This window comes from Pan paniscus, chromosome 4, assembly GCF_029289425.2.
Source record: "Pan paniscus chromosome 4, NHGRI_mPanPan1-v2.0_pri, whole genome shotgun sequence".
In the NCBI taxonomy this organism is placed as follows: Eukaryota; Metazoa; Chordata; class Mammalia; order Primates; family Hominidae; genus Pan; species Pan paniscus.
Genome location: NC_073253.2, coordinates 76,253,119 through 76,375,014, shown reverse-complemented (window position 1 = coordinate 76,375,014; position 121,896 = coordinate 76,253,119). Strand labels below are relative to the sequence as shown.

The window sequence follows — 121,896 nt, the reverse complement described above, 5'->3', positions numbered from 1 at the left end:
CTATTATAACACATGGGCAGAAATGTTGTGGCTTAAAAGAAGGTACATTTATTCTCTCACAGTTCTGGAGATCAGAGGTTCAAAATCAGTTTCACTAGAGTAAAGCCAAGATGTCAGAAGAGCTGTTTCCTTCTTGAGGCTTTAGGAAAGAATCCATCTTTTTGCTTAGTTAAGCTTCTAGTGGCTGCAAAGTTCCTTTGGCTGTATAAAGTAACATCCAAGGGCTTGGGAAATGGGATGTGGACATATTTGTGTGTGTGGGGAGGCATTATTCAGCCTACCACCCACCCCTTTGTTGAAAAACAATATGGAAGACTTAGATCCAAACTGGGAAATGGAGCATAGATCAAGAGACATCACTTAAGAGTCAAGACCATGTTTTAGACCAGGTGTGGCTCCTTCCTAGTGGTGAGATTCTTGGTAAATACCTTCATTTCTTCAAGCCTCCTCTGCAAAATGCTGGACCAAAGCAGGTGATTTCTTCCCTTCTATGATCATGGGCTCCCAATGGTTACATGCTAGAGTATGATTTTATGCTGTCCTCATGGCTTCGCATGGCCCACGTGGCTTCAGGAACACAAAAGAAGCCCAGAAAAAGGTTTCAAGATCCCACACCCTGCCACTGTGAATGAGAGACAGTTTCTTGCTGCTGATTTTCCTCCAGGCCCCCATCACAGCCTGGTTTCAATTTTGGTAAGAAGAGGAACAGGAAAACAGACCACATATGTAACATAACAAGCTCTGCACCCTTCCTCCTTTATGGTTTCTTTAAATACCAACATAGAGTACCCCCTCCCAAAAAACCTAAAACTGGAATATCCCATCAAGGTATAACTATTTGTTACCTACCCACCCCTTAAAAAAAAGGGAAATAATAAAAGAGGTAAAATTATTGCCCACTTATCTGGCATGAATCATCACATTCTAGATAACTTAGTCATGCACAAAACTAAACAAAAAATATAGTTTTAGACACTAGTAGATTGCACACTCATCTAGATTAAGAATTCCAGAGAGGCTCAAAATAGAGGACTTATGTCTTTCAGCCTATCTCAGTGCCTGGCAAGAGTAAGTGGCCAATGAATGTGAGATGAATTGAATCAGGCCCCTATAATTTTTTCATAAAGTATGAATATGTACATGTGATTTGGAGCAGACCAAGTAGATATATTCCTGGGTGTGCCTAGAAGCACTGAGAAGCTGTGTATGTGTGGGATGGAGGTCATTGGTGTGAACATACCAAAAATTTAACAGCAGAGAGCTTTCAGGGTATGCCCCAGCTTTTCTTGTGTTTCAACAGTCCCTTGAAATATTAGAAAAGAGAAATAGAGACAGAGATGAAGAGAGAGAGAAAATTGATGGAGAAATAACCAGTTAAAAATAAAGTCAAAACTGAGTGTGAAAGTGAGGCTACTAAAACCAGGATAATAGTCATCCATAGAAATAACCTGTGCTTTGGGAGGAATCCTCAGGGCAGGGGTGATCTCCAGGTAAGAACTGATCAAAGGAGATGTTTGTGTTTGGCTAGGTTTTTACTAAAGCCCTTACTCCCTCTAGTGGGAAGACGGAGCTGTGCAGCATCCGTAGCAAGGTGTGTGCTCTTCAGGGCCAAAAGTCCTTTGGAATCAAGATTGTTTCTTGTTTCTTTTTTTTTCTTTTTTCCTTTTTCTCTTTCTTTTCTTTTCTTTCTTTCTTTCTTTCTTTTTGTTTTTCTCTTTCTTTCTTTTTCTGTTTCTTATCTCCTCAGCTTGAAGGTTGCATCCTCTTTATCTCCTTAAGTAAAGCTGGGAGTTCTGTAGTACTCCAGGAGTGAGGACAATTATGCTTAAGAAACTTTGGTTTCAGTTTAGTCCCAGACCAAGAGGAAAACATTTCAAAATTTTAAAGTAAATCCTAAAAGTGTAATTTACACCAGAGCGATTGACCTGGCATTTATGTAGACTGAAGCTTGAGAAGTAATTCAAGTGGTTTCCACTCATTCCCTTGGAAGAGTCCTTAGAATGTACTTCCATTGGTCTGAAAAACGCCTGAAAAAGAGTCCTGATGCTAACAGTAATGGAAATAGGAGGGCTGGTGGTTCACGATCAGCCCAGTGATATCCTCTGTTCTATTTGCATCTAGGTAAAGAGACTGTGGCCTGTATGTGATCAAACAATTTGTTGAAGCGCTTTGGGCTTAGGGCATTTAATTTCTGTGAAGTAGGACCATCAGTTATTTGCTCTGTTTTTGTGTCACCTCTCAGAATACATTAAAGTAGGGGCAACCCTTGAGCCCAGACTTCTGCCGTGTGAAGACCCTTTGAAAATCCTGACAAACACAGGTACTGCATAAGTGGTCAGCTAATTAAAGAGGGGAGGTGGAGCTGTCCTTTGTGTATCCAATAAGTACCCATTATCTCATTTGAGCATGAAAAGAGGCCGCTGTTATTACTTTCAAGAAGGAAAGTAAGCAGGATAGCTCATATTTTTAGAACCATTCCTCACCAAATGGAATAATTCCAGTGAAAAGTGGGAGTGAGGAAGAAAGAAAAAAAAACTTCTAATCATAATGTTTGGGAATAAGAAAGGAAGAGGAAACTCACGTCAAAGCCGACTTTCTCCTGCAGGTGTAAAATAAACTCTTAAGACCCTTCCTGCTGAAACTCTGGGGAGGAAAACGGGAGTGGCGGGTGGGCTTTGCCTGCAGCTCAACTCTCCCTCGCGGCGCGGGCGCGGCTGGGTTCAGCACCTCGGAAAGCGCCCCTCGCGGCGCCCCGGGATTACGCATGCTCCTTGGGGCCCGCCGCCTTGGCCGTGCAAGTGCCACCGTAACTGGTGAGAGCCGCTGGCAACCCACCCGGAGTTGACAACCGCGGAGAGACGCAGACACCCACTGACCTCCAGGAAGCTGAGCGTGGTGGATGGAACTCTACGATCTCTTTCTCTCCAAGGACGGAAACCTCATCCAAGCAGTCCCAGAGGAAACGGATAAAGGTATTTGAAAGGGAGCGAGCGGCCCCAAATCGCACAATTGAGCGGCTGGGGGAGTTACGCGCCAGTGCCCCAGTGACCGCGGGACACGGAGAGGGGAAGTCTGCGTTGTACATAAGGACCTAGGGACTCCGAGCTTGGCCTGAGAACCCTTGGACGCCGAGTGCTTGCCTTACGGGCTGCACTCCTCAACTCTGCTCCAAAGCAGCCGCTGAGCTCAACTCCTGCGTCCAGGGCGTTCGCTGCGCGCCAGGACGCGCTTAGTACCCAGTTCCTGGGCTCTCTCTTCAGTAGCTGCTTTGAAAGCTCCCACGCACGTCCCGCAGGCTAGCCTGGCAACAAAACTGGGGTAAACCGTGTTATCTTAGGTCTTGTCCCCCAGAACATGACCTAGAGGTACCTGCGCATGCAGATGGCCGATGCAGCCACGATAGCCACCATGAATAAGGCAGCAGGCGGGGACAAGCTAGCAGAACTCTTCAGTCTGGTCCCGGACCTTCTGGAGGCGGCCAACACGAGTGGTAACGCGTCGCTGCAGCTTCCGGACTTGTGGTGGGAGCTGGGGCTGGAGTTGCCGGACGGCGCGCCGCCAGGACATCCCCTGGGCAGCGGCGGGGCAGAGAGCGCGGACACAGAGGCCCGGGTGCGGATTCTCATCAGCGTGGTGTACTGGGTGGTGTGCGCCCTGGGGTTGGCGGGCAACCTGCTGGTTCTCTACCTGATGAAGAGCATGCAGGGCTGGCGCAAGTCCTCCATCAACCTCTTCGTCACCAACCTGGCGCTGACGGACTTTCAGTTTGTGCTCACCCTGCCCTTCTGGGCGGTGGAGAACGCTCTTGACTTCAAATGGCCCTTCGGCAAGGCCATGTGTAAGATCGTGTCCATGGTGACGTCCATGAACATGTACGCCAGCGTGTTCTTCCTCACTGCCATGAGTGTGACGCGCTACCATTCGGTGGCCTCGGCTCTGAAGAGCCACCGGACCCGAGGACACGGCCGGGGCGACTGCTGCGGCCGGAGCCTGGGGGACAGCTGCTGCTTCTCGGCCAAGGCGCTGTGTGTGTGGATCTGGGCTTTGGCCGCGCTGGCCTCGCTGCCCAGTGCCATTTTCTCCACCACGGTCAAGGTGATGGGCGAGGAGCTGTGCCTGGTGCGTTTCCCGGACAAGTTGCTGGGCCGCGACAGGCAGTTCTGGCTGGGCCTCTACCACTCGCAGAAGGTGCTGCTGGGCTTCGTGCTGCCGCTGGGCATCATTATCTTGTGCTACCTGCTGCTGGTGCGCTTCATCGCCGACCGCCGCGCGGCGGGGACCAAAGGAGGGGCCGCGGTAGCCGGAGGACGCCCGACCGGAGCCAGCGCCCGGAGACTGTCGAAGGTCACCAAATCAGTGACCATCGTTGTCCTGTCCTTCTTCCTGTGTTGGCTGCCCAACCAGGCGCTCACCACCTGGAGCATCCTCATCAAGTTCAACGCGGTGCCCTTCAGCCAGGAGTATTTCCTGTGCCAGGTATACGCGTTCCCTGTGAGCGTGTGCCTGGCGCACTCCAACAGCTGCCTCAACCCCGTCCTCTACTGCCTCGTGCGCCGCGAGTTCCGCAAGGCGCTCAAGAGCCTGCTGTGGCGCATCGCGTCTCCTTCGATCACCAGCATGCGCCCCTTCACCGCCACTACCAAGCCGGAGCACGAGGATCAGGGGCTGCAGGCCCTGGCGCCGCCCCACGCGGCCGCGGAGCCGGACCTGCTCTACTACCCACCTGGCGTCGTGGTCTACAGCGGGGGGCGCTACGACCTGCTGCCCAGCAGCTCTGCGTACTGACGCAGGCCTCAGGCCCCGGGCGCGCCGTCGGGGCAAGGTGGCCTTCCCCCGGCGATAAAGAGGTGAAAGGATGAAGGAGGGCTGGGGGGTGGGGGGCCCATTTAAGAAGTAGGTGGGAGGAGGATGGGCAGAGCATGGAGGAGGAGCCTGTGGATAGGCCGAGGACCTACTCTGGAGAGGAGATGCTTCGAAATCAGGTGGAGAGAGGAAATTGGCAAAGGGATAGAGACGAGCCCCACGGGCCAGACAGCCAACCTCCGCTCCGCACCCCACAGCCTCTCCTTACTCTTCCCACGCTGAGTAGTGTGGGGGCGCCCAGAAGCGAAGACAAGCAGCAAAAATGTAGAGAAATTGGCACGGGGAGCGGGGCTTAGCCAAATGATGCGCAGACAATTGTGCCCGTTTATTCCAGCGACTTTTGCGGAGAGGGCAGCCGTCGGCACAAACACTCCTTTGCGTCTTGGCAAACGAGACTGCAGCAGCGCCAAGGTCCTACTTGCTGCGGGGCTGCCCCAGGAATCTAGAGCTGGTAGGCAAGAAACGCTTTTGGAGTTAAGAAAAAGAACTGACCATCCTGGTCCGCCCGCAGGAGAAACGGCAAAGGAAAGCCACCTCCAATGGAGTCATTATGACAATTATCATTCCGGACTGGGGCAGCGGGAACACCCTGAGCCCGACCTAGCTGCACAGCCCCGGAGCTCAGACGTTAGCAGGGGGATAACACCTGTCACCAGCTTGGGAGAGCCATTCTCTGGGGAGTGTCGTCACTGCGGGAGGGAGGAGACACAGTGTGATTAGAAGGGCTGGACAGGGAAATTTCTTCAGGCTGCTGCCCCAAAAGGTGAAAGGGGGCTCATATGCTCACTTGGTAGCAGAGTTGGAAGTGGAGCGCTGGCGCGTTGCGCGCAGGAAGCTCGGGCGCTCCAGTTCCTTTGAGAGCAGTCTGCGTGCTGCCGGTGAGCTGGGCCCAGAGGCATCTTGAATAGCTCTACTGGGAGGAGTGGGGGCACTTCTTCAGTTCCTCCCTTCCCACGCTTTGGGAATCAAGCTGTTCCTTTGATTGAGGCCCTGGACCAGCGAGTAGAGGGATGGTTCAGTATTTATTTTATTTTATTTTTTTCTGGTAGGCTTAGATAGAAGAGGAAGAAATACCTCAGAAATGTGCAAGGGGAATTGGGGCGGGGGGCGGGGGGAAGTGGAATCTTGGAAACCAAATTCCTAGAAGCTGGGTCGGATCTCTCAAACAGAGGTGTGGGGTAGGAAAGAAAATAGAAGGTTCAGGTACCATGTTCTAAAGCGAGCAGAGTACTGGGGAAACTGTTCTGAGGGTATCATCAGAATTTCAGGTGTGGGCTTCTTTATTGCTTATATTATTGACAAGAGAAGGTAGGAAATAGGAATTCCCATTGGACATTACCATCACCAATTTCCATTTATTCTAAAGAGTGCTTTACATATTAAGCATGCATGACAAATTCTTTCCCAGCCTCCAGACAGTTTATGGAGCTGTCTCCGAAGATTGCCTCACATTTCTCATGTTGACTCTGTTTTGATCACAGGAGCTTAAGATGTTAAACCCTCACAAAGTCCTTTCTTGAGGCTCTTCTAAGAACTGGGATCAAACATCAGTCTACCTACCCCTCTGCTGGCTTTCATAGAGGTACTGCTACTCTCTTCGGCAACCTGGTTTGGGGCCAAAAAACTAATGATGCAGGCACCCACCGGGGTGGTTGGTTTAATATAAAAAATAGCCATTCGTAAAAACAGGTCTGTTTAAAGAGCCTCTTGAACAGTAGAATTGTTTAGTAATGTCGTTGAAAGTTTTCTGCAGTATCTGAGATTCAGGGCTCAAAATGTGAGATCTACAACTCCCACCTTCCCTGATCTGCTTTCTGTGATTGCAAAACACAGTGAAATGACTAAACACTCATGCCTTCCCACAAAGGCAGAAGCTGCCAGTCGCGATTCTGAGCAGTCTTGTGAAGTCAGCTCTTTTAGAAAACTGAATGGTGTGTTTGTTTTGAAGTAGTCCATTTTTTTCTTCACCCTTTGGGAAGAACAATTATTGATATAGATATTGAATAGCAATTAGGCTAACAAAGACTGAAATGTAAGCTCCACAAAGGTCCCCAAAATACAAAATACATGAAAAAGTAAACACAGGAAAAAACTAACATTTGCATGGTAGGAGATACATCTATAACACGGATAATAGACTCTTACTGAGAGATTCTTATCAAAGCAAATTTCCATTTCAATTTAACAATAAAATAATGTATGGGTAGCTCAGAATTTTTAGGAAAGGGTGTTGAAGTATGTGCATCTGCTACTATGGGCACTAGAAAAACAGCAAAGAAGGAGCTGGAGGAATGGGAAAAAAATAACCTCTATAAAAAGGGTCACTTTGTCCAAATCCCAAGCACAAGGCTTCTGAGAACGTGGCAGGAGGGATCAAAGATCATGACTTTGGTCTACCACAAAGACAAAGGGTCACCAAAGGAAATGGTCAGATCAATTGTAATCAACAATTACTTTTTGAGTGGCTGTTTTGTGCCATCCCCTGTACAGGGTGCTGAGGTGATGTACACGAATCAGACACATTTCTGACCTCCACATGTAAAAGGACAGACAGCGGTGAGCACAAGCAAGATAAGACAGGGAATGATGAGCTGAATGTCAAAGTAAGGCTGAAAGAAAGAAAGACAAAGGAAGGAAAAGTTGATCCTGCTGGGAGATCAGACTTTCTGGTCAAAATAATATTTGAGACAGGTCTAAATATATGGGCACAGTTTAGGCAGAATGGCAGGGGTTGGTTCGGAGGTAGAGAGGATATTCAACGCTAATAAAATGTGGTGACTAAAAGCTTTGGTGTTGGAATGTCAGATGCTTGGTTAGGGAAGCAGGAAACAAAGTAGTAGCGATTCTCTTTCTCTTCCTGGATTTCCCAGGATTTCTGTTGAGAGTATGCGTCCTTGTACTAGTTTTATTTGTCTGGGGAAAGGAAATTTCTTTTGCCAGAAAGAATATGTCATTGGTATACTGAGAACAAATACTTAGATTCCCAAATGTGGTTAAAGACTTTGAAAATTGGATTATATTTATTCATTCAAACCTCAAGGGAGTTGAGTTCAATGAGTATTTGCATATGTGTGTGTGTGTGTGTGTGTGTGTGTGTGTGCGCGCGTGCGCATAAGTGCCCTATGGTTGGTTAGGGATGACTACATTTGACTTCTTGGGGTTCAATAAGATGGCCCTCAGCTGTGGGTCACCTTTCCAGCTGGCCCATCTATTCATTTCCACATCTTCACACATCAGAACAGTTTTTGGAGAAACGGACAGGAAATAAACACTGAACCCTGGAGAGAATTCCATTTCTAAACCTTGCAGAGGCCAAGTACAGGTAAGAGAAATAAGAGAGGTGGCTTGTCGCTGTTTCTTTCCTAATGCCAAGAGTTATGTGCCATGAAGTCCTCTGAGCATTTACCCATCCTCATCCCACACAATGGGGTTGGGAGCAGGTGTTTTCCCTAGTGGCCTCTCTAAATGAGTCATTAACTTATTTCTCCAGGATGGATAATGGCAGGGGGATGGGAGGGTGGAGTAGAGAAGAAGGGGTAATTTTGTATATATTCTGTGAAAAGAAAGAGATTATTTCATTTGGGAGTGAATGTACTAATAGAATACAGGAGGACCTGATTGGGAAGCAGAAAATGAGAAGGGAGCAAGGCTTGTAGGGTGATAAGTAAAAGAGCATGCTCAAGCCAGAGAAGACAGCCTAGCTGGGTCTGGAAAGCACCAGTGATCTGGAGAGAATGGGACAGACACACTGCAGGAGCCTGGATAAGGAAGCTGCATGCCCTGCAGGTGACGAGGTTGAGCAGGGGGCAGGAAGAAGTGGCCACTTTAGCATAAACCCCTGCCCTCTATTGTTCCCCCCAACATATACACCAGAAGCGGCCAGACTCACAGGGGCATTTCAGACGCCTTGCTCCACACCCCAGCACTGCCTCAGTCACAGGTATAAGAACCAGGTAGCTGCAGAGAGTGGGTTCTTTAAACACAAAGGAAGTAATGGTAGAATTGAAGCAACAAAGTGGAAGCCCAAGCAGCAGCAGCAGGAGGAAAGCGCGTGTGAGATATCAGGAATGCCACTGCCTTATAAGACACTTGGGGAGGCTGGGAAGGAGAAGGAGGCTGCAGCACAGAATGACAACAAATGGCTCTTTGCTCCTAGGCTGACCAACTTCAGTAGATACAGTCCTTAGACCTGGGCAGCCAGGGCCCCTGGTCTGGGTGTCATCATTAGAGGAGACCCTGCTCTTCCCCTGCCCCTCCCCACATGGCAAGGATTGCACAGGACCTTCTGGAATCTGTGCCCCCCTAGTCCTCCCACCTCCTAGATTATGCTTGGGTACCTGAGACCTTGGAATCTCTTGTCCAAATGGCCCTGAGTCTATTTACAAGGAATCCATGGGTTCTTTCTTGAGTCTATCCTCCAGAGGGAATTCCATGCCACTGAGTCTGTCCACCCTTAAGTGGCTAAGGGTGGTCGTTTGCAGGAGCGGTAGAGGGTGGAGGCAGGTGGGAGGCTATGGATGTGCTGACGCCAGCATGCTCACAAGGACTCTACACTGCCTAGGTGGAGAGAGGAGTAGGGGAAGCAGTGAAGATGGATGGGCTGTGGATCACATGCCTCCATTCATGTGCCAGACACCAGGCTAAGTGCTGTCCCTACAGGAAGCAACGGAAACAAAGTGACTGGGTTCAAAGCCCAGCTCTGTCACTTAAGAATTGTGTGGTTTCAGATAAGTTATATCTTTCTGCCTCCATTTCTTTATCTAAAAAATGGAGAGTGGTAACAGCACCCACTCTCACAATTGCTGTGTTAACGTTAAAGCATTTAGAATAGTGGTAAAGACTCCATAAATGTCATGGTTTGTGTTTTGTGGTTTGTTCGTTTGTTTGTTTTGAGACCAGGACTCGCTTTGTCTCCCAGGGTGGAGTGCAGTGACAAAATCACAGCTCACTACAGCCTCGATCACCCAGGCTCAAGCAATTCTCCCACTTCATCTTCCCCAATAGTTGGGACTACAGGCATGCACCACTATGCCCAGCTAATTTTTAAAATTTTTTTTGTAGAGAGAGGGTCTCCCTATGTTTCCCAGGCTCGTCTCGAACTCCTGGCCTCAAGGGATCCCCCTGCCTCGGTCTCCTAAAGTGCTGGGATTACAGGTATGAGCCACCATGCCTGAACCAATGTTACATATTATTAATCATCACAACTCTCTGAGATAGCAATTCTTATCCCAAATGTATAGATGAGCAAGTGTGCCTTGGGGAGATTACATAGTTTACTGCTGAGTGGCAAAGCCAGGATTCAAAACCAGCTGATTCCAAAACATGATTTTTATTAAACCATGCTGTCTCTCAAGGCTGCTGAAAACCTCATCATGGGGCAGTTGAAGGGGTATGGTTAGAGAAAAACTGCTTAGCTTGGAGAAGAGAAGATCAGAGGAGAAACAGGGGGCTGTTTTTTTGAAAGACTTTCACATCAAATCCAGAGGACAAAACAAGGGTGCAGACTAGAGAGAAATATTTTTACTGTGTCAATGAAATGAACTATTTTAAAGTGGTGAATTCTCCAGCATGAGATGTTTGAGTAGACTTGTCAGGGGTATCATAAAGTAATAGGAATTAATTATGAGCAAATTATGAATAAATTAATATCAGAAAATAAATCATTAGCAATATTTTGAATACTTGTGAATTTGATGAAATATATGATTCCCCAATATATATGCACCCCTGGCTAAAAAAAAAAAAAATCAAATCACTTCACAGAACACATCCAAGCATTGTATATGGAATTAGTCTGCTTCTGAGGTCTCAGCAAGATTTGTAATGCCCTGTGAAAAGCAGCTCCTGCCTCTTCCACCCTTGCACCGAGATGCTGCCACCCACACTTACCCCTTGCCACCGATGCATGGAGGCATAGTTCAGGCAAACGTTGCCTGAAATATGGGGACTGTTGTGCAGAGGATTGGTTTAAAGTGAGAGGTGGGGCCGGGCGCGGTGACTTGCGCCTGTAATCCCATGACTTTGGGAGGCCAAGGGGGGCGGATCATGAGATCAGGAGATCGAGACCATCCTGGCTAACATGGCAAAACCCCGTCTCTACTAAAAATACAGAAAATTAGCCATGTATGATGGTGGGCGCCTGTAGTCCCAGCTACTCGAGAGGCTGAGGCAGGAGAATGGTGTGAACCCAGGAGGCGAAGCTTGCAGTGAGCCGGGATCGTGCCACTGCACTCCAGCCTGGGTGACAGAGCAAGACTCCATCTCAAAAAAAAAAAGAGAGAGAGAGAGAGGTGGGCAGATTCCACAGCTGAAATCACAAGAGTGGGCGTCCAATGGGCAGACCCTAAGATTCAGAGCTGCAGAAAATGTTAACTTCCTGCCATGTGCTTCACTGTGTCTGAGGTTAGGGTCATTGTCTCTTTATTGACCTAATCCACATATCTAACAAAGAGAGCGACAAAGCAACAGCCTATCAGTGCCACCGCAGACGCTGTGATCACCACGACGACAACGGTCCCGGCTGTGTTGACCAGAAAGCCCAGGCCACCTCCGACCAGGATCTGAGCCAGCTGCACCATGCATGTGAGGGTGGCGCAGTCCATGCCCTTCCCTCTCACGCTGTTGTCTGGGTCCCCTCCTGGGGCCTGCTGCCTCTGCAAAGGAAGCACAGAACCACCATTTGACCTACAAGGAACTGTCATTTAGGGCACAAGTCAGCAAAATTTTTCTGTGACCAGCCAGATAGTAAATACCTTTGGCTTCGTGGATTATACAGCCCTGGTCATAACTACTCAACTCTGCTGTTGTAATGCAAAAGCAGGGGCAATGTGGAGCTGAGTTGGCTTTCCAATATATATTGATGGACATTATTAGCATTTGATTTCATGTAATTTTCATGAATTGGTGATGTGGAACTGAACTGAATATTGATGGGTATTAGCATTTGATTTCATGTAATTTTCACCTGTCACAAGATATTAACCTTCTTTTGAACGTTTTTTTCAATCATTTAAACAATTAAAAGGAATTCTTAGCTCGCAGACTGTACAAAAACAAGTGGCGGGCCATAATCAATACAATGTAGTGGATACTTAATAAATATCCCATTCTTTTCCTTTCTTAGTGTTAAAAATTCAAAGATTTTAAGAAGGATGTTGAATTGCTGATGTCCTTAAGAGAAGCAACTTTAAAAAGCATTTCAATCTTTCAAAATATGGTTGCTACTTGATTAATATAATAATGTTTGGTTAATACTTGATATTTCTTCCGAACTGGCTGATAACTTTGTCATTTGTTGGGTATCGCTTATGTGCTGGGCCTGGGTTTTTTTTTACCTGTTACTGTATTTCAACCTCACCACCTCCCTGGATTCACATGTTATTATCATTACCCCCATGGTAATAATTATAATACTAGCTATCACATTTTGAGTCTTTGTCAGGTGCTAGGGGGCACTATGCTAAGCACATCCACTATCTTGTTTGCTTTTCTATAAGGTAAATAACATTCTTTCCATTTGCCTCATGAGGAAACTGAGGGCCTGCGAGCTTAAATGATGATTTCCTACACTATTAGGCAAAAAAAAAGCATTATGCTGAAAAACGCATATTATCCTTTGAATAAGAAAGGAAAATAAGAAAACAGATTTACATTTGCTTGGTTTTTATTTAAAAATGCCGGAAAGATTAACAAAAAACTAGTAAGAGTGGTAACACGTTGGGGCTGGAGGGAGATAGTAAATGGTAAAGGGAGCACACAGTGTGCACTTTTGTGTATCATTGTGAATATATTATCTCACCTAAAAATGAACTCATTCTAAGTGCTAACTAATAAACAAGTAAATAACATCCCCAGTGTAACACAGCTTCCAAATGAGAGAGGCAGGATTTGAATCCAGGTTTCTCTGAGCCTGAAGCATAGGTTTTCTTCCCCCAACACCATGTAACACTCTCCTTGTAGGGACAGTTTTTTATGATGACTCTCCCATTAGCAGCAACATCCCACCTTAGTGACAATGTTTGCCAGGGGATGAGGAAAGCCACACCTCTTTTTTGAAAGGTTTTTACTCCTGGTGCACCTCTGCCCTGCTGCCAGATCAAATGATGAAAAACATGGCCAGAATTATAGTCTGATGGTTATATGTTCAGTGTTTTTGCAGTTTCATGCTGAGCTGGATTAAACTTGGAGTTATCTCTGTAGCTTTTATATCATTGCTCCAGTTAAGGAACTGTAAGCCTGTTTTCATGGGAAGAAAGTTGCAAATTTTTATAAGAAGAGGTGGTAATTTTAGAGTGGAAACACCGACTCTGTTATAAGCACTGCATAGGTGCTTGTTCACTAGTTGCGTTCCAAGGTTTAAATGGCGCAGGTCCCGCTCAGGGCAGCAAAGGGGGGATTACCACCCATGATTCCAGCTTTCCTTCTCACACATGGGGTCTGACTTACTAAAATCTGGACTCCATTGCCTAGGACTTTCCTACCCTCAGCAAATAATGCCAAGAAATTCCACTATGTACCTCTGAAAGTTGGGGATAGGGAGACCCTTATTGTCGGTATCTAGAAATGCTGCAGGTGGCACCAGGGAGACCTATGAGGTGGTTATAGAAGACCTGGGTCCCCCTTTTTTTGTCTTTGTGTAATTGTGGGCTGGTTTCTCAGCCTCACCAAGCCTTTTTCTAATTAGAAAAATGGGAGTAACACTTCTTGCCCTACAGCTCCCTAAGTGAGCAGGAGTTGAGAATAAGGAGGACAGGACAGCTGGGCTGGGCTGGGCTGGTGAGCATGCCTGTACCAGATCATGGTTGCAGTTGGTTGGGCATTTGACTGTTGCTGTTTCAAGAACCCTTATTTTCCAGCTCTGCTCTACACATTGCTACCAAATCCTCCCCAGCCTTCAGATGAGTCTGGATGTTACCCAAGGCAGAGGTTCAATGACAGCACACCTCCTTTTCTTCCTCGCGGTGGTACTCAGTAATGAGGTTGAAGGGCACGGTGTACAGGGTGCTGGACATTACACCAAACAGGCTGCACAGGACCAGGGTGGAGTAGACATTCGGGAAGAGCCCAATAAATCCCGTCCCCAGGCCAAACAGCAAATATCCCGTGAAGTAAAGACCCTTTAATCCAATGTAGGATACCAAAACTTTCTGAAAGTCTGTGGGAAGAAGAGAGGGAGAAATTACAGCTGGCAGTGCCTCATAACATTTAATAATTTCAGACAATCCTTTCTTCTGAAGATTCACCTTTTTAGACATCCTTTGATACTGAGCCAGGAACAAAAGAATCCCCTTATCTGTGGGTTGAAAACAGCTGGCTTTTGGAACCATTTTAAAGACCTCTGCATAAAGGACAGCTTGAAATTGCCTTGGTAGGCTGATTTTTTTTCTACAAAGAAGAATCTGGCACTGTTTAGCAGACAGCTGGATAGCAAAAAGAAGCGAGAAAGGTGGTGGAAAATCTGACCTAACTATGGGAACCTGGGGCTTCAAGCAAAGTGTGGGTTATTCTGAATCAGATGGGCTGTGGCCCCATAGGACGAAAATAATAACACAGGCCTATCTTGGCCCTACAACCCAAAGTCAGGTTGGGGAAAATTGAAACAACCAAAATTTACAGAATGATCTAAGTCATTCATGATTTCTTAGCCCCCATCTGAATGGAGTCTGCACATCTGAGAAGGAGGTAAAAGATGTGCAATTATCTGAAGACACTTTCCGTGACTTGCCAATCCTTCCCAGACTGGTAAGGGGCTCCCACAGCACCCAGCATCTCCTCATCGCTGGCTCCCTAACTCTTGGTAAACAAGTTCCTTGACTTCTCAAAACCCCAGCTTCCTCATCTGAAAACTGGGAATAATAAAACCATCTTTTGGAATTGTTGCCAGGATCAAGTGAGATGAAGTGTCTGTGAAATCACCCAGCCTAGTGCCTAGCATGTAGAAAACATCCAATTAAGCAACAAGACAGGCTGAGCTGGAGACAGCTGACTCTTAACTGGGTTCCTCTTCTAGCAGGTCAACTTGGCTTGCTTATATCAGTATAGTGGCAGAGCTAATTTTTAAAAATGAAAAATTCTGCTTTAAAACATTTTACAAGGTTTTCCACAATGGCAAGGAAAATCCCTAAATTGTTTTTATCTTCTTTCTTAATCAGTTGTTTTTAATCCACACATTCCTCATCTCTTCCCTGCCCCATTCTCCTGGAACACAAGAATCAGGGGATAAATAACAGATACTTGAAATGTGACTATTAAGAATGACATTTTCCATATCTATTCATATAATTATTGGACTTACACCTTGTAGACAAGCAACCTTATCTGCAGTACATTTGAATCAATTATGAAACTAAACACTGTCTCACACTGATGGAAGACAAAGATCTGGAAATGACAAGTAGGCAACATTGCTTCCTCTATTAAACTTATACCATGACTGGAGGACTGTTGTTAAGGTTGAGAATACAAAAATGAGAATAAAGCTAGAACAGTTTCTGCTTGCTTAATAATTATACAGAAAATGTAATCTAAGGTGTCTCAATACCTAAAAGATACCATCAATACTCATTAGGGAAATGCTCTTATCCAAGTGTGTATGCCAGCAGAGGAGAAGGCAAAGTAGGACAAAGAGGTATTTGGAAACATAAGTAACTTCAGTACAGAGACTGAAAGTCTGGCAAAGAATATTTTATTCACAAAGATAATTCAGTGAACTTCAGGGCCAAGCTTGAATTGCCCTCTGATGGGTCTGATACCCAGTGGTAGTCATATCCTCACACAATGCCTCTCTTCAGGACTGAGGGGAAATTATAGATTTAAGCACCAGTTATGACTAGTAGTGTATGATATTATGGTATGAACAATAGGCCATATCTTAGTACTCAGTGTTGTTGTTCTAATTGGTATACCTGTACCTGCTGTATACAAAAGGAGCTTAGAAACAAGTCCCTATCAGCACTCTCCACCTCAGCAGCCAGATTGTCCTGCCAACCTCCATGTGGATAGAAACTCTGAATCTGCTCCTGATGTTATGTGATGAATCCAAAATAGAGGGTAATATAGTGAGCTCTGGAAGGAAAGGAAAGGATTGATTCTGCCCAGAGTGGGTTGAGGTGCAGGGGGAAGAAAACTTGAATGATTTCACTGAGGAAGTAATATTTAAGCTGGGTCTAGAAATATTATTAGAAGTTGTCCAGCTGGGGAAGTAGAAAGAGCAGTTCAGGCAGAAGAAACTAAAAGCAGTGGCAAATACCCAGAGATGAGAAAGTCTGCATAGTGGGTCATTGAGGGTGGTTAATTGATATGGGAGTGAAAAAGGGCAAAGTATGAACTAGGCCAAACTGTGAAAAGCTCAGGAATTTGACTTTATCCTATGGGCATGGGGAACCCCTAAAATCCTTGAGCAGAGCTGGCTGGTATTTTATAAATAAAATGTTGATTTGAATTTACAATGGTAGGGATCCCATAGATTTATACATTAATAAAACTTTGGAAAACTATTCAACTAATAATTTCTTTTGTAACTAGAAACGCTTTTAACTAGAAGGGACCTAAAAATAATATGCTTTAAAGTTTCAAATGCCATAAAATTTATGCAGACAAGACTAATGGAATGTTATCTAGTAGGAGTTCCCTGAGGAAAAATAAGTTTAGATTGACACTTTTTTTTCTGACAAAGATGAAGGTAGGGCTGGATGTAGTGCCTCATGCCTGTAATCCCAGCACTGTGGGAGGCTGAGACAGGAGGATCACTTGAGCCCAGGAGATCGAGACCAGCCTGGGCAATGTAGGGAGACCCCATCTCTACAAAAAAAAAATTTTTTTTAATTAATAGGCCAGGCACAGTGGCATGTGCTTGTGGTCCCGGGTACTCAGAGGGCTGGGACTTGCTTGAGCCCAGAAGGTTGAGGCTGCAGTGAGCCATGATCATGCCACTGCACTCCAGCTCAGGTGGCAGAGTGAGACTTTGTCTTAAAAAAAGAAGAAAAACAAAAAAAAAGAATGAGGGTAGTGGTAAATAGTCCCCTCAGCCCTTGAAATCATGAAGGACTTAAGCTGGATAATTTACTAGACCCTTTTAGTCTAACATTCTTTTATTCTATTTTAAGTGCTTGAAATCTTCCTCCTGGAATTTTTCTTAGTTTGCACACTCGAAGAGGAAGAAAAGAGTTTGCTAAATAAATGTAATCTTTAAGCACTACTCTTTGAGTATCATAAATTTTAAAATAATGAATGTTGTTGTTATGTGATTATTGGGCTCATCAACTTCTTGCATGTTTATATGAGGTCCCATTTTCCCAATTGGGCTAAATTTTTAAGAGGTCTTGAGGCAGGTTTCCTGCTGTGCTATGGCTAGGTAAAGGGAGGGGGAAGGGGCCCTCACATACATCCACGCTTTCCCTTCACAAGAAGCAGGCTGACAGTGACAGAGTGAGTCCTCCTGAGAATGGTAACAGGGATTCTCCCCATCTCTTCCCACTTCCTTCACCTGGGCCATATCCCTGCTGTCCCCTGGACCTGTCCAAAGCCCAGAGCCCTGAGTTGGGGGTCAGTTATTCTTACAATCTTGCAGAAGAAGAGCCCTTTATAGGAGCTCTTTATAATTAGGAGAACTGCATACATTTTTCAGGCCAGACGTTTCACTTAACTCAATGTATACAGAGCTTGGAGATATCCATACACAGTCGCAAGTACAATGCAGCCTGTGCAATGCCCTGGAGTTGTAGCACAGCCACCTGGACTTACATAAAGACAATAGCAGAAATCCCTTTGTTCAGTGTCTTCACAGCTGCAACTTAGGTAAGTGGAGGTTAAGAGGCTCAGAAAAGCTGGCACCTGGGAAGGAAAGCCAGCTGTCCCCAATCCTGGTGTGGTGCTCCTATAACCCACCCAGTTACACATCTGAGCTAAGGTCATTTTGCATGCTGACTTTGTCACCTGTCATATTAATATTGCTTCTCTTCTGTATCATCTACAAATCTGATAAGCCTATCTATGAAATGCTACCAATGATCTTGCTCCAGTAGAACACGAACCTGCTGGGACTCATCCATCCAACACTTCATCTTGTAAAGATTCCCTTTCATTTTCCAGAGAAACTTGATCAGGAACCCACTGATTCCAAGAGCAAAGTAATCAGTGAGGAAATGACACCTAGAATTCACGATGAAAAAAGGATGCTTTATATGGTTCTTTTTAAGGCAATAGTTTTTCCTGACGTCCATAGATTTATTAAGAATCTGGTATTTTAAACAGTAGGAAATACACATAGAAATATCAAATCCAAGTTGTGCTAGACCAGAAACTTTTAGAAGACATCCTTAGGAGAGAGAAAGACTTACAAGAATAAAGTGAGGAAAACACAGAGTTGATGCACAAGCCCCAACATCCAACCTCGACTCCTCTTTCGTAGATGAGAAACTCTGTGGAGTTGTGTGCACTATAGGGATCCCCGCGGTACACAATCTGAAAGAGAGATCGGAGGCTGTTGAGGTACAAATGCAATGTAGTAAGAACCCCTTCTCATGCATGCACTCTGCTTCCCCAGCCCTGGGGAGCAAATGTACTTTCTAAAGTACAGAGCTGATGCTGTCATGACCAAGTCGCCCCTTCCATCCTATCACATCTTCATTCAAGGACCTATCAGAAATCTAATGCTTGCTGCATCAGATCTCAACAACACTCTCTCGGATCCTTAACATTCCTCCTTCCATCTCACAGCTGGCCCCACCTGACTTAGGCAATCCTACCACTCATCTTCTGCTACAGCCAATCGGCTTCTGACTCATCTCCACATGGGCCATTCCTGTTCCTGCTTGGAATGTTTTCTCCCTCTCTAATATTCCTCTAACTCCTACTCACCCTTCAAGGCCCAGACCATACTGCACCTCCTTTTTTATGTGTATTTATTATCATATTTTATTTTTTAAGAGACAGGGTCTTGGTCTGTCACTCAGAATGGAGTACAGCGGCACAGTCATAGGTCACCGCATCCTTGAACCCCTGGCCTCAAATTATTGCTCCACCTTGGCCTCCGAAAGCACTGAGATTACAGGCATGATCCACCATGCCTGGCCTGAACCCCACCCCTCCTTTTTGAAGCCTGCCATGATTGCTACAGCTCACATCAATTGGCCCTATTTGTTGTATTTGATTAAATACTGGCAGGCTCCGTAGTGTCCTCTAGTTGTCCAGGGTATAGTAGCATTTTTCTACACCTGTCTGTAAGCCAGCTTCTTGATGGTACCCTTTCCTACATTCTTACTGTGCCAATCTTAGAGGATAGCCCAGAAGAACCTCAACAGGTGTTAATGGAGGAAATGATGTGTAACAGTGATTGTGTGCACAGACACGTTCATTACCTGGCCCATGAAATCTGTGAAGAACAGCATGTTGGACAGGAAGGCCGTCCATCCAATGAGGTGGCTGATGCAAAGGTAGCGGTAGTGAGGAGGCATGCTCACCAGTGCTCTCAGCAGTGACTTTAATGTCATTGCCCTGCGAGTCTGAAATAAAACATGAAACAGAGGTGTGATCTTCACTGCAGAAACTCAGCCAGCTAAGGGAGCCAGAGCACACAGACACGTTATGTATTTTTCAGTCAGCCATCACACAAAGTGTCACTTTTCCTGGACATGGAACTAGGTTTCCATGGAGTAGACTCACAGGAGGTATTCTGTTAAGCACGAGTGGCTGCTTGGCAGTTTCAGGCCCAGAATGAGGCTTTGGACACAAGGGCAAAGGGAATGAGAATGGTGCTAGCTTCAGGCCAAGGTGTAGGAGACATTGAGCATCCTATCTCTGAATGACAGAACTGTTGCACAAGGACAAAGGTCACAGACATAAGCCAGCTCTTAGATGATTATAATTCTTGGGTCTCTTAACTGTGAGAGCATAGTAGGCAAATCCAAGATGTCTGTCATGATCTTGGTCCCCTGATGTCATCCCTGTGATTATGTGCTGTTACATGGCAAAGGGATTTTGCAGATATATTAATAATTAAGGTTATTAATCGCTCACTTTGAGTTAATTGAAAGGGAGATTACCTGGGTGATCCTAACCAAATTCCATGAGCCCTTGAAAAGTACAGAATTTTCTCCAGCTGGTAGTAGAAGGGAAAGTCAGAGCAACTCAAAGCACAAGAAATGCCTGCTTTGAAGGTGGAGGAAGCCACTTGAAAAGGACCTGAGAGTGACATTTAGGGGCTGAGAGCAACTCCAGGCCAACAGTCCACAAGAAAGCAGGGACCTCAATCCTATAACCACATGGAACTGCATTCTGCCAACATCCTGAATGTGCTTTGAGGCGGGCTCTTCCCACTGAGCTTCCAGATGAGAATACAGCTCTGCTAACACTTTGACTTCAACCTTGTAAGACCCTGTGCAGAAAACCTAGTGCAGCTTACCCAGGCTTCTGATCTACAGAACTGTGAGATAATAAACTGATGTTGTTTTAAGCAGCTAAGTTTGTGAAAATTTTTTATTCATTAGAACATTAATACAGAGAGCCAGTCAGCTCCCTGTTCTTAGCCAGATGTCTCCTCCCAGGTTATATCTCTGAATCCTAATGATAGCAGAAACATGTTAATGAGCCTTACATTGAGTTAGAAGTAAGAACAATGTAGAACTCAAATATATATGTTTACACACACACACACACACACACACACACACACGGGGTCTTCAATATGTTAATGGAAAATGCATATTATGAAAAAATTATGCATGGATTCCAAAAATTTTTTGAAGCAATATAAACTCATACTAACTTGTTATAGCATGTCTGAAGAAGATTTAGTTTGAGGCACTAAGAAGGATAAGACATCAGTTTGAAGAGAGCCCCTAACAGAGCAACATGAATTCTACTAAAATTGAAGCTAGAATAAACATCAAATTTATGGTGAAGCTTCGGTAGAAGAATGGTGAAACACTGATTTTTTTTAAGTTTATGAAGACAACGTCCCAAAGAAATCAGCAGTTTACAAATGGATAACTCATTTTAGGAAGGAACCAGATGGTGTTAAGGATGAAGTCCTCAGGGGCAGACCATCTACATCAGTTTGCAAATAAAAAAGTTAATCTTGTTTATGCCCTAATTGAAGAGGACTGACAATTAATGGCAGAAACAACAGTCAACACCATAGACATCTCAGTTGGTTCAGTTAACACAATTCTGATGGAAGAGTTAAGGTTCAGCAAACCTTCCACTCAATGGGTACCAAAAGTATTTTGCCCAGATCAACTGCAGACAAGAGCAGAGCTTTCAATGAAAATTTTAAACATGCAGTATCAAGATCCTGAAACATTTCTTCAAAAAGGTGTAACAGGAGATGAAACATGGCTTTACCAGTATGATCCTGAAAACAAATCACAATCAAAGCAATGGCTACCGAGAGGTAGAATTGGTCCAGTCAAAGCAAAAGCAGACAGGTCAAGAGAAAAGACCATGACAACAGTTTTTTGGGGATGCTCAGGCATTTTGCTTGTTGACTTTCTGGAAGGCCAAAGATTGATAATATCTACTTACTATGAGAGTGTTTTGAGAAAGTTAGCCAAAGCTTTAGCAGAAAAACACACAAAAGCTTCACCAGGAAGTCTTTGTCCACCATAACAATGCTTCTGCTCATTCCTCTCATCAAACAAGGGCAATGTTGTGATAATTTTGATGGAATATCTTTAGGCATCAACCCCACAGTCCTGATTTAGCTCCTTCTGACTTCTGTTTCCTAATCTTAAAAAATCTATAAAGGGCACCCATGGTTTTTCAGTTAATATTGTAAAAAAGGCTGCATTGACATAGCTAAATCTCCAGGACCCCCAGTTCTTTAGGGATGGGCTAAATGGCTGGTATCATTGCTTATGAAAGTAAGCAATGAACTCAATGGAGCTTATATTAAGAAATAAAGTTTACTCTTTTTAATTTTTATCTTTTAATTCTATCTTTCCATTAACTTTAGGAAGGCCCATCCCACACACACATATATGTAAAAAACGAATATATAGGCCCCAATTCCTTAATTTAGATTTAAATTAGGTTAAAACTAGAAGCTATAGTTTTTCTGGTTTCAGAAACATTGAGAGAATGAGAAACTTTAAACTATTGATACAACTGTTTTGAAATACAAAAAATGATAATAGCTTTTAGCATCTTGTCATATAAGAGAAGAAAGAAACCTTGGGAATATTAATTGATTAGCTTCCCTGAAGACACTGAGACCATAAACATCAGACACAATTTGGTAATTGGTCTTTCTTGTCATATTTTTATTTATTCTGAATCATGACATTGAGTACTGGCTAGTTTATAAGACAGTCTACTGAGATTTTCTATTTTAACTGTAACAGCATATTTTTTATACTTCTTAACCTTATATAATCATGCTTTTTACTTCTTTGCTGTGGAAAATTATATTCACCCATTTTAATTTTGTTGTGTAAGTTGATTTTTTAAAATTCATCAGTCTTGCAGTATCTAGCCCACTGACCATAACTATACTCATTCTCTGATAATCAGTGTTAAACACTATAGACATCTCCCTGGATTGAAGGAAAATAACTGTTTTTCTGCAAGTTCAATATGGTACCTGTAAAAATAAATGATTATAACCAAAATGAAGTGCAGAATTACTACTTTTTCCTCAACCACAGAAAGAAGCAGCTAACAATAGCCCAAGAAACAACAGCCTGGTTTTCATGCCTCCAACTAAATGGTTTGTCATCACTTTCCTTCCTCTCCTTCCAAAAATGCAGAACTGAGAAAGTGAATCTGGTCAGCAAGTATTCAGCCTCATTCTAAATATTAATGTATGCTTCTGACTTATACATAATTTTCAGCCTGCTTTCATTGTTAGCCTAATTTCTCCTTTCTTCTAAAAATAAATATGAGCTTTCAAAATGTGCGTAGTATTTCTGTAAAAGCTGAGAGTGTAAATATTCAAAGCCCCTTTGTATATTTTAACTCAGAATAAAAACCCAGCTGGGATATTATTCCTGACTCATCAATTCCCTTGGTAAAATCCTTTCAATGATTCTGAAACCTTGGGAGTTGTTTTACTGCATTTATTTTGCACCACTGTCAGCTGGAGACTGGGTAGTGATGAATTTACAAGCGAAAAAGGTACAGAGTCGTCAGGGAGAAAGAAAACTTCACAAACATACCCTCAAAAGGAGACTATTTAAATGTTAAAGGGAGCAACTGATGACATGGAGGAATTGGAGATAGATTTTATGAGATCTGGTTTAAACTTCTGAAATAATTCAGCCCTCTTGCCATTAAAAAAGAAAAATTTGTTCTTAAATTACACAGCCACCCTTATTTTGGAAAGCAATGTCTTTGGCAAGCAATGACAGCCCTGAAGCCTTGGCCCTGACCCTGGGGAAGTGCAGACTTCCTTTGCTTAACTGGGGACCTCCCAGGGCACACATTTGGAAGAGAAGTGCAAATCCATGGCTTTGAGAGTAAGATGCATTACTCTGTGCTATATTCTTACTTTATCTTTTTGTCTTATTTTATTTGCTTATTTATTTATGTTTTTAGAGGTGGGGTCTCTCTCTGTTGCTCCGACAAGTGTGCAGCGGCATGATCACAACTCACTGCAGCATCAAACACTTGGGTTCAATGGATCCTCCCACCTTGGCCTCATGAGTTGCTGGGACTACAGGAATGAGCCACTGCACTGGTCTCAATTTGTTTTTTAAACCAAATAACAAGATCATTCAGAGACTACAAAATTTTTCATGTGGCCCCTACTAGAAAGTTCGTTTTATCTGTCGTATTTATTTTTGTACTCGTGTGGGAGTTCCATGCCTTTCAAAAGGCTTCCACTCAGTTGATTTCATTTGATCCTCACAGCAGCCTCTGAGTGGATGGGACGACCCCTGTCCTATGCGACTCTTGGAGGGGGAGTCCCAGTCTATCGAAGGGGACATCAAAGAGGTAGATAATCTATCAGGGTGTTATCTATTATCACGTATATACTTTTATTTAGTAAAACCGCACCTTGTTTTGTTCCCCAAACCACCACATTATTTTTTAATTTTCACTTTCACATTATTAGATTACTTTTCCCCTTATTTTTTATCTATTATAGAAATTTTGGATGTATTGCAGGATTTAAAAATAGAAAATTAAAGCTTTCTGTGAGCCTATCATCCAGACTTTTCATTTTTTGTATATTTCCTTTCCATTTTTTCCTCTATGTATGCAGCTTTGTTTTCTCCCAAAAAAAGATGGTTTTGTGCATGTAATGTATATTTTACCTGATATATTTTTAGTAAACCTTCGGAAACATACATTTTTAATGACTGCATGAATGTTATCATATAGATATTCCATGATTCTTTGGCTGTCCTGCATAAATGCACAAAGGGCTCCAGTCCAACTAGTAATCTTAGAGTTCTGGCTTCTTGGTGAAGGAGGGTCAAAGAGTACAAGTATTCTCCTCCAGGCAGCCTGGTATAGGGAAACGGGGTTGAGTCCAGGCATTAGGAGACCTAAAATCTCAAATTTTCTCTACTTGAGTGATCGAGATAAAATGAAGGCTTTATCCCAATGACCTCGTAGTTCCTCATTGCACTCTTACAGTTATGAAAAACAGTGCACTCATCCTAAAATAGGAGCTACTGTTGGAATCAGATGAATAGATTACTCTCTTCAACTGTATTCTCCTATCAAGTGGCATGGCGAGAGGCAGGTTGATGCGCTGTGGCAACTCAACTCGAAGGCAGTCATGTTTATAGAATGAGGCCTCGTTTCAGCAGATCATACTCAACCATTTTGCCAATTCAAACATGAGCAGTGTCGAAGTTTACTTTTGCATTTATTTTGGAAAAATGCTAAGCAAATGAACAGAGTAAACAATACTGGAGGAAGCACTTGATCTCAAGGGAAAACTACTTACCGACTTTTATAACTAACAGCTAAGATGTATTGCTTTTATTTATATACATAACTGTATACAAAAAAATGAGGTTTTCTGCTGACTATACATAGCAAAAAAAAATTCCTTAAAATACCATTAAAATAAAGTACCGTTTTTAAATTTTGTAAACCGCTTAGCTAAATGTAATGTGGTATCCTAGATTGGATCAGAAAAAGGATATTACCCAGGAATGGGATTGCTGGATCAAATGGTAGTTCTACTTTCAGTTCTTTCAGGAATCTCCACACTGTTTTCCATAGTGGTTGTACAAGTTTACATCAACACCAGCAGTGTAGAAGTGTCCCCTGTTCACTGCATCCACTTCAACATCTATTTTTTTTTATTATGGACATTCATCTGATATATATATATATATATATATCATAGTTTTTTTATTCACTTGTTGATTGATGGGCATTTAGGTTGGTTCCACGTTTTTGCAATTGCGAATTGTGCTGCTGTAAACATGTGTGTGCAAGTATCTTTTATATATATGATGGAATACTACTCAGCCATAAAAGGAATGAATTAATGGCATTTGCAGTGACCTAGATGAGATTGAAGAATGTTATTCTAAGTGAAGTAACTCAGGAATGGAAAACCAAACATTGTATGTTCTTATTCATAAGTGGGAGCTAGGCTATGAGGATGCAAAGGCATAAGAATGACACAACAGACGTTGGGGACTCAGGGGGTAAGTGTGGAAAGGGGATGAGGGGAAAAAGACTACAAATTGGGTGCAGTGTGTACTGCTCAGGTGATGGGTGCACCAAAGTCTCACAAATCACCACTAAAGAACTTACTCATGTAACCAAACACCACCTGTTCCCCAATAACCTATGGAAATACATTTTTTTTAAAAAAAGGGCATTAGTAGAAAAACTGGTGAAATTCAAATAAGTCTGCTGTTTACCTAACAGTATTGAAGCAGTGTTAATTTCTTAATTTTAACAAATGTACATGGTTCTCTATGATGTTAACATAAGAGAAAAGCTGGTAAAGCATACATAGGAACTCTCTCTACTATCTGCAACTTTTTTGTAAATCTAATTAAACTTTGATTAAGAAAGCAAAATAACACATAGGCACACTTTTCTAGGTGACAACTCCATGGGGTAGAACAAGGGCTGTGGTGTTCACTAGTATTCTGATGCTCAGCACTCGGTCTGGCAGGTGTAATTAATAGCTATTGAATGAATAAAAGAATGCACAAGTGAATGAACCAAGCACACAGTGCAACTCATTCCAAGAAATCTTATTATTCAACCAAATAAACCCTCCTGGGTACCTCTTTATTCCCTGTAGCCAGCAGCTGGATTAATATCAAAAACAAAAAACCAACCAAAAAAAGCTAACATCAAGGAGTCCTTCGCCCCACAGTTTTGATGGACCTCCATCATCCACCTAATAAAATTTTAGTTCCTATGCTGGCATTCGAAAGCTTCCAAAATATGTCTCCAATTTGCTTTCCTAACTTTATTTCTAAAGTTACAAACTCTGTGATCTATGGTACCACTTATACTTTCTACAAATATGCTTCATGCTTTAAAAAAAAATTTTTTTATGTCTGTGGCTTTGCTGATGCTCTTCTGTCAGAAGTATTTTTCCCCCAAAATCTCTATTCAAATCCTAACTATCATTCAAGGCACAACTCAGGGGAGATCTCTTCTGTAACGCTTTTCTCCATTTATTTAGGCACAATCCTTCCCTTTTAAAACTAAAAGCAATTGCTATTTTGCCATTTGTGGCCACCTTGGAAATGTGCCATTTGGGTCACCTACCGGAGAAAACACAGTTGATCGACAGCCCTGAATGCTGCCTCTCTGGATCCACTGTTCCTGTTCCTGCCAAGGAACTCTGTTCCTGTACCTGTTCCTGCCAAAGTTACCCCTTTCCTGACTGTTCCCAGATAGTCACTAACAAGACGGGGGGTATTAGTGTTAGCCTGTTCCTACAAGAGTTGGGACTCCTCTAAGGAGCATCTTTGGCTGGAGGACTCCCATTTGGCCTGAGTGAAGCTTTCTTGAAACTTCACTGCATCTGAGAGGCTTCCTACCCTATCCTCTTTCCTTTCCTTTCTCCTTTCACAGGTGTTTGACTTGCATCAAGATAAGAAGACTTTCCCTTCCTATTTCTGCTTTCTCCACTTTATCTTTCATGCTGTTTTCTCCAGTGAATCTCTTACATGTCAAATCCTATCTTGGTGCCTTTTTAAAAGATCTGAACTGATACATTGTTTTATAGCATTTACCATGTTCTATCATGGATTATGAGTCATGGTATAAATGGCATATGCCACGTGTTAGGCTGCAAATTCCTGGGCATAGAGACTGGACATTTGTCAGTTTTATGGTCCCCAAATATCTAGTACAGTGCTTTGCACATACTCAGTACCCCAAGCTGTTTGTTAAATGAATAATGATTATAATGTATTTATATATTTATGTGAAGTTTGAAAAAGTGTCTTTGTATGCTTTATCTTAGTTGAACATCCTAATAATCCTAGAAAATAGACTGGCCAAGCCAACAAAAGAAGTTGACCTCACAGGAAGGTGAGATTCACTGAGCTTGTCTGAAAGTTGTTGGAGTCCAGATTTGTGTTCCCTGTTTGTGCTTAAAGCACTCTAGCGTTCTGCCAGGGTCATAATAACAAGACCTAAACCCAACAGCTTATTATGTGGTAGCAAACACTCTAAGTAACTTTACCTGAATTAGCCCCTGCAACCTGCACAAAACCCTTGTAGGTAGATGGAATTATTTTATCATTTAACAGAAATGTAAATGCCCAAAGTCATGCAATCCAGAGGTGATATAGCCAGGATTTAAGCACTGTGCTCTTAATCTTTAGGTTACCCTATAGCAAGTAGCTATTTGTGATTCATTGAATGAATAACACAAGTCAGCAGCTAGAGGAACCAAGATTTGAACTTAAGTCTTCTACAACCTTTTGTCAATCAAGAAATCCTTTGTTCTATATCCCTGAGGTTTTGGCATTCAATTTTAGCTTGAAGGAAAATGCAATTATTTCATCAGTGTTGTCCAACAGAACGTTCTACAATGACGGGAATGTCTTACATCTGCACCGTCCTATATTTTAGCTACAAGCCCTATGGGGCCTTTGAGCATTTGAAATGTAGCTAATGCAACTGAAGAAATGAAGTTCTAATTTTATTTTTATTTTAATTTAAATAGTCCCACGAGATTATTAGCTACTATATTGCTCAGCTTAATTCTAGTCTCTTCTCTGATCATTTCATCTGAACATGGTCTCATTTCTCTGGCAGTTAGTTGAGTTTTATTTCAAATTTTAAGCTGATGAATTCACTGTGCAGTTCACTGAAAATGAACTAAAATATCCAATCAACTCATAACAGGCAAATTCGATATGCCCAACTCAGTCACCAACCCAAGGATGCTACCATTTGGAGGAAAAAATTTCTAATTTATGATCCTAATCTAAGAGGATATTTCTTCTGGCCTAAGGATGATTTTAGGCTTCTCTTGTTGCCTAACCTTTCTCAACTGGCTTCATCTTCCCTGGCTGGATGCTCTGAGAGGAGTAAGAGACAGGAGGACCAGAGGAAAATGCAGACATTTTTCTTTGAGATATAAAATTTTAATTCCAAGGGATGATAGCTACCGGGGATTTGGGAATTCGGTTAGACCCCATGAAACTCTTCTCGTCAAACAAACAGACAAAACAAAGAATTAAAAAACAACAACAACAACAAAGAGCAAGAATATTTTCCCTTGTAAAGAAAAAATGTTGCATCTTTACCTGTTCAGCATGATTTTTGTTTTTTGCTCCCTGCATTGCCAGCTCTGGATTTACGTAACCATTTTTAACTTTCTTGATAGAACCATACTCGTACATTCCATCTGATGACAATGGAGGGTCCTGAGGGGTTTGCTGTGGGGGAATGCCCTTTGCAACATCTGTAAGTGGGGCTTCAGAGATACTGCACAGATGAACAATAAAACACAAAGTGAGCACCAATGCAGAGAAGAAGAACATGACCTGGAATTCTGTACCCAACAGTCTTCCCAGTTCCAGATGGGCCCAGTCTATAGCACCCAAAAGGTAACCCAGGGCACCTCCAAAACCTGGAAAGCAAGAAAATCTATGTTAGCATATTTAGCAAATTATCATTCATTTTCCTCATGCATAGACACTCCCCTTCAGTGGGAAAACTCCCTGAAGACAGCAGAGGCAGCCTGGATATGATTGGAAAAGCAATACAGCAAGATGCTGAAAAACACACAGCCAGGCACTGTGGGTTCAAGTTTTGGCTCTAGCATTTACTTGCTGTGACCTTGGGCTTCCTCACCCAGAACACGGAGGTAATAGTAAAAGAGTAACCTACTAGTAGGGTCACGATTTGAAAATAGAAAGTGTTCAGGATGGGGCCAGACACATAGCAAGGGCTTACTAAGTACTGCTACCATCAGAGATACTGTGACGTTTCCAAAGTGCATTCTCTAGACTGCCTTTGAACTTAAATTTCTGACCAGAAAAAGCCCCAAAGAAAACCAATTTCTGGCAGCAATAAAATTAAATGACTTGTAGTTTCTCTATTATTAAGCTTCCTGGGATGACGTAAGCTTGCAAAGATGAAACACCCTCAAAAGCTGTCTTTCTTCCTCTATTAGAAGCTCAAGGTACTTGTTCCCAGTTGATAGCTGGGAACAGGAAATAATGAGAACAAAAGTTTAAACATGAATTTTTAAAAATCCTATTATCATTTCACAGGACTCCAACCTGAGGTCTTTTTGGTGCTTGTTTTATCTTCTCAGGCTTAAACACAGTGTCACTTGAGGGATACTGAGGAAAGGCTCCTCAAAATCTATTCAACCCTAATTATCCGATATTTAAAATCCCATTATTAGTTATTCCTTTTTTGAGTTTCTGTTTTAAAATACACGTGTTCCTGGTATGGGCAAGAAATTACTCAGCACCAAAGTAGTAACTGTTCCTCAGATGTTCCTTCTGGTGCAGACATCAGTCATTTCTGATAAAGGTGGGGAGATAGCATGGTTGGGGAGGGGGCGGTGGACATATTATAGGATGTTGAGGGAATTAAAGAGTTGAATGCTGGACACATCCACTACGTATGTCACAAACTTATGTAGGACTGATCCTCCTGTCAAAATTCTTTAAACGTCAAACTCTCATCACACCTACCAACCACAATTTATCTAGCTCAACAGATCAGCTTTCATTTTTGTTTTTGATTTTTTTTGTGTGTGTATGAGTGAAGTCTCTATTTTATTTCTCATATAAGGACAACATCTTCACAAGCTAGAGAATCAAGGAAGAAAATAGAACTAAAGGAGTTCCTCTCTAACCCTAAACATCTAAAGTTACATAAACTCTGACCTCAAGAACACAAACCTGAATGTCAAGTACCATGAATCCTAATTTATTCAAATTAGTGAGAGAGTAGACAATTTTGGTCACTTCATATTCTGGTTAGTTGCAATTTAACATAGAGCCTATTTAAGGAGGACCAGCAATCTAATCATTGGATTCCAAAAATAAAGCATCATTAGCATGTCCTGAATGCTGAAGTGTTTTAAGGCAGAATTACAAGAAACTGTGGCCAATGGGGCACAGTGAAGTAAGACATATAGTCTCTGGAAGCAAGAAATTTATGGTCTAGTTATATGTGATGAGCATATACATAAACAGATAAAGGACAGATGATGGTGAAGTGCCCAGGATTTGAGAGAAAGAGAAGGTCCTGAAACAGCCACACTCTATGACTGATTCAGAAGAATGTTCTGGGATTTGTAGTGCCTCTGATTATTATTAGACAATGACTATTCAATTGTAGAGATGCAGAAGGTATCAGAAGTCATGCATCAAGCCAAGCAATCAACCAATAAGAATGTATTAAGTCTGCTGCCCAACCCGTTACGACAACCAAAAATGTCTCTAGATATTGCCAAATATCTCTGAGGGAAGGAGGTTGAAAAGTGGCCCCTAGTTTAGAACCCCTGACCTAAGTCAACCCTATGACAGACACATTCCTTTTTCGAAACTATCATTTGTAAACAGATCAAGGGTTTTCACATTGCCATTCAATTTATCATCACTTATGCCTCTATCTTACAAATTTTTGTTCAACTGAGCATTACTGGTTGCCTCAGTTGGAAGAATATAGAGCAGAAGACCCTTGCTCATTTGAAAGAATTGATATGTGAAATAAATCCTCCACTGTGCAATGGAATGGTAGTTATATTTTATGGAAAAAAATATAAGGATATGCATATAATGATGGATTTGTATTAGAGATTAATTTGGAAAATGGAGTCCTACAATTGGGGAGTTTCCTGATGCAGTTGCATGTCTACTGGTTTACTTTAGTTCAATAAACATGTATTGAGCACTAAATATATGTAAATGACTCTACAAACTTCTGGGGATATAAACATAAAAAAGACAGTTTCCCATTTTTTTCCCCAGAAGGTGGTTTCAAGTGGGAGAAGCACATAATGGGAGAAGCTACTTTCAAAACAGTAATAAATGATAAGCTAGAACTCAGAGCTGGGTACTCAGAGTACAGAGGAGTTTCGAAGAGTCAATTATTGGTGCTAGTTAATGGTAACAAGGTGATGTCGATTATTAGTAAATCTGACAGGATTTCTCTTCATTAGCAATGAAAGTTATAAGAGTTCAATATATCAATGAATTAAAAAATTTTGGAGGTAAAAGGAGATTTGAAGAGTTAGATCAGAAAGCTATGAGCTTTAGTGACTCTGTGATGGAAGACCACACAGAGGGAAGAAGAGATTTGGAATCGTGCCTGATTTCCATTCCTATCTTTGTGCTTTCTAGTCACATGCTCTTGGGCACTTCTCTGAGAAACAAGGGTGGTGCTGCCTCCTCATCTGAATTTAGTGAGGATTAATGCAAATAATCCATGTCAAGCCCCAGCACATACCATAGCAGAACCAGACCCAAAACTGAGCTCCCTGCTGACTTCCTATAGTAACCCTAATTCCAAAGCCTCCCCTAGAAGCAGAGGATAGCTACTGCACTGAACTGGCTGAAGGCAGCCTGCCTGGAACTTGCTGAAAGGATTTAGTCATTTTAGGCCCAGTGATTAGAACTAATGGATTATTCTGAGGGCTGAGACCTGGGCTTATCCCTGACCCTATTGTGGCATGTAGCAAGTATCAAGAAAGTAAAATATATCTCAAACTTGGAAAGTGTAAAAATTACAACTGCTTGATTTTTAAAATATTCCTCTAGAGCAGCCTTCTTAAACTTTAATGTGCACGCAAATCATGTGGGCACCTTGTTAAAATGCAAGTTCTGATTCTGAAGGTCTAAGGTGGAGCCTGAGATTCTGCATTTCTTTCAAGCTCACCACTGACACCAATGCTGCTGGGCCAAGCATCACTCTTTGGAGTGGCCAGGTGACAGCAGTTTCCAACTAATTTCCTTTCTTGAGAAATGGTACTTTGTTGTCACAGGATATTTGACCCACAATTCATAACTGATAAAGCACAGTGATTTGCAGTCCCGTAAAATTAAGGTAGTTTGCAGATATGAATAGGGTTTTTATAGCCTGGTAGGGAAATTACTCCAAAAGTATTACAGAGGGGTTATACTTTTATTGTCTTGTAGAAGGTTAACCAGGTTCATATTTAGTCTAGCATTTTTTATTTTGCTAGACACACACACACACACACACACACACACATTTCCTTCAAGAACCTGGGGGAAACTCTTCTTATATCTTCCCCATTGTTTCCTTTATTAATGTGTTAATTTAAAACTTTGACATAATCTATAACTTAGAGAATTATTAGCACTCTTTTATCTTAGGGAAGGGGGTAAAAAAAAAAAAAGGAAGAACTGTCTTATTTGTCCCAAAGCTACTGTTTTGAAGTAGTTGTAGCTGCAAGTTACAATAGTACAACAGGACATGCCAGGAAAGCAAAGTGGGCCACTGGGGGAATTATCCTAACAGAATATTAAGACACTGGAAAAAAATATTTAAACTTTATCTATCTATTTGCTGCCTCAGATATGATGAGGGCCAGTAGAGGGCTGCAGGAATTCATTAAAGGCCTTTCTTTTGCTTCTTCTGCTTAAGCCAAGGGTTTTATCTTCAAAGACAATCTCCCCAACAAAACCTAATTGCGCTATGATAAAGGCTGATAGTTTTACCATTTTACCACCTCCCACACCTACATCCAGACTGTATTTACCTCTGCTGCCAAAATGAGCCTCTGTGAGGCCACTGGAATCAATCACCAGGCTATTGGGCAAGCCATAAGCCAGAGCATTCGGAGGACATCTGCTGCCACATTAGATAACAAGCTTTCACAAAGAAGGGCCAAAAGTGGTCCAGCTGGCCCCTTCCTCACCAAGCCAGGCTGTGTTGTCAAACTCAGCAGAATAAATGGCTTTAGAAGACAGATGTCATATTTCGTAACTAATGATGCAACTTGAACAGTGGCCCATACTGGAAGAAGTCCAAATATATAGAAATATGTAAAAAATTATCTTTAGTCCACAACTATGATAGGTAAAATGGGAAACTGGGAAACTGTCAGTACCAAGGAATCTAAAGGACGAAAGGAAACTCAAGAGAGTCCATCTAAATCAAACTCTGCACCTACCATCTGCCTGTAATTGCCTGCAGGCATCAGGTGTGTGGCTTAGCAAGCTCAGCACCAGGGCTGACACAGCTCAAGTCATGAGAGCTAGCTATGTGCTGTTTGCTACTTCACCTCTGAAGGAGGACAGACTAAAGAATTCCCGTCTTCCCATGGGGTTCATGAGGAAGTCATTCTGATTCTTTTCTACATGTTGAAAAAAATAGCAATGAAAGTGTCAGATTAGGTGCATGCTTCCTACCTATTCCCACCAGGTACATACTAAATCCTGGACAGTTAACATAAGTACCAGCTACTCTCTCTCTCTCTCTCTCTCAGTCTGTGTGTGTGTGTGTGTGTGTGTGTGTGTGTGTGTGTGTGTGGTGTCCTTGACCCATTTGTTTATCAATAGAAATTGTTAGAGCACCTATCTTCACCAGAACTATGCTAAACACTTGAGATACATCAATGAGCAAGACAGACACGACCTCTGCCCTCTTGGAGGCTGAGTACAGAAAAAGCAGTCAAAATGATACATGTGTTGTGTCCCCAATGAAAAGAAAAAAAAATTAAAATTAAAATTAAAAAAATGATACATATGCTCTGGTCAAAGACCAGCTTGACCAGACAAGCTGATCTGATATTTCTTTAGGTTTACAAAGCAACTTTTCTCTTCAAAGATGCTGAGATAATATGTTTAAAATATTGCTCACTGTTTCCATCCACCTACCTCTAATCCTGGCATCCCTTTCTCTCATTGGGCTCTTCTTTCACATTTAAGCTGGGCCAGGATGCCTCACTGCTTTGAGGACAGTATGTAACAGTACAGAGCAGAGAAATAAGAAAGGTTTGTCTTGCTTCAGAGTTCCAAAAGCCCTTAGGCTGCGAAGGCATCGAGAGTAGATTCATTAGAAAATGTGCTTTAAGAACCAGGCTTCCCAGGCTAGACAGAGCATTCATGATGGGTGCACACATATTGGTAAATCCCTTAGGCGGTGATGGTCTTGCTGCCTGCTTGATGGGCCTAGCTAGAGTTGGAGGGTGGGAAGAGAGGAGCAGAGCCTCCCCTGGAAGCCTTGAGGGATCCAAGAGCAAGAAGATAGGTGCCTCATTTCCTGGTCAGACCCCATGGAGGCAGTAAGAACCCCAGGAAGAAAAGGCTGTGCAGGAGGTCAGGCATTAATTGGCCTCGTTCTGGAGGCATTTATGGCTGTCTTGAGCTTTCTTAAAGTTTACAGAACTAATATTTCCAGTTCTAAGTTTTAATGGCTCAGCACACTGTGAAGTATTTTGCAAAATGCTTTAACTCCTCCTAGTGGTGACCAGGGAGCAAAGAGCACAAATGCTAGAATGAAAAAGCTGCAGACTAGAAGTCATCAGCTGAGTTAGACAGCCCCTGTGAGCCACTGCAAACCTTCTCGGTCCCCACCTGCCTCCCTTGCTCCAGCAGCTGCTGCAGTGACCAAATCTAAGCCAGCTCCGGCCAGCTTTGCACTGGACAGGTGCATCTGGATGGTGCCTAACCTGAGGGAAGACAGAAACAGCTGGGGTTCAGGGCTTACAAAACCCATGGTACCACCCTTAGTCAGTCAGTACAGACTGGATTAATCTTCCCTCATTCATCCCCTACATGGAGAGTTCTTTGGTTCCCTTCCTAAGCCTCCTCAGAGCCAGCTCTGTAATGCTTATTGTTTGGCCTGTTCCTATCCACCATTTCCTTACTCTTGCTCTCTAGAATCCCTTCCCAAATAAACTATCTGTATACAAACCTCTGGGGTTCAACTTTTAGAGGAATCCAGACTAACTCATGAACCACATCTTTGGTTAGCTGGTTGCTGGCTGGCTTGTTGGTTGGTTGGTTGGTGGGTTCGTTTTACCCCTAGTCTACCACTAACCAGCTGTGTGACCTTGGGTTAGCCACTTTACCTCTCAACAACACAACTTAATCATTAATAAAATTAGGATGTTAAAATTGAATATCCATCCCACGAATATTTTTTGAGCACCTTCCATATTCCAAGCACTATTCAAGATAGTGGTGGTCAATGAACAGGAAACACAATGTTGTACTTGAGGAGTTTATATGATGGTTAGAGAGACAGACAATAAACAATAAACAAATAGCACTTCTCATCATGGTGGACCCTAGAGATAAGATATTTCAGGACTACAGCAAGAAGCTGCCAGAGTGCATGGAGATGGGCGCCAACTTAAGGAGCTAAGGGAACAATTCAAAGAATTTACCAAGCCGTATGAAAAGTCTGAAAATGATCTGAAGGCCCTAAAAAGTGTTGGGCAGATTGTAAGTAACATGCTTAAACAATTAACTGAAGAAAAATTCATTGTTAAAGCTGCAGATGGACCAAGATATGTTGGGAGTTGTCGTCGACAGCTTCATAAAAGTAGCTGAAGCCAGGAACAAGAGTTGCTTTGGATAGGGCTACACTAACTATCATGAGATATTTACCAAGAGAGGTGGAGCCACTGATTTATAACATGTCTCATGAGGATCCTGGGATGTTTCTTATTCTGCGATTGGAGGGCTATCAGAATAGATGTGGGAATTGAGGGGTTACCACTTACAAACCCAGTTATTCCAACGTGTAGGAATAATACCTCCAAAAGGCTGTTTGTTATGTGGACCACCATAAACAGGAAAAACACTCTTGGCACACAAGCTATTGCTGGCCAGCTGGACTGCAACTTTTTTCCTTTTTTTTTTTTGTTTTTTGGAGACAGGGTCTCACTCTATTGTCCAGGCTGGAGTGCAGTACTGTGATCTTGGCTCACTGCAACCTCCATCTCCCAGGCTCAAGTGATCCTCCCACCTCAGCCTCTGGAGTGGCTCAGACCACAGGTGTGCACCACCATGCCCAACTAATTTTTAATTAGTTAATTAATTATTTTTTATTTTTTATTTTGAGACGGAGTCTCATCTGTTGCCCAGGATGGAGTGCAGTGGCGTGATCTTGGTTCACTGTAACCTCCATCTTCTGGGTTCAAGCGATTCTCCTGCCTCAGCCTTCTGAGTAGCTGGGATTACAGGCATGCACCCCCATGCCTGGCTAATTTTTGTGTTTTTAGTACAGATGGGATTTCACCACATTGGCCAGGCTGGTCTCGAACTCCTGACCTCAGGTAATCCACCCACCTTGGCCTCCCAAAGTACTGGGATTACAGGTGAGAGCTACCACACCCAGTTACCCAGCTAATTTTTGTATCTTCTGTAGAGATGGGGTTTCACCATGGTGCCCAGGTCCACCTGCCTTGGCCTCCCACAGTGTTGGGATTACAGGTGTGAGCCACCACACCTGGCCAGGACTGCAATTCTTAAAGGTTGTATCTAGTTCTATTGTAGACAAGCACATTGGTGAAAGGGCTCATTGGATCAGAGAAATGTTTAATTATGCCAGGGACCATCCACCATGCATCATTTTTATGGATGAATTAGATGCTATTGATGGTTGTTGGTTTTCCAAGGGTACTTCAGCTGACAGAGAGATTCAGAGAACCTTAATGGAGTTACTGAATCAAATGGATGGATTTGATACTCTGCACACAGTTAAAATACAACAGACCAAATACACGGGATCTTGCTTTGCTGCATCCAGGAAGATTAGATAGAAAAAAATATATATTGATTTGCCAAATGAACGAGCAAGATTAGACACGTTGAAAATCCATGCAAGTCCCCTTACAAAGTATGGTGAAATTAATTATGGAGTAATTGTGAAGTTTTCAGATGACTTTAATGGAGGAGACCTGAGAAATGCTTGTACTGAAGGAGGTATGTTTGCAATTCATGCTGATCATGGTTTTGCAAAGCAGGAAGGCATCATGAAAGGTTAGAAAGTGGCTGATTCTAAGACGCTAGAGCTTAAATTGAACTATAAACCTGTGTAATTTACTTTTTGATGGCTATATAAAAGACATTGGCTTAATGTGAAAGTGAAGTTAAAGAAAATACTATACGTATTGCCAATGATCTCATTAAAAGTGTATGAATAAAAATATGAGTAACATCATACAAATTAGTATAATAATTCAGTAATCCAACTTTTAGGACTGATATGGAAGTTTGTATATTTGCTAATATCGCATTTATTGCAGCAGAAGTTACAAGAGAAGAATGTGTTGAAGCTTTTCGTATTTGCTAGGTGAGCATTTTGTAAAACATTGAAAATGGTTTGAGGTAGTAGGATAAGAAAGCATTTTTGTGACTTATTTTATATCATTTGTTTCCCTCATTCTAAAAAGTTGAATAAAATCTGTTTGATTCAGACCTACAGAAATAAATAAATGAAAAAATAATACAGTGTCAAGTAATGATGGGTACCTCTGTGACGGGAGTCAGGGCTGGGGGTGTGTGTTTGCGATCAGAGTAACAAAGCAAGGAGGCCAAAAGCCAATCGCCAATTGGTACCTGGGAAAGCACTTTCGAGCAGAGGAAACAGGGAGGACAAAGTCCCCCAGATTCCCACTTCTCTAATCTGACTTGGAGATTCTTTGAGAGTTGTGTTGATCCCATTTGAATGGAAAAGAGATGGCAATTTGGAGACTTAATCACCCTAAATTGCATAAATCACCCTTTTTATCCACAAGCTGAAATCCCTGTATCCTTGGTTTCTGCCCTGGCCACATCCTTTCCAAGCTGCCTGAATGAGGAGATGTGAAAGTCTACCATGGGTGGAACTTCAAAGGTTTTGTTTGATGAAACAAAACCCCTCATCTAAAGATGAAAAAGAGAAAAGGTGAAAACAGTCTCAAACATGAAGTGACTCCTTTCCTCTGTGTAAAAGGTTTAGTCAAAGAGTCTCGTTTCAATTTCATTTTTAAGACTCTTTTCTTAGCCCTTAATTATTTGCTATTTAGAGCATTTGTTGCATGTTCGCATTTTTTGTGCATACTTTGAAGTATTAAAAAACAAAAGTTAAAAGAAGTTGATATCTGACAAGTTACCCATTCTTCTTCTAAGGATGTAATGGGGCAAGTTTCTCACTGAGTCATTACAAATAAAATGTTTGCAGGCATAGTGAGGATAGCGGAAATCAAGTAAATATAAACATTTGGCGTTTCATCTCTTTGGGTTAGATGAAATCCTTTAGATGGTTCATTGTGCTGTGCCTGTGACCCTTGCAAGGTGGTTATTAACTAACATGGTGCAGAGATTTGCAAGCCTGTGAAGGAACGAAAGCTCAGAAATGCTGAGGCTACTCTGCAGTGAATAGGAGGAACCAGGAGCTGAACAGGGCTGGCCTTTCCTGTCATGCCTGATCCCAGCCTCCCGCCAAGCAAGAAAGCCCACTGCTAAGAACAGCAAAGTCTTGGGTTCAAGTAGCAGAAATACGCTTGGTTAGACTCCCTGGGCACAAAAGGATTTCCAGTCTTCCCTGGTGAGTACCACTCTGTTAGCTCACTGGGTTCCACAGCCTCAGGTGCACCCAGGAGTGAAGGATCTGTGTGGTGAGAAGATGTGGGTGGACCCACCAAACCTACTGTGGCTACCACATATGCCAGGGATGGAGGAGGATAGAGTTGCCTTTAAATATGAAAGATAGAAGCTAGAGGAATTAAATGTCTCCCTAGGAGCCAGTACAGTCTTTTCTCTAGAAAATCCCAAAAAATGTCAGAAATATGCTGGGAAATATTTTGGTAATGAACCCTTGGATGCTTATTTATGAAGCATTTGGAAATGCTGGAACAGAACCACAGCAGTGAAACAAAAAAAAAGAATTTCAATTTACTGGGATGATTGGATTCCTTGGGTGAATAATATTTTGCTGTTGATGAAAAATCAAAATGGGCCCTGACACTGAACATGCCTTTGCCAGAAAATGTTTGCTTCAAGTGGAATGCTGTAGTTATCTCTTTGTCAAGGGCATGTAAATTCAAAAAGTTTGGCATGTATGCAAAGACAGGGCAGAGGGACAAGGCCCTGCTTGTTATTTTCACTCATCTTTTAATGCAGTTTTTCATTCAGAGTGAGGATACCACAGTGGGATCACATATCCCACATTTAACTCACCAGAATTCAACTATTCACACTTTGAACACAGGGAGAAAGAGAGAGATTGCAAGAAAGACAAGGGTAACATTTTAAATAGTATGGGTAATTCTATTAATTTCAGGAGTAAACATTAAAGGAGAGACAAATCTGCATATATATATATGTGCAGGTTTGTACACACAAAACAAAGCATATTGTATTTTATGAGTAATCTGAGAGATATTTACGAATAATGTCGATTGTCATTGTCACTGAGTTGGGGACTTTAGAATCTAAGCCTTAAACAAAGTGAGAGACTCCACTGCACTGTCCTAAAAGAGGAAGATGTTTTAAGTTGTTTTTCTAGTTGGGGAAAGAAATTGCTTTGAGCCATCCACACAACCTCTGCTGCTTCCATATGAGCAAAGACATGCACTGGAGACAGTCGGCTGAGGTTTGGGGTTCAGTGCTGGTCATGAGACAAAGTAATTAAATGAGCATATTTGTCTAATTGATGCAATTTGTCGTGTCATTTAAAACCATGAATTATAAACAGGGTTATGTAACCCTCGGGTCTCCTTTTACACAACTAACATGTTTAAGTGCCTGCTAACAGCAAGGCAATGAATTAGAAGCCATGGGGAATTTGCAGGTAAACCCTCATGGGAGAGTTTACGAATCTTGCAGGAGGGGTAGATAAATACCTTGTAAATTACAATACAGGGGAGAGAGTGAACAAATGTGCAGATCAGGTAAAATTGCGAGCAGGCATGTATATCACTCCAAAATATAATTATCCTTTAATTATTTACTCATATATGGGACTTCAAAAGCTCTAATTCATTTTCTTATAATAGTCTTGGTCTTTAATTATTCTTATTAAGCTAACATTCAACTGTGTTTGCATTTTATGTGATAGCTACCAGCTTTGACTATTCAATAGTAATTGCTCCTTTCGTTTTGCTAATAAAACCCCAATGTGGTTTAGGGAGATATATGACCAACTCCCAGCAAAACCCTCACTTTTCAACCTCCTTAGGCCACTGAATGCTCACATAACCCAATTCTGCCTAATGAGAAACAAGCAGAGCTCTGGGAGAGGGGAGGTTTCTAGGGAAGATTTGCTTTCTTCATTTAAAGAGTGAATGTAGGCTCTTTCCCCATTCCCCCTTCCTTCTCCCTGACCCTCCTCTCCCCTCCTCTTGTCTTGAAACAAACAAGAGCTATGGACCCGTAGCAATTGTCTTGTATCCAGGAGGCAAAACATCCATAAAGCTGCCAAGGAAACATTAAATTGTTGGCTCTGACATCTAGCAGCTGACTGAAAGCCAGCAGACACCTACTCCCAGACTTTTTGTTACATAAGAAAAATAAACATCTGCCTTTAAGCCACTGTTTTGTGGGCGTTAGTGACTTGCAAACAACCCCTTCCTAATCACTCTATTCCCTAAGCATATACCAAGTGCTGATAGGGAAGGGGCCGAGAACACGGGGAAGGGCTGAAGGAAATCAACCTGGATTTTTGGGTGGCAGTACCAGTCCCCAAAAAAGATCATTAAAGTGCATATAACATTGTCTCTCATTCACACATCCTTTATCCTCTCACTCATTCACACGTATGTTACCTCTGGACAGCCCCCTTCCCTCAAGAAGTTTATGGTGTAATGAGTATGATTAGAAATGTATTCAAATAACTAACATGGAAGGTGGAAAATGGCAAAGGCCAAGAAAGAGACATAAGAAAGTAGCCCTTTGGGGCTGGACTGTTTATCTAAGCTGGGAGGTGGTAAAATGTTTTCCTCAGGGTGTGAGCCAACTTTCCCTTTGCCACCAACTGCCCCTCCCTCCAAGGATGGGGTGGAGGTTGGAGGGGTGAGGGGGGTGGGGGAGATTTTTTTCCCCTCCCTGCAGGACAGGGGTGGAGGGATTTTAGAAGATCTTAAAGGGAGCATTCTGCATGAGAACCTGAGAACAGCTAGATTGGAACACAATACTCCAGTTCCATAACTGCTCTTATGAACACAAAAAGACCTTTTGTGTTTTTCTTGTTTATTTGAAAATTCTAGAATATCTTCATTATGCAAAGAAGGAAAAGAAAAGGGATTGGGGGGGAGGGAAGAGAGAGAAAAGCATGTGTGCTCCATCCACATCCCATCCAAGCTTCAGGAGCTGGACTCAGTGGCAACAAGGGTAAAAGTGAAAGGGCTCAATTATGGGCTCAATTGTGTCCCTGTACTCCCCAGATTCCTGTGTTGATACTCTAACCCTCAATGGGACTGTATTTGTAGACAAGGCCTTTAAAGAGGTAATTAAGGTTAAATGAGACTGTAAGGGTGGAGCCCTAATTCAAATCCAATAGGACTGGTGTTCATGTAAGAAAAGGAAGAGACAGTGAGGGTGCGGGTGCACAGAAGAAAGGCCACATGAGGACACAGCAAGAAGGCGGCTGTCTGCCAGCCAGGAAGAGAGGCCTCACCAGAAACCAACCCTGACAGCTTCTTGATCTTGGATTTCCATACTCCAGAACTGTGGGAAAATGAATTTCTGTTTACCTAGTCAGTGACATTCTGGCATGGCAGCCCAAACAGACCATAAAGGCTCCAGGAGGAGATGAAAATTCAGGATGTATGTGTGATCAACTGCAGCCTCAATGGTCTCTTCCTGATGGAGTTATCTACCTCACTGGCACCTTCATGTTCATCTACTCAATAAACTTTTGTACTTTGATTATTTTGTGGATCTAGTCCCCAACCAAGTTAGAAATTAAGTATACCTGCAGTTTCGAAGAGAATGATGGCCCTTGTTCCTAGAAAGTGAGTGAGCATTTCCAAGCAGCTTTGATCTCCACAGGCAGAAAAGGAGAAAGAAACTTTCGATGTGAGCAAAGACCCAGAACCCGAAGAAGGAAGGGCTGGCTCCTTCATTTGTCCCATTGGTATTTATTTTGAACACCTACAATATGCAAGGCAGTGGTAGAGGAGTGAGGGATGCAGGGAATAAAACAGACCTGCCCGCTGCTCCTGGAAACATGATGAAAAATTATTCAGAGCACAGAGAATGTGGAAGGAGTAATGGGAAGTAAAGCTTGGAGAGTAGGATGGGAACAGATTGTGGCAGCTTTGAACCTCTGTCTAGGAAAATATTATTTACCCATGAGGCACATAGGGAGCCACTGCAGCTCATCAAGCAGGAAAGTGTCCTGGTCACGGTTGGCTTTTAAAAATATGAATCTGGAAGCTATCAGTTGGCTCAATTGGAGTGGGAAGAAACTGGAGACTGGAGAACAGTTAAAGGATGAGTACTGCAAACCAATAATAAAATTCTAAGGCCTCCAACTGACTGAGTGGACACCCTTCTTGGCCAAGGGGATCCCAAAGAAACCTGAAAACCTAGTTCAGGCCATGATGAGAAGGGAGGTGTTGGACATACCCTGTTATAACCCTTCCCTTTGGAGTTTAGACAGAATTAACCAGCATTAACATTAAAATAGAGATCTTAAGACTGCCATACAAAACACTCTTCATAGCAATAGGATGCCAAATTCCAACCTGACTCTGGTATACCATCACATGACAGATAACAGACCCTGAAGAAAATTAATGCATTTTACCCAAAATATATTTCTTTGATATATCTTGGAATGGCCCTGCAAAGCCATCTTTTGTGGGGGATTTTTTTTTCCTGTAGAGAACCTCCTTCCCTTACCAGTTTTTTTTTAGAGAGCCTGACACCTTCTAAGACTCAAAAAGAGACATTTACCATCTATTCTCTCTGAAACTTGCTATCTGGAGGCCTCATCTACATAACAAGAACCTTGGCTTCCACAATCCTCCTTAACTCAAGCATTTCTTTCTGTTGACTTCAACTCTTTAGGCAAAGCTTAACTCTGAATCAACTGCCAATTGAAAAAGTTTTGACTCTACCTATAACCTGTGAGCCCCCCTCTTCAAGGTGCCCCAACTTTCTGGGCCGAACCAATGTATTCCTTACATTTATTGATTTATATCTTTGCCTGTAACTTCTAGCTCCCTAAAATATATAAAACCAAGCTATAACTCAACCAACTTGGGCAACTGTTCTGAGGACCTCTTGAGGTTGTGTTCCAAGCCATAGTCATTCATATTTGGCTCAGAATAAACTTCTTCAAATATTTTAATTTTTTTCCATCAACAGTACTAAAGCTCAGATGAGATGTACTAAGAGCCTGAATGAAGGTAATATTAAAATTATTGATGTTTGCTGGCACCATACCGTATACTAATATCAACAGAAAATCTCAAAAGGGATATATTGTCTGAAACTCATAAAAATACTGTCAATGAAAAGAGTCAAACTCTGTAAAATATTTGAAGAGATATATTCTGAGCCAAATATGAAGACCATGGCCTGTGACGCAGCTCTAGGAGATCCTGAAACATGTGCCCAAGGCAGTAGGGCTACAGCTTGGTTTTATACATTTTAGGGAGACATCAGACATCAATCAATACATGTAAGATGTACATTGGTTTGGTCCGGAAAGGCAGGACAAATCAAAGTGGGGCTCCCAGGTCATAGGAAGATTCAAAGATTTCCTGATTAGCAATTGGTTGAAAGAGTTTATCTATAGACTTGGAAGCAACAGAAGAGAGTGTCTGGGTTAAAATAAGGGGTTGTGGCAACCAAGGTTCTTATTATACAGATGAAGCCTCCATGTAGCAGGCTTCAGAGAGAATAGATTGTAAACGTTTCCTATCAGACTTAAAAAGGTGCCAGATACTTTAGTTAATTCTATCCTAAATCAGGAAAATAACTGGAAAGGGAAGAGTGAGGAGTACAGAAGGTAGATTTTCCCCATAAGAGACAGCTTTTCAGGGCCATTTCAAAATATATCAAATAAATGTATATTGGGGTGAAATACTTCTATTTCTTTCAGGGCCTGCTATGTTATCATGTTAATACCTAATTGCTACAAACAGTCTGTTTTGTCAGTTTTAAAGTCTCTGCTTTAATGTTAATGCTGATCAATTGTGCTTGAATTCCAAAGGGACAGAGGTATAATGAGGCATGTCCAACCACCCATTCCCATCATGGCCTAAACTAGTATTTCAGATTTGCTTTAGGATGACCTTGGCCGAGAGGAAGGGTCCTTCAGTTAGCTGGGGGTTAGAATTTTAATTCTGGTTTACAATACTATCATGTATTGGCCTTGGAAAAGTTTCCCTAACACAGAGTTTTGTCTTTTAATATCAAGGCAGCAAAGCATGGGTCTTTTAGCCACATCTAATACAATTGTAAGCTGGGAAGTGGTGGCCACATTGTCCAATGTCCTGTAGATCAATAAACTCTTAATATCGAGTTCAAAAGCCACAAAGTCTCCCATGACCTTGTAATTAATTTCAACAAATTATAATAAAACAGAAGGAATTGTCAGATTCAAGTTAGGAAAATGAAGTTGGAATCTATTCTGAGACTTTCCGGCTATGGACTATGGGCAAGTGACTTAATCACCGAACCCCCCTCCTACTCCAATCAGTGGACTTCAGGTAAATATTTAACAACTGGCTTTCCAAGAAAAAAAAAAAAACCATGATTTATAGCTTTGCCAATTTCTAGAGTTTTAATACTGCCATCATGGCCAGTTTCAAGCCAGCAATATGATGTCAACAAGCTCGCTGAATTCCTAAAATTTGACAATTGATTCTCAGGAAGCCAGCATGAGCCAGCTGTAAGCACACCACTGCTTTCAAGGCTCAGCTTCCACATCTGAAAAATGGGAATCACACCACTTCCACATGGCCATTGTCAGGATCGAGATAATGTAAGAGAAAATACCTAATACATGGTTATTATCATACATGGGGTATTTGAGAAATGTTTGTTCAGTATTTACTGAGCACCTACTATGTAGCAGACACTTCCAGGAACTGAAGATTCATCAGAGAACAAAACAACAGGTCTGCTCAGCTGGGATTGATGTTCTAAATGGGAGAGACAACCAGAAAGAAAAAAGAGAAGGAGAGAGAGAGACAGATGATAGATAAATAAATAGCCAGTCAGTTAGTCTGGTATTGATAAGCACTAGAAAGAAAAATCAAACCCAATAAGGATAAGGAGAAAGAGGAGTGGTCATACTATGCCAGGTACGGTAGCCAAGAAAGACGTCACTGATGAGAGATATCTGATGAGAAATCTGAGTGGAATAAAGGCATGACTATGGGATTATATGGGGAAGGGTGTCCCAGGCAGGGCAAGAGCTCATGCCAAACCCTGGGGCAGGTATGATGGGCTGGGCTGACCCCAGAGACAGAAGGAGGCCAGCGGGGTGGGAGCACCTGAGTGAGGAGACACACGTGGAAAGTGCAGTGGGAAGGGAAGCCAAGAGCAAAGGTGAGGCAGGGGAAGTCTCAAGCCCTGGCCATGTCTTAGGTGCCTTTAAACACCTGGAGACATAGTGGGCAGGGGCCAGTGACAGACGGGGCTGCACTCCTGCCCCTCTGCCTTCCTTACACAAAGGAGGATCTACCAACTGTGCTCCAACGGCCTCACTCCTTCATGTTTTCAACTATTCAAATGTTTGCTCAAATGACAAATATTGGCTCCAGTGGCCTCCATGGGCAGGCAGCAGTCTTAGCTCTAGAGACAGAAACTATGAGCAAAACTTGAAATCTTGCTTTTCATGGACCTACCTGGCCATGGAAGGAGAGAGAATACATCAAAACGTAAAAAAATGCATTGACTGGGCTACAAAGACAATCAAATAAGGTGGGCTGATAGAGTCCCCCTCTTAGATATAAAAATCCTCTTGGGCCAGGATCCTCCTGTCGCCTTATATTTCAATGCCTAGTTCTAGCATAGTCCTAACTGGTGCTCTGAGTAGCATTGCTCTAAACAATTGACCAACAGTAACCAAAGTAGGCTGGCAACAGTCCCAAGAGATCAAGAGAGCCCCCATTTTCCTCCTGGCATGAACTTTTTCAAACCACAAGGTTGAGGAAATGCCAACCTTTTACATAACTAAGAAATTTCTAAGACGTTGAGTTTTTTGTTTGCTTCGTTTGTTTTCTCTTTTTGTTTTTTAAACCTGCCACAAAATCATCTGGGGTCTTTATTAAATAAAATACAAATGTCTGGGCCCCGCCTTAGACTCACTGAATCAGAATAACTGGAGAAGGAGCCCAGGCAACTGTATTTTCAATGACCTTCTAAGGAATGTGGATGCTACATTGCTGATGCTTGAGATCCTCTGCTCTAATGCAAAAGTACAATCCACAAGGCTTCTTTTCATTTCAGTTGTAATTGTCTCCACAAAGCATTCTTAAGAAAGCTCTTCTGTAAACTTCCTTTGCAGAAACTGCAGCACTAGTCACAAGCTGACTGTTCAGAGAAATGCACGGGGAGACAGTGCCCGCATGATGGGAGCAGCCCATCAGCTGACCCGTTCATTCAAAAAACTCCACGTGTAGAGACACTGGATGGCTTTAGTGGAAGTGCCTCATTGTCTGGGGAGCTGAAGGAGAGACTTTCTGGAATATTCCCTACCTGTGAAGAGGGCATGGTAGTGGAGGCCCTTCTCCTTGTCCTGATGGGAGCAGACATCAAATAAGTAGGCTTTGATGGGCCCATCAATGAAGTCAGCAGCAAAATCAAAGAGAACGACACCTATCATGGTGACACTTATGGCCCAAACCAGCTTCCTCCTTGGGTTAGCAATCAAAGCTAAAAGAAAAATAAACATTGGTCTCCTAAATCCTGTTTTAGAATCATCCGCGTTTTGTAATTTCCACCTAAACTTCTTGCCATAAAATCATCTTCCTTGCTTTTATTTTGCTTTTTTCCGAATAAAAATAGCTTTACATTTTTTTTTCAGGTTTTAAAAATTATGCAAGCGAATGTCCAGAAAACACAAATCTATGGAGACAGAAAGTAAATTAGTGGTTGCTTAGGGCTGGTGCATAGGGGAAAAGTGGACATGACTGTTGATGGTAATGGGTTTCTTTTTGGGGTGATGAAAATGTTGTAGAATTAGAGAGTGGTAATGGTTGCACAACATACTAAAGGCACTGAATTGTACACTTTTAATTAGTGAAATTTCTGGTATGTAAAATATCTCTTTAAATAAAAAAGTATGCGTGCTTATCGCAAGCAATTCCAATTCTATTAAAAAAGCTGAGGGAGATGCTTCCAATCCCAGCCCCAGCAAAGGTCAGGCTTTAAGGCCTCCTTTTACGCACTTCTGCACATACAGACACACGTGTACAATGGTAGTCAAACGCAGTGCTTCTCAAAGTTTGGCATATTGAACTATCGTTTGTACGTCTTGTTAAAACACAGATTGCTGGCCCCATTTCCCAAGACTCTGATTCAATTGGTGGGCCTGAAGGGGGCCCGAGAAACTGCATCTCTAACGGCCGCTGCTGATGCTGAGGGGCAGGTCAGAGGCCACATCTTTGAACAGCACTGACGCAGTAACCAACTTTCTTCATATAATTTCAGCTCCTCACAATTTTTAACAGCTGGATTTTCATTCTATGGATACACTGTAATTCGTTTACCCAATCTCCTATAAAAGATACATTGTTGTTTCTCTTGTTTCCATTTGCTTTTTAAACTTAAGAATAGCATAGATTATATACACGTTTTAAAAATTGCAGTATAAAATTAAATGAACAATAAGTCTACCCGCCACTTCTCACCTCCTGTCCTTCAGTAACCCTCCTTAGAGTCAACAATGCTTATCAGCTTTTTGTTCATTCTCCTGGAAATATCCTACATTTGTACATTTACGCTTTCTTTCAAATATGTACAAATGATAATTGATTATCCTGCCTCATAATCACCTATTCTGCTAGCTTGAGAGTTAATGATCTACAAATGTGTGCTATTTTTAGCGATCCTTTTTGCAATGCAACTTTATTGTACTACCATCAATTACTGATTAACTGGTAGCTGATTAATGGCTAGAAAAAATGCCTACCCTCAGGTTTGCTTTTGTCCAGAATTTGCAATGCCAGAAAGGTCCTCTTGAGCTGATGGGCTTATGCCCTACGCCTATTAAAACGCTCTACATAAAACTATGAACAGAATTAACTTATTTGGATACACAGGCAACTTATTGTAAATATTTATGGAGCTATTTGGCAGCCAGTCAATTTGATAAGAGTATTAAATAGAGCATAATGGGCTCAAAAAGTAACTCAATTGATAAATATGTAAAAATATTCAATTCCATAAAATAGATACAAATTTAATAAAATAGATACAAATTTAATCCTATTTTTAAATCTTCACAACAATGAAACATATTTATTTTGATATTTCTAGAAGTAGAGGCTCCCCAACCACAGAATCTGGGCCAAATTTGTCAAAGGGGAAGTTCATTGTAACCTAGGAGAGATCAATTCTAACAAATTTCTAGGAAAGGTCAAACACATTAACACCCTCCTCCTGCAGAGGTACACACTAAGACACATATCCCTGCCTGCCCACCTTGTGCAGCCCACTTACCTGCTACAACAGTAGCCCCATTGAGGTACAGAGCCATGCCCACGAGCATCATGACTGCCAGGGTGAGGATGTAGGGTCTCCGGCGGCCCCACCTGGACCGGCAGTGGTCGCTGGCCGATCCGACCACGGGCTGCAGCAGGAATCCCAGGATGGGGCTGAGGAACCACACAATGCTGTACAGGCTGCTGGGCAGACCCACGCTGAGCAGGACTGGGGTCACATACGCTGCCTCCACCGCGTAGCAGAACTCTCTTCCGAACATGGCCATGCTGTGCATGATGAGTCTGCTGGTGGGTCTTTTAGGCGGCTCCACAGAGTCAAAGGGGCCATCATGAGCTAGGGATTTATAGATGTGGCGGCCAGCCTGCCCACTGTTGCCACCCATGGCCACTGAGAGAGGAACCTTCCTGCGAGCCCACCACCTCCTGCGTGGTCCTAGGGTCTGTGTTTCAAACTGGATTTGACGTGGAGCCTGGCCGAGCAACCAACAGAGATGGTCAGGCTGGGGGAGGGGCTCAAATTCTTTCCTGCCTCTAAGATCACAAGTTATGATGAGAGGGAGGGGGTGGTGCTGGAAAGCATGACAGAGATTAGCAGCTGTGAATGAGCCCTCTGGCTCCTTAAGACATTGGAATATTTTTCGAAAGGGATCCTCCTTTGTACTGTTCCCTCTCTCTTTCTCTCTCTCTCTCACACACACACAATTACACGTGATCACACACGGCTTCTCTCCCTCTCTCACACACACGTTATTACACGTGATCACACACATGGCCTCTCTCAGACAGTATTACACATGATCACACACACGGTTTCTCTCTCACACACATGCTATTACACATGATCACACACGTGGCTTCTCTCACACACACATTATTACACATGATCACACACGTCTTCTCTCTCACACACACGCTATTAAACGTGATCACACCTGGCTTCTCTCACACACACATGCTATTACACATGATCACACACGGCTTCTCACACACACATGCTATTACACATGATCACACACATGGCTTCTCTCACACACATTATTACACATGATCACACATGGTTTCTCTCACATACATGCTATTACACATGATCACACACGGCTTCTCTCTCATGCATGTTATTACACATGATCATACACATGGCTTCTCACACACATGCTATTACACATGATCACACATGGCTTCTCTCACACACATTACACATGGTCACACATGGCTTCTCTCACATGTGTTATTACACATGATCACACATGGCTTCTCTCTCACATGCTATTACACATGATCACACATGGCTTCTCATGCATTTTATTACACATGATCACACACGGCTTCTCTCACACACGTTATTACACATGGTCACACATGGCTTCTCTCACGTTATTACACATGATCATACACGGCTTCTCTCACACATTATTACACATGACACAGCTTCTCTCTCACACACACTATTACACATGATCATACACGGCTTCTCACACATTATTACACATGACACAGCTTCTCTCACACACTATTACACATGATCACACATGGCTTCTCTCACACACACATGCTATTGCACATGATCACACATGGCTTCCCTCTCACACACGTTATTACACAACGATCACACACGGCTTCTCTCTCACACACATTATTACACATGACCACACACATGGCTTTTCTCTCACACACACTATTACACATGATCACACATGGGGCTTTTCTCGTTATTACACATGATCGGACTCATGGCTTCTCTCACACACACATGCTATTACACGATTGCACACATAGCTTCTCTCTCACACACGTGTTATTACACATCACACACGGCTTCTCTCACATACACGTTATTTTACATGATCACACACATGGCTTCTCTCACACACGTTATTTTACATGATCACACACATGGCTTCTCTCTCACAGATGTTATTACACATAATTACACATGGCTTCTCTCTCATACACACATGCTATTACACATGATCACACACATGGCTGTGAGGTAATAAAGCCTTATTACATAGAGTTTGTCAAAATGTAAATAAATTGATATCTTTTCATAAACTTCTTTTTATAAATATAGACATTCTATTTTTTACTACAAGTTTTCCACACACACAGCTCAGGAGTGAAATAACTAGATTTAAAATGGTGGCAGGTCACACCCTTCTTCAAATCATTAGCTGTGTCAGATCGCCCTGATATTTCTCCTCGTGGTACTTAACACATTTTACAATGAGATAATTCTGGGTTTATTCCATATCCTGTGTTTGTCTTTGATTTCCTCAAGAGCAGAGAACAGGTCTGTTTTGTTCATTATGGTATCCCCAGCAAGTATCATGATACCTGGCACCTAGTAGATCCTCAATAAACATTTGCTAAAGGAATTACTGAGTGAATAAACCATACACACTGCATTTTGTGCTGCCTGTCTGCTCAGATCTATTTCCTTTGGTGCTCTTTATCTTATGGGGCTACATTTCCAGGGTTCCCTTGTTTTCTGGCTTCTAGGTAGATTTGGCTAATGGGAGACACTGGTAGGAAGACTAGGGGAGAGAGAGAAGGAAAGAAGCCAGGATATTTCCCTAGATTTCTTTCTTCTCCCTGAGGTATTACTGCCAGTGTCTATGTCTCCAAGGTGGGTGCAGCAACTTTGGCTTCTGGGTCCAAGTACATCAGCTTTCCCATCACCCCTGCAACCATAGGAGTGGTCTTGGCTTCCTAGTTATGCTCCTATCAGGGTTGCCTCACTATCTTCTGGGCTTCCCTGCTCTTTCGTCACCAGTGGAATTCTTTATATTAAATTTCCTCTGTTTTAAAGACTTCGAGTGGGTTATATTTTCCTTGCTGGACCCTGAGTTCAAATGAAAAGTCTGAGTTGTAGGGAAAACATCTTTTTTATTATTATTATTTTTATTTATTTATTTAGAGACAGGTTCTTGTTCTGTTGCCTGGGCTAGAGTGCAGTGGTGCAATCCTAATTCACTGTGGCCTCAAATTCCTGGGCTCAAGTGATCCTCCTGCCCCACCCTTGAGTAGGTAGGACTACAGGCACACACCACCATACCTGGATAATTTTTTTATTTTCATTTCGTAGAAACGGAGGTCCAGCCAAGTTCCCCAGGCTGGTCTCGAACTCTTGGCCTCAAGTGATCCTCCATGCCTGGGCTGGAAAACATAACCTTATGGGAAAGTTCCTAAAAATGGTTGAAGAACAAGACTGAAGGCTAGAATATGAAAGCTTAAATTCTGATTCTGCCCCTTCCTAGTTGCATATTCCTGAGCAAATAGTTTCAACTGGTATTTCTAAAACTGTGCCAAGGCACCCAGGGCATTAGAGTGACCTCACAAGAGTATCTCAGAATATTTAAAAATTTGAACACATAAACACAATGAAACTCAACATCTGTCAGACATCACATGAACTACTAGTGAGGTAGTTCATTCTTTCAACATAAGATTGCACTATAATCCTTCCGATAATTTCATATTTTTGTGAGACTGGGTTTTCCAGGCCATCTGATAAAAAATCAAGTACTATATGGACACCAACATGGAGCAGAAAATGAGGGCAGCAGTGTCCAATCTCATTCCAGGTGAGAAGTTGCACAGTGTCCAATAGGTGCATACATCTCCTTAGTAAGTGGTTGTGATTAACAATGAAATAGAAATGAAAAATATATTTTTTTATTTATGTGTATTATATTTTTCAAGCAGCTAATAAGTTGGTAGGACATAATATTTAATTTGTTGGGGACCTAATTATTTATAAATTGAATGGTTAGATATTTCTTTTGGCCTAAGCCACCATGAAAAAATCACTGAGGCGCTAAGGGAAACATGAACTAAGAAGCCCTTCTGAGTCTCTGTTTTCTCAACTGTAAGATGAAGAAACCTGCTCCACCTTCCTCTTGTGATTGTTGAACGGCAGTTGAGATACTGCGCAGAATGGACCTTATTGATGGCCTATCCAACATCCATTCTCTACTCCCTCTACTCTGATGGCACCCAGATTAGATTGTGGAATCTACCCCTTCCTCACATGCCTTTAGGAAGTTGAGTCCAGGGAAGCTCCAGGAGCAGGCTGGTTTTATGTAAAGACAATCCCGTCTTCTTTGTCAAAGACAGGTATAAGAAAGGCTTGTAACTTAACTCAGTCCAAGGAGACACAAAACGACTTGCTGGGGGGTCCTGAGATCTTTATTTCTGGATGTTGCTGTGTGTTGGGTATAAGATCCAGAACTTGCTACCAGCCTGAGGAGAAATCAAACACATGGAGAAAGGAAAGCTGACAGCCCAGAGACCCAAGGGGAAACAGGCCCCGAGTTACTGGATACAGGCAACCCTAAAACTGACTGTCCCTCTGGACTCTAGGTAGTGAGCCAACACATTTCCTCATTATTTTGGATATGTTTTTTTCAGTTGAAGGCACTCTGATTCAATACAGGTGAAACTTTTCTTTGCAAATTACAAAGTGTGATAACTGTTGCTAAAGTTTGGAATGTGCTTAGAGGGAGATCATGAACACCAAGACAAAAGGCCTGGATGCAACCAATCACTCTGTTTCACGTGACTTTTATCACCATACAATTTGTGGCATTTCATCATTTTCTACATCGTAGAATCAAGAGTGTAAATAAATGTATATCGATGTCTTCAAGAATATATCATTCCTCTTTCACTAGAACCCATTCAAAATATAAGTCAAGAATCTTAATATCAACAAATATATCAAGCAAACTGGAAGGCAGAATAACTACCATAATTTAGTATAAGTACCCAAAGTTTTATAAATCAAAAGCCCTAATGATAACCATTTTTAGAATTCAATCATCACTGTAGAATCAGAGTCTGTAATTCTTTTCTTGATTAGAGTGGTAGGACACTGTAATACTGTTCCTCCATGTTTCCATGCATACAATGTTATGTGTTACTCTACACTGTAAATGCAGTATTCAAATTCACTTGAGCTGTGGGCCTGGAAGTTAGAGACTAGCTTTTACCTTATTACTTTCAATGATTTTATCTGAGTTAAGCTGATAAATCTCTTCGCGGCTGAATCCAAATTCTTCAAGTATCTCCTCAGTGTGTTCTCCTACGAAAGGATCCCTTTTGAAAGAAGGGATGGCTGGGGTGTTTAACAGCAGAGGTGCAGGGCGGGGGCTCACGTCCTGCTCCTCATTGGTGATAAACGAGCCCCGTTCCTTGTTGTGATCATGATGAACAACCTCCTCAAAAGTCAGAACCGGAGTCACACAGGCATCTGTGCCGTCAAAGATTTGACACCACTCTGCCTTCGTCTTCTTTGCAAATACATCTGCAAACTTCTTCTTCATTTCTGGCCAATCATCCATGCTCATCTGATTGGGAAGTTCATCAGACTTTAGTCCAAGTCCTGAGGAAAAATACAATTTCCTAAATTATTATGCTTTGAACAGAGCAATTATAACCAATAAAAATGAATGCTGAGCCCACTGTACTATGCAAAATAAGATGTTCTATAAGGGCTTGTCAAATGAGTCAAGAGAAAAAAATGTAAAATCAGTTTAAGGTTAGAGCCAAAGGCTAGAGAGGGCAGAGGTAGTCAGACTTGTCACTACTGAGATTTTATTATTCATATTTCATCAAAAGTAGTCTGTTTTCAATGGTCTGGTTTCCAGAAATTGATTTCCTACCTCTGAGTAGATTTTGAAAAAAAATTTCCCCAGGGTGTTATTACCAGTCATACTGAGCTAAAATAACTCCCTATTTTCTATAATGTATTCAAACCTTATAAAAAAAATAAAATATAAACAATTTTACATTTGGCCATCTCAGTTTCCAAGGAAGAAGCCTGAAGACAAATTATTTAATTCAGGATTGCAATTTTTAAAATACATTCATTTATCTTTATTTTGTTAAAATAAAAGAGCTGGAATGGCCAGGAGTGATGGCACGAGTATAGTGCAAGCTACTCGGGAGGCTGAGGCTGGAGGATTGCTTGAGCCCAGGAGTTCAAGGCCCAGCCTGAGCAACACAGCAAGACCCCCATCATCCATCATCCATCCACCCATCCATCCATCCATACAAACATACATACATTTTTAAAATAAAAGAGCCCAAAAGGGCTTTGTACTAGGATGAAGGACTTGTAAGGTAACCAAAGACTCAAGCAAATTGTTCCTATAATAAACAAAACAGAAACTTATTAGCCAGCCAGTCAACAGTGGGGCATGCAGACTTTCCTCTCCGGCATGAAAGGGACTTGAAGGGCCCATCAAGACCACAGTGCAGAGGACATGACAGCAGCTACCTGGGGACTTAACAGGAAAGGTGGCCTCTCTAGCTCTTGACCCCATCTGCGCTTCCTTTACTGACTATGTGGTTCTACCCCTGCAGACATGCCCAAACTCCAGTTCTGATTAAATTATACCCAAAGAGCAGGGCTGCTTTACAACAGTTGGTGTAAATGTCCTTTTTCTTCGCCATATAAGCAGGCTTTTAAAAGTGCATGGCTAAGTGTCGAATGATAATGAAAGGCCCTTTCTTTATGCATCACACTGTGTGTAAGTTTAGCCAAGTTAATTGAATAATCCTCACTTATAGAATACCTTCCTTCTGTAGCATGTTGACAATCAAGGCTAATTGTAAATTGCTCTGAAGATGGTAAAGTCCCTATAGAGGTAAGAAGACATAAATACTGAAGCCTCTTCTTAAGGTTTTGAGGACTATGAGGAAATAAGAAGAACTAACACAGTTCCAGATTTTTGTAAACAGCCTCCTGTGGGATATATAAGTACATTTTCTTCTGTAACCACCAGTCCCATTCAAATACCAGGATGGATATGAGGCCATAGTTTCAGGTTATCACTATAATCTACAGGATGTCTTTCACTTGATGTTCTTTCTTGATTGCCCTGAACTCTGTGAGTGAAAGGCACATAAAATGAGCATTGAGCAAAAAGTAGTGATCTTCACATGCTTTTAAAACAGTTTCTTTTTATCAGAATGTGATCAGAATCATAACACTAAGTAAAGCTGGAGCCAATGTGTTCTCTCTTTAACTTTATAGCTGAGATTACACAGGTCATAGTTTGTATGCTAGAAAAATACTAGAAATCAAAAGTCCCCAGATCCTACCCTAACTCTAACACCCCAATTCTCCCATTGTCTACCATCCCTTCACAGCCCACAATCTCCCATCCTGCCCATGACCCTGACCAAGGCCACAGGATTAAACACCAGTGGTTTAAGGTGAGCTGTTTGCTGTGCTCCTGACACTCCAATATGGAACTTGGAATCCAGTCCCAAGTCTCAGAATCCATAATTGTATAAATACAGTTATAGATTGTGGCTAGCTGTTATGGTACAATCACTATGAAATTTCTGGCATTTTAAGTCAAACAGATTTTCAGGAACTAGCCTGGGGACTCAGACACCATTTAAAACTTGGGAAAGCATGTTTTGATTCCAAAAAATAACTACCATACACACACACACACACACACACACACACACACAGTTACACAAAATGCTTATTCTTTTAAGTACATGCCATAAACTTTACTGCTTTATAATATTAAGTATATAGTAAGCAGTCAAAATTCAAGTTGTAAGTATTCAATGATATATGTCCAGGATGGCAATTGTAAACATTATTTTATTATTATTATTATTATTATTATTATTATTATTATTATTATTTTTGAGACGGAGTCTCCCTCTGTCACCCAGGCTGGAGTGTGGTGGTGTGATCTCGGCTCACTCCAAGCTCTGCCTCCCAGGTTCATGCCATTCTTCCACCTCAGCCTCCCTATTTTTATTTATTTATTTACTTATTTATTTAAGACAGAGTCTCACACTATTGCCTGGGCTGGAGTGCAATGGCACGATCTCGGCTCACTGCAACCTCCACCTCCCAGGTTCAAGAGATTCTCCTGCCTCAGCCTCCCGAGTAGCTGGGATTACAGGTGCCTGCCACCATGCCCGGCAAATTTTTTGTATTTTTTAGTAGAGATGGGGTTTCACTATGTTGGCCGGGCTGGTCTCGAACTCCTGCCCTCGTGATCCACCCGCCTCGGCCTCCCAAAGTGCTGGGATTACAGGTGTGAGCCACCACACCCAGCCATAAAAATTATTTTTATAATACAAAATTGGAAAAAATGTAAATGAACTTGCATAGGGAATTGGTTATATAAATTTTAGTACAGGCAGATCAAAAATATGATATGGCTGCTATATCAAATGGGTGAGGGTGAAGATCTTTTGTACAGACATGAAAGAATGTCTTTGCTATACTGTTGTATAAAAAGCTATAAATTATAAATTTATATAATTATATCTATAAATTATAAATTGTAAAACAGAAAATAATTGCTGGGTGTAGTGGCTCACGCCTGTAATCCCAGCACTTTGGAAGGCTGAGGCAGGAGGATCACTTGAGCCCAGGAGTTCAAGACCAACCTGGGCAACTTAGTAAAGACCCTGTCTCTACAAAAAAATCAAAAAGTTAGCCAGGCCTGGTGGCACAGGCCTGTGGTCCCACCTACACGACAGGCTGAAGCAGGAGGATTGCTTAAGCCCAGGAGGTCAAGACTGCAGTAAGCCATGTTTGTGCCACTGCACTCAAGCCTAGGCAACAGTGTAAGACCTTGTCTCAAAAAAATAAAATAGAATAGAATAATTGTGCATTTGTATGTGTACAATAAAAATTCTTGAAGGCCACATCCCAAATTTTCCCTAACCGTAAGAACAAAGGAAAATTTTCCCTTCTTACTTTTTAAAATCTGTATTGCTTTTTTTTTCCTAGAAAACATATAATTTTAAATTGTTATTTCATTTTTGAAAATTGTGGTAAAATATACATAAAGTTTACCATTTCAGCCATTTTTTGGTGTACAGTACTAGGGCATTAAGTACACTCATACTGCTTTACATCTATCACCACCATCCATCTTTACCACACAACTCCTGAACTTTTTCAACTTTTCAAACAGAAACTCTGAACCTAGTAAACACTAACTCCCGCTCCTACCTCCCCACAGCCCCTGGCAACCACCATTCTACTTTCTGTCTCTATGAACTTGACCACTTTAGACATTTCATGTAGTAGAATCATACAGTATTAGCCCTTTGGTGACTGACTTATTTCACTCAGCATAATGTCTTCAAGATTCATCTCTGTTGTAACGTGTTGGAATTTTCTTGTTTTTTTCAGGCCGAATCACATTCCATTTTATGTCTGTACCACATTTTGTTCATCCATTCATCTGTTGATGGACACTTGAGTTGCTTCTACCTCTTGGCTATTGTGAATAATGTCACTATGAACACAGATATACAAATATATGTTTGAGTCACTGCCTCCAATTCTTTTGGTTATATACTTAGAAGTGGAATTGCTAGATCATACAATTCTATGTCTAATTTTCTGAGGAAATGCCACGCTGTTTTTGACAGTGGCTACACCACTTTACACTCTCGTTGGTAATACACAAGTGTTTCGTTTCCTTACACCCTTGCCAACACTTGTTATTTTGTATTTTTTAGAAATAATAGTTTGAAGGCCAGGAGTGGTGGCTCACTCCTCTAATCCCAGCACTATGGGAGGCTAAGTGGGGGCAGATCACTTGAGGTCAGGAGTTCGAGACCAGCCTGGTCAACATGGTGAAACTCCGTCTCTACTAAAAATACAAAAATTAGCCGGGCATGGTGGTGGGCACCTGTAATCCCAGCAACTCAGGAGGCTGAGGCAGGAGAATCACTTGAATCCAAGAGGCAGAGGTTACAGTGAGCCGAGATCATGCCACTGCACTCCAGCCTGGGTGACAGAGATCACCCAGCTTTTGAAAATTATCTACTGATAAAACAGCTTTTGAAAATTATCTATTGCTTACCTGATTGTACTATAAGAGACTTGCTATCTCAAAATGTCATAAAATTCTCAGTGTTTTCAGATTTTTTTTGTCCTAGAAAATAGCAGGGACGCAGTAGAGTATGCACCTTAAAAAGATTTTGCATACTTATGTTCAGAAACTGAAGATACAGATTAAAGTATGGTATCAAAGATCTAAAACACAAAGGGGAGTAAATTAGATATGTAATTAGTACTACCTCAAAAATTATTACTATTATTGTTGTTGTTTTGAGACAGAGTCTCGCTCTGTCACCCAGGCTGGAGGGCAGTGATGCGATCTCAGTGCACTGCCACCTCTGCCTCCCGGTTCAAGTGATTCTTGTGCCTCAGCCTCCCGAGCAGCTGGGATTACAGACACGCGCCACCATACCTGACTAATTTTTGTATCTTTAGTAGAGACGGGGTTTCACCATGTTGCCCAGGCTGGTCTTGAACTCTTGACCCCAAGTGATCCACCTGCCTTGGCCTCCCAAAGTGCTGGGATTACAGGCATAGCCATCGCACCTGGCCCTCAAAAAATTACTACAGATGTGGGGGTTTGTCCAGTAGGACTTGAGAGAGAAGAAATGTATATGTGATTAGTAAAAGTACTATTTTTGTAAATAAATATTATAAAAGAAAGAGAATGCTGAGGCATTTTGGCATGGACTAGGTAGATTAAGTGAAAGGTGGTTTAACATGCTATCTCCTATAGCACAAGTCATCTGTCAGCTAAGGATCCTAGGTAAACTATGAAGGGAGATGAGGGTTAAGGATATCATAAAAGGCTATGGATGCAAAAAGAGGGGGCTGTAAAAAAATCAGGGGAGTTACAAAGTTTAAACTCAGCAGAAGAATACCCAGGAGAAGGTGATCAGGAGTTAAGGGGTTGGAGCAATGACCCTGCTAGAAAAATGTTGTCTTGTTTCATTTTCAGTGTTTCCAGGAAGGCTCATTCATTGAGGTGAAGTGTGGATATGAAAAATGAGCACTCCACACATACAGCAGTGCTTCTTCATCCGAGGTTTGGCTTTCTGTGGTTTCAGTTACCCACAGTCAACCACGGTCTGAAAATACTGAATGAAAAATTCCAGAAATAAACAATTCATAAATTTAAATTGCATGTTGTTCTGAGTAGCATGATGCATGATGAAACCTCACATCATCCTGCTCCATCCTGCCTTGGACATGAACCATGTCCATCCCATCCACACTGTGGGGCTATCAGCCCATTAGTCACTTAGCAGCCAACTAGGTTGTCAGGTTGACTGCTGCAGTATTGCAGTGCTTGTGTTCAAGTAACCCTTATTTTACTTCCTAAGGGCCCCAAAGGTTGTAAGCAAAGGTGATGCTGGCAATGTGGATATGCCAAAGAGAAGCCTAACGTGCCTCCCTTAAGTGAAAAGGTGAAAGCTCTCAGCTTAAGGGAAGAATAAAACTCATAAGCCAAGGTTGCTAAAATCGACTGTTAAGAATGAATCTTATATTCATGAGATTGTGAAGAAGGGAAGAAGGAAAAAGAAATTCATGCTAGTTTTGCTGTCACAACTCAGACTGAAAAGTTACAGCCAGAGTGCATAAGTGCTTAATTAAGATGGAAAATGCATTAACTTTGTGGGTGGAAGACATAAACAGAAACATCTTCCAGTTGACAGCAATCAGGTTCAGTACTATCTGCAGTTTCAGGCGCCCACTGGGGGTCTTGCAATGCATCGCCCACAGATAAGAGAGGACTACTGTATATGTTTTAAAATAACAGGATACACCAAGGAAGGGAGTTAACTCCAGAGTGGCAGAATGACAGCCTTCAAAAACCGGCATTAAAGCAATGAGAACACTAACAACAACTGTCAGAATTAACTTTTTCATAATTCTGGAAATTAAAAGCTTGCAGCAAGCCAAGGAGCATTTATGCAAGAAAAACAGCTGAATCTCAGTAAGAGCAGTGAGCTTTGTGGTGTCAGAACTTGTGCTAATTTCAACCCTCTCCCTGTGGTAGCCTTGAAAAACAACTTCCTCTCAACTCTGGTCAGTTCTGAAAACCAGCAGGAGAATAGCCCCGAGAGGAGGAAAAGAAGTTTGGAGCTTCCCCCAAAACCCCATCCCCAGAGAACTGTCATTATTTAGCCTGTCTGGCAGCTCCCTGAAAGGCTCCATTCTCAGGGCTTGTCTTTCTGACTCAGAGCTCACTTTGCTCTAGCCCCTAAAATGTTGATTTAATAAAAAAAAAAAAAAAAGGCAATATTTTATCGCAGCTGTCTTAGGTGGTGTTATTTAATTGCAGCTCATAAGATGCTGACCAAAAAACTCAAAAGAATAAACTGGGGAATGGGATATCCATAGGGGGCTTTGAAAAGCTCCAACATATTCCTGAGAATTTTTTTGCAACTCCTGAGAAGGCCACGCACACGCACACATGCAGGGCAGTATGAATGCCTGGAAGAGATCTGTAAAGGCCCTCGTCTCTCACCTCTGGCTGACCTTGAGGCTCTTCACAAGCAAGAAGTTAAGGCATATGGTGCCTCAGAAAAAGATGGGAGATTTATTGGTTCAAGGCATTTAAGGGCCAGGCGCAGTGGCTCATGCCTGAAATCCCAGTACTTTGGGAAGCTGAGGCAGGAGGATAGCTTGAGGTCAGGAGTTCAAGATCAGCCTCAGCAAAATAGCAAGATTCTATTTCCACCAAAAATAAAAAATTAGCCAGTTGTGGTAGTGCGTGCCTGTAGTCCCAGCTACTTGGGAGACTGAAGCAGGAGAATCACTTGTACCCCAGAGTTCAAGGCTGTAGAGTTCAAGGCTATAGAGTTCAAGGCTATGATCACACCACTGCACTCCAGCCTTGGCAACAGAGTGAGACCCTGTCCCCTAGATTAAAACAAACAAGCAAACAAAAAAAAAAAGGCATTTAAGGACATTTCTGTCCAATCATTCGCTGAAACTAACTCAGCTGACTTTGGTGGCTGCACATGCCAAAGAATACAGATTTAATTTAAGAAAATCATTAAACAAACAGCAACAATAACAAGTCCAGGACTGAGGGATCCTGAGGAGTCCTGGGAGTTGTCACATTAAATTATTTAAAATGTCCAGTATTTTTTTTTTAATTTTACACGTTTATTTTCATTAAAACTTATTTAAGTCACTTTGGACCCAGCATGTCCTTAGGTTTTACCCATTCATCAAACTGCTCTGCTGTGAGAGAGCCAAGTTCAACGGCAGTTTCCTTTAAGGTTGATCCATTTTGGGGTGTTGTCTTAGCAATCTCTGCTGTTTTGTCATACCCTATATGAGGGTTGAGAGCTGTCACCAGCATTAGCGACTAATTCATTAGCTTCTTGATCCTTTCTTTATTGGTCCGGATTCCCACTATGTAGTTTTCTGTGAAGGAAACTGAAGCATCCCCCAGCAGCCTGAGTGTAACATAAATTTTTAATCATCATTGGCTTGAAAACATCCAACTCAAAATGGCCATTGCCCCCTCCAACGGTTACTGCCACACAAAACCCCATGACTTGGGCTGCAACGATGGCCATTGCTTCACACTGACGGGGGTTTGCCTTGCCTGGCACGATACTGCTTCCTGTTGTATTTTCAGCAAGATCAGTTCTCCCAGACCTGGCCAAGGACCAGAACTCAGAAAATGAATATCATTTGCTATCTTCATCAGACTGCAGGTGGCAGTGTTCACGGCTCCACAGAGCTCCACCAGAGCATCATGAGCAGCCAGAGCTTCCAATTTATTTGGAGCAGTGACAAAAGGCAAGCTTTTTAATTTCTGGACAGAGAGGTACCCTTTATGATCTAGATAAACCATTGTGTTCTTCTATAGTTTTTCCAACTATATTTGAATAGGTGAAGTTAATATGTTTAATCATAAAATGCTCTCAGATGCCTGCAAAAACAATTACTCCATCAGATGAGAACACATCAAAAATTTGGAAAATTTAAAAAAAGTCATTCCAGCTATATGCAAATAACTTTTAGTATATGCATCTGAAAAGCTACCAAACATAACAATGAAACTCTAAACTTGTAGTAGAAAGGTAAATGCACTGTGATCAGCTTTCACATCACTTCAGAGTATATTCTAAAACTTCTTAGATTCTACATTATTTATAGAGTGAACTCTAAATTCAAACATTTCTCAGGAACAAAACGACTCCCATCCAAATATTTAATTAGGGAAGAAGAGATCCCAAATTTTCTTGCTAATTTATGGCAACTTGCCAAGAAGGCAAGAATCTGCAAGACAGGTAATCTGCAAAGGCATAGTGATATAGTAACATATTCTAACAGAATCTCATTTGGCAAAATCTTTCCATGCTCTGGTGACTTCTGACATTGAAGTGCCATAAGGGACATCTACCAAGAAATAGGAGCTGGTAGAATATTGAATGGAAAGCAACCCATGTGAGATCATTTCTAGGGAAGAGTAAGATCTAGGCACACAGGGTCAAGATTATCCAACACAAGGAGTGAACTGTAATAAAAGCACCGAACATCCTACAAAAGGGATTATTATTTTTAAAACCCTCAGCTATTTTATAGACTAGTAAGACTGCTGGTCAATTTAAAAGCCATGGAAAATGCCCCACATTATACTGATGGCTATAATTAGGTTAATTAGAAAGTGGCTATATAATAAAAGACATCCTAGATGCCAAAAGTCTTTAAAATACAACCAAAGAACATCCACAGCAAAAGGGGAACTGGGGGAGACGCGTGAAGTTCACTTACCTTTGATCAGCAGCTCGTAGAACTGGGGTTCTATTGCTCCAACAGCCATGAATTCCCCATCTGCTGTCCTGTAAGTCATATAGAAAGGTGCTCCACCATCCAACATGTTCTGTCCTCGAGGTGCTTCCCACAGACTCGATTTCTGAGTTTTCCACAGAAAAGAACTTAAATATGCTGTTCCTTCCACCTTTGAGAAAACAGAATACAAGACAAATCCAGATAACTCAAGTGTCAAAGCATGAATAATTCCTCCTATTCAAGTTAAAAAAAATTTGCGTAAAAATTCTTATCTTAGAGTATACGAAGATTCTACCTAATTACACAACTTCTCTGGTATTTCCAGAAAGTGAGTTAGAGCAGTTTGTGTTAAAATAACAATTGGCTGCACTATTCAGTTCCAAAAATACTATAAGACTTAGAAGAAATGACCTTTGCTTTCCATTTCAAATAAGATTGGCAAAATGCTAGTGATTTAGCTAGGTGAGGGTACATGGAAGGTCACTATACTATTCTCTCTACTTTTTATAATGTTAAAAACTGCCAAGATAAAAAGTTAAAAATTAAAAGAGCTTTTAAAAATCCATCTTCTGATCTCCATACCTATAAACACACACAGATGTATAAACCATACCACATTTTAAAGGTAAATCACATAAGAGTAAAATTTGGCTTATTCTGGCTTGATTCCAATCCCAAGAAAACTGTATTTGAGTATTTAATGTATTTCATAATCACTAGAAAGTTATAAAATAAACTAACAATATGGATGGCAGGTATGTGCATTTTCTGAGTCCAGGCAAACCGGTTTGGGAATGCCACCTTCCCACTGAGTCCTAAAGTCATCTCATCAAGCCACCTTCCCACTGAGTCCTGAAGTAATTACACAATAAAGTACAATTATCACAAGGCTCAAACTCAAAGGCTGGAGGCACTGGACTATTTGAAGAAGATGATGTTCTGATCTTTATGCCTTTTATGAGCCTAATGTCTCCAGCACCCCAGGAGGAAGGCCCTCAAAGCATCCTTGTCTCAAAAGTTACCAATAGAGCAGGCCTCATTCCAACTGCTAGCAATTTCTCAGTTACTGACTGTGGAACAACCACAAAATGTATCTTTGGATATATCCAATTTTCCCTCTTAACTTGAAATTTCACACACATCTGAATTTATGGCTGTGACATTTATTGTCACCAAATAGCTGAGTTCATGCAAGTGGCCTATGGCAGTGCCTTTTTTTGAGGCTGGATTACAGAGATATTAGAGTTCCGCATTTATACACATACACACACACACATATATACACATATGCATGTATATGTGCACTATTTTAAATATATTTTATGTTTATGTTATTTAAGCACATATTTAAATGTATCCTATACCAAATTCTGACTCATCAGAGCCTCAACTCATTAACATTTGTTGCTAGACTTTAAAATAAAGCTTTTCCTTCCAATTTTGCATAAATCTTACCTTGTATTTGAAACACTATCAAGGAAAACTTTTGTTCTGCATGGTTCTCCTCTCCTCTTAATTTGTGCAGACTCATACAAAACCAACAAGTTAGCACCTTCAACAAGCAAGTGCCTGCTTTCCGCTCAAGCTTTGCTTCTCTCAGAGCCTAACGCCGAATCAATAGGGCGATAATAGATGAACTGGAAGCAAGCTTGTCATACAGTGCAAGAGAGAGTTTTAGCAGAGAGTTCTGAATACTGTTTATCTGGCTTTCATGTTCAGGCCAAAGAATGTGAGAAGTTTCTACACACTGTAGTGAGTCGACCTTGAAACAAAGTATTTTTGTTCTGCTTCATCATAAATGAAATGCAATCTGAAATTTTAAGCAAGTTTTTAAAAATATAGGGTCTTTTTTTTTGAAATGGAGTGTCACTCTGTTGCCCAGGTTGGAGTGCAGTGGCACAATCTCAGCTCACTGTAACCTCCACCTCCAAGGTTCAAGCGATTCTCCTGCCTCAGATTCCCGAGTAGCGGGATTACAGGTGCCTACCACACCCAGCTAATTTTTGTGTAAAAACTATGGATATTTTTAACTTATCTCCGTAACTCAGGATTTTCCCAACATCCAGCCAAAATGAAATACAGTAATAAACTGAATACTGAAAGCGATGAGACAATCACCCATAAACTCTAACTTCCAGTGTTTGTGTTTAGCAGAACAGCTTCGTTGGTCTGACAAAATAATATATAAATATTGAATATGTAAACATAAAATGTTTTATGCTAATAAAATACCCCTTTAATCTCTTTTATATGTTGAACGCCCTGATGAGACTGCTGAAAAATAGACGTGTTAACAGAGTTACAGATCCAGTTGGGTCCACTCAGGACAAAAACAAGCTCTGGTCTAATCCTTAGCATCAGAGGAGGTACAGGACAAGAAATACAGCAGGAACCCTCCTCGTCTCATCATAAGGCCTGGCAGTGGCTACCCTGGCACACGGCTTCTCTTGCCCCATCACTCATATACCATGCATGCGAGTGAAGAGCCCCCTGACACAGGGAAACTGCAGCCTCAATTTGCCACCAACCTTTGATACTGTTAAAAGAAAAACTTTAGACGAATTAATTTAAGAGTTTAACTGAGCAACGAATGACTCATGAATTGGGCAGTCTGTGGAACCAGACTAGGTTCAGAGTGACTAGTGTAGCCCTGGGGCCAAAGAGGACTTATGGACGGAAAATGATGTACAGAAAACAGAAGTGAGGTACAGAAACAGCCGGATTGGTTACAAGTGGACCTTTGCCTTGTTTGAACACGGTTTGAACAGCTGGCCGCCTGTGATTAGTTGAAGTACGGCTGCTGTGATTGGCTGAGACTTGCTGCTTGTTACAAAAGCAGGTTACAGTCTGTTTACACATCCAGTTAGGTCACAGCTCATTATGTAAGAGAAACCTTTAGGTGGAACTTAAAATACGTAAGGGGGCAGCTTTATGCTACAGTTAATTTAACAACGCTGTGCTCATCATGTGGGCTCAGATTGAGTGTAAATACAGCAAAACGCACTCCATATTCCAGAGTTATCTTAACTACAGTTTCCAAGGAAACAGCACTACAATAAGGCAGCCTCCAGCTCTTCACAGGCAGGCCCAGGTCTGGAATTCTGCTGCTAAACACTGTGAAAACTTTTGGCCCATTAGAAGGTATCTGCCTTCCCCTAATTGGCTTCTGCAATTGCCTGTGTCACAAGGGGTCCTAGTGATGAAGTAATGACTATGATTTACTGATTCTTTTAGCCTTGTGTAATTAGCAAACACTTACTAGCCCCTAATGGAAATATGAACCCAGAAGAAAGATTACAACATTTTCACATACCCTAAAACCTTACTATCTTCTTTATTTAATTTATTTATTTTGAAACACGGTCTCACTCTGTCACCCAGGCTGAAGTGTAGTAGTGTGGTCTCGGCTCACTGCAACCTCTGCCTCCTGGGTTCAAGCAATTCTCATGCCTCAGCCTCCCAGGTAGCTGGGACTACAGACGCGTACCACCAAGCCCAGCTACTTTTTTGTATTTTAGTAGAGATGGGGTTTCACCATGTTGGCCAGGCTGGTCTCGAACTCCTGACCTCAGGTGATCCACCCACCTCAGCCTCCCAAAGTGCTGGGATTACAGGCATGAGCCACCATGCCCAGCCAACCTTACTATCTTCTAATCATTATATAATTCTGATTAGCTACATTCTGCTGAAAGCAGCAATCACCTTTTATTTATATTTGATGATAATCAATTGCATCTCTTCAGTAAATTATTCAAATTATTACTAGAGAAGTATCTAGGCTCAAATTCTCCTTAACACTCCCAAGACTCCATGTTTGCTCTTAGTTCATTCCTTTTGGACCCCAGGGACCATGCTCTTGGGGCAGCAGGGGAAGTTGTTGAAAGCAGTGGCTTTAGGGTCCAACTGCCTGGGGCAGTGCTTCAGACCCTTTCCCGTCATCTGCTTTAGGGGAAGGCAGTTAACCTCTCCAAGCCTTCAAGTCTTCAATGCCAGTGATAGTAGCACGTCTCCCTCAGGGAATTGTGTGTATCACAGAAGCCCTGTGGAAGGTACCGGTCTTGAGTTTGGCGGGTACTGGTATAAATCTGGTGCTGCTATCTCATGCAGTGACTATGCCATGAGTACGCCAAGAGCTGGCCCACGAAAGATAAACCACACTCCCCTGCTGCTGGTACACACTTCAGAGAGGGCACACTGGAAAGTGTGAGATGTGCCCTGATGACAGTGTCCCACAGGCACACACTCAGTACAGGGCTGGGTCATGATTCACCATGAACAGGAGAAGGAAGCGCAGGCTGAAGCTTTGGAGATGAGGGGGTTTCTGGTAGAAAATGGATTTTGTGAAGATCAGCCAGGACCCAATCCAGTTGACACTCTCAGTCTCTAAACTCTTGAGGTATCCACCAACATTTGACCCTCTGACCACTCCTTTCTTTGGTTTCCATGACAACACTCCATTCTGCTTCTCTCCTTAGCTGTCCTCAGCCCTTGCTTCTCTTTTCTGCCCACGCATTCCTTAAATGCTGGTGTTCTATCCCCTTTCCTAGTGGATCACATAGTCGCATATGGCTCCCAAATAATTTCGAAATCTGTTTCCAGTCCCTAACCTCAAGTATCCCACCTGGATATCTGAAAGGCACTTTAAAACTGAAAAGACCAAAACTGAGTTCCTTTTCTTCTAGTAAAAATAACCACAATGACAAACTTTTACAGAGGGCCCACTGTACACCAGGCAGTGTTCCCACACTGAACAATGGATGAACTCATTGAATTCTCATAGCAACTAACAATGCTATGAGGTGGATGTCATTATTATCTCCATTTTACAAAGGAAACTACAGCACAGAGAGGTTAAGTAACTTGCCCAAGATCACAGAGCTAGTAAATGGCAGAGCTGGGACGGAGGTAGTCAGCTGCCACTCTATGCTCTGCCCACTGTGTTCAGCAGTCTTCCCTCAGGACACTAGCAGGTCATCTAAGCCAGAAACCTGGGAGCCAGCCTCAACTTCTCCCTCTTCGCTCCCTGTCAGTCCATTATCAATTCCCAGCAATTTTATACCTCAAATGTCCCTTCAATGCAAACCAACTCTACCATTAACTGCTTTAGTACTTGCCCTGATCTCTTCAGCAATAACCCAGTCATTGGTCTCTGTACCTCCAGTCTTGTCTCCTCAAATCCATTCTCCATCCCACCTCCAAATGTCTGTGAAAATGCAAACACGCAGTGGTGGTGCTGGAGTGGGCTCTCTTACCCACTAGCTGTGAGATCTTGAGCAAATGGCAATGCTTCCGTTCCCTCCTCTTTAAAACAACAAGGTATTCCAAATGCAGTTTTGAGAATAAGAAGAAATCACACAGAGAATGTGCTCAGCAGAACATGAGGCAAGCACTCAGTGGATGACAGTGAACAAACAGAAGTGTTATGATATCAGAGCATCCCCTATAAAACGCAGCAGGAAGGTTTGGACAGGGAGGTCCATTTGACCTTAGCATTCCTAAGAATTTTCTCTACCAGCTGAGGGAGACTTCTTGAACTTTTTTTGAATGACGACTGCTTGAAAATGATATACTAAGCACAAGAGATACTTGGGGAAAATTGTTGAAATATTTAGGTTGGCAAATATTTGGCAAAACCTGCAATTACTTTTGCACCAACCTAAAACAACGTAGGAATCACATGAGTCACAGAAAGTTCAGAGAACTGACTCCAAGGACAGATGATCAAAATATGACATTCTAACAGATATATAAAAGACATAAGTCTATTTTAAAAAGAAAAGGATATCCTTGGTAACCTGGCTTGAAACTTCAAATGTCATTTATCTCTTGTCTTCTTCTTCAAAAAAAGGATTTTAAGCAGCTATATCTTAAACTTAGGGACAAGTGGCAGGCATCTACCCCAATTAATACTTACCATATTTGCATCAATGACCTGACCCTTGCCAGTGCGTGTGCGGTCAAAAAGAGCCATTATAATGCCCAGTGCACACATAACGCCACCACCAGCAAAGTCAGCCAGGAGATTCAGCGGGGCATACGGATTCTCACCACTTCTGCCAATTTTTGAGAGAACACCTACATCATTAAAAACAAATTTAATGTCTCTTTTAAATTTAATCTCTTCTTAAAATAAATATGTGAGCATCTTAGAGGAATAATCAATCTCTCCAGTAGATAATCTAAGTGAAAGCTAGTATACATCACTTTTCCAAATCTGAGCTTAGTCAGTAAACTCATAAACAGGCTTTCCCTCAAGACAGGATCCTTGTTTTGTTGTTTTCCTCTCTAAAACCTATTCCAACCAACATTTTCAAATATTGCTAAGTTTTTACTCACTTACTTTTGGAAAAGAAAATGATTATTTATTTTGTGGTTTTAAAACAGTAAATGCACTTTCATTCTTAGCATAAAGAAATGTAAGAAAATACTTGCAGACAAGAAAAAAAAGGAATTTAATTTTTAAGTAGATGTGAAGAGCCAATTCTATACCCACTTCTTTCCTCAACTTTTAAATGTGTACTCACAGAAAATCTGAAATGTCCTATAGTCAACAACACATGGTTCTTAGAATTCTGGAATCAGGCCTATCTCACATGTTGTCACAGGCAAAAACTCTAATAAAGTGCTATTAGGACCTGAAAACCATGGGCTTTTTTTAGTGCTCATAGAAGTCTGAAACAATGACTCAGGCAATGATTCTCAATATGGTGGGTGGAGATTTCGGGGTCCGGAGGTTTCGGGGTCCGGGGGAGAAGTAGCTGTCAGAATCTAACTATGTCAACATTTTCAAACCACAGAGCAACCATCCGTAGTACCCAGTAAGCCTCTTAATTCCTAGCAGGGGTTTGTCTGAGAATTGACTCAACAAATGTAGTAAATAAATGATAGTAGTGGGCATGTATTATCCTTCCAACCTGTTAAGGGGTGGGGTGAGGGAAGGTTGAGAATGATTGTTTCAAGACTCAAACCGATCCATTTTAAACACGCATGCTCTCTTGATTGATTCTGATAAATGTTTAAATTTTCACCTTTACAAATTATTGTTAATCAACATACCTGTAGATCTTGATGGAATAAATTAAAAGTGTAGACTAAATTTTTTTTCAACATACCTGACAAAGCCAAATAGTTGATATCGTGGCCAGCTAACCAGGAGAAGCTTCCTGACTGGCCAAATCCACTCAGCCTGGCATAAATAAGCCTTGGATTTTCCCGCTGCAGAATCTCTGGGCCGAGCTGGAGTTTCTCCATGACACCTTAAGAGAAAAGTAACGATCTTCTTAAGAGAGTATGAATTGAGGATGGAGATAATCCCTTCTCTGAGACAAACATAAAATAGCACCATTGCAAGTAATATTAATAACATTTGCTGTAGGCTAATGGCATGTTTACAGCAGTTAAGGACTCAAAGAGTGAAGCCACCATTTCTGGAATGTGTGGCTTCTTCCCAGGATGTAATTTCTCCCAGTACATCTCTGTTTCCCTCTAGGTTTATCCAAGCCTATTTATTCAATCCCCAGAGCAGGGTCTCATCCCTTTAGTAAATCCCTTTTCTCTTTTTCTATACCGCATCAGTGTTTACCACATCCCACCTTAGCTGCACTTGCTTGTACATGCATACACTTATCTTCCCTATCAGCTCATGAGCTCCTCCTGCAGAATTTACACCTGATGTTTCCATAGGCGCTAAAGTGCCTAGCATCAGTACCTTCACGAAAAAGTTTAGCACCCATCTGTAGAAAGAGTGGTTAGTGACAATAGTACCTGAGAGTTTTTAAGCTATCAACAAGTATAGTATTTATAGCACAAACCCCAGGTAACCAGCACCTGAAATTTCCTGGGATTAAAAGTAATCAAAATTACATAATAAACTCACTATCTTTACCTTCCTAAGGCTAAATAAATCACAGAAAACCTCTAGTCATCTACCTAAACACCAGTCACAACTCCTCACCCGGAGGCTATATCCGTATTCCCAGCCGACCTTCCTCCTAATTACAAGACCTTGGACAAGCCTCCCTCATCTTAAATGGAGCATTCTTAAATTATTACATAATCTTAATTATTAAATCATTATTGTTACAAGCCTCAAATACAGCTGTGAGGGTTAAATGAGTTAACGAATTTAAATAAGCCGGCTGTGCCGTAGGCATTCATTCATTCACCATTTACCGATTTCCCACTATAGACCAGGCAATGCTTTGGATTTCTACTTGAACAAAGTTATTCTGGAGCTGTCTGAGAATCCACTGGAGTGATACCAGCCCCAAACGCCAGTTTTTAAAAGGCTGTCACGCCAGTGTCAAGGCAGTTGCAGCAGGTATGGAGAGAAATAGTCCGAGTGGGCTAAGGAGCAAAATGACTGTATTGATGATCATTGAAATTGGATGTGAAAGGAAGACTGGAGTCCATGATGAAGTACAAGTTTGAGATTCAGGCATTCACTGAAATAAATAATACAGAAGGTGGAGATGCTGTTTTAGAAGGAAGAAGGAAAGGCTCATTTTGGGATTTGTGGAAGCTGCCTGGCGGGCAGCCTTGACGGCGATGCCCAGGACCTGTGTATGCCAGCGTCTGCCGCTCTGAAAGGGGGAAGTCTACAAAAAGGTGAAAATGATGGGAATGGGTAACCGGGCTTCAGGGAGCAGATGCTGAGACTTAGAACGCCAGCATTTCAGGCAGGGAGGAGCGTTAGCCTGGGCCCGTGGATGGCTTGAGGGTACAGCACTCCAAAACGGTAGCCGAATGACCGCCTATATGCAGTTTTCCAGGAAGGGAATCCTATGGCTTTCATTAGATTCTCACAGGGTTCAAGACCCTCAATTAATTAAGAAAGGCAAATACGGAACGTTTCTTAGAAAAAAAAAGGAGGAATTTGGGAAGGAGTCAGAGAGGCAAAAGGAGAAACCGGGCAACAGCAGTACCTCAGAACCCAAGTTTTGGACAATCCAGTTTGGGATGAATGATCACTAACAATACCCTAGGAGGCAAAAATCTGGAAGGCTGGGGCCGACAAGGGTTCTTGCAGCAACAGGGCAAAGGTGTGGCGGGTGCAGCCTCGATCGAACGGCCAGGCCCCTCCCCTCCGCGGGAACTTCCCGAGAGCAGCCCGCGGGGCCCGGGCTCACCGCGGCGGAAGGGCTCCAGCAGCACATCCGACCGCTTGCACAGACGCCGCAGCACGGCGGCTCCCCGCGGCTGCTTCAGGTCCAGCACTAGCGAGCGCTTGCCCCGGCCCAAGCGGCTCACGTCGTAGCGGGAGCCGGGCCGGTCCACGCGTACCACCCGCGCCCCGAAGTCAGCCAGGACCATAGCACAGAACGGGCCCGGGGCCAGGCCGGACAGCTCCACGACCGAGATGCCCTGCAGTGCCATGGCGCTTCCCAGTGCCCCGCTGAAGGAAACTGAGCAGCCCTTAGCCCCAGCCCAGCAGCCTGCAAGAAGCCCTCCCAATCCCCGGCGCCACGCCCCCAGCCGCGGCGCCGCGCCCCAAAGGCACCACCCCCGTCCCTCTTTTGTGGGCCTGCGCAAGCCCGCGGAGTCTGCGCACTGGGCGCTTCCTCACCCCCCGGCCTCCCGGGACCGCCAGTGCCAAAGGCAGTAGGTTGCTTTCCTTTTTGTGCAACCTAAATTCCTGAGTCTTAAATTGCAGGGACCAACCTTTGGAGCTCCTGCCTGTTACCGTCCTCTCTGGACGCTTTTATTGTACCATGGCGATCCCCAGCCCAACTGTACCATTCGAGTCCCTACTCCTGCCTCGCTCTAGGGAAATAAAATAACGTAAACACGTAAGAACAATGCGAAAGCGTTTTCTTCCCTAGGCTGCAGATTGTCTTCTTCACCCTAGCTAGCTAGCTGGGAATTTAATCCAGAAACGGCTTGCAATACCTCCTAGATGCACTCGTTTTGAGTTACAAACTCCGCGGATTACATGTCTTTTTAAGAAAGTTTAGACTACACTAGGAAAATTATTTTAGTATCAGAAGAATATCAGGGGTGTAGTACTCATCAGAGCTAAATGAGAGCGCTTTAAAAATGTTAGTTTGTCTTCCGCCATTTCTACAGAAAGCTGCAATTTCAGGTTTTCAACCTAATAGGTGATATTTAAGAAAAAAAAAAGCAATCGCAAATAGCCCCACTGCTTTTACAAATCATTTTTTCTCTTCTAGGTATAGCCTGTCAGGTGGCCTAATGTAATTTTTGACATCTCTAGGAATTTTAATAGAACCAGAAATGGGTGCCAGAGATATGCCTGCACTAATCTTAAGTGGGGATTTATGTATTTCTCAAGCAAGTGATTAAAGCAAAACTAGGCACGATTGAAATCAAGATCTTTTAGGCAAGAAAGTCATGATGAGTTTTAGAATTATTTTAGGACTCTGTGGCTTTCTCTTCATAGAAATAGAAAAAAAAAAATTGTATAAAACCACAAAAGGTCCTGAATAGCCAAAGCAACACTGAACAAAAAGAACAAAGCAGGAAGCAACACACTACCAGAATTCAAATTATACTACCAAGGTGTAGTAACCAAAACAGCATTCTATTGGCATAAAATAGACACAAAGACCAATGGAACAGAATAAAGAACCCCTAAATAAATCCATATATTTACAGCCAGCTGATTATCGATAAAAACACCAAGAACATACATTAAGGACATTCTATTCAATAAGTAGTGCTGGAAAAACTGGAAATCCATGTGCAGAAGAATGAAACTAGACCCCTATCCCTCACCATACACAAAAATCAACTCAGAATGGATTAAAAAACTTAAGACATACAACCCAAAACTATAAAACTACTATAAGAAAACAGATAAAACACTTCAGGACATTGACCTAGGCACAGATTTTATGACTAAGACTTCAAAAGCATAGGCAACAAAAACAAAAAATAGGCAAATGGGACTATATTAAACAAAATCTTCTGCACAACAGAAGAAACAACAGAATAAAGAAACAACTTATTGAATAGAAGAAAATATTTTGCAAATTATTCATCCAACAAGTGACTAATATGCAGACTATACAAGAAACTCAAACAACTCAACAGCAAAAAATGAAATAATCTCATGAAAAAGTGGGCACAGGATCTGAACAGACATTTCTCAAAAGGCATACAAATGGCCAACAGGTATATGAAAAAATGCTCAACATCACTAATCATCAGGGAAATGCAAATCAAAACCACAATGAGATATCATCTTACTTCAGTTAGACTGGCTATTATCAAAAAGACAAAAAATAACAAATGCTGGCAAAGACGCAGAGAAGAGGAACTTATATATACTGTTGGTGGGAATGTAAATTAGTTTAGCCATTATGGAAAACAGTATGGAGGTTTGTGAGAAAACTAAAAATAGAACTTCTATATGATCCAGCAGTCCCACTACTGCATATATGTCCAAAAGTATCGGGGGAACCCGCCCCCAATATTTCAACATAGGTTCTTTCTATTTTCCCTAAGTGTCGGCCAGTCTGAGAAATAAAGGGAAAGAGTACAAAGAGAAGAATTTTACAGCTGGGCCACCAGGGGTGATATCACATATCGGTAGGTCCGTGATGCCCACCTGAGCCGCAAAACCAGCAAGTTTTTATTAAGGATTTCAAAAGGGGAGGAGGTTTAAGAACAGGGAGTAGGTCACAAAGATCACATGCTTCAAAGGGCAAACAAGAAGAACAAAGATCACATGCTTCTGAGGCCAATAAAGATCACAAGGCAAAGGGCAAAGCAAAGATCACAAGGCAAAAGGCAAAATCAAAAACTGATAAGGGTCTATGTTCAGCTGTGCACATATTGTCTTGATAAAAATCTTAAGAGAAATCAGTATGTCAAAGGAACACCTGTACCCACATGTTTATTGCAGCACTATTCACAATAGCCAAAATATGGAATCAACTTGAGTGTCCATTACTGGATGAATGGACAAAGAGAATGTGTACATATACACAATAAAATATTGTTTAGTCATAAAAAAAGGATGAAATCCTGTCATCTGCAGCAACATGGATGGAACTTGAGGTCATTATGTCAAGTGAAATAAACTAGACACAGAAAGAAAAGTATCACACGTTCTCACTCAGATGTGGGAGTTAAAAATTTAATCTCATAAAGAGTAGAATGATGGAGGGGCAGAGATGAAAAGAGATTGGATAATGGGTATGAACATGTAGGTAGATAGAAGGAATAAATAATAGCTAAATAATAGTATTTGATGGCACAGTTGGGTGACTATAGTTAACAACAGTATATGGTATATTTCAAAATAGTGGCCAGATGCAGTGGCTCACACCTGTGATCCCAGCATTTTGGGGGGTTGATGCAGCAGGATCACTTGAGGCCAGAAGTTCGAAACCAGCCTGGGCAACATAGTGAGACCCCATCTCTACAAAAAACTTGAAAAATTGGTGAAACCCCATCTTTACTGAAAATATGAAAATTAGCTGGGCATGGTGGTGCGTGTCTGTAATCCCAGCTACCAGGGAGGCTGAGACAGGAGGATCACTTGAACCAGGGAGGCGGAGGTTGCAGTGAGCTGAGATCATGCCACTGCACTCCAGCCTGGGCGACAGAGCAAGACTCTGTCTTGGAAAAAAAAAAATCTTGAAAAGTTATCTGGATGTCGTGTACACCTATAAACCTACTAACTCAGGAGGCTGAGGTCTGAGGATCACTTGGGCCCATGAGTTTGAGGCTTCAGTGAGCTATAATCACACCACTGCATTCCAGCTTGGGAGACAGAGTGAGATCCTATTCCAAAAAGAAAACAAAACAAAACAAAAAAACAAAAACAAACAAAAAGCTAGAAGAGAAGATTTGAAATGTTTCCAACACAAAACAATGATAAATGTTCTGGGTGATGAATATCCTAAAAACCCTGATTTGATCATTACACATTGTATGCATGTATCAAAATATCACATGTACTCCATAAATATGTACGAATATTATGTATTAATAATAAATCAATAAAAATTTATATGTTGAATCCCTAGCCGTCAATACCTCAGAATGTGACTGTATTTAGAGATAGAGCCAAAATGAAGTCATATGGGTGGGCCCTCATCCAATATGACTAATATTCAATCCTAATATCTGTAGAAGAGGAGATTAGGACCAAAAAAACACAGACCTAAGGGAACCATGTGAGGACACAGTGAGATCAAGTGAGGACACTTGCTGTCTTCAAGCCAAGGAGAGAGGCTTCAGAAGAAATCAAACCTGCCAACATCTTGATCTTTTATCCTCCAGAACTGTGATAAATTAAACTTCTATTGTTTAAGCCAACCAGTCTGTGGTATTTCATTGCGGCAGCCTTAGTAAACGAATACCCCCTCTGCCCCAAATTACAGATGAAGTCTCTAACGAGGTTCTCAGGTCACCTAATAGACTTCATTTTATATCTCAGAGAATTGCTTTAGCTATGGAACCATGCTTCTTAGATTCCGGGTTTATTTACCATAAATAATCCTTTGGCCAGGGATATCTTGTTAAGTGCATTCAGTCTTTCAATTCTCTTCCTCCTAGACAATATCATGCATCTATTTACACAAAATCCAGTTAATATGGAGATTCACTTGCCTTTTTCTTTCTCTTTCAGGGCATCCCTGTAGTAAGGGGGTAAATGCATCATAATGCAAGCTGCTTTTAAACTCCTTCCATAGCTAAAGTCTTCTTTAACTTTCACCTGTAGTGAGATTTCTTTGCCTCCCCCACCGCAGCATTCAAGAGGTAAACACAGCCAGGTGCGGTGGCTCATGCCTGTAATCCCAGCACTTTGGATGGCCGAGGTGGGTGGATCACTTACGGTCAGGAGTTTGAGACCAGTCTGGCCAACATGGTGAAACCCCATCTCTACCAAAAATACAAAAATTAGCTGGCCGTGGTGGCCCCCGTAATCTAATCCAGAGGCTGAGGCAGGAGAATTGCTTGAAACCAGGATGTGGAGGTTGCAGTGAGATGAGATCATGCCACTGCACTCCAGCCTGGGTGACAGAGTGAGACTCAGTTTAAAAAAAAAAAAAAAAGAGACAAACACTCCCATGACTTTGATGTATGTCCTACAGTCCATTATATCTATCTGCAGACATAGCTGTACTGCTTATATACTATGTTTTGTTTTGTCAAAATGTTATTTTGGTTTTTATTTGATAAAGTATATTATATTGCATTTATTTTTCTAAACTACCTTACCACTCAATTTTATGTTAACTGGCTTCCCATTTCTACTACTTCTTCTTAGATCCATCAGGATTCTTGGCATAAATACAAAAAAAAAGTTCACTGGAAGGATACCAAGTAGCTCATAGAATTGCTGGGAAAGCCAGAATTCAGGCAATTGGCAGGGCACAGAATAGTTTGAGCTGCTAGAGTCACATTCAAGGTTGCAGCATGAATGTCTGGTTAGGATGGAGAGTCTGCACAGAGACTCCACTCACCCCTGCCCTGCTGAACTCCTGCCAGCTGTGCAGGATTGGCACCAGCCTAAATCTGACCCAAATGGGCAGAGGGACTAACTTGAAGGGCTTCCCACTGACAATTAAGATGGAGCCCGTTAAACTAGAATAGTGACTGTGGTGGATTAAAACACATCAAATACTATGAACATTCATGAGTTCACAATAATGGTTTTTAAAGCCTTCATTGATCCCTGCTGGAGGTTGTTAGGGCACCAACTTTTTATTGTAAAAGTTGAATATTTATCTTGCCCTCCATATGAATGGTATTTCAGGATAACCAAATAGCTAATGAAAGAATATCTGTCTTTAAAACTTTCACTATTTGCAACCCCAAATGAAATAGCAGATTTCAGCTATAATCCTAAGTGGCTGCTGAAAACATTAGGCAAAAAGCTAAAGGGGGAAATGTCTTAGTCTCTTCAGCTGCTATAACAAATCACCATAGACTGGGTGACTTAAACAGACATTGATTTCTCACAGTTCTGGAGGCTGGAAAGTCCAAAATCGAGGTGCTGGCAGAGTCAGTTCTTGGTGAAGGCACTCTTTGTGGCTTCTCGTTATGTTCTCACAAGGTAGAGAGTGCGAGGGAGAGAAAGAGAGAGGCAAGCTCTCTCTCATGTCCCATGAAGACACTAATCCCATCATGAGGACCCCACCCTCCTGACCTAATCACATCCTGTATTAGTCCGTTCTCACACTGCTATGAAGAAATACCTGAGACTGGGTGATTTATAAAGGAAAGAGGTTTGACTCACAGTTCAGCATGGCTGGGGAGGCTTCAAGAAACTATCATGGCTCAAGGTGAAAGGGAATCAAGGCACTTTCTTCACAAGGCAGCAGGAAGGAGAAAAGCTAGCAGGGGATATGCCAGGTGCTTATAAAACCATCCGATCTTGTCAGAACTCTCTCACTATCATGAGAACAGCATGGGGAAAACTGCCCCTGTGATCCAGTTACTTCCCACTGGGTCCCTCCCACAAAACATGCAGATTATGGGAACTACGATTCAAGATGAGATTTTTTGGGTGGGGACACAGCCAAACCATATCACCTCCCAAAGGCTCCATCACCAAATACCATCACACTGGGGATTAGGGTTTCCATATGTGAATTTTGGGGAGATACAAACATTCAGTCCATAGCAGGGAACTTATAATGTATAAATCTGGCTTTGACATCCCGAATCCACTGATAACTGTAATATCAATATAATAGGGCACTATGTACCTCCCTGTATGATGCAATGGACAGAACCACCTATGAAGTTTTTCTGCAAAAATCTGAAGCCTAAATTTAATCAAGGCATCTTATTTATCTACTTATAGGAAATATAGAGGATATAGGATAAACCAAAGGATATAATTGGCAAAATCCACAATGTTAGAAAGTAAATGATAAATAAGCAAGAAATTATTGCCCATTTAAAAAGACTTAGATACATCAATCGAATGTAATATACAAATATTGTTTGAAATCCTGATTTAACCAAACATACAGTAGGAAGGTATTTGTAAGACAATTGGGATATTGTTAAACACTGACTGGATACTTGATAATATTAAGAATTTTTTTCCTTTTGAGATTATCATTTTTCTTTTTGTGGTTATCATCTTGTTTTTTTCTTTTTCTTTTTAAATAGAGCCAGTCTCAAATTCCTAGGCTCAAGCGATTCACCTGTCTTAGCCTCCCAAAGTGCTGGGATGACAGGCATGAGTCACCTCGCCCAGCCCATGTTTTCTTTTTATGGTTATATTTTTTTAAACTAATCTCTCTGAGATACATGCTGAAGTGTTATAGGCCTTGAAAGCTAATCAAGGAACTTATAATTTCTGACCAACTGGATTTAAGAATTGCTATGAATCTTTGGCCTTTGTCACTCTCATTCCCTTCTTTTTTGAATAGAAACTTTTACACCTGTTATATGTATTTTCCTGTCCTACTATTTTATTAGATTTGGGGGGCCAATAACTTTTCTTTTTGGTTTCACAGGTTAGCAGATCAAAAGTAACTGTACTCGAGGAGCTGGACTGAAGAATTACTTCCAAAAAGCCTCACCCATATCTGGACATGATGCAGAAGATGAAATTCTAGACTTTGAGATGATGCTATGATGATGATGTGAGACCTCTGAGGACCTTGCAAGAAAATGACTGTATTTTGCATGTGGGAATTATTTGAGTCATTAGGGGCTGGAGGGCAATCTAAGGTTAACTTTAAGATGGCCCAATTGATCCCCTCCTCCTGGAATTCATGGCCTTGTGAAACCCCCTCCCTTTGAGTTTGGGCTGGCCTGGTGACTTGCTTCCAACCAACAGAATACCACAAGGTGATGGGATGTCACTTCCATGATTAAGTTCTAAGCTGTTGTGGCTTTTATCTTGCTAGCAGACTTTCTGCATCATATTCTCAGTTTCCATGCTTTGATGAAGTTAGCAGTTCATTGGACAAGCCCATATCATAATGAGCTGAGGGTGGCTTCCAGACAACAGCTAGCAAAGAACTGAGGCCCTCAACCCAACACCCTCAACAAATGGAGTTTTGCCAGCAACATTAGGGAGCATGGAAGCAGAGCCTTCTCTAGTTGAGCTTTCAGATGAGCCAGCCCTCCTTGATGACGGTAGACCTGTGAGAGCTTCTGAAGCAAAGAATCTGCCTGAGCCATGCCTGGACTCTTGACCCACACAAACCATAAAACAATGAATGTGTGCTATTTTAAGCTGTTAGTTTGTGGTCGTTATGTATCACTAAATAATTAAAACATGCAGTAACTAATTTCTCTTTTAACAATTCTTTGAGGTACATGCTAGCAGACAACCCAATTTTACAAGTGAGGAAACTCAGGCACAGACATTGAGTAACTTGCCCAAAGTAACTCATTTATGCCAAGAGGGGAGAGACTTCTTTCTTAGTCCACAATATTGCTGTGACACTAAAGAGTCAAAATGAGTGACAGTGGGTGTGTTTTGTGGGGTTTCTGCAGGGGAAATAAGGGTAGAGAGTATTTTTAAGGCATTCTGCAAAGCATGGTGTTGCTATGTCCATTCCACTGGATTAACACTTACCATCCAAACAGGGGTTGTGCCTCCTTACCTTGCACTGTCCAATAAACATTTGGAGAAGAAATTGTGCGGGGGTGGTGGGGAGAGGGTGGGATGTATGTTCAGCATTAGCTAGCTGTGAAAGTTGCAGATACCAGGATGAAATCACTTTCATCAGACCCAGACAAAATAGAGCTGGTAAAGCCCGAAAAAGAGGATGCTCGTGCTTATATGTCTGAGATAAGAAAAACTGTTTCCAAGAACTTTCTAAAAACCCTTTGGTTTATGACTAGACATTCTCCAGAACTGCAATAATTCAGATATGATGTTCTCAAGAACACTTGCCCACTAACAGCGTCTCCATCCATAAACTGCTAACAACTCTGGCTTTCAACCTCTAGAACCAACGAACTCTGTTTCTAAGCAGCTTATGTAAACCTTTTTTGCTAACAAAAGTTCCCCTTCCCCTTGCCTCACCAAATGTACTCATGGTTTGCCATTCCATGCATTCAGATTATAATACTTATTTCTATTACCAAGTAAACCCAACATATTTAATTTTTTTCTAGTGTCTTTTTTTGTAAGGTTGACATAATCAATGCTTGTCTTTAAAAGAAAAAAAATGTGAGCACCTCAAAGCCTCCCATTTTCAGCAGATTGATTTTCCTAAAACTTAGCCCTGGTTACATCAAAATATTGATCACAATTTAACAGTGATTCTTTAGCTGCTAATTTAAGTGTAGGTCTCACCTTGGCATTGAAAGCCTATGGCATTCCTTCTGTCTCCCTTTCTAGCCGTACCTGCTTTAACGCTGTATCAGCAATTCATTCCAGGCTGACTGCACACTATGCTGTTGCATACAAACAGCTTGCAATTTCCCTGCCTCTTTTTTTTTCCAAACTATTTTTCATTGCATAGAACACTTTGTCTCCCATCCTCATGAATCACAATCCTACCTATCTGCAGCATTTCTAGCATTCTCAAATATTGCTAGTAGAAGTGCAGATTTCTTGGAGGACAATTTGACAATATTTATTGGCAATGTTGAACCTTACCTGAGCCCCGCGTTCTTGGAAAGGAACTTTAAAAATCCTCCTTCCCTTTTGTTCTGGGAAATGGCTTGCTGCAAAGAATCATGCTTTCTCTTATGACTTAAAACTTTCTTGTTTACATAGAACATGACCAGGCACAGACCCTCTAAATTCCCACTTTTTTTGTCTTATAAATAGCTGAAGTGTTTGTTGAACTGTTCAATCTGGGCAAAATGCAAACTAACTTGACTTGACCGAAGTTTAGTAAGGCTTTTCCCCTTTGCCCAGGTACCTAAACTTTGGCCCACTTTGGGCACTGGAACATGGAGCCATGTTAAAGTTAGAGGCCCCTCCTTCAGGGAACTGGCTGAACTCAGGAAAAAGTGTTCCCTAGTCAATGTCCCATCATACCTGTCACCCATCCCATCCCCTGTGCACCCAGTTCTTGTTTACTTCTCTCCATAAAAGAAAGCCTATTTGTGTTTGTCCTCTGAGCTACAGATCTCATAGATCTCAGAGCCTTTTCCCTATTGTCGTAGTCACCTTCCCCTTATGGCAATAATCCTTTTGAATAAAGTCCCTCCTTACATAAGTTTAAGCTATTTTTTTTTTAAATGTGACATTATTAACAGCTTTTAAAATGTCTAGGCTTTTTTACCAAATAATCTCACTTCTGGAAATTTAATCAAAGGAAATAATTATATGCACACATAGTTTATTTTTTTAAAAAGAGAATGCTCATGACATATTATTTGTAATAAAAAAAAATTTTCCAAAACAGGAAAGTTAAATAAATTATGCAGTCATTAAAATTATGTTTTCAAATTGTCCTTAGTAGCATTTGAGAGTGTTCTTAATATGTTTAGTCCAACCCATTAGAGCAAGACACAAAAATATATAAAAAGCTAATTTCAAATTATTTTATTACTATATTTAAAAATAAAAGCCATAAATACATGCAGGAAAAAATTGAAATAAACACTTTAAAATAGTAATATTATTTAATATTTGATGGGATGATTAATTTTATACTAAATATTTTGGGGAATTTAATAAATTTTCTATAGTGAGTTTTTTTAATAAAAATATATATATTTAAATATAACACTTCAAACATACCAAAGCAAGAAATTGTCTCTGGCCATCAAATATTATCTTTTCCACAAGCTTTTCTTATGCTCTCAGCTAGATACTGTTTCTCTCTCCTGTGAATTCCTAGCCCTTTGCCTTCTATGGCTGTAAAAACATTCTACTTTATGTTTTGTTATCCATGTACTTATTCCCTTTAGCCTATTGTCCTCTACTAGGTTGAAAAATTAGGGAAGGTAAGAATTGTACTTTAAATGCCATAGGAGTGCCTGGAATAGCACAGTATCTTGCATAAAGTAAATGTTTATGAATTCCAGCCACATCGTTTGGAGTTTTCATTTGCATATTCCATCCTCTGAATTATTTTTTTACATTTTAATTTTGACTTCAGCTTTTATTCATGATACAATCAATAAAATTCCTTCAATATAATCTCTTTGTTGTCCAAGGGTCAAATATAATGTTTTCTACACTGGAAAATTACCAAGGCTGATCATTATGTGAAACAGTTCTACACCGTATTACATCCCTGAAGCAAGCAGAAACTCAAGTGCTTCGTTTGCAGAGTTGTTTTAAGATTTAGAATTTGCGGCTGGGTGCGGTGGCTCACGCCTGTAATCCCAGCACTTTAGAAGACCGAGGCAGGCAGATCACCTGAGGTCAGGAGTTCCAGACCGGCCTGGTCAACATGGTGAAACCCCGTCTCTATTAGAAACATTAAAAATTAGCTGGTCCTGGTGGTGGGCGCCTGTAGTCCCAGCTACTCAGGAGGCTGAGGTAGGAGAGTCACTTGAACCCAGGAGGCGGAGGCTGCGGTGAGCTGAGATCATGCCACTGCACTCCAGCCTGGGCAGCAGCGTGAAACTGTCTCAAAAAAAAAAAGATTTAGAATTTGCAAGTTTGTTTATTAGATGGTACATGTAAATTTCCTATGACACCTACCTACTGTTTCCTTTTTAGCATCTCAGTTTTGGGACACTTGTGAAATTAGTCTTCCAAGTATATTTCTGGTCATGGGTAAATTGTGAAGGCATTGGAAATTATCTGCACCTTTTCCCATCTCTGTTGTGAAACAATTTCCCACATACCTGGGACTTGTTGCCTACAACCAAACCTTGTGTGTCACTAAGGTGAAAACTTAGAATTTAAGCATGAACATTACAAAGACTTAAGGTATGTGATAAAAAACCCCTTTCCTTACAGGTATTCAGATTTTATTTGTGAGCCCTCTAAACATCAATGTCTTAAAGGGTTGACATTATAACAATGGAATAACTGAAAAGCAAAGTTTCTGGAGTCATATGACCCTGCTGTGTGCCCAAGTCACCTATTCACATGGCTGTTCACATCATCTGCATGAAAATATTTTCACTTTCTGTTAACCATAGTGATTTACAATTCTATGACTATTAAAGTTTATTAAAAACAAGTTTAGAAAGTATCTTTAACAAAGGTGTGTTTATTTCCATATATTGCTCATTACATTTTTCTTGCCACAGTTTTATCTAAAGCCAGGTCAAAATTTTTCTCTAAGGTATTTATTAATAGTGTATGTTCTTCAGATATAAAATCCCTCTGGTCAACATGCAACATTTGAATATCTATTGGCACTGTACCTCTATGAGATATTTATGACATTTGTTAATAGTGAACCTCAACCTCCTGACCCCACATCCGAAGTTGGGGGTGATGTGGGGGAACATACACAAAATTACAACCACATTACTGGTCAAGCACTTTATAGCTAAAATCTATTGACTTTAAAATAGCATTGTATGTGAATTCAGAGTTTTAATGTATTTTGTGGATCAAAAGGAAAGGGTCAAAGGCTAAGCTGAACACGGAGGGCACTAAATTAGCTAATAAGGCAGCTAGTGCCCCTGTTCTTGCCCCAGCCCTGTCATATCACTACATCCGATTCTCTCAAATGTTATAAAGAATAATGAACTTAAAACTTCAGGGGTTCCTGAAAACTGGTATTAAATTAAAAGCAGAGCAGTCAAAATTCTTTGCAAATGACTTCTGTGATAGAAAAAAATATTTCCAACCTGCGTCAGAGGAGAATTATCTTTTAGGTGCCAAGGAAAGAGTGATAAAGATGCTGAGTATATTAGTCAAGGTCATCTGAGAAGACTATTTTGTGGTTGATTCTTCTGAGCCCCCGAATTGTCCAACATTATTGGTGTACCTGTAGCGTGAACAACATTGTAACCAATAATTTTTTGAATACAGCAATGTAAAACCCTCAAATTTAATGTTCCTCAGATCGTAACAAATCAGCTCAGCTACAAGTCTTCCCCAAAGTGGAGCTATTCTAGTCATATATTTACTTAGTTTCAAAGAGCAGGAATCCTGCAAAGGTGGAGAAGCGTTGGTGGTCCCCATGGAGAGCGCCATTGCCCATTCGCAGCCAAACCTCATCCCCTTTGGCTAGCTTCAGCACAGCATGATTGCTGGATGTATCTGATTTGCCCTTCATTTCATAGCTGGAAAGAAAAAGAGGAACAAACTACTTAGTCTTTGCCATGAACAACCAGCTCTTCACCAAAGTCTGTGCTCCCCTTCTCTCCTTCCCACAGGTATAATCCTGAGGCTAAGTTCTCTAAACAGCCTGTGAGCAGAAATGACCTATGTGCCACTTCTAAAGCTGGCTAGTAACACTCTCACAAAACCCCTCCCTGCTCCTTCTTATGACTGTCTGGAATGTTCATGACAATGACCAGAATGATCTTAGAAGCCATATGTTGAATACTGGGTTCTTGGAGACCATGTGGAAAAGAGCTCTCTCTCTTCTCTGCTCCAACCTGGAACAACCTTGGGCTGTTTGATGAGAAGGAAAGAAAGTTATATTATGTTTGAGCTATTCCACTGGGTTTTTGTTACAGTAATTTAGCTTCCCCTAACTAAGCTAGAATTTGGTACAAAAGGAGGCTGCTCCGCAACCCAAATAAAAATAGGCTTACACTGGCTCATGGTCAGGCAAGGAGCAATGGGGAAACAAATATCATGGTCTGGGAAAGCAGAAGATCCATGTTACGCTGTGCAAAAACATTTGGAAAACGTGATAACTTGGAAGACAGATCTAATGCCTGTAGGGTAAGAAAGGGAAGTGATTGGAAAAAGCCAAAGTACTCTTTGCTGCTTTTAGAAAGATGTTGCTACAAAAGATGAGTTAGGCAAAAACTGACTTGTTTGAAGAAAAGGAAGTAAATACTGTCTACGTGATTGGGGCCTAACAAGGTTAAAAAAGCCAGGTGTCTTTATATCTGGAAGAGCAGTGATAAAGTTGATGTTTTTTCCTTAAGACTACTCATTCAGCAGCCATAAAAAAGAATGAGTTCATGTCCTTTGCAGGGACATGCATGAAGCTGTAAGTCATCATTCTCAGCAAACTAACAAACACAAGAACAGAAAACCAAACACCGCATATTCTCACTCATAAGTGGGAGTTGAACAATGAGAACACATGGACACATGGAGGGGAACATCACACACCAGGACCTGTGGCAGGGTGAGGGGAAAGGGGAGGGAGAGCATTAGGACAAATAACTAACACATGCAGGGTCTGAAACCTAGATGATGAGTTGATAGGTGCAGCAAACCACCATGGCACATGTATACCTGTGTAACAAACCGGCACATTCTGCACATGTATCCTGGAACTTAAAGTAAAATCATAATAAAAAAAGACTACTCATTCAATCAAGTAGACACAGCTGTGGCACAATCTGATGGATTAAAAATATTGCCTTTCTGCCCAAATCGATTGCTTTAGAAGGCCTCAGGGTAACTCCATTAACTTGAGAGAAAGGCATGAAGACAAGGAATAGCAGGCTGAAAACTGTCAAGAAAAGTATATGGAGTGTGGTTTAGTAACACATGTAACTGACTTCACTTAATCTATTTAACAAATGAAGTAAAAGCCAGCTAAGTAAATAGAGTAAAATCGAGTAAAAAACAGAGTAAAAGCCTGCCAAGTAAGTTTCTGAGGAAATGGGTTTGCCAGAGACACAAAACCAGACTCCAGAGGCTTGGGCTGTTTGACTCAGCTTTCAAATTTGCACCAGCAGGAAGTGGGCTGTGAGAGAGCCTCGAGGAGGCCCTGCTCACCTTTCAGATGTGCCACAGAGAAAAGCAGATAAAGAAGACCCTCCTAGAGGACAGAACCAGGAGCCAAAGAGAAAAACAGCCAACAAACCAATCTGATAAAAAGGACTACTCATTGACTGACTCAGGGCTTTGAGCTGGATGCATTATTTGTGCTTCACAGGCTGTCTCCCATAGGGACAGAGAGATGGGGAGACATGTATTGTAAGTGTAGGAAGAAGAATTTAGCAGATATTTGGAAGCCAGAGGGCAGAGAAGGTTAGCTGTTCACCAGAATCCCCTTTCTTCTGTTCCATTGGCACTGCAATTCCATGTCACCCTTGCATTTGTTGGGTGGAAAACAATGTGACTAAGTTCTCTGAACAGAATTCCTGATCCATAAATATTTCCACAAGCTTGCAACAGCAAGCTTTTCTCCTTCTGACTCTGGCAATGACAATGACCAAAGAGAATTTCAAAGTCAGTTTTTTTGTTTGTTTGTTTGTTTTTTGTTTTGTTTTGTTTTTGAGATGGAGTCTCGCTCTGTCGCCCAGGCTGGAGTGCAGTGGCGCAATCTCAGCTTACTGCAAGTTCCGCCTCCCGGGTTCATGCCATTCTCCTGCCTCAGCCTCCCGAGTAGCTGGGACTACAGGCGCCTGCCACCATGCCCGGGTAATTTTTTGTATTTTTAGTAGAGACGGGGTTTCACCGTGTTAGCCAGGATGGTCTTGATCTCCTGACCTCGTGATCTGCCCACCTCGGCCTCCCAAAGTGCTGGGATTACAGGCGTGAGCCACCGCGCCTGGCTCAAAGTCAGTTTTATAGACAGCAGAGCTGCTTTCATCAGCCTGGCTTCCTCAAAAAACAGGAAGAATAAACCCACTCCCAACCTGCACCTCTCCTACAACCCCTCATTCTTTCTCAACCTGGAACTCTTGCCCTGGACTGGTGAAGAAAAATCAACTTCTAGCATGTTAGAGTAACTGGATCTCTTACTTGCAACAATTTCACCTACCCTAACTCATCTTCCTGTCTTTTGGCATTTCAAATACATCTTCCCACTCAGGTAAGGCTCCAGAAGTAAACACAGCAATTATCACACATCATCAAAAATAACAGGGAAATGATAACAGCCACAAAGTTTTTCATAGATAACTCATGGCCCTTTTAATTGTAAGAAAGGTGTCGGCTCTCTGCCTCTTTGCCACATTCCAAGCTAACATCAGAGGGCATGGGAGAATGGGAAAGCAGAAAAAGGGGCAGAGAGAGACGAGAAAAATAATGAGTTATAAAAATAATCCAAATGACTGGTTATTGGGAGTGCTGCTAGTAATTAATGCAAGGCCTCTTATCAACCTGCTGATGCTCAAGTTCATCAGATTTACTTTTTCCCAAACAATAATGATGATAATGTGGCCATACTGGTACATGAGGGCTCTTATTAAGGATAGGGGCCATGTCAGGCTCTATTGACTCCTATACGCTTCCCTGTCATTAGGCATTCCTTGAACAAACAATGGCAGCATGGATGAGACCCATGACAGAAAAGACCACCCACCTGTACATGCTGAAGACTGTGTTGCCATTGTGCATAAGGTACACATACACTTCCTCAACATCCTCATGCTTCATCATGCTGAAGGTGAAGAAATACACACCTGAAAAAAGCAGGTATATATCCATGTTGATATTAACATGTTATACATTGAGGACCTGGAGATACCTGGAGATTTGCCAAATGCCTTCACATGTCTTTTATTGATATTCTTTGTAGTATGGTGTCTCTCCTTGGCCTTAATTTGCAGGAATGTCCCTATATCTACTCCCCTTCCAAGTGCTTTCAATGTGTACACTGTGTATCCCGAATAAGACTTAAAAGTCTTTAAGGGAAGCAGCCTACCTCATTTTAGCTGTATCTCACTGCCTTGTGCCCTGACAAAGTGCTTAGGGCAAAGTAGGCGTTGTTCCTGGGCATAGGTTAGCGATCATCCTCATGTACCACAGAACTCGTGTTACCAAGGTGCAGAGATGTTTGTGGTTGAACAACGATGCTCCATGACTTAAGAAAATGAGCAACTATAACAATATAACAGATGATTAAACTCACCAAAGGGATTAGCCAAAGATGAGGAAATCCTGGAGCACAGAACAAATGTTTATGAGTTCTAAAGAAATGGTTCTGGTAATTTCTCATGCTATTCCTTGTATGTTGGTGAAATTATGTACAACAAACAGAAAGATCCAACTTAGACTCAGCAACAGGACCTTGTCACTAAAAGTCTGTATCCTCTTCATTTGAAAAAGACGAACATATATTTTAAAAGATTTGAGTTTTTTAATAAGAGCCTAGGGCTCCTAATTGAAAGCAATATAATATGACCTAATATACTCTAAATGCCAGCACACAAGATACTTTCACTGAATGATTAAGAAGAATCCAATAGCACACAGAAAAGACAAAAGGAAAATTTTTCAAACTCTAAATGATCTGGGATTTTGGTGTGCATTTTGGAAAGGTGAATGAACATAAGTCATCAAACTCTTACTGATTTCCATGTTACATTTTAAACTAATGGCCTTTCAAGACAATAACCCAGAAATAGCTTTAATAGAAGATAGTTCTATTTCTTTCTCAAAGGGCAATCAAGTAAGATGAAAGTTGTAAGGGTGCCATGTCAATTCACCTGATTCTAAGTCAAATTAAATGAAGAAGTATGATGATGCTTTGTCTAGTGCCAGGAATGCATATTCAATGTTCTGGGAACAAAGGAAATGGCCTAAAAGTTTATCATGCCTATTCATATGCCTAGAGATTGGCCCACAGAGGAAAAGTAAAGGCAGATAAAAATTAAAAGCCTCAAGGAAAATAGTTTATATGTGTTTAGTTTTTCACATTTTACAAAATTTCCTATTAGACACATACACACACATAATTTTCAATGCCTCAAGAAGATAAAGCTGAAATCAAAATGACAGGAAAATATACTAGTTTTTCTTACAAAATGATGACTACTATTAAAAATAGGTTGCAAAAACATGTTAGAAAGAGGAGACTAAAACACCAGATGGTGAATAAATGAAATGCCTGGAGTTGGAAATACCGAAGTGAGTATGTATTATACCACATGTGGCTTTCCTGCAAGGGAAGGTACTGAAACCAGAGGAGACACATTTGCACTACGGTTTGGAGGTCTTTGTGTTGCTGTAATTTCAAAAACCAGCCTTCTCTGTCTCTTCACTCCCAAAGTTGAAAAGGACAAAATGGTCTTTTTGCAATCTATTGCAAAAATGGAGACTGAAACAGAAAACTGTGAGAGTCAAATGACAGTTGGTATCACTAGAAGCTGAACGTCTGGCCCAAGAGAGCTCTAAAAAATTAAATCCTTACTTAGGCTTCAATTATAAAGCCATTTAATTCCATGGAAATGTGGACTAGGTATTTCTAGGCATTAATATAATCTGTGGCATAGATAGCATTTAACAGAATAGTTGTAAGAAAATTATGACATAAACCTTCAGAGCAGAAAATCACACAAGAACATTTAAAGATGATTTTCATGACATTAAAGTGTGATGAAAGATTGCTTCTATCATTTCATATCTCAGTTCATTTCTGACTTAAACTGAGTAGAAAAAATAAATCAAGGTGCACTTAAAAGCATTTGTGAAAATCTGACAGGGCCACTGCCTCCATCAGAAGTTTCTTCCTTTTAATTCTGGATACCATATAGAGAAATGAGTAGAATTGAAAAACAAAAACCAAATAAATATCCACGTTCTGCAACGCTAGGAGACTGGAAGAAAATCAATGAACTTCAAAAATACCTGTAAGTGCTGCCAAATGCCCCGAGGGTGGACAGAGTCATGTGGAGATAACACGAGGTTGGGCGAGGCTCTGAGGAGGCCAGGTGGCAGCAGGTGTCACACAGTGCCAGGAGAAATGCACTCCCTGATAGTGAGGGCCACGTGGAAGAGCAATGTTGAAAACAAGCCCCTGTAAACAGGGCTGAGCGGAAGCAAGGCTGTGTTTGGGGTGATGGTTGCTAGATACAGTGTAGGATGTGGAAAGAGGACCTGCAGTGGCCAATCTCAAAATCTGCCAGCAAAAAAAAAAAAAAAAAGAAAAGAAAAGAAAAGAAAGAAAGAAAAAGTCTCCTGAAGGCAAGGGAACCAGGAAGTATAAGGCTGGCTTCAGAAGCTTTCATGGACCCGGTGCAGTCTGGAGAGGTAGTGGAAGTGTGACCAAGAAAAACGCACATCAGGGCCATACTTAAAAGAATCCGTTAGTCCCCTGGCAGCAGGGGAGGGAGCCTTTGAGTTATCCAGTCTAGAAACTGCCCTGGTCCTTTCTTCACCAAGAAACTAGAGCATACGGCTGGTCTAGGAAAATTAAACTCATTCAACCCTCAGTTAATTTTTTAAAGTAGAAAAGAAAAGCAAAAATGACCCTAATGGATTAACAATACTCTCCAAGAAAAAATGTTGTCATGTAGTAGATGAAAAATGTAGCCATGAATTTATACTAATAAAGCAAATACCTCTATAAAAGAACATTATAGAACAAAAGGCGTGAACCCATGATAGAAATGGCCAGACAATAAATGGAATGAAAAGCTGAGGGCATCAGAAAAACCTGGTGAGATCTGAATGAAGTCCATAATTTAGTCATAGTATTGTACCTAGGTTCATTATTTATTTTTATAATTGCACTTTGGTTATTTAAAATGTTAATAGTAGTGGAAGATGGTTAAACAAAATATGAGAACTTTGTATAATATTTTCATAACTCTCCTATAAGTCTAAAATTAATTCAAAGTAAAAAGTTTGTAAAGTGGGATTTTCTATTTATCAACTATCCAGAAACTTGAAAGCACATTTTGTTGATAAGGCTATCAGGAAATAAGTGCTTTCATATCTTGACAATTTAAGTATATTGGTACAACCCTTACAGGGAGCAATTTGGCAAAATTGATAAAAATTATGGATATGTTTATACTGATAATATTCCTAAAACTTTAGCCTACAGATATACCTGTAAGTGATCAATTACAAAGTGGTATATTCTTGCTGGCATGGTGGCTTACACCTGTAATTCCAGCACTTTGGGAGGCTGAGGCAGGTGGATCACTTCAGGCCAGGAATTTCAGACCAGCCTGGCCAACAAGGTAAAGCCCGTCTCTACTAAAACTACAAAAATTAGCCAGATGTGGTGGCCTGGGTCTGCAGTCCCAGCTACTCAGGAGGCTGAGTGGGGAGGATCGCTTGAGCTTGGCAGGCAGAGGTGGCAGAAGTTGCAGTGGGCTGAGATGGTGCCACTGCACTCCAGGCTGGGCGATAGAGACCCTGTCTAGAAACAAACAAACAAACAAAATCCACCACCACCACCAAAAAAAAAAAAAAAAAAAGCAAACTGGAAACAACCCGAATGTCCAGCAATAAGGGAATTCATTAAATATACTTTGGTACATTCAGCTACAAGAAAGAAGATGAAGTAATGACGTGAAAAGATTTCTAAAATATATTGTTAGCTTTTTTTTTTTTTAAGCAAGACACAATCAGAATGTAGAGTGTCCTAGCTTTTATTTAGAAATATGAGAAGATATATTTGTATTCATTTGCATAAACAAGCTCTTTTTGTTTTTTTGAGACGGAGTCTCGCTCTGTCGCCCAGGCTGGAGTGCAGTCGCGCGATCTCCGCTCACTGCAAGCTCCGCCTCCCGGGTTCAAGCCATTCTCCTGCCTCAGCCTCCTGAGTAGCTGGGACTACAGGCGCCCACCACCACGCCCGGCTAATATTTTGTATTTTTAGTAAAGACGGGGTTTCACCATGTTAGCCAGGATAGTCTCTATCTACTGACCTCGTGATCCGCCTGCTTCGGCCTTCCAGAGTGCTGGGATTACAGGCATGAGCCACCGCGCCGGGCCTTAACTTTTTAAATAAGTAAATGTATTACCTGTTCAATTTCTTTTAATTAAAAAAATAGGATCAGGCACTCCTTGAGGTGGTGGCAGGGGGAGGAAACAGTTATGACACATTTAAACTGAGAATTATGTTTTAAGGACTTTTAAAGTCAGAGGTAAGTATGTCCTCTTAAGAATTATTTAGCTCAGTCTAAATCAGAGTTAATAATATTAATGACTATGGCCATATTTTAAAAACTATTTTTGTCTTTTCAGATTCTAATTCGTTTACTTTGAAATCCAACAGAAATCTAAATGAGCTGTTTGGTTTAACCTGAATAAGAAAAAAATAACTACCTTAATGTCATTATTTCCTACTCCCTTCCTCCTCCTTTCTCTCCCTCCCTTTCTCCATCCCTCCCTCTCTTCTTTCCTTCCTTCCTTAATTGTCTTTATTATTACATTGATTAACTCAATCTTCATCCTTTGTTTCCATCTCACCTGATACTGGGGCCCCAAATCTACCAGTCATGACATCAAAGAAGTTTCCAATGTTGGTCTCAACACTGCTGAAGATAATCCCACTGTTCTGATTGCTGAAGTGGGTTGCCAGAGAAGCCATGAATGCAATCTAAGGAAAGAATTATTGGTCAATAAATAGGCAATTTATCTTAAAGAAGTCAAGAAGTTTTTATGCAGATTAGTTTGTTAAACATTATACATAACAGCAAGATTGGGAATAAACATCAATCTATGGAGAGAGAAACAAATAAATTATGGTAATTCCAACATTTGAATGCTATGCAGCCATTAGATTGACAATGTCTATCAACAGTTCTGAACATATATTTCAAAGATTATTTGTCTTTCAAATGATTTTTGAAATACTAAAATTCTGTTATCAAATAATACCAGAAAATTTTATATGAAATTTTCCACTTATAGCCGAGAAATGCACATTAGCAAATTCAAGGACCTGAGAAACCCTATAGCCAAACATTTTAATTTTGGTAACCCTGCATTATTTTTTCCCGAAAAGATACCTATTAATTTCTTTTTTTTTTTTCTTTATAGAGACGAGGTCTCACTATGTTGCCTAGGCTGGTCTCAAACTCCTAGGCTCAAGAGATCCACCTTCCTCGGCCTCCCAAAGTGCTGGGATTATAGGCGTGAGCCATGGTGCCCAGCCTATTAATTTCTAATGAAATTAATTCTTTGAATACACTTTGAGAATTCTTGATGCTGATCTAAATGTGCATCTGTATAAAAGGAGAAAATATCTTCAATACACTGTTTACCCAAAAAGTAGACAACACAAGATCATTATTATCTGATACCAGCCTTTATTAACTGTGTCTGTGTGGATGGAGTTATTGTGTGGGCAATTCAGAAAAATATCTGCAAGAATATTCTTGAAATTATTAATAGCAGGTCTTTCTTGGTAGAAGTTTCGTGGGAAAGTTTTCCTTTCTTCATTGCACTTATAGTTTTCAAGTTAGCATGTATTAATTTTATATTCAGAAAAAAGATACTAATTTTAAAGCTATAGGATTGTATTTATTTATATGAACAGACATTTAGGATAGATTGTCATTCATGAAATAAAGTAATAATAAGTATATCTGTTCCCATCATATTTAAAAGTAACATGTATATAAGTATGCATAAATCTGAAAAGTTACATAACTGTATGTTAACAGTAATCATCTCTTGGCATGTTTTATTATTTTTGGCCCAGAACTTTTCTAATTTTTTTTTAACAGTGAAAAGATATTACGTGAATAACCTTGAAAAGGTAAAAAGGAGTGTTTGCAGTTATCTAAAATATAGAAAAATGGTTTACTAAAATTAGCAATCTTTTTGAATATTAGAACAGCAAAAATTTCTCAGCATGATTTTGGATGAAAAAATGTCATCTTGGAACTGTAAAGTTTAGAGATGGGAGAATCCGAGAAGTCATTTAATGGTCAACACCCATTTCTGGGAATGGTTACAAATACTTTATGTGTAATCTTTTAAGCAACTTTGAAAGCCTCTGCTTAATCAGTAAAAGATCAGCAAAGAGAATTAACTTGAGAAACCTGCTCACGGTGGCAACCAAGAGGCTCTATGAGTTTGGGAATAAGGCTGTCTATTTGGGTCCAAAGATATGAGATTAAGGTCCACCTCTCTTAATTCTGTCACTTGGCAATTGAGTAATTAGTAATTGGGCCTCAAATTTCTATATCCCCTAAGTGGAGAATGGGGTAGTACTCTTCCTCCTCTTGCCACCACTACTACTATTGTTACCACCTCTATACTACTAATATCCAAAGACAGGGTTGAAGTTCAAAATACAAAATGTTAACAATAATTTTAAAAGCCTTGAGACAATTCCGCCTGTCAAGAAAACTTTTGTCACTATTCACAATAGCAAAGACATGGAATCAATCTAAATTCCCATTGATGATAGACTGGATAAAGAAAATGTGCTACATATACACCATGGAATACTGTGCAGCCATAAAAAAGAATGAGATCATGTCCCTTGCAGGAACATGGATGGAACGGGAGGCCATTATCCTTAGCAAACTAATGCAGGAACAGAAAACCAAACACCGCATGTTCTCATGTATATGTGGGAGCTAAATGATAAGAACACATGGACATATAGAGGGGAACAACACACACTGGGGCCTATGGGAGGGTGGAAGGTGGGAGGAGGGAGAGAATCAGGAAAAATAACCAATGGGTACTAGGCTTAATATCTGGTGATAAAATAATCTGTACAACAAATCCCCACGACACAAGTTTAACTATGTAAAAAACCTGCACATGTACCCCTGAACTTATAATAAAGGTTAAAAAAAAGAAAAGAAAAGAAAAGCTTTTGCTTAAAACCACCATTGAAGAATGAGCTGTGAAAGTCAAAGTTAATCCTTCGTCCAAATGAGTCATTGAAACTGAGTGTAAGTTAGATTAATAAATTCTTTAATTTGCTGGGACCTTCAAAGAATGTGAAGTTCCCTCCTTCACAATCTGTGTAAGACCCAAATGTTTGTATTGTGATTTTAGGGTAAAATAGCTGATGGGACAAATTTAATAATTGCCCAGAATGTTCTCTATCAAACTGGCTACTCTAGGGCCCCTTCTCCGTGGTTTACCATTCATAGGTTATGGGTTAGAGTGTCTAGCTTTGAGATGTTTATCTTCTGTCTTATTAAATACCTTAACCTGGCTGAGTGGCATCTCTAGCCTTTTTGTTTGTAAATTTATACTGGCACATGGATCCCAGGTTGCTGAAATTATTAAACAGCATTTGGCTAGGCACAGTGGCTCACACCTGTAATCCCAGCACTTTGAGAGGCCGAGGCAGGCCGATCACTGGAGGCCAGGAGTTTGAGATCAGCCTGGCCAACATAGAGAAATGCCGTCTCTACTAAAAATACAAAAAAATTAGCCGGGCATGGTGTCACGCACCTGTAATCCCAGCTACTCCAGAGGCTGAGGCAAGAGAATCGCTTGAACCTTGGTGGAGGCTGCAGTGAGCCAAGATCACACCACTGCACTCCAGCCTGTGCACACACACACAAAACAAAACAAAACGGCTTTCATTTAAAAGTTGCAAAACCCACAAATGAGAGTAACACACTAACTATTCAAGCTATTTTAAACTTGAAAAACCAAGGCCCAGAAAAATGATGCAACTTATACAGGGTCAAACCACCACCGTACACGCACAAATGAAAGACAGTTTCCCCCTAATTGATCTTTCAGGCAAGAATCGCTTTATAGTCTAGTTCTTCAAAAATCTCTCATGTTGCAGTACTTTATCTCAGTTACTTTATTTTTATCCACAAGTTACTTTTTTTGGGAAGACACTAGTCAGAAAGAAACTTAATTTTTAAAAAATGCTAGTTTTCAATGCTGATAGAAGTCCCCCAGAGGGGATCCATTTCAAAATATTAGCCCTCCTCCACCTTCCAGAAATAACCCAAAGTTAGTAATTTTTCTTGTGACCTAACCTCACATTTACAAGTTTAAGATCTTGTTGGCAATAAGAACTTTAATGATCATTTAAAAGAGAGAGAAAGAATAGGTAAATGGGTACTTGAGCCTGGAAAAAAATGTACAGTTTTAACCTCATAAATTGATTTTTTAAACTTTATGCTGAAATGAATGTAATCTGGTCTGGAACACTGACTGGATGGCTCAAAACTGAAATTCTCCATTGATAAAGAAGATTCTGACAAGAAAAGCTCAAGTAAAAATTATACCACAAGGTCAAGTGTGGTGGCTCAAGCCTGTAATCCCAGCACTTTTTTGGGAGGCCGAGGCAGGCAGATCACTTCAGGCCAGGAATTTGAGACCAGCCTGGCCACCATGGCAAAAACCCGTCTGTATTAGAAATATAAAAATTAGCCAGGTGTGGTGATGCATGCCTGTAATTCCAGCTATAGGGAGGCTGAGGCAGGAGAATTGCTCAAACCCACGAGGAAGAGGTTGCAGTGAGCCAAGATCGTGCCACTATACTCCAGCCTGGACAACAGAGCAAGACTCTGTTTCAAAAAATAAACAAAAATTATACCACAAAATCTGAGTTGAGAGAAAACAATATATATCAATATTTATGTATGGATTAGTATATGTAAATATAATAATGTTAATAAATACAATATTATAACTAGACATTTCATCATTCCATTTATGTATTTAAATGTTTATACATTCATGTTGGCCCAAACCCTTATTACATCTTATTACATTCTTAAAACATCTTATTTGGGAAAATAGGAGATAAGTTTATATTTAGGGTTGCCTTGGATTTGGTTCTATGAGGGACTTAGATTTCACCCTTCATAAATGTCTCTCCTCCCTAAGAATAATATCTAAGTCCTCCTTTTGGACAGTATGGGCCTTATGCAAACATCCTGTGATGTAGATGAACAAACTGAGACTCAGATTTACTCAGGATTGGGGAAGACTTGAGGAAGCGCTCGAACATCCTGATTCCTGGCCCCTTGTGGTCAGGCAGGTTGGAAAGCCACCAGGAGATGTACCGAGGATGGTTTACCTGAAGTTCTGGTGGAATCCCCGGGTAGCCCTTCTCTCCTTTGGGGCCATGCTGCCCCCGCTCCCCTCGAGGCCCCAGGTCACCTTTGTCGCCCTTCTCACCTTTGGCTCCTTCATGACCAGTGGCTCCATTGTTGCCATTGTTTCCATGGTTTCCTTAAACAACCAGACATCATCACATGAGAAAACCCAGTCACTCATACTTACCATCCATTTCTAGACATACTATCCAAACTCAATTATGAAAGGGGACCATTCAAAACAATCCCAAATATAACCAAGGGGTATCATCATCTAAATAGGGCAATAGGCTCTGAAAGAAGCCTTAGATACCCTAAAGCTCCAAAGCCTGTTTATCCTTTGAAGCGAGGCTTGGAGGAAAAATTGTGTACAAATCTGATTATCACATTATCATTTAAAATAGCAAAGATTGGAAACCACCTATATAATCACCAATACTAGGAGGGCATGACATATTCTAGAAACTATGTTATATAGTCATAAAAAAGAAGGCTGAAGAAAAACATTTAATGATATAGTGATATTCATGATATTTTTAGATTTTAAAGTTATAAGTGGCCAGGTACAGTGGCTCACAACTGTAATCTCAACACTTTGCGAAGCCACGGTGGGAGGATCACTTGAGCCCTAGAGTTTGAGACAAGCTTGAGCAATATGGCGAGATCCCATCTTTACAAAAATAGAAATTAAAAAATTAGCCAGGAGTGGTGGTGCACACCTGTAGTCCCAGCTATTTGGGAGACTGAGGCAGGATGACCTCTTGAGCCTAAGAGACCAAGGCTACAGGGAGCCTGGATCATGCCACTTCACTCCAGCCTGGACAAAAGAGCCAGACTTTGTTTCAGGCAAAAGAAAGTTATGAGTAAATAGAAATAACATGATACTATCTTTGTTTGGAAAAATATGTATTTATGTATTATATCCATAGGGAAAAAAAGACAAGAATAAGTTACAGAAAAATATTTACAGAGGTTCTTTTCTAAATGTGGAACATGAGTAATTTTCATGTCATTCTGTATATTTTTCTGTCTCTTTGAAGTTTTCTACAAAAAACACATCACTTTTATAACTGGGGAAAAGGTAAACTCATTCATTAAACAAATTACAGCAATGATTTTGAAAGCAAGAGTTGGAAAACAATTTTAACTTTTCCCTTTGCCACCAAGAGACAATTTCTACACCTCTTCTTTATTTTTAATATTTGCTAAATTTCAGGCTTTTTGCTGTTCATTTTGCATGCTACCCTTGGTTGGTTATCATACCAGGCTTACAACCCTACCAAATAGATGAACTTTGACTGTGTTTACAAATTAATGTGTTCAGTGACAAAGCCATTTCCTGGTTAGAAAACATTTAACCAAGGCCAATCTTTTGTGTAACCTCAGAAGAGTTAAGACCTGAGAAGATTTTACAAGGGTCGAAGTAGGCCCTACCCCTACATCATTGCTCCTGCTGGCTGCTGTCCTTGATGGCCAATGACATAGATTCCAAGCCAGTAAGTGTAGTTTAAAGTTTAACATAAGATTTTCTTGCTGTAAATTTGGTTTTGTGCAGGAAGCTACTCAAAAGTAGAAAAAAAATTGAACCACATTTGATAAATATTAACATCAATGAGAGTAAGTCACAGAAGAGCCAGTGGACTTTGGCCAGACCCTGAGATGAGGCCCTACCCTAGGGATTAACCTGAGGATGAAGACAATGAAACGCAAGATAGGCTTGGGAGCCCCATATTGAGGAGACCTGGGCTACCCTTTCCTGGACTGACCCAGGGTACCAGCAGGCCCGCGGCACTCTCCTATGCCTGGTGGCATCGGCACAGTACAGGTGACTGAACTGCTGGTCTAGTGGGGTCTCATGTAGCTCCAGAGCATTCCCCATATCACTACATGGTACTGGAGCCTAAAAATGTTTCCATGAGGCCAAGAGTGGCATGAGAGTCAACTGAGAGACGGCTGAACATGGAGAGATCCTGAGACTGGAGGAAGAAGCACTTAGCTGGACCTAGAGTCACACAGAAGGATGCACAGCTCAGTGACTGGCATTGAGATGGCTGTAGCCCAGAGCAGTAAGCTTTTGGCTCTACTCTGCCCTTCATAAAGCACGCTGTGGCAGATATACTGGAACGAAGACTATGACCTGGTCGTTTCGGACTCAATGCTGTTGAGGAGCCTCCTAGTCTATGAACCTGGTATTCCAGGGTGCCAAGAGTCTAGCGGATCCTTTGGATCACACAGAAGTGATCCCAAATTATTAAGGTTTGCCCTTTGCTCCTACTTCAGCTCAGGCTGCAATTAGATTGACAGTATGTCTTGCTCATCCTTACCTGGAATGCCAGGAGGGCCCGGTGGCCCAGGGGGGCCTTGGTAGCCTCGAAAGCTGTAGTCTCCATGACAACACTTACTGCAGTCTGGGGGTAGTCCTCCGGTTTGTGGAGACTAAAAAGACAGAAAGAGAAGCTTCAGAAAAAAAGGTACTTGTGAGCAATTAGGATTTTTAAATTTCCACTGGCCTTGGCCCTTAGGTAAACTTAATTCCAATCGAATCACAGCAAGATCACAAAAGATGGGATGGGGTGGAGATATCAATGGCAAAGGGTCAGGGAGTAGCTAAGGTCAGTTGATGATCAAAGGAAAAGGCAACAAGAAAGTCAATAGAGGAAGATGCTCTTTGAAAAGCGTGTGGGTGGGGGTGGGAAGTTGGGTCCTGTTTCTGGAAAGTGCCTTCCTGCTGCTACTGTAACAGCAAAGGAAGAAACTCCTTCAGAAGTGGACTTGGAAGCCTTTTCTCTTTTCCAACTGCCATAGCCCCAGATGTAGCTAAATTGAGTAGATGGTCCTCAAATTACAAGAATTATCCACTTTAAGCACTGTTTTTAAATGCTTACTATATCCATGATACTGAGTTAAGAGCTAGATTAAGATCTCTTAGAAATTCTGAATAGTAACACTAGTTTTTCAAACAGCCATAGCACACTTAAACTGTCTTAGAAAACAAAGGAAATAAAGTATTTTTTAGTCCAATACATTTATTTACTTATTTAACTGACAACTAGAAATTATATATATATTTATCACGTATAACATGTTGTTATAAAATAAGTACACAGTGCAAAATACTAAATTGAGCTAATTAACATATGCGTTGTCTCATATACTGTTTTTGTAGAGAGAGCACTTAAAATCTACTCTTAACAATTTTCAAGAATATAATACATTGCTATTAACTATAAGTCCAATACATTTTTATTAATTATCTACATCTTGAAACAACTTTAACTTTATAAGTAAATCAACTATTTAACATGATTTCTATTTCACACATTCTACTTTAAAATGTGAAATGATTGGGCCGAGCATGGTGGCTGACGCCTGTAATCCCAGCACTTTTGGAGGCCGAGGCAGGTGGATCACCTGAGGTCAGGAGTTGGAGACCAGCCTGGCCAGCATGGTGAAATCCCATCTCTACTGAAAATACAAAAATTAGCCAGGCATGCTGGTGCATGCCTGTAATCCCAGCTACTTGGGAGGCTGAGGCAGGAGAATCACTTGAACCCAGGAGGTGGAGGTTGCAGTGAGCTGAGATAGCACCATTGTACTCCAGCCTGGGCGACCAGAGCAAGACACAGTCTCAAAAAAAAAAAATTGTGAAATGATTATCTCACTGTTTGAACCAATATTTAATAAGCACTTAATGGGTACTAAACATGCTCAAGTATGACACTGAGTGAAATGCTTATTTATACAAAGATAAATTTCTAAAATATATGTTTACCGTCAAAGAGCTAAAGACCTAGTGGAAGTTGATTGACAGAAGAGTTAAAGTTGCTTATGAAATTTGAACTCCCATCTAAACTGGCAACTTGACTTTTAATTATGTCATACAAAATACTTGTGGAAATGTTCCTAGACATCAATTATAATTCAACGGTCTTTTGAAAACAGCATGTTGTTGCTAAGAGATTCATGAAAAAAATGAAGCAAAGGAGAGAAAAAGGAGGCCAGGGAAGAAGAGAAAGAAAAAGGAGACACAGAGAGAGGAAAAAAGAATTTAAAATTCAAGTTGTATTTGTCACTAAAAATTTAAGCAGAGAACTGGATCAAAACTTCACACAGTTAAACATTTAGACCTTACTATCTTTTCTTTAATAAAAAATGGGCTTGAATTTTGTTCTCACTCTCTCACTGCTTTGTCCTAAAATTTTCCACCAAGCTATTCAGGGAAAACACTGAACAGTATCTGCAGCACAAGCATTCTCCTGCAACCTCTCAGAACCCAAGTCTTGCCTGATCAGGAGCTATAACTTAGAGCTAACTCCTAGTCTTGTCTTCAGTCTACCAGGCTCAAACCTGGACAAGAACTAGAGTCTATGAAAACCTTCTGTCAAATTGGTAGGGGAAGAAAAGTCAACTAAAGCCATTGGTTTGAGATGAGGGATTTCATCTCAGGGATTTTATCTGAGGGATTTCAGGACACTTGGAAAGTCAAAGACACCACGGCACACCCCACCTTCTAATCCAAAACTGTAATCTGAGAAGGAAGGATTCCATATTTCCTGTTATGGTTTTGCCAATGTGAAATTCAGCCTTTTAAACCTCAGAAAATCCAGGGCTCTGCCAATGATGAATTTTAAGGATGGAGAAGGGAGGGGAAGGAGGGAAAATCCTCAAGTGGAACCATCGATGTAGGAATGGAATGGAAATACTGAGATGCTTAGGAATGTTGAAACACCCACTGGACTGAAACCAGAATTTCCATCATGGTGCTGCGTGACCTTAGAGAAGTCGCTGTTCTCCAGACATCTTTTTTTGTTTGTTTTGTTTTTGGCTATTAAATCAGAGGATTGGATGAGGTGGTGTTGGTGCACAGAAAATGACTCTTCAAAATACCTGCTTCAGCGTGTTGAGTGCTTTGGAAATGGAAGGCTTCAGAAATAAGCCACAAAGATAAGGTGAGCACAGGGAGGATGGAAGGCTCTGCAGAGCAGGACAAAAGCTTGCTTGATCTTGATTTTCAGTATGAATGCAGATCATGAGAGAGGGGCCTCATGATCCTTCTGAACTTAGGTGTTTTAAGAAAGACGTATTGGAAGAGCTATCACAGGGAAAACTGGCTTGTGGCAAATCTCTTATTAAAAAAAGAGAGAGAAGCCTCAGATCCAAGGTCTCTCTCTGACCTTTCCCTGCCTCCCAGTCTCTCTGATCTTCTTTCCAGAAGTGCCGGGAGGGACTCTGTCTGGAATTTCTTTATTTGACTAAGAAAGCGTCTTTCCAAAAGAAATGCAATTGTCTTAAGACCCCCTCCTTAGGAATCTCATCAAATAACCAGGAAAGATCAACCACTGGAGAAGTGAAGAGACTGGGAGTCATCACAAGGCTCAGACAGGCTTTTTTTTCTATTTCCTGAGGGCAGCTAGGAGCCATAATCTGGGAAGCTTTAAGACAACCTCTGTTCACAGTAAATTTCTCTCCCTTCCCTTCTTGACACTGTTACAGTAGGTAGCTACTCAGACATGAGCAGGGTAGGGGAGGGCTCCACCTGACCAGGAATATCAGATGATCATCAGGTGATGATCAAGTGGCTTTTAACTGTTTCTCTAAAATAATAATTGGTTGCAGCCAGTGCCGGGTAAAGGCAGTCTTCCTAAAGAGAGCAAAAACCTGAAACTGGTTATCGGCAGCTTCCCAATAAGATCTCAGGAGTTGGGCAAGTGGGCTCAAGCATGTGCATTAAGAGGCAAAATGGCAGAGTTTAATTGGCAAATGACCTCCTAGGAGCATTTGGCTGGTAAGGGAAGAATACCTCAAGTGAGCATGGTTACAACTCCAGTAAACATACTATGCATGCTCACCTCCCAAGTAAGTGCTGGCAGGCCACTACACATGTGGACAACCCACCCCAAGGGAAGAATCAAGGGAGAAGTAACGCAAGACCCCAGAAGTATGCCAACGTAAAAAAACCCCAAGTCAAAAGGTCAAACCGTGCACTTGTCTTTCAAGTTGCCCATTTAGCCCTTTCCAAGTATACCTGCCTTCCTTTTGTTCCTGTTCTAAAACTTTTTAATAAACTTTCATTCCTGCTCTAAAACTTGCGTTGGTCTCTCCTTCCGCCTTATGACCCTCAATGGAATTGAGGAGCCAAGAATTGAGGTTGTTGCAGACCCGTGTGGATTCACTTTTGGTAACAGCACCTCCCCCAGGGCTCAGAGGAACTTTGTAATTTACTTCTACATTCCCCAACTCCCTGCTACCCTACGTGGAAGGGTGTGTAAGCATGCATACCACATTGGGCTACTGGGAAATCATCCCCATGCGGTATGTGTGTTTCTCCTATTGATCTGCCTTTGGACAGTTAATTTTCAGAGAATCTTCAGAGGATGAAACAAGAGAAGATTTCCCACTTTTTCCCTACAATCGTCTTGCATTTTTTTCCAGCTCTACAATGCAAAGATACTAAAGTATTTTCCAAAGCCTCAAATAATAATTTAGAAACATTTTGTTTTTAAAGTCTAGTATCTAGGCACAAGAATTCAGCTCCAGGAGATGAAGTTGCTCAATGCTAGAGCCAACTAGTATTGGAAGTGCAAGACCAAGCTACTTGAGGGCACTTTGAGGGCACAGAGCTGCCACCAGAACAGTGAGAGACTTCTGGTTGCTACTAGTCGAGCACCTCGTGAGAACCCTTCAGCAGCATTGCATTACACGTTCCTTCCTCTGGCCTTGTCTTTCAAAGTTCAGTTGAATGGAGCAATGCTTTTGCATTGTTGAATCTTTTGCTGGAACTCTTAGAACAAGTTGGAAGGGATGTGTTAATTCAGAAGTTTTCTCCTAGGTAAGGGAAAATTACATGTAGGTAGTTGCTATTTATGATCTCCTTGTTTATCATCCCCTTTCCCAAAAGCAGGACAAATTTGTATGCAAAAGGCAGGTAAATTTGCAGCATGCGAGAAAGAGTTTGTCTCTAAGAAATGCTCCATCAATTTTGCAGATGGAGGCCTAGGGGTAGTGATGCAGAACTGAGCTCTACTACTAGTAAGTGACTTCTAGGAAGGAGAGTCATAGCTCCTTTTTTTAAACCTCCTGCCCCAAGAAAAGGGAAAAGAAAGAAGAGGAAGGGAAGTGGGAGGAGGGAGAAATGGGTATCCGGGAGAAGGAGGGGAGATTGACAAAGGTGAATGAAAAAGAGGCTACAGAGAAGAAAATACCAGGAAAAAAGAGCCCAGGTCTGCCCACCCCAGATCTCTGGCCATTGTACTCCACCATGAACCCACAGCTGGAGCATCTTTCCAGACCATATATCTGATTACCTCACTGTCCTGCTATGAACAAACAAAACCTAGCTAGCAAAGCAAAATCTAAGCTCCTAAACCAGCTAGCAGAATCCTTCTTGGCACTAAAATCATGTAATGTCCCATCGTCCCCCCAACCCCCACCCCTGCATCCCCAACCCAGGAGCTTCAGCCACAGCCAACTCCTCACAGGCTTTCCAGTTTCTGTTGCAGCACTTTTTTTTTAAAATTTGCTGTGGATAGTCATTCTTTTAATCCCATCTTTTAAGATCCAGCTCAAAAACTATCAGTACTTTGACACTTTTGCCCAATTGCCTTTCATGTACTGACTTTATTTAACACATGGCATTTAATTAAACTTAATTTAATTAACAAAAATTTATCTCTACTACAGCCCTTCAGGATGGTTTGGACATGGGAGCTCAGGCATATTTATCTTTATATATCCCTGGCCCCCCTTTTAAAGTTTGGTACAAAGTAGAAGCACAAGAAATACACGGGAACTGAATGAATAAGAGGAAAATTGAATTATGATCAAAGAAAAGGGACAGGGAAAGTAGGGAAAGAAGGAAGAACATAGCACAATCCTAAATTCAAACTGTGGTTTCCATAGCCGTTGGTAGAGGAGTTGTACTGAAAACTTCCAGAATGTCAGTAACTCTAAATATCCTCAATATCTCCTATTGGTGGTTTGTTTGAAAATACTTCAGGAACCTAGAAGGTAGAGTGAAGGAGAAATGTGATTTGAATTTCAGTGGCCTGCTGGGTGTTGGTTGTCAGGACATAATGACCAAAGACAACCTTTAACTTCCTTCTGCTTCCTCTGGGGGAATCACACTGTCATGGCCAGGAAAGATACCATCTGTTGGCCAAGAAAGATACCATGTGTGAAATGGAAAGTCCAGATCAAGTCTTGGACACAAGTGAAAATATCTTCACCACAAAACAAAAACAAACAAAAACCCACACACAAATTAGTGTTAATCATTACCCTTTAGCCAAAAGATTATCAGATGAATAGACAATCTCTAAAAGTGGTTTTCAAAAGATAGGATCATATTTAGAGATTATCATTTCTCCCGTGGCTCCTTAAAGAAGCAATTTTCTCTGGATGCATCCCCCACAGAATGGTTTGGGCAACTGCCTTGTGTGGTCAAGTTAGAAGTTCTGGGTTAGTTTCAAATCTGCAATTGATTCTGTGTGTGATCTTGGTCTGACCATATAACCAAACAACCAACCCAAACTTCTGAATCCATGGTAGGAAGGATTTAGATTTCAATTACATGAAATTCTTCAGGTCCTATTTAATGCATTAAAGTAATCAAATCTTGTAGTAAAAACCTGTATGTTCAAATATCATATAACTCAAAGTAACTCTTCTTGCCCCCTCTAACAGTTTTCAGCATACTAGATGTCTAGAGGGTAATTCAAAATATGTCTCTTCCTGTACTTAATATTTTAAATTACATTGAATTTCACCAATTTGCAATTCACTATACTGAAATCTTAACTCACTCTCATACTACCAAGAGTTAAAGATATTTCCTTAGAGCTGAATTTATAACCTGAGAAATAGATCAAGTCCTCTGTGATTATCAGGCATCAAATCATGCTATAAGGTATGCATTTCAAACAGTTTATTTTTTATTTAACTCTTTAATTCTTTTTAAAACAGGCTGAACAGAGAGGCTTAACAATCTAGAATGCTATAAATCAAATAAACAAGACTGCCATGAAATGTCACAGTATACTCACAAATCAAAGTAAAAAAACTTTGATTGCTTTTGACAAACTCAAAGGGCAGCTTCTCCCTGCCGGAAGGGATGAAGAAAGCCCAATTCTCTTAAGAACAACAAATGATTGTCTACAGTGACCGATCTGTCTGCATGGGTCAGCACTCCTTTCCGGACCAACAGAGCAAGAAGGAAATCAAGTCCCAGCATAGCAGGAAGCTGGCTGGCCAGGTTCCCCTTTCTGATGGGGAGATGCTACGGCCACTATCCCATCACATCATTGCTGCCTCTGCTGATTTTCTAACAGAGACCGACAGTCTCTCTTGTACCCAAGAGCAATCCAGAAAGAGATTCACAAGCAGCTTAGCGAACTTCTCAAAAGCATTCATTGATTCTAAGAATCTGAGCCAAAAAAAGAACAAGAACAACAACAACAACAACAACAACAACAACAACACTCATTAAGCTTTCACAAAAATCCTTAGAAGAGAATTCTGAGTACCTGGCCCCAGAATGTGGCGATCTGGGCTAGGTCATCTACCTCGGGGTGCGGTAGCTCATCTGGTCTCAGGGATTTTAGGTCTGTAGAAGTGTTATTATCCACAGTCCCAGTTTTAGGATGGCTCCGCTCTCTCACTTTCTCCCTCCTGGAGCCGCTACGGCCAGTCTGCTGGTGGCTTTGCACTATTCTTGCCACCACTTTATTAGTTCTTCCGCTCACCTCCATGTATTCATCTTGACACAGGCAAAAAGGGAGGAAAAACAAAGCCAGCAGTTGCCAATAGACGAGCTGCCTCCAAAGCATGATTCTCAACAGAGCCTCAGAGTCTCCCTGAGAAGACAGCAGAGCTCCAGGAGCGTGGTCTCCTCGGGCAGATGCCAGGACTGGAGCTGAGAGCTGCAGCGGCGGAGTGGTTTTATACTTTGGTGTGTAATAAATAAGGCTGTAGGCATGCCAGAGTGACAGCAGCCCTCCTCCCCAGGCAGAACAGCCCCCATTCATCATTTTCCCACACCACAAGCAAGAACGATTTGTGTGCACAGTTCCCAGTTGGCGAAATTCATAAATGTCACACCTTGGCACGTTTCTGTTGAAGTGTGAAGAAAACATACACAACCAGCTGGGAACAGAGAGCATGTGTCCAGCAGTTTGCTTTTGTGATTAGACATGGAAAGGCTGTGTATTTGCAGTCTAAAAAGCCTTTTGGAAAAATCTACCCTTGCGCTTGCCAGGAAATTCAGGCTTAACTGCATCAGTTTTGTCTGAAATAGCAGTGGGAACCCATTCAGGGCTTTCACGACAGCTCTTGGTTTCTAGCTGTACTGTTAGTATTTCCCCACTTTGGCCCACTTAAGGTAACTCATTTCCCCTTCCGGATACCAGTGGCAGAAGGCAGTTGGTTGCCTACAAAACACTGAGCAGGATTCAGGTGCAGTGTCTCTGGGTTTAGCAAAGGTATTTCGCCATCCTCAGCTTTACTTCTTTTCCCCATGACTTCCCAAAAGCCAAAATTAAATCAAAGTTAACCAAGTCACTTATTGTCAGATGAAGATACAACACCCTGCTTTGTGTTAAGAGAAGGCTGTCTCTGGCTCCTCTTTCTTTTGACATATTCTTGATTAAAATAGAAACGGGGCCGGGCACAGTGGCTCATGCCTATAATCCCAGCACCTTGAGAGCCCAAGACAGGTAGATCCCTTGAGCCCAGAAATTCGAGGCCAGCCTGGGCAACTTAGTGAGACCCTGTCTCTACTTAAAAAATAAATAAATAACAAAACTGAAGAAGTGGAAAGCACCAAACACGTTATTTCAAACACAGCGTATCCAGATTAAGAGGATTCTCATGTCTTTGCTTTAGTTGCTATACTTTTATTAATTCAGCCAAAAAGAAAATGGACATTCCTAATTGCTTCAGGATAATAAATTAAGAGAATTTAAACAGTTTTGTCATCAAAAATTGCTTCTATTTACATACGATTTTATTTATATTACTCATTCACTCGCTTAAGAAAATGTTACTGGCCTTCTCTCATGAAAACTGGAGAGACCCAGGACCGTAAATAGCATGGGTGGCAAGCGTTTGATGAGAAGGGGGCGAGGAGGCACTGTGGGAAACTGAGGCTTGGAGAAGCTCAGCCTGCTGATGAAGAGTCAGAGCAGCTGGGGAAAGGGGAGAGGAGAGAGAGCTGTTGACAGCTGCCCCCATTGCTCAGCCAAGGGCCTGAGAACCAAGAGCCATCTCTGGAAGTGGCCAGAACTGTCAAAAGCTAGCCTGGCCCCTCCTGCAGCTACCAGAACAGCCGCTTCCAGAGTCCACACTTATACATGGAAAGGGTTTGGTGCTGGGGACGGAGGGAGAGAGTTACTCTGTGAACTAAAAGCTCTCCAGGCCACAGTTCAGAGGCCTTGGGAGTCATGTTCAGTCCAAGCAGTCAGTTCCCACCTAGTAGGGCATAAAAATTCAGCCATCTCCGTGCTACAAGTCTACCCTTGAGCATCTAAACCTTCCTCACTGGAGGATTCCTTGAGTTCTGTCATGTCCACCATTAAAAGGTAGATGTCCCTGGGAAGGGAAGTGTGTCAAACTGTTATTCTTAGTAACTGAGGATTTTCTTCCCAGACCTGGAGCTGGAGCTGGGGAAAGGATGGCGCCTGTGTTTGGAGGGTGAGCAAGTGGATGGGCTTTTGCTGTGGGAAGGAAAGCCCAGAGCAGTGTCTCACTGGGGGTGTTCCCTCCTCAGGGAGGCCCAGAGAAAATGTCACAGGGAGACCACAAAGCAAGCAGTGGCTCTGAAATCTAGGTCACCCAATTCACAGGTTTTCCAAGAGCTGTCTCTGGCTCTCACCATCATGCATCCCCCACGAAGTGGGCCATCTTGCTAAATAACTATAAATCAGCCTCTGACTTTCTACCGCATTGAGACTTTCCATTCGTGTTTTCAATCCTGTCATCTATTCTAGTGGTTCTCAACCCTGGCTGCATATTAAACCAAGGAGCTTCTAAAAATATTAATGCCTGGACTCTATCCCAGACCAATTGAGTCAGAATCTGTATTGGGGCCTGGGCAGTTTTTAAAAGCTTCCCTCAGATGATTCTAAGGTGCATCCAGGGTTAGGAATCACTGATCCAGCCTCTCATTGACTCAAAAGGAATAAATAATAATATCCGTAATTTGTTAAGCACTTACCATGTGCTAGCCAAGTACTACTTTGCTTTATCTCACTGACTTCTGTTGGCAAACCTATGATCCCATCTTATAGATGAGGTGATAGAAGCTTGCAGAGGTAAAGTGACTTGTCTTATGTTATGCAGCTGGAAAGAACTGAACTCCATCTGTCTTTCCAGAGTGAGTTCTCCTGCCTTGCTATAGAGAAATATCTACAGAGAAGGATTCTGCAAAGAAGGATCTCTCCTTCTCTCTGCCATTGGCCCATTATTGATCTCTCCCAAGAAATCAATAATGGGTCAATGGCAGAGAGAAGGAGGTCAGTCTGAGAGCTGCCAGGGAGCCTGCCTTCAAGAATTGGGGTCAGAAAGTATTATGGGTTGGATTATGTACCCCCAAAAGAAATTTAAGTCCTAATCCCTAGTACCTGCAAGTATGACCTATTTAAAAATAGGGATTGTTAAAGTAAATGAAAATAGACACCAGGCCTGAAGAATCCCTTAGCAGACAAAGCCAATTAGGTTTCATAAGTGGCCTTAACCTTGCTTGGTTTGCAAACATAGGCAAAACTTAACTTCAGCAACTTTTTGTAAATGCCTATATTAAAGAAAAACGCAATGTAAGTTAAATGACTCAGAAGCTTTCCAATGGGAGAGACCAAATAAGGCAATTGTACAACTGTAACCAATCAACTATTTTATTTGCTTTATATCTGTGTTTGTCCTGTAAAAGCCTCCCCACCCCTTGTGTTCCCTTGGTAGAGCTCCTGAACCTCTTCTGGTTTAGACTCATGCCTGAGTCATGAATTGCTGTTTGCTCAAACTCTTTAAAACTGTATTGTGCCTCAGTTTACTTTTGAATAGGTCTTTAAAGGTGATCAACTTAAGATGAGGTCATTAGGGTGGGCCCTGACCCAAAATGACTGTGTCTTTATAAAAAGGGAGAACTTAGACACAGAGGCAGACATGCACACAGGAGAACACTATGTGAAAATGAAAGCAGGGATGAGGGTAATGCATTTACAAGCCAAGGAATACCAAAGATTGCCAGCAGACCACCAGAAGGTAGGTGAGAGGCATGGAACAGATCATTCTCTCACAACCCTTAGGAGGAACCAACCCTACTAACACCTTGATCTCAGACGTTGAGACTCCAAAACTGTGACACAATAAATTTCCCTGTTTAAGTCATCTCATTTGTGGCATTTTGCTATGTCAGTCTTAGCAAACAAATAGGGAGAACATGTATGAAAACTTTTTAAAACAACAAAAAAAACACTCCAGACCCAGTAGAGGTCTGGAGTCTATACATGTACTATCTTGTACACGCAGAGATGACAGTCTGAAAAGATTTAGTAAATTACTTAAGTTCATGGGCAGTAAGTAGAAAACTGGGCCAGAGAGAAGAGTCCCTCATCTTTCAATATAGGTATCTTTTACTTCCCTCCAGTAATTTCTCATTAAATGCATTTTAAACATTGGTTTATTATTAAATCTTACTTGGTTAGCATTTCATATATGCTCCAGAATGTTCCTTATGTCTAGTTTTCAAAGATGTGAATAACAATTGGGCATAATTTTTTACCTATGGGTTGAATATTAAAAACATCTAGAATCTGCCCCAGGCAACCTCCCTGGAGGTGATGAAGTCCCAGTTCTGCACAGTTGTCTCTGGCTGTGAAAGTTCACAAAAGACACCTGAGGACATCAGGCTCCTGGATACACTGGGACTGTCACTGCATCCTGCCTGCCTTGGCCCCAAGGGCCCAGTTAGGATGTTGGCATGGCCACTAATGTGAGCAGCAGAGGTGCAGATGCATATGAATATACATGTAAAAGCCAGATCTGTGACTCAGCTTTGCAAGGCAGAGGGAAATATTTGTTTAGCTTTACAAAGGAGGCCGTTATAAGATGTGTAGGTACTCCGTGGCCTCCCCCATGGTGCTTCACTGTGGCCTAAGCCAAAAGGAGATCAGTTATGGTCTGGCCAAGGGACAGTCAAGAACTGTGTTGGACTGAACGTGTCTTTGTATCAGTGCCAACTTAAAGAGCAGCTAAAGGAGGCAACTGTTTGCATGATTTTCGAGAGCAGTGGAAATGTGACCCACCTCTCTCTTGCCTCTTCCCAGTGAAAAATACTCCCCGTACTAAGCACAGTGAATTCTGAGATTCTAAAATCAAGGCTTAGTCTCTTTGATTTAAACCAATTATAGATTTATCAATATACAAATAAAATTAATATACACCTTGAGATGAGGTAGTTTAGCTGTATTGGTTGTTTATGACTTCATGTTAAGGGCTTTTTCAGATGCTCTACAGAGAAATTCCAGTTGAAGAAGAAGTTTTGAAAAGAATCAGAGTGTGTTCAGAAAGGGGACATTGCCTATAGACATTAGATATTGCCATTTGAAGAAAAATGGGTTCACCTTGCCACCAGTACAGGGCAAAATGAGGAACAAAGGAATAAGAGAGGAAGTTGGTCAGCTGGTCAGGATGTTACAATTTTGGTGGAATTACATGTTTAGGGTCATTATTCAAGTGCAGGAAACTCACTGCCAGTGTCCCAGGAATGGATCTGTCTCCATCACAAGAATAAGGCTTTCAGAGACTCATGTACAAAAACTATCATCTTAATGTATTCATTTATAATGAAAAATATAACTCTCAAACTGGCTATATGTATTATAGATGTTTGCTGAAAAACAAATTCTCTTGGTAGACAAATCTATTTGAGAAGCCAAATACTAATCAGAGATGTGTGTGTTAAGCATGGTAGTGTGTGTGTGTGTGTGTGCATGAGAGAGAGAGAGAGAGAGAACTTGTTGGATAATGTTAACAGCTGGTGTCATTGAGCATTTGTGTCCATCAGGCTCCAAACAGAGAAACAGAAACCACACTAGATATTTTAACACAGAGAATTTACTATAAGAAATTACACAACACAGGGAAGTAACCATCTTGTAAGGTTGAGGGAACCAAGGGGAGAGGCTGGTGTCATCTGAATTTAGAAGCTGGAAGAAGGGACCCTGCAGGTTTCTGTGTAGGGGGCACTGCCCAACTAAAACTGATGCCTTTGCCAGGGTACAATGAGAAGAATTCTGGGAATATAGAAAGAAGTTGACCTGGAACCAACTATAGCTACCAGGGTTAAGGGCCTTTGCTCAGATGACACAAAAACAGCAAGCCAAAAAAAAAAAAAAAAAAAGAGCAAGTGTCTTCTACAGCCATCCAGGACCCTCTTCTGTCACCCCCTATGGGTTGACAAAGGAGAAAAGTTATTTGCAGAATCTGAGTTCCAACATCCCAGGGCAGAGTTTTGAAGGGTGAGCTGGAGCGGAGAGACAACAACATAAAACCTGATGCACCAGTCTCTAGGAATGCTCCTGCCACAAGGAACAGACATTCAAGCTCCTGGGGCAGAGCTTGAAACACATCACCCAGGTTGGTCTGTCTGAATTCTCCTTTTGTAAATTTTATTCAGATCACTTCCATCTTTCCTAATCGTTTCTTTCTTCAGACAGAGGACAATATAATTCCTTATATAAAAGCTTTCTTTTTTCTCCTAGTGTTTGCATCCAGTATACCTGGATTGGATTTAGGGTATTCACAGACAATCTTTTGAGTCTTTCTCACTAAGATGACCTGCTAACTGTGTATTGGACACTGGTGGCTGTAGCTGGTTCCAGGTCAGCTTCTTTCTATATTCCCAGAATTAGCCTCATTGTACCCTGGCAAAGGTATCAGTTTTAGTTGGGCAGTTCCCCCTCCTCAGAAGCCTGAGTCTCAGCCCTGTAGGGTCCCTTCTTCCAGCTTCTAAATCCAGATAACACCAACCTCTTCCCTTGGTTCCCCTAGCCTTAGGACACAGTGACCTTCCCCAGGGCTAGCCTGCTCAGCCCTATTTTGCTCTTTCAGAAGCCAAGGTTGTCTTCTGTAGATGGAAGTCAAACAAGCTTGATCCAGATCATGAAGAAGCCTGAAGCAGAGGCAGCTCTGACCCTCCGGAACCCAGTTTCCCAAAGGGACCTTGCTATACTGGCCTCCTAGTCATTTGACAAGGCAAATTGCATTTACACAATGAAGGCAAGACAAGGGTTTTCTTGAAGATCTTGCTTAGCTACAGCAGGATCTTGAAAGATCCAAGTAAATTCCTCAAAATGGGAGACTGATTTTCAGGAATTGCCTAATGTGACTGTGAGAGCTGGCAAGTCTGAAACTCACAGGGCAGGCCAGTAGGCTGGAAATTCCAAGAGTCGATATTGCAGTCTTGAGTTCAAAGGCAGTCTGGAGGCAGAATTGTTTCCTCTTCAGGGTCCCTCAGTCTGTTTTCTTAAGGCCTTCAGCTGATTGGATGAAGCCTGTCTACATTATGGCAGGTAATATAATTCATTCAAAGTCTACTGATTTAAATATTAATCACATCTAAAGGAATACATTTACAGCAACATCTAGACTGGTGTTAGACCAAACAACAGGGAACCACAAGATAGCCAAGTTGACACAAAAAATTCACACTGTAAAAAGTAAATAAACATCTCAGGAGAGTTGAGAACATTTGATAATCATGAAGAATAATCCAGTGATTCTTGAGACAATGGAAGATAACTTTCTCATTCTGAAATATTCCAGAGAAGATAGTATAAGTCTTTTTGAATGAAGCTGCAGAGATCACCTCATTGTCCACATCCCCAGTTCCTCCAAGCTCAGCCTTCTTTAGGGTTCCATAGACCCCTCCACCCCAGTTAGCCAGTTACTTCCATTGCTCCTCAATCCTTCTCATGTGCGCCTCTCTCCTAGTCATTGTCTCCTTGCCTTAAAAGTCCTCCTATTTTACTCTCTCTTCATGAAGTTTACTAGGCTTATTCAGATAATACCACAAAGTGTTCTCTTGCTGTTATGGTACATGTCCAAGCTACTCAGCGCTTGGCATCACCACTATAGCAGACACTGTTTGTTGTTATTTTCTTTTTTCTTTTTGTGGAGGCCAAAGCAACTCCATTTTGAATGCTAATCTTCCATGTTGACTTCTGATTAACACCTGTCCTGGGAAGGCCTCTAAAATTTCCAGTATATTTATTGTTCCTTAGGTAAGAGCACATACTTACTGTAAATCCTGCCCTTCGGTTAAAACAACCTTGATGTTATCATACCTCACTTGTCCTACACATCCCATCTGAATCACATATACCCCTTCCCTATGACATATAAGTTCTGGCTTTGGGGAGTAATGGCACAGGGATCCATCATCTCCTCTCACCACCACTTGAGACGCAGACATGGCTTCTCTTCCTAAGTTCCTATTAAATGTTTCTTTCAGAGAAACTGCATATGTCAGCTTCTGTCTTCGACCTCTCAGCTTCCTTGGACTTTGGGGGTAGGTTTGCATAGACCTACCCAGCATGGAACACCTTGTAACAGAGTCTTGATTTTGTTCTTCTGTCTTTCAGATAAAGTGAGTTCTAGTCACAGGAAATAAAATATGACTAGATTCATCTTTTGGCCAGGGATTATTTTAGGCATGGACTTGACATTATATGATAAAGAAGAGAATCTGCTGGGGAATTTTGGGAAGGACTCCTTACTCCTGAAAAGGGACATACAGAAAGGAAATGTACTTCTTCTCTCTCTTCTTCCACTGAATATAGTCATGTTTACATACAAAATGGGACACTACAGCAAACCCTAGGATAGCAGAGCAGAAAGATGGAAATAACCTGGTCCTAGATGGCATTTGTGAGCCACCAAATTACCTAATTGCCCAGTCTTCAAACCATTCAACTGTTTTCTACGTGAAATAATAAATTTTCTATTGTTTACACCTTTGAGGTGGTTCAACATTGTCTTTATTGTGTTATTACTTAATACTCTACATATCTGTCTTATTTTTTCAACTAGATTAAACATCCTTGAGGGAAATAACAATACCAAGATTATCTTTGTATACAGCCTGTTCTGCAACTCATACATAGTAAATACTCCATAAATGCCTGTCCTTGGTAGAATAAGTAAACGGAAAATATAAACCAAATTAATGGATTAAGTATGTGCTGTACTGGTTAGTTAAACACTGCCTGAGCTCAAATAAGGCAATTGTAAGGGAGCTGAAGGATTTAGAGAGCTGGAAATCCTCTATTTATTTGGTTGTCCCAAGATACTTCCTGAGAAGGCAGGGTACTTCCTCTACATGTCCGGTCCTTCTTCTGGGAGGCCTTTCCTGATTTCTCACAACAGAAACAATGCCACGTCCTAGACATTTTTCCAGTTAAATTGGGGCCAGCTGACTGGGTTCTGGCCAATGGGTGTGGGTGAGGCAAGCTATTCCTCAGCTTAGCCTTTGAAAACATTCAGTGAGATCATCCTACTCTTCCTCTCCTCCTTCACTTACTTTGGTGGCCATGTGTTCCACGTAGTGGAGCTATGATGGCAGAGTCTCTGTCAGCCTGGGTCCTTGAGTGACTGGGTGGAGGAGAACTCTCTGTTGACCTTTATAAAACATGTACTCATGGTGGCAGGCGCCTGTAATCCCAGCTACTCGGGAGTCTGAGGCAGGAGAGTTGCTCGAACCCTGGAGGTGAATGTTGCAGTGAGCCAAGTTCGCGCCACAGCATTCCAGCCTGTGTGACAGAGCAAGACTGCGTCTCAAAAAAAAAATGTACTCCAAGTTATTAATAAACTTTATTGTGTTAAGCCACTGTGCTTTCAGAATTAATTTATTACTACAGATAGTCTATGGACTGTCCCACTCGATAGACATCCTTAACTAGATATGTTCTTTCCCCTGTGATCTCAGAGCACTAAAATGTCATCTTTGCAGTACTTTTCAAATTAAAATTTATATTTATCTATTGTATTCATTAATGCTGTTCTCTTCTCACTAGACCATCTATACCATAATGAGATCTTTATTTTCTTACTACTGTACTTTTAATGCCTAACATAGTGCCAGCCATATGACAGATGGCAATAAATATCTGCTAATGAATGGACAGATAGATGGATGAATAGATGGATGCATATTGACTTTAGCTGCAGACCCACCTGAGTTTGAGTTCCATCTCCTTGACTTTCTAGCTGTTACTTTGTCTTTTCTAAGTCTCAGTTTCCTCATTAGTAAGATGAGGCTCATGATATCTATCTTACATGGTTGTTGTGAAGATTAAAAGAGACATTGCTGCAGCAAAACACTTTCTTCCTAGCACAGTGCCTGGCACCCACTCACTGTCAAATGTTGGCTATTATTACAGCTCAGGGATTGGAGAAAGGGGCAGAGTTAAAGAAAATTACTAGACAGAAAACATCAAGTCTGCATAAATTGTTTTGTATTTCCTGCTCGTGATTAAGCAATTAAAATAGGATTTGAGTCATTAAACCTATTAAGAGGTTACAGATCACTAAAAACAATTTCTTTTTTTAATAATTGGCTGGGACAAATTATGCCTCCATTGAATTGAGCTCCAGATACTACAGGGTGTTGGTGTTAAGTTTGGGAGGCTTCTGCAATTTTGAAGATATTTTCTTAGTTTCTTCGATTTTTCCAAAGGTGAATTCGAAAAAATAAGGCCAGATTTCTATATAGAAACAGAGATAAACATCTTAAAGGAATAAAGCTGTATAAATTTATGAATAATCCTTATAAAACCTTGAGTGTGCCTTGAAAATTAATCACTGGATTCAGCAAATAATGGAGCTGCTCTGTCTTGCCTGCTTTCATGGTTTGCCACAGGCTGTTCCAGGACTCTGAAACTATTAAGGAGCAAAATGTTTCCACATGAGTAATGCTGATTTCAGACACTCCACCCAAACCACAAAGGGAGCAGATCTGGGGTTGGCATCCCAAATACATTTCTTTATTCTGAGCCTTAAACTAGGCAGTAAAGAAAAAGCATTCTTGGATTCTAAACCAGGAGTCCACCGAACCGTGTCCCATTGGTTCCTGTCTGCTGGTGTGACATGGGGCTCTCATCTTTCAGAGCCATTTGCCTGTCTGTCTGCATGCCTTCCTACAAATCCAGTCAAATGCTCATGCTCCATAACTGCATCCTTGGATGGCCCCATTTAAGACAGACTTTGGCACATAATCATCCAGTTTTTATGCACCTAACCGGCATGTGTATCTCTGGAAAGGACACCTGTGTGATGAGCAATAACAGTACAACAGGATTTTAAGAAAAGCAGAGCCAGCTGCAGCCCATTTAACCCATTTCCCCACCCTATTATATTTGACCGAATAATAGCCCAGAAAATAGAAGTAACATGCCCAAGGCAGTGCAGCTAATTAGTGGCAGCTCCAGAACCAAAGCATAAGTCTGCTGACTCTTAGTCCAGTGATCTTCATGCTTCATTATGGGTGACATATTGTGTATCTAGTACAATGAGATGTTGCTCTTCAGTAATTATGTACTGAAAAGAGATGAATTAAGTTTTTGCTGGCTAGATTATCCCTCTGGTTTCTAAGCTAAACTCAAATGCCACTACTCCTATTAAGACTTCCCTGATGAGGCAGAGTGACAAGCAGAGAAACAGGCCGAGTACGGAAAGACCTGGCGTTGGGTCTCAGCTGTTATAATTAGCGGTGTGACCTTGAGCCTTTTGCTTCTGCACACTGCCCAGAAGCATGGCTTTCAGAGTCCCCCAGAACCAGGCCCCCAGATGGGGAGTTCAATAGGATTAAAGAGAGTTGAGCTGTTTTCATCTCTTCTTCCTTGTTTGCTCCTATCCTCTGGGAAAATGGATCTTAGCCCACTGAAAAAGAGCAGACCTCTTGTATTAATCCTCCACACTGGGAAACTTTAGCTGGAAAAGGAGGGCATCTAGGAGAGGCGTGAAAGATGAGATAAACACAGTTCTGTATCTCAGTTCCCAGAGATTCAGATGCTCTATCCAGGGGCCAGTAGACTTTTCTGTAAAGGGCTGTGTAATAAATATTTTAGGCTCTATGGACCATAGAATCTTTGTCTCATCTACTCAGGTCTGCCACTGTAGCTTGCAAACTGCCATGAACAGTTCAGAAATGAATGAGCAGGGCTGTGTTCCAACAAAACTTTATTTATAAAAACAAATGGCAGCCCACAGGCCATAATTTGCAGACCACTGGTCTATTCTAAGCCTGATCACTCCAGGATCTTCTTGACTGAATTATGAAAGAGATTGTAGGGGAAGTCACTGTGTTCCATAACTCAAGAAAAACTATCAGCACATGGAAAAATAGAATTTTTAAAAGGGCAATAAGTGGTGATTCTAAACCAACTGTAGGAATCTGTATTTTTTTTACCTTCCTATCTGTCTCCTTTTTGGTTTTGTCTGTATCTTCTATATCTGTCCATATTTTTTATCATCTCCTCTATCTCCCCCTTTTCTCCCTCCTTTTCCTTTTTGATTATCATCATCACTACTCTCTGCCATATGTAGACCAAAAAGCATGTATATCAATTAAGGATTTGAATGTCAGCAATAGAAATCATCACATGTTGTCTTAGGCAGAAAAGTTTTGCATCAAAAAGTTACAAGGTGCTCACAGAATTGACTGGCAGCTAAAGGACCAGGCTTCGAAAAATGCAGGCAAAACTGTATAGATGGTTCCACACAGGAAACTAATCAATTTATTTTTCAGCAGGAACAGTTTGGCTGTAATGTCACTGTTGGTAGAGTCAGACCTTACATCCTCCTGGACACCTGTAAACCACCATAACTAATTCTTAACTGACCATTTGTTCTTTGTCATTTATTCCAAATTCCTGGGTAGGAGTTATCCAATTATCTGATTGGCTAATTCTAAACTATATGCCCATGCCATAGCTACCACATGGTAGAAAGAAGGGGAAAACTCCAAACTTAAGTACTACACTGGACAGCAGGACATTGAATCCCACTACTGTCACACAAAAGGAGGGATTCTCACCGTATGAAAGGTATATAGATACTGCACAACAAACACAATGACAACAGCCAATCAGCACAGATGAGGCATTCAAAGCCAAAGTTGACCTCTGTGTGAAACATCCAATTAACATCTGAGGACTGACATACAAGGGGTTGATTCTAAATTGACCACAGTATTATTACAGTGTTCTGCCTATCGGTTCAGGCATGGGAGGGAGATATAAATTGTCAACCTAATCAAATTTACATTCCCTGGCTGTAGAAGGATTTTCAATTCATAACAGGAAGTTTAAGGCTACAGATTAATCACTGACATGGATTTATACCCTGATAGGTGCTGGGTGACCCACATCTGTTTTCTAAGTCCATGGGGAATTTAATAATAAATCAAAACTCCAGGGGCAGACTCAACGTCCTGGCAGTTATGCCCATGAAAATCTAATATTTTCCAATATGCAGTGGGAAATCTGCATACATCTGTCTTCAGCTCTGAAACACACAGCAGCTGGGGACAGCTGCTCAGCCTCGGGGAAATACGGTCAATTGTCCTGTGACACTCACCCCGTCAAAATCTGGACCCTCTCTTTAGATGGCTGCAGTTCCTGGTATCAACCTACTTTAAGATGCATCACCTACCCTAGTCATTGTCACTGGAATTTCAGAAACCTCCCTTCTCCAATTTAGAAATGGCATCCATCAGTTTTATCCTGAAATGCATGATTCTACACTTGCTCCAGAAAAATCTCATTACTTTCACAGAAAAGGTCCTCTGCTTTGATTGAAAATTATGCAAGGTTTTGATGAGTTCCAAGTCATTATTTTATGGTTTCACGATAGAAAACATATCAGGGAAGGGAAAAAAGGGGGAGTGAGGGAACAGAGTCAATGTGTGCAATCCTGGATGTTCATCATGGTACAGCACTTTTGTCTTTTCTCTTACTCATGCTTGTGCATATTTTAGTTCACCTTTTATTTTTGACATCATTTTGTCTCTAAGAATCATACTTATTAACTTTTACCATGACATATATATGTATATGTATATGTGTGTGTGTGTATATATATATATATACAGAGAGAGAGAGAGAGAGAGAGAGAGAGAGAGAGAGAGAGAGGGTGTCAGCCTGTTCCCTAGGCTGGAACGCAGTGGTATAATCACGGTTCCCTGCAGCCTTGACCTCCCGGGCTCAAGTGATCCTCCGACCTCAGCTTCCCGAGCAGCTGAGACTACAGGCATGTGCTACCATGCCTGGCTAATTTTTTCTTTTGGTAAAGATGAAGTCTCACTATGTTGCCCAGGCTAGTCTCAAACTCCTGGGCTCAAGTGATCTTCCCACCTGGGCCTCCCAAAGTGCTGGGATTATAGGTGTGAGTCTCGCACCCGGCCATGACTTTTACATTCTAATGAACCAGTCCAGGTAGTTGAGACATTTTCATGAATTGGAAATACAGTGCAGACAGGAAAAATAACAAGAAAAAACCCGCAATTTTAACAAGCACAAATAGTAACCTACTAATGCCATCAGCAGAACCACATCCTTACTGGAATGTGAGCAGAGGTCACCTGACCAATGCAAACTTTGGGTTCCCTTTAAAAGTAGAACACTTATTAATAATGTTCAGGAATCTGTGAGATAATAGTTCATCTTTCATTTCAAAAATTTCCAACTGTACATCC

The 121,896-nt window shown here is 41.4% G+C and overlaps 4 protein-coding genes and 1 pseudogene across 9 annotated transcripts; 2 read left to right on the top strand and 3 right to left on the bottom strand.

Annotated features, from left to right (window-relative positions):
• The first annotated feature begins 1,338 nt into the window (after positions 1 to 1,338).
• On the top strand, positions 1,339 to 7,902 carry RXFP3 (relaxin family peptide receptor 3). Its single transcript, XM_003818503.4, has one exon. It carries the CDS (start codon positions 3,376 to 3,378, stop codon positions 4,783 to 4,785), a length of 1,410 nt encoding a protein of 469 aa, XP_003818551.1. The 5' UTR covers positions 1,339 to 3,375; the 3' UTR covers positions 4,786 to 7,902.
• SLC45A2 (solute carrier family 45 member 2) lies at positions 6,199 to 53,093 on the bottom strand. The gene is made up of 9 exons (XM_003818499.6): positions 52,894 to 53,093; positions 51,915 to 52,044; positions 48,858 to 49,329; positions 46,893 to 47,069; positions 28,557 to 28,882; positions 19,221 to 19,364; positions 18,201 to 18,324; positions 13,806 to 14,017; positions 6,199 to 11,516 (listed from the first exon to the last, which is right to left on the bottom strand). The coding sequence occupies exons 3-9, from the start codon at positions 49,240 to 49,242 to the stop codon at positions 11,292 to 11,294; spliced, it is 1,593 nt and encodes a 530-aa protein (XP_003818547.2). The 5' UTR covers positions 49,243 to 49,329; positions 51,915 to 52,044; positions 52,894 to 53,093; the 3' UTR covers positions 6,199 to 11,291.
• LOC103786099 (26S proteasome regulatory subunit 10B-like) lies at positions 35,521 to 37,291 on the top strand (annotated as a pseudogene).
• AMACR (alpha-methylacyl-CoA racemase) lies at positions 53,030 to 74,212 on the bottom strand. Of its 2 annotated transcripts, XM_003818500.5 has the most exons (6): positions 72,605 to 74,212; positions 70,589 to 70,732; positions 69,391 to 69,551; positions 63,459 to 63,645; positions 53,851 to 54,242; positions 53,030 to 53,101 (listed from the first exon to the last, which is right to left on the bottom strand). In XM_003818500.5, the coding sequence occupies exons 1-6, from the start codon at positions 72,849 to 72,851 to the stop codon at positions 53,048 to 53,050; spliced, it is 1,185 nt and encodes a 394-aa protein (XP_003818548.1). In that variant the 5' UTR covers positions 72,852 to 74,212; the 3' UTR covers positions 53,030 to 53,047. The 2 variants fall into 2 exon arrangements, with proteins under 2 accessions (XP_003818548.1, XP_008970084.1); XM_008971836.4 differs by lacking the exons at positions 53,030 to 53,101; positions 69,391 to 69,551 and having other exon boundaries at positions 53,407 to 54,242; positions 72,605 to 74,211.
• An 8,699-nt stretch (positions 74,213 to 82,911) lies between these two features.
• Positions 82,912 to 108,208, bottom strand: C1QTNF3 (C1q and TNF related 3). Of its 5 annotated transcripts, none has more exons than XM_008971837.4 (7): positions 107,675 to 108,208; positions 100,478 to 100,589; positions 98,135 to 98,289; positions 93,583 to 93,712; positions 88,739 to 88,838; positions 85,425 to 85,580; positions 82,912 to 85,282 (listed from the first exon to the last, which is right to left on the bottom strand). In XM_008971837.4, the coding sequence occupies exons 1-7, from the start codon at positions 108,176 to 108,178 to the stop codon at positions 85,228 to 85,230; spliced, it is 1,212 nt and encodes a 403-aa protein (XP_008970085.2). In that variant the 5' UTR covers positions 108,179 to 108,208; the 3' UTR covers positions 82,912 to 85,227. The 5 variants fall into 5 exon arrangements, with proteins under 5 accessions (XP_008970085.2, XP_034816098.3, XP_063460591.1 ...); XM_034960207.3 differs by having other exon boundaries at positions 107,894 to 108,162; XM_063604521.1 differs by having other exon boundaries at positions 82,912 to 85,580; positions 107,714 to 108,173.
• Positions 108,209 to 121,896: the final 13,688 nt, after the last annotated feature.

Coding starts and splice junctions, on each gene's coding strand:
- AMACR (XM_003818500.5), bottom strand. CDS start 72,851: ATGGCACTGCAGGGCATCTCGGTCGTGGAGCTGTCCGGCCTGGCCCCG. Junction 70,733..72,604: donor GCTGGAGCCCTTCCGCCGCG/GTGAGCCCGGGC, acceptor TTTTCTCTTAAG/GTGTCATGGAGAAACTCCAG. Junction 53,102..53,850: donor AAATCATTGAAAGTAATAAG/GTAAAAGCTAGT, acceptor ATTTCTCCTCAG/GCTGGTAGCAAGTTCTGGAT.
- SLC45A2 (XM_003818499.6), bottom strand. CDS start 49,242: ATGGGTGGCAACAGTGGGCAGGCTGGCCGCCACATCTATAAATCCCTA. Junction 19,365..28,556: donor ACAAAAATCATGCTGAACAG/GTAAAGATGCAA, acceptor GTTTTATTTCAG/ACTCGCAGGGCAATGACATT. Junction 18,325..19,220: donor TCACAGATTTCATGGGCCAG/GTAATGAACGTG, acceptor TCTCTCTTTCAG/ATTGTGTACCGCGGGGATCC.
- RXFP3 (XM_003818503.4), top strand. CDS start 3,376: ATGCAGATGGCCGATGCAGCCACGATAGCCACCATGAATAAGGCAGCA.
- C1QTNF3 (XM_008971837.4), bottom strand. CDS start 108,178: ATGATGAATGGGGGCTGTTCTGCCTGGGGAGGAGGGCTGCTGTCACTC. Junction 85,581..88,738: donor ACAGTCTTCAGCATGTACAG/GTGGGTGGTCTT, acceptor TTTTCTTTCCAG/CTATGAAATGAAGGGCAAAT. Junction 85,283..85,424: donor TTCCTGCTCTTTGAAACTAA/GTAAATATATGA, acceptor TTCACGCTACAG/GTACACCAATAATGTTGGAC.